The sequence below is a fragment of the Cuculus canorus genome, chromosome 1 (assembly GCF_017976375.1).
Source record: "Cuculus canorus isolate bCucCan1 chromosome 1, bCucCan1.pri, whole genome shotgun sequence".
NCBI lineage: Eukaryota > Metazoa > Chordata > Aves > Cuculiformes > Cuculidae > Cuculus > Cuculus canorus.
Genome location: NC_071401.1, coordinates 91,645,677 through 91,789,855, shown reverse-complemented (window position 1 = coordinate 91,789,855; position 144,179 = coordinate 91,645,677). Strand labels below are relative to the sequence as shown.

The following is a 144,179-nucleotide window of genomic DNA, read 5'->3' as shown; positions in this document are numbered from 1 at the left end:
GCTTAAGTTATTATGCCACCAGTAGACTTTCAGACACTCTCCATGCACGCGTTCAGAAAGCAGGAAAGGAACACAACTCGATTCAGCATGCAGCGCAAGAGGTGTTAAGCTACATTGTGTAATGCACCATTTTAAGTCTGATCACCCAGGCTCTTAAGCAGCAGAGAAAAGAAATAGTAGATTATTAAACCTACTGGCATCAGTGGCCACCAATTAGCAGTGGAGTGTACTGTGGAATCCACACGCTCCTTGTTATACAGCCTCTGCAGCTTTTACTCGGGTTCCAGAACCCAGGCCCTGACAAAGGAGCACAGCCTTAATTACTTATAATTGGCCAAAAAGAAATGATCAATAAAACAGTATCTTATAACAGAAAGTGTTAACATTTCTTGACAACGTATTTCATCCTTAATCTGTCTGCCATTTGTAGTTAGAAATAAGGTGACATAAAAATATGCTGCTATGCTTGTAATTTTATTTCACTCGTTTGCTTTGTGTAGACAAAATGGACTAGTGGTGGTGATCCAGGAAAGTGCTGTGGTTTTGGAGCATCAGAAGAAGCCAATGTAAGGGCCTAATCTAAAAGTGGTATGTATTATTACTAATTAAACACACTCACCTGAGCACAACAGAGAAGCACTTTCAGGCTTCTTCTACCACCTTCACCACTAGTATTTCCATATTTTAATAAATTATTTCTTGCAATATGCACTGCAAAAGTGCTTATAGAAGCAAACCTGACATACACCATTAATGGAGAAACAAATAGTTTTATTTTTTGGCTTTTTAATTGTGCACTTCACAGTCTTCCTATTTCAGCAAGCCAAATCTAATCAACATTTTTTACTACTTTATCTGTCAAGCTTTCTTTAAAATCTAGAACTAAAAGCACAGCTAAAGCCGCTCCTCTTCTATTTAATACATGGGATTAGTACATAAAACATACATAAAATATACTAATATGTACTAAAGCACATCTTTTTATTAGCTGCTTTCAACTGCTACACAAGCAAAGTTGAAGGTTCCAATTTAATCAGAGGTTATGAATAATTGTGTAAATATTTATTGACTGCCCAACAATTACAAATGATGAACAAACCCGATATCCGTGAGAAGAAAACCTAAAGTCTTTCACACCACTGCTATTTCAGAAAGGCAGAGACACATGGTATTTCAGTCCCAGCACTCACGTAGATGCCTTGGATACATTTATTTATTACATACTCATGGACTACACTAAATACTGTAGCAGTGCTGGAATAAATTAGAGCTTTTCCATGTAATTTTTTTATGTATATACTGTTTTAAGTAAAACACAGGACTGTTAGAACTAGGAGCAGAAAGAGAACTCATCTTTTTATCAGTTTACTGTGTTTGAAACTGCTGTGTGTAGAATTAGGCTCACAGTTTCCCATGATTTGTCACACAGTAAAGAAAAATATTTTTTAAAATAAAAGCCAGAAAAGAATTGTAAATTCTCAAAACTGAACAAAGGATAAACGTATCCTTGAAAATAATGAGTCAAATTTTTTCTTCAACTGATCAAATTTTAAGTTGATGACGTCCTTCCATGTAATACCACAGTGATGTTTTGAGAAAAAAGCACTGCACTTCCAAAATGACGTATAGACTTTTTCAATCCATGAGGTGTAGTTTTAAAACCATGTCTGTCTATATGTATGTAAGTATGTGTGCATAAACATTATTTAAGATGACTCCAGAGTTTGTCCACACTTAACTTTGAAATTCCACTACAATTTATGTTAACTATCATATTCTTATCTCACAGCTGTCTCATTTTGTACCGCCTTATGTTCCTTACGGCAGGGAATAGAGGAACACATCCTGACACATCCGCTTATGAAAATGCTGATTATTTAAGATTAACAAGCAGCTAAAAACCTTACATGCAGAGAACAATCTGAAAACAAACCAACCCCAAATCCTTCTTTGCTGGGCTGGGAGAGTGTAAAATCCCCCAAAGGGACAAGAAAAGAGATCTAACGTTAATGGGTTTTAAGACTTCAATGGTTACGAGATACATAGGGAGCTGAGACAAAAAGGAAAACTGAACACATACACGAAAGACAAACGTCAGGGAAGCATTTTGCACTAAAACATTTGATCAAATTAGGATCTCTCATTGCATGACAAGGCCATGAAGAAACCTCCTTTCTGGCATTTGCTCTAATGTCACAATACACCTTTTTTATTAAGTGAAAAGTTCAAAGTAAGAAAAAAATTGGTGTTTTCTAATGTTCCACAGAACTAAGAATCATTGCACTGAATTCAGGCTACTGCAGCGTATGCTTAAAGATTCTCACCTATCAAATACCTTGTGCAATCTCTTTTTTAAGCTTTGCTTGATTTGTTAGCCTAAGAGGCTGGCACCTGTCGAATCCCTCGCCACTTCACAAGATTGTGTTATATATATATTTTCAGTATTATCGCATGGCAGCCAAGTTTCTATCACCGTGTGTAATCCTTCTGCAGAGCAGGCAGCTTTTAAAAAATAACTAAAAAAACACCCAAACCATCAATTCAAAACGAAGGCACACAAATCCAGTTACACAGTTCAATTACATTACTACAATTCAAAATTATCAAAAATAATTTATCTGGACCCAGAGACACATAATCTCTTGAAATTCAGAGTGTTTGTGTGTGTGTTTAGAAACACTTTTCTCTCATCCTCTCAAAACAAGTCCTCTTTTTTTTTTCTGTACAGATTTTGAAACAGCAGAGGTGCCCTTTTCAATTTTTTTTTTGTTTTATACATGAAGGTATAAATTACCTTTTCTTTCTTAAGGTGAGATTCTCATACAAATCTTTTAGTTTGGGCTTTACAAAAAAATGCCCCACTGTTGCAAGAGTTAACTACCCTGTTTCCAGTACTGATCTTCAAGCCCAACACTTGGGAAAGACAGTAAATGACTGACATCAAAGTATCTAACCACTGCCCACAGCACAAGCTATTCAGCTTCCCCAACTACCGAATGGGGAAAGGCAAGCACCTTCAGAGGGCAACTCGTTCCCCCTAACTGGGCTGAGACAGTGATCCTGTAACAGCACCATCTCCTTCCAATGACCGTGAGAAGAAGCCCAGACAGTTAGCAGATACGTGACATCTAGCTTTGTGATAGCTGAGGTTAGGCAAGATAAAACCTACCCAAAGCTAAGACTGAGCCTAATTTCATGCCTATCACAAACAACCTGCCTAAATGTGTGCACAGACGCAGTCACGTTACCGTGGCTGACAGAGCTGCTCTGCGTCAGCTGAGCTGTGACAGCTGGCTTGGGTATGAATTCTTAGTGTGTGTGTGTGTGTGTGTGTCCCATTTATGAGAAAAAAACCTACCACACTGGCTTAGGTCATCTTCATGAGTAAATCAACCAAGTGTACACAGCAAGTGCTTATAGCTTAGCCGATGAGCAAGCACTTGTTAAGCCACAGTAATTTGCTCAGTCAAGACCATATACCCTCAGCTTGTATCAGCTCTGAGAAAAAGACCAAGACAATAGTTTATTTAATCTCTCCAGAATCTGAACTGTGTAACATGGCCTTTTCTCTAGAACACTGTATCAAAAGGTCCCTTTATAGGCATTAACTTTCACAAATGTATGTGCACAGTGCTTCTGGCTATTAAGCAGAATAAACTAATTTATTTTTGGTGTTAGCAGATACATAACTCGCTTTCTCCACTAAGCAGATGTAGCATTTGATGGTCTTCAAATTGGAAGGGAATAAATATGATTCTGTATTTCCCACATCCTCTCTGTTTTAAAACTTGACCTGATATGTTCCTTGACTTCAACTCACAAGCCCCTCATAATGCAGAAGGATGCAGCCCTGCTCATCTCTATCTTACTATGGTGCCCAAAAGACACAAAACCTGAATGAAAGTTGTGGCCAAGCCTCGTAGATCTGCAAGGAATGTTAGAGTGAAAAGAGTTTCCAAAAACTACGTTTCCTCTCCAGGAAAGGAAATAATGGGAGAGTGGGAAAACCATTGCTGTCACTATGATCTACACTGCAAGATAATGCATTTTGTTTGAAAGGACAAAAAAAGGTCACCATACACTTTAAATTTGGTACAGAGTCCCGGCTTCATGTGTCCCAAGAGATGCATCATTGTGTCCAGTAATTCACGACTTGAGCTCACCAAGAACTCACGGCCACATGCCAGCGCAGCCACATCTGTGAGAGAACACAAACCAACATCATAAAAATCATGTTTCAAACAAAAGTTTATGCTAGTTATCAGGACCACTAAAAACATACGTCAGCTGTGAATAATGAACTATGGCATATATATAAAGTGCCAAACTATATTAATCTACATAGCAAATACTGAAGCAGCAAATTACACTGGTCAAACTCCTTAATAATTCTACTTTGGTAACTAAAATATTTATTCAGAGAGTGGCCAGCATCCTAGCAGTAACATAATTAATTATGAAACAAAAGGTTGAATTCATCCACAAATAATGTGTGACTGAAGCAAAGCTGACCATTATAGGTCTCACTTTAAAAGAAATGAAATTGCAGATTGGTTTACAATCACTCAATCCAATATACTTGGCAAATTACACAATCAAAATTCTAAAAGACATCAAAAAGCTCCTTTTCTACCTCTCTGCAAGTGCTGCATTTCTCATGCACAAACCAAAAGGCAAAAACATTTCAAAGAATACTGCTCCAAAGCAGACTTTCCTTTAGCATTTTCCCTCCTGCTTGCCCCACACTTCAGTGCACCCTTACACACAAGCAGTATCTTCCAGCAACCCAAGCTTCTTTCCGCTGTGCCAAGCCTCCTCCAAACATGTGAAGCACAGTGTACGTACTATAACCAGTGACAGAACCTGGTTCCCCGGTCTGCCATTCAGCGCAGGCCTGGGGATGTGCTGCACAATACAGTTCTTGCACTTTCATGCAGCCTGAGGTTTTCTCTCCTATGCACATACATCCTGGTGTCTTTTTCAACCTCAGAATAAGCAGAGGTACTACAGATGCATGATTGAAGATTATCACAGTGTTTGTGCTGTGTCAAGACTGCACTAAGAACTTCTATTCTGATGCTAACTTGGGAATACCTGGCACTTCACGACCACCTCATCAGTGTTAATACCACTTTCTAGTGTAATTTTACTTTACAGCATAACTAGGAGGATTAAGCTGGTACTTTCGGCATCATTCATCTGACTGTATCCTTTATCACATCTGAGTTTCAGCAACCACCTTTCCCAAAGTACAGACAGAGACAAATCTTGGTAATATCTAATTCACTGGCAAAATTTATATCAGCTTTAGTGAGGCAAGATTTAAATGCACCATCCTGATGCCTCCTCAGGTAGAACACCAATACCCACTCCCCAGCCTTTAAACATTTTCTTTGTTCGGACTTTACTTCTGCAATGCTGGGGAGAGAGGGGGAGTTGGAGTTTTTTTGGTTTCTATAATTGAAGCAACGGAGAGAACTGGATTACACCTTGGTACAGTAGCATAATGCATCACACATTGTCTTTTTTTATTACAATCTTTAATGGCACCAAAACACCCAAAATCCCACCTTCAAAAAAACCCTGTTGATGCAAGATTAACTTATTTGTGTAAACAGACAGTGTCTTATCTATCTTGAATCAAGTCATTAGTGTCACTTGAAGAGTTGCACAGTCACAAAAGTGCAGGTCACATATCAGCCCCATTTCTCACAGCCTTCCAAGCCAAGGGCAGCCATGCTAAGATAGATCGTGGCTTTCTACTTGTTTTCTGACCCTAAAAAGGAACATTTAGTATGGAAATCAGGTTTATTACCCTTCACTTAGCACTACTGACTCAGGACAGTGAAGGTAGGTTCCAGTTGGCAGCAAAAAAAATCTTAAGCAGTCTCAAAACGCTGAGCACATACCTTAAAGTGGGGCTGATCTACTCACATCATCTGCAATTCACACATCTTGAAGATGTCAGTATTATTGGCGACTCAGAAAGTATAATAAATTGCTTGACATTTACAAACTAAGGTGAGCATACAAGACTAGGAAAGTGGTCCTTAGTTTACTGTAGTCTGAACAGACATGTTAGCAAATTTCAGAATTCAATGCCTCTTCCCCGCCTAATCCTTAACTGTGTCGCAGACAGCACAATGCCTCACAGAAGTCTCATTGACAGTATCTGCTAGAACATTAAAGGATTAGGAAGTCACCCAAGATACCCAGACTGACTAAATACCTAACTCTGAAAAGCTGTATTTACTGCAGCACAAATAAGGCAATGTAGAAATCTCCAGTACAGGTGAAATGCTACTCTGAGAGATAACATTAACTTACTTGTCACAATCCCTGCCAAAGCTAATACAAACTGATTTTCATCAGAATCCAAATCCTGCTGTTTCATGTCTTCACTTAACGACTTCACAAAGCTCTCCATGGTCTGTGCAGTGATTGTGAAAAACTTCACTGCTTTACTCTGCAAGCATGGAGAAGAAAAGAAGATTATACACTCCACAGCAACTATGATTATTAGATGTTACAGTAAAACTGGACGATCTTCAAAATTACTTCAAGAAACAACTGAAAACAGCAAGAATGCACTAAGTGGCATATTTCATCCTCTGATATTTGAAAACATTACACCAAAGAAAATGATGAACTACTCAATGCTACATTTATTAACAAAACTAAAATATTGTGTATTTACCTCCTAGATCCACAATATTATATATCGAACAGCAGAATTAAAGCTTATTTTCAAAAGTGAAGATATTACCTCTTTGCCTTGTAATAGCTCCACAAGGTGTTTCATATTTACCTGGGCTACTACAGGAGCTTTTGTCAAAACCCTATCCAGCAGAAGACTGAAGAGCAGCCCGAGATCATGACAAGAATTTCCTAGGAAAACCAATATAATATCCAGAAAAAAAAGCAGAATTCAGTTGGAAACTAACAGGATTAATTAATCGTTTGATACAGGATGGAGAACAGGCTGGGTAGAAGTTCTTTAGAAATGTAAACAAGTCTCTAGTAGGTCACAGTCTGAATTTAAGTCAGCAATGTCACACGAGCAAGACAATCATCACGCCGAGGCGTACAAGCAGGAGTACAGCCAGCAATTACATTGGACAGTCTTCTCCCCTCAGCTGGAATACCCCTCTATTTGAGGCTCTGCTGAAGAACCACGCACTTGGCACAAAGCTCAGGGCAGGACAAAGAGCCTGGACAGAGGTGAAGACAGAGCCCACAAAGAGGGATGGAGAGAACTGTTTCTGTTTAATTCTAATCTGTAAAACATTGATGTAACTATTTCCCACACAGGACACTGGTTTTCATTTTAAAAAAAGGAAAAAAAATTGTAGCAGAGAGCCCATAATGCCAGATTTCCTGGTATTTTTAACAATCTGAATAATTGCTTCATGAAACAGCTGAAACTTTTAGTCACTCCTGGCAGCGACCCAATGGGACAGCCCAAGAAATGTCTGAACTTCTATTCATTTTTGCAAAGCGACTGAAAATTTTAATATTTTGTCAAAACTATTGCTTTCACAATACATGCAAAACTACTGGTAACATTTATTTATTCCTCCACGGCTGCAAATTCAACACAAGGATGTACATCCTGTGGGATGACTCCAGCAAAGGGATGTAAAAAGCAGGGTCAGCCAATATTCAGTATCTTCAAAAGTGATGCTGTGGTCCCAGAATAACAGGAATGAAGGGATCGTGGGGAAAGAGAACGGAAAAATGTGCACTTCTGCATATCCTGGATGTACTTTCTATACTTCTATGGACAACTCACCTCAAAGACGGCAATTTTAACATAAGCAGTGACTATACTTCAAGAAGCAGAGGATGCAAGATAAAATGAAGAGGTATTACTAGTAAAGATATTACAAATATATCTGTTCACATAGGAACATAACAGAGTATTAAGCAAACTGTGTAGCTGGTATGTTGCGAAGAAAAGCAAAATCTTCTATTTGCCAGCCCCTTGAGATGCCACAAGTGTCCTCTCTGCTGAACTTTCTTTTCAAACAGTCATTAACTAGCAGTGAGGTATGAGAAGCTGGAGCAGAGTTTATAAATAGCAAACATCACGTAGTCGTCACAGTCTCTTACTAGCTTGACAGTATTTTCATGGGACTGAAGAATGTCTCACCCACAGACAGGGAGATAGGGACAATTCTGAGAGCAGCCATTAGCCATTAAGCTCCTTGAGCTCAGGGAGTGTGATGAACTCTTTTGCTGTCCAAGTAACTCCTTCGTAAAATCAGTTAACATGCAAAACTGCTGTGATAAAAGATAAAGTCTTTGTCACCGTAACAGATAACTGAAGTAGCATTCCACCTTGTAGGATCCAAAGTTTCTCAAGATAAAGCAAGCCTTGATGTTGTTCTGAAATCAAACCTTCAGTCCACGTTTCCATGTGAGAGCCCTGCCATGCAGATACCTGGTTGAAGTTTTTTTAAAAGACATCTGAAACAATCTCATGGGAATCTATTAGCTTCTTTTTTTGGCACATGCAGGTAAGCATCCTTGAAAACTCTCTCTTGTGCTGCTTTCTGGAAAAAAAAAAAAAAAATCACAAGGATGTTGAGGTTCTGGAGCGTGTCCAGAGAAGAGCAATGAAGCTGGTGAGGGGGCTGGAGAACAAGTCTTACGAGGAGCAGCTGAGAGAGCTGGGGTTGTTTAGCCTGGAGAAGAGGAGGCTGAGGGGAGACCTTATTGCTCTCTACAACTACCTGAAAGGAGGTTGTGGAGAGGAGGGAGCTGGCCTCTTCTCCCAAGTGACAGGGGACAGAACAAGAGGGAATAGCCTCCAGCTCCGCCAGGGGAGGTTCGGACTGGACATAAGGAAAAAATTTTTCACGGAAAGGGTCATTGGGCACTGGCAGAGGCTGCCCAGGGAGGTGGTGGAAATCCCTGGAGGTGTTTAAAAGACGGGCTGACGAGGTGCTCAGGGACAAGGTTTAGTGGCAGACAGGAATGGTTGGACTGGATGATCCAAGAGGTCTTTTCCAACCTGGTGATTCTATGACTCTCTGGATGTTTCTTCAAGTTCTCTCTCGAAATACTACACATTGGTAGAAAATCTCTCCCACTGCCTTGAAAACTAGTGTTACATTTCGAAACTGCTGCTCTAGTTCTGGCTTTCCCAACCCATGTGGAGACAAATGGTATATTGGCCCCAAACATCAAATCAGTCAATCTGATTTGGTCGCCCCAGGGAAGTCATGGCTGCCTCCTCCCTGGAAGTGTTCAAGGCTGGGTTGGATGGGGCCTTGAGCTGCATGGTCTGGTGGGAGGTGTCCCTGCCCATCACAGGGGCATTGGAACTAGATGATCTTTAAGGTCCTTTGCAACTCAAACCATTCTATGATTCTATGAATCTCTATTATAGAACTGTATGAAAGATCTATTTCCATATCTGTGCAAAGACTGAAAAAATCTGAGCTATGTTCTCTAAGGTATGAAATTATTTTGAACTGATGCTACCCTCCCCACACGCTTAAATATAAGCAACAGTTTTAGAACATTCTTGATGTTCCTATACATTTCTGTAGTTCACAGCATCTTCTCAGGGGAGGTGGGAAGATGCTACAAGCTGCATAACTTGTCCAAAAATAAACCAAACCAAAAACTTTGTAGGACAAATCTCCACTGTCTTTTAATTAGCTGACTCATTACCAGTTATAATCTGTGGTTGTTGCAAAGCCATACGATCAGTTTATGCTCTTTCTAGTAGTTTTGTTGCAAACCCAGGCACATTTCTTATTGTGTTATGTGCACCATCACAAGAAAATGCTGCCCAAAAATGTTGCTATGATCTTCCCTGGAAGTATAGCAGTTCAGTAGGCTCTAATGTTTGCTAGAAATCACTAGAGTAGAAGTATTCTGCGTTTCAAACAAATCTTGAAACAAAAGTATTTCATCTTCACAGTTGGTTTTTTACCCTTTTACAAATCATCAGGTAACAGTTTTGCTTTTATCTGATTATACATAATTGTGATAGTTAAGACCGCTTTCAACAAGATTTCTACTAATTTTATTCTCATCTTGCTGGAATACAGTCATTTTCATCGCTGCTAGCATTATGTTTGTGGGAAACACACCCTTCAAATACCATTTTACATGTCAAATAACAATGGCCAGTCACTAAATATTGTACACTCTTATGGTTATAAGGTGTTCTGAAAATATGGAATGTAAATTCATACTGGTTTTGTTGCTATGTAGGAACTCTGTAGTACCCACCTGCCTTTGTTATTTTAAATGCTTTACACAGTGTTTTGGCAGACTTTTTTTCCTTAGTAACTGCTCCTGCTTGGATCTTGATCATCAGAAATTATCAACAAAAGGTATCAACGTACAGCTTCCTAATATCGAATATAAAGTTATAATTAGAATCACAGAATCATATAATAGTTTGGGATGGAAGAGACCTTAAAGATCATCCAGTTCAACACCCCTGCCGTGGGCAGCAACATCTCCCACTAGATCAGGCTGCCCAAGGCCCCATCCAACCTGTCCTTGAACACCTCCAGGGATGCGGCATCCACAGCTTCCCCGAGCAACCTGTGCCAGTGCCTCACCACCCTCATGGTGAAGAAATTCTTCCTGATGTCTAGACTAAATCTGCCCCTCTCCAGTTTATCGCCATTGCCCCTCATCCTATCACTACATGCCTTTGTAAACAGTCCCTCCCCAGCTGTCCTGTAGCCCCATCAAGTACTGGAAGGTCGCTACAAGATCTCCTCGGAGCCTTCTCTTCTCCAGGCTGAACAGCCCCAACACTCCCAGCCTGTCCTCATATGGGAGGTGCTCCAGTACTCCGATCATGTTTATAGCCCTCCTCTGGACACGTTCCAACAGATGCGCGTTTTGTTTGGGTTTTTTTGCAAGTCTATTTCGGTGCACCCAAACTGGAAAACCTCCTAGATAAACACACTAGTTTACCATTTACTATAATGAACTAACGCTATTAGAGGCATCAAAGAGGCATCAAGAGGCATCAAAAAGAAGAGGAACATCTACGACCTTTGCAAGAAGGGACAGGCGTTTTGGGTGGACTACAGGGAGGAAATGAGATTGTGCAGGGAAAAAATCAGGAGGACTAGGGCCCAACTAGAAATCAAATTGGCTAAGTCTGTGAAAGATAATAAAATCTTTCTACAAATACATTAACAAGAAAAGGAGGACTAGGGAGATTATTCATTCCCTATTGGATGCAGAAGGAACAGCAGTGACAAGAGATGAGGACAGGGCTGAGGTACTTAATGCCTTCTTTGCCTCAGTCTTTAATAGGAAGGGAAGTTGTTCCCTCTGTGTACAAAACCAGGAGTCAGAGGAGTAGAATGAGGCTCCCGTGATCCAAGAAGAGGCGGTTAGAGACTTGCTTGCCCAGCTAGACACCCACAAGTCTATGGGGCCAGATGGGATCCACCCAAGAGTATTGAAGGAGCTGGCAGATGTCCTTTCCAAACCCCTTTCCATCATCTTCCAGCAGTCCTGGCTGACTGGGCAAGTTCCACTGGATTGGAGGCTGGCTAATGTTGTGTCCATCTACAAGAAGGGTTACAGGGAGGATCCAGGGAACTACAGGCCTGTCAGTCTGACATCAGTGCCAGGGTAAGTCATGGAACAGGAGATCTTGAGTGCTATCACAAAGCACATGCAAGAGAACTGGGTGATCAGGCCCAGTCAACATAGGTTCATGAAAGACAGGTCTTGCAAAACTACCCTGATCACCTTCTATGACAAAGTGACTCGACTACTGGATGGGGGAAAGTCTGTGGATGTAGTCTTCTTGGACTTCAGTAAAGCCTTTGACACGGTTTCTCACAGCATTCTGCTTCAGAAACTGTCAGCCTCTGGCCTGGACGGGCGCACACTCTCCTGGGTTGAAAACTGGTTGGATGGCCGGGCCCAGAAAGTGGTGGTAAATGGAGTTAACTCCAGCTGGAGGCCAGTTACAAGTGCGGTTCCCCAGGGCTCGGTACTGGGTCCAGCCCTGTTCAATGTCTTTATCAATGACCTGGATGAAGGCATTGAGTGCACCCTCAGCAAGTTTGTGGATGGCCCTAAGCTGGGTGGAAGTGTGGATCTGCTGGCGGGTAGGGAGGCTCTGCAAAGGGATCTGAACAGGCTGGACTGCTGGGCTGAGACCAATGGCACGAGGTTCAAGAAGGCCAAATGCTGGGTACTGCACTTGGGGCACAACAACCCTATGCAGTGCTACAGACTAGGAGAAGTCTGGCTAGAAAGCTGCCTAGAGGAGAAGGACCTGGTTGGAAGGGTGTTGGTTGACAGCTGACTGAACACGAGCCAGCAGTGTGCCCAGGTGGCCAAGAAGGCCAAGGGCATTTTGTCTTGTATCAGAAATGGCGTGACCAGCAGGTCCAGGGAGGTTATTCTTCTTCTGTACTCAGCACTGGTGAGACTGCACCTTGAAGACTGTGTTCAGTTCTGGGGCCCTCACCACAAGAAGGATGCTGAGGCTCTGGAGCGTGTCCAGAGAAGAGCAACGAAGCTGGTGAAGGGGCTGGAGAACAAGTCTTACGAGGAGCAGCTGAGAGAGCTGGGGTTGTTTAGCCTGGAGAAGAGGAGGCTGAGGGGAGACCTTATTGCTCTCTACAACTACCTGAAAGGAGGTTGTGGAGAGGAGGGAGCTGGCCTCTTCTCCCAAGTGACAGGGGACAGAACAAGAGGGAATGGCCTCCAGCTCCGTCAGGGGAGGTTCGGACTGGACATCAGGAAAAAAATTTTCACGGAAGGGGTCATTGTGCACTGGCAGAGGCTGCCCAGGGAGGTGGTTGAGTCACCTTCCCTGTAGGTGTTTAAGGGACAGGTGGATGAGGTGCTGAGAGGCATGGTTTAGGGATTGTTAGGAATGGTTGGACTGGATGATCCAGTGGGTCCTTTCCAACCTAGTGATTCTATGATTCTATGATTCTGTTCATTCAGCTGCTCATCACGCTGCTGAAAAATCAAGCCAGAAGAAACTGTGGCATCAGTTCACTCCGATTAAATGCAATAATTTCTTCTCATGTTGGCTGTGACAAGACAGAACACCATATTTTTATCAGCCCAGTTACTCTGATCCATCCTAATTCCATCAGCTGCACTTGGCAGTGAAATTGTGTCAGCTGTAATATTACTATCGTCATTAACTCTTGATGGTTTGTTTGTGTTTTTTCAAATAAGCTACATGCCCAAGTTTAACATAGATTTAATAAGATTCACTAGACACAAAGCGGCTAGGATCTCTAAATTCTGAACATTCATGCAAATATTAAAGCAGCACAAAGACTAAAAGAAGTAGAGAACTGATGGATCTGTCTTCCTTCCATAGATATAGCTCCTCCACGCTCCCTATAGGCATGGGAACTGTTGCATGTGCCTAAGAATTATTTTCTTCTTCTGTGAGCTTGCAAAGATATTTAAATTGTGCTAGCTGTACCCTTGCTTACAGTTTAACTGTGTGTGGTGGAAAACAAGATAATTCTTGTTTGGTAACATATGAATTAATCCCTGCATTTATTGCAAGCCTGCTTCGCAACACTACGTATTTTCAACACTTCTTAAATGACAATGGATGGTTCACAAAGAACATAAAATTCAGAAAACATTTTTGCAGACATTAGTGTCTGAAGTATATTCTTATATTAAAGTGTGTTAAAAGGTCCTTATTTTAAAGCAAGGTCTTTATTTTAATGGCCTATCAGCATTTCCATCAATAAGTATTCACCTGCCATACTTACTCCTCCTAGAATGCTTTTAACAGCTTCCTCATTGCTAGACACACCCCACAACAATGTGCACACCGCTGCACCCATTTCTGTGCAATACTCTGCTTGCTGCAGGAGCTGCTGCTTGGCTTCATTCAGCTGCTGGCGGAGGTCTAATTTCTCCTGAAATAGCGTAAGGAAATTTCAGTTGCATTTCATGTCAGCCAAAGCATGTTTCTAGGCTGAGGGACAGAACAAGAAACAACATCATGGCCATATATGGAACAAAGATGGGGGTGGCGAGTCACCATCCCCTCTCTCCTGAGCTATATCTAAGTAGTAAGCATGTCATGGAGGCTGACAGTAACCAGAAGCCCGTCCACAAGGTCAGACCAAGTGACCCGCCGAGACTGAGTGGCACCTAAAGGCGGCTGATAGGAGACTACTCCTCCCAAGCAAATAGCTACATGTCTCTTTGAGTGAGAAGGGATTTCAGCATCAGAGATCAGCCTTTCCAGACACCTTACTAAAGATACTGGAAACATCTTTGAGGAAGGGAGGGTTGCTTTGTTTTTCAAAACACAGATCTGCCTTAGCCAACAGACTAGAGTTGCTGGGTATCTACTTTTTTCTATTGGCATATTCCCAATCAGCAGTGGCAAAGAACAGTTGAAACACACACCTGAGGTCTGAAGTTTGGGGGGCCTTTCAGACCCAGAAAACCCAGGCACCATCATGCATCCACCACCTAAGTGAGCTGCTCAGCAGTCCTCGTCACAAGGCATAGAGAGAGAACAGAGCAACCGAACAGAACCAGGACACAATTTCAATTTGGTAGTATATTTCTTCCAATCACATGTTGGCCAGAAGAATACCATGAGATTAGGTATGATTCTAGGTCTCACTGGCTTCCAACCAATTGCCACAGGGGTAGCAAAACTGCTGCACTTCTCAGCTTAGAGTGGACAGCAAGATGAAAGCAGGGGTACTGCACAGCCTGTGGTCTCTCAGGGTGAGCAGGAGCTCCCCACTCTGAGCAGCGTGGTACTAGACAGTGCTGCAGGGAAAGACAGAGGCCAACCAAGAGAAATAATGCTTACTCAAGTATTAAAAGAGAGAGAGAGGCAGTGCGGGTAGAGAGAATCACAGACCACTCTATGTCAAAAGAACAGAAGAATCTTGCTCTGCCCATTTTGTGGGCATGGGATTTTCAAATTCACTGGAGAAAGCACGCTCCTCTGCATGTTTAGCAATCAGGATGAAGTCTGGGAAAATGAGAAGGGATCTGTTCTACATCAGTTTTGAAAGCAAGTAAACAGAACAGAACCTTCAACCATGTAGTCCCATCGAGATTTTAAAAACAATATTTTTGTCATTTTAACGGTTTACTTTAATGCTTTGTATTGAGGGTTTGGAAGGAATACGAACATAAACTCATCTGCAAATCAACCAGTACAAAGCTGCCTGTACTCTGTCATCAGTTACCTACCTAAACTCCTGTATCACACCTGACAGCCTGATTGGCATTGCTTTATCACGCTGCAAACAGAACACACAGGCTTGGATTTGTAAAGTTCAAATTAAATTTATCAAGCAGATTTCTGTGTAATTTACTCTCTAGAGCCTCCTTCACCTTATATTTTAATATATGCAAAAGATTGATACTTGTTCCTGATTTCCTAGGCACAGAAGTCTCAGCAAAAGTCTCTTATTTCTCAATGCTTTGATCATTTTTAAGCATGTTAGCCAAATTATATTTTACATAACTCACTACCAGACCTACCAGCTTTTCTGCCACCATCTGTGTCAGACATCCTCCTGTCTAATCTCTACATTGTCTTCATCCTTCTTTTCTGTACTGCCCTCATCTTAGGAAAATATATCTTTAACACATTTTATTTGCATTTTGCATTTGGATGCCAATACTGAATAGTAAGACACAAAATTGTAATACCAAAACTAGATCCCCCAAGAAGGACGCAAGATTTTTAATAGATCAAAAGCAACATCAGAACAAAGGTACGAAGCAAGGAAAACAAAATAGTACCTTCAAGAGCCAGGAAAATAAACTGAGCCTGCAAAAGCAAATAACATAGCTGGAAGCAAGGCTCCCGAGAGTTCACGTCACGAAGCAATCACTGCACTGTGCAACACCACCACCTTCAGGAGAGGATCAAGGCACAAGAATACAGCAGTGCTTAAATACATAACTTGGCAAAGACAGACAAAGAAGACACTAGCCAAGAATAACATGTGCACTTCAAGTTCTGCTCAAGTTCAGAAAGCACAGCAATTCCCTAATCAGTGATACTGTACTGCACAGAAATTATGGAATGCAAGATATTGGTTTACAATCCCCTAAGAAAAGGGCACTGCTCAACTAAAAAATGCATTTATTTTATGTTTGTTTCAGTGAATCATTTCCTCTTCCCTCAGAAGTATGTAGAAAATAATTCAGAAACTACATGCAAGGACACCTATAGAACAGCAACTAAAGTAAAAACACCATGCAGTGATCAACAGGAACAAAAATCACACATACTCCATCGTCTGTTATCCCAAAGACCTAAAGGATTTCACAATGTACATAGGCACAATCCACTCAAACAAATACACCTCTGTGGCAAGTAACAAGAGCCACTTAGACAACGAGTGCCCACTGCACTACAGCAAAGACATGGAGAGAAGAGATCAGGAACACCAAGATAACAACCACTCTTAGTAAGCTATCCATGCTTTGGCTAAAACTGCCATCCAAGACAACATAAACCTAAACCACCTGCCATTTATTTTCCACTATTAACATGAATAAAGATTGAGATCTTGTTCATTAATATCTAAAGTAGTAATATTAGATCTCTAAGATCCTGGATGCTTATACAAGTAAAGACCTGGATGCACAGCAAAGCTAACCAAGTGTCTACTGCCAAACTGCAATAGCTATTCCAGAAGATACTTATTTGGGAGTAAGGAAGATTCAGGTAAACAACTTTATGGTTGGACTTGATGATCTTAGAGGTCTCTTCCAACCTTAATGATTCTATGATTCTCTGCACTATTCCATTATACTTCACATTCATACCCAACTTCATTCCAGAATGACTTGTCCACATAGATGTGCCCTAAAACTGCACACATGAACTCTTCATTTGTTCTTTTTGAAAAATTAAATCACCATTTAGAGATTCATCTGTCTTTGTGCAACCACAAGGCTGGCAGATGCTAACTCTAGAACCCTGACAAAGCTTCTGCTGGCTACTGAAAATGGTGCTTAGGTCCAAGAAAATGAACTTTTGCAGCAAATAATCACAACTGATTCTCACGCCTTTCAGAAACTAAGCCACTAGCCTGTGTGATCTTGTTTGAACCTCAACAGCTTCATAGAAGACCCACAGTTTCAGAAGTCACAGTCTTTGCTATTCCTTGTTAAGAATGTCCCCTTTCATAATCACCAAGTACAATATTGACAGAGCAAAAGGAGCCCTGTAATTGTTCTTTGACTCACAGCTGCGCCTGGTAACTGGATCAACAAGTGATTGAGAAAGACTATTAAAACTAAACAAAGGCACACAGCCTACAGCAAGCCAAAAGAGAAGCTGGTGTAATTTTATACACTGCGTTGCTTACACTATCGCCCATTGTCCTTTCTGAAAACACTTTACACTTACATGCAATTCAAAGCAACTGATTCTGTGAAGGACCTTTTGATGCCAGTCACATCACAATCTTCCCAAGTACTCAATGTCTTACTTGATCTCAGTAACATAAACAAAATGCTAGTGACTGATTTTTAACTTTAGGGAGGTCAGAATGAACCCTGTCAAGCAGCCCATAAGCAACGCCATACACCAGCAGCTCACACAGTCCAGAAGGCAAGAGATCTACACAGTTATGCAGGAGTTATCTTCTTAAATGGGAGACCAACTGCCAGCTGGTACCTCTGTACACGCTGAATGCTTTTGGTACTGCAACAGATTATATTTTGTCTAGCTAATAATGTTGACTCTTTTGCTCCAGAAATAAATATCTAGGGTAAAAAATAATCAGTAAGTAATATACTCATCACCTGACTATATGAATAGAAATCACAGATTATTTCTTAGACTGAGGCTGTATTCTGGGACATGAACATGAAAAACTGGTCACTACTGCTTTTATTGAAAGTGAAGCACGCAGATACCAATATTCTAACAGCAAATCTACCTTCTTCTCTCTCATGCAATCTGCCTGGGCTGTTTCAAGACGGGCTCTGAAGTGTTCACAATCCATATTCAGCTGCTCTATTTCCTCCTCCTTTTTCTCCATGTCTGTGATAGGATAAAGCAGATAAGTTATGATCAATGCGCTTGCACTAAAAGAAAAAAGAATCCACTATGTGCAACTGTGATGAGGCGGTTTAACTATTCAGTTGTGTTAGATCACCTCCTCGTGGCTAAACTGGTGTATCTGTGTCTGTCACATTTCAACAGTTCTCATAAGAAACCAAATGAGCATGATGTGTTCCTGATTTCAAACAGGGAAAGACTGAAAGATTCACATCTAGCTATTAAATACTGTGTGCTGATAAGATGCCATTCTGGAACCGAGCTCCAGGTTCTCGGAGATTTTTAGAAGTTTACTCTATTTTTTACTTTGCTTCTTTGTTTTCATGATGGTTTTCACGTCTCGTATCTTTGAAATTCAGTGAATACAGCGAAAATCTAAGAAAAAGTATACCAAGAATAGTCAAAAGCGAGTGTTTCAATACACAATGTACAAATTATATGAACAGTTAGAAAGAAATGCAACTAGTCCAAATATTTTAAATTAATGTTTATAAAACAACACATTATGAACTACTTAAACATTACGTCAGCAAAAAGTATATTTTATAATTCTCTTCAAAAATTAATCCCTGGTATTATCAGAAATACATTCCAATTCAGACACTTTGTTTTAGTGAATGGAAATCAAGTTAGAAGTATTACATTTTGAGATGGTGATGTCTGTTGAATGACATTTTTAAACAACTCTTGTGTATTGTAATTTAGTTTAAAACCATGGTTCTGGATGCTTACTACTTATACCGAAAAGAGGAAACACATTTTATTAAGTCCAAAAAGTAACATACAAACAGAATCGACTGTAATTTTCATTAGCTTAAAAAAACAAGCTATGTCCCACTTCAAGTGCCATACCCTTGATCATAAGAGTATGGTACATGGCTTAATACAGTTCAAATACTTCTGATCAATATTTTTTCATGTATTTAGCAAAGAGTATATAAAATTTAACCATCAAAAGATAACATCATTTTAAAACACAGCCCTTATTATCCAACAAGATTGGATTCTGGCATTTTATTTGGTAATTCTACATTTTTTTCAGAAATAAATTCCTCTCTTTTGGTCCTAACTAACAAAATGTTATCATCTCAAATACATATGCATCACTAGCCAGAATCAGCTTTTTTAAACAGGTGGAACATACTTCCACCCAGCCCTTCCATGATTTTAAGCCATCAACACCAAGACTTTTAAACAGAAATCATGGAGGCAAGGCAAGGGTCCACTCCTAGGAAATATATATGTGCCAAGGCATGTTCTCCAAGCATTCGGTTCTTTTCAACCTGCAATACAAAGAAAAAGAATGAAATGGGGAATGGATTAATCGAGCTTTTGAGGAATAACTCTGGTCAGTGGTAGGAAACTTTCTTTAGTTCCGTCAAGAAATCTACTTGAGCAGTAGTCTTCAGTACTTGCCAGGAAAATGTCTTGAGCAAGAGCAGGGCATGCTTTGCTCATCAACGGCAGACCAAGGACCCATCTATCCTTGCCAGGTAGCCAAATCCCAGTGAAAAATTCTCTTGCTGCAAGGACGCATTCTCCTGAACGAGAAGAATCACTTCCAGCCTTTGAGAGGATGGATCCACACTGCATCCTATATCAGCACAGCCAGCGAACACATGATTCATGAAATCATAGAATGGTTTGGGTCGGAAGGGACCTTCAAGATCATCCAGTTCCAACCCCCCTGCCATAGGCAGGGACACCTTCCACCAGACCAAGCTACTCAAGGCCCCATCTAACCTGGCCTTGAACACTTCTAGGGAGGCGACATGCACTACTTCCCTTGAAAACCTGTTCCAGTGTCCTGTTCCAGTGTCACATGAAGATGCCACATCCTTCACTGGCAGACTTCATAGGTCCAGGAAGCAAAACTGAGCCAGGAGGTGAATAGTATTTAGTGAGTGTTAATACAATGCTACCTCTATCTTCTGAAGTCCTCCAGATAAAAGAAGGATGTGTCAACCTCGTCATAGGAAACTAGGCCTAGGTCCACTCCAGAGGAGAAAGATATAGGTAATATTCTAAGTGGATTAAAAGAGACCTACTTCTAACCGTACCTCATTCCTGGAAACTCCCTGCTAGGTCCTATCAGCTCTCACAGCAGTGCGCTCCTCTGCTCTGAAGAGAATTCAAGGTTGTCTGAAGAGAATTCAAGGTTGTCTGAAGAGAATTCAAGGTTGCATGCACCAGTCCCAACATCTTGACCACCTCTTGACACACAGCAGCAGAATGAGCAGCAGACATTTTGCTGACACTGAAGACTGTGCTGCTGACTCTGACAAACCATGGTCTTGAGTAGCACAAAGGAAAGCCTGACAGATTCTCCCACTGGCTGCAAGTCTCAACCCCGGTAGGAAAGATTCTTCGCTCCTAACACTAAAATCTTGAGGGTTACAGACTTGGCTTCACTAAGTGAAGAAACAGCTTTCACTGCCAGTTTGGATGAGCAAGAAACATGAAATTGTATCCTTATCCAAACAGGAAATTTATAAATTTACCCCTGCAGTGGTGAATTAACTCTGGGAAGAAGTAGCATTTGCCCCCGAGAGAGACAGCAGGCTCAAAAGCAGCACAGGGCAATGGGGAAAACAAAAGAAAAGGTTCTGTAAGAACAACATGAAAAAACATCTCTAGTAGCCACCAGGACTCTTACAAGCTTCATATGCCAAGGGACTGTACAGTAAACAGCCCTAGAGCTCACCATTCTGAAACTGAAGACTGCTTGTGGCCCTGTGATGTCTGACCTTTCATGAACTGTATTCTCCAAATGCCTCCTTTTGGTGCGCCTTACTGCATGCTGCAGAGCTACGAGCAGACTGGACTAGCAAAAATCACCACCCCAGCTGTAGGGGCAAACAATGGCAAGGGCCAGAACAAAGACGTCAAACGATCTCATTAACTCCAAAAGAAATCTCCACTGTGGGGATACACTCAACAAGATTTAAAAGGCATCAGGTTCACCTCCAAACAACCTGGCTAGTAAGAAGAACACTTGAAGGAATGCTTTAAAAAGCCCACGTTGATGCCACAAACTTGTTACTGGAAGGCCCTGTAAGGCCTCCTTGATGCCTGGCACACAGAGCCTAAGAAGAATCATTAAGAGAAATCTTAAGGCCGAGCACTGATTAGAGTAGGTAAAACAAGCACTTGACTAGTCAAAGGTCTTGAACATCTAATGCAACTAGAAACAGCCCTTGATGCCCTCCAACAGAATAAAGAGAACACTTCCAGCCCCTGTGTCACTGCTTGTGACACAGATGATGTCTTGAGTGGCAGCAGGAGAGGTGGTACAGTCTCACTCAATCTCCGATAGGAATTGAAGAATCTTTCCAAAGAGTGGACCGCTGAAGCAGCTGGAAGCTCTGTCCCAGTATAAGACCTGGTATTGGAGAGAGGCCTTGAGGCTCTTATCTTACTCTTTATTAAACAGCTGATGCAAATTAGTTTTCAATTAATGACTTGAAAGTCTAGAAGAGACAGACTGTCTATAATGCGTCTCAGTGCTTGTCCCGCATCTTTTCAGACAAAACCAATTCCTAGGAGAACAGGAGAATTGTCCTGCTGCTTTTAAACAACAGACCAGGGAAGGAGTTGACCGAGATTTAATCCTAATGGCATGTTGGGAGTGGTGCAACTGCTGAAGAAGTAATGCATAGAGAATCACAACACTTTGGAGACAGCAGTAAAAAGACCTGTATACAAGACAAATATAGCAATAATTATTATGTATATTTACGTCTCGAAAAGCATAAAAGCTAAAAAACCAAGAAAAGTTAACTACAATGACATCACGTCATCCTTTTTTATCCACAGCCATTTACCACAGGTTTTTTTTGGTGTGCGTCTGAAGTGACATTTTGACAAACAGAATGCTTTTGCCTTTTCTCAAAAATGAATTACTTCTTTCTTGATACAGCTTCCCTTACTGCCTGAACTAAGCACGTTTTTATCCAGTGTAAAATATTTTTAAAGATTAATTTGACATGTCTAATTATTTCTAATGGAGTTTGTAATTTTCTTCATTACAAACATATTAATTTAGTGAAACAGTCATTGAACATCATAGTTTAATCTGGAATACCTCCACAAACTCTACAATTATTCATAAGGGCACAACAGCTTGTTCTAAGTAGGTCTGGGAGAAACTATGATAGCTTGTAAGATGGCACTACTCACTTGATTCAATAGCATCCAGTTTCTGGAATGTCCCCAGGATGTCCCCATTCAGTATTTTGGGCAAGAAATCCCGCAATTGCATAACCTCAGTTGTCAGCCTTTCCAAATCCCTCCTTCTAATCTTAACAAATTCCTCTTCAGTCTCAGCCTTCTGACACACAACAAACAAAAAAAACAACAACAAACCAAAGACACTGTTACAGCCCTGCAACACTCTTCTGCTTGAATCCCTTCCATCAGACAAAAATATTTCTCTGTATTACATGACTTCAGAAATTCATAACCTTTTAAGGGAAAACTATCCAGAAATAACTAAAATCAAGCGTCTCCAAGTACTCTTTGATTGTAACCTAACTTTTGCCACTCTAAACTAAACACAAATCTCTCTGCATCTGTTTCTTTATAAGATGTGTGCAATGTACATCTGAATGATGTAAAAATTAAAATTCACATTTTAAAATGCGAAGTTATGCAAATGCCAAGCTACTGTTCTGAGACTGTTGTAAAGCACACAATATAACTCAGATTTCTAGTTAATTCAAATATTTGCAAGATCCTCAGTCACCTTGCTAAATTACAACAGTTCTTTTAGAGCAGTCTGTATTTTTTCAAAAGAATTCATCTTCTGTGAGGAACAAAAGCTATTTTCAACCCAATACCCCATAAAAATAATTTAATCCCAAGTTAAGACAAAAAAATGTTTTTACACAAAATAACTAAAATAACTTGATTCCACAGTCTAACGGAATGTGCATTAATTTAAAAATTATGCAGAAATTTCTGTACCAAACTACTCCTAAACTCCAATTTCTGATGCATGTACCTGTGGATACTGCTGTGTCTTCAAAAGGCTACCATATACACATAGACATAAAGAAGGTTTAAATTTGTTTGCCTAAAACATTAATCATCTAATGTGTTTTCACAAAACAAAATTATAACATATCTTAGTACTGCTTGGCACTGCAGTGAGAATGGTGCAGAAAAAAATTAGATCTTTTATGTATCACGTCTCCTTCCAGAGAGGAGTACTACAGGACAGCACAAGAAACTATCTCCTACATGTACAAAGCATACCATCCCTGCAATTTCTCAAGACCAACTATACAAGACAAACGGAGGTCATTACCACTGGCACAGGCAGCACTACCCTGGTACTGCCATCCTTTCTTACCATTTCTTGCAATTATCTTTGCTTCTCTACTTCCTGAGGTAGATATTTCCTTATTTTTTGCTTCCTACTCTGTTTCTTTCCCAGCTTTCCTTCAAACACATCATGACAGAACAGGCCAGTTCCAGCTTTCCCACTTCAGATGCATCAGAAGTGCAATAAAGACATGGAAAATTTTACTTTTAACTTGAATTGTATGCTCTAAGTTGCATTTAGGAAGCACTTACGGCCAAGTCAGTATGGCCAAGTACCACCACATTACATGATTCAAGAAAAACACAACTCATTTAAGCCTCAAAAAAATACAGCATAAACACATGGCAACAGAAGAATACCATCTCCGCATCAGCAAACAAGATGGACAGAGAGACAACTCAGTATTGCTCAAAATTAGGAAGAACAATTTGGTAGCAGCATAAAAACAGCTCCATTCATTAGCAGAAGCTAAATTCAAATAAAATACACTACTGAAGTGCTGGGATTGAAATATGAAATACATAATAAGGAAAAAAAATCTCATTTATCATTCCTGCTATAAACACAGATCTTTGCAATGGTGTGTTTCCAACAGACTAAACTTCCGTAGAGAATGCTGAAACAGCTACTTAGCATCTCCCCCACCGGAATAGTGTTAAAAGCAAGTAAGAGACAACAGAGAACAGCAGTTTTCTGTCCAGTGCTTTAGAGTGACTGGGTGTAAGGAATTTTAACATCCGTCCTCACTGACCCCTTGCGCGACTTAATACTTAGTTATGCCCCTTAGCTAACGACCTGCACAATCTGAATCCCCTTTCCCTGCCTGGCAGGGGGCTGAAGTGGGCAGAGATCCCAGCTGGCAATGAACACGCAGCAGCGAATCCCCACCAGCCTGTTTTCCCACTCTCCAACAGCTCAGGGTGCCTCCAGCACTCCTCCTATGCATAGCTCCCATCGTGCTCCCCCTTTACAAGGGAGGGGGTCCCATCCTTGCCCACAACTGCATTAGAAGCCAACACTGAGGCTGCCACAGCGGCCCCAGACACTGAGCCCCAGGGACAAGCTCCTGGGTATCTCGTGCAGCCACCTCCCCAACCCTGCTCATCCCACCCAGAGCTCAGTTGCGCAGCCCCTGACACGACCCTCCTTGGGGCCCTGGCAAGGCCCATCTCCTCTCCTCTTCTCCTCCTTCCTCCATCTCCAACTCCTCCATTTTCCCTCCTCCTCTTCCTCCATCTCTCCTCCTCCTCTTCCTCCATCTCCCCTTCTTCCATCTCCCCTCCTCCTCTTCCTCCATCTCCACCTGCTCCATCTCCCCTCCTCCTCTTCCTCCATCTCCACCTTCACCTCCATCTCATCCTCCATCTCCATCTTGTCCTCTCTCCTTCTCCTCCTCTTCCATCTCCTTCTCCATCTTTCCTCCTCCTTCCTCCCTCCATCTCCCTTCCTCCTCTTCCTCCACCTCCTTCTCCATCTTGTCCTCCTCCTCATCCTCTTCTCTTTCTCATCCACCTCCTCTTCCTCCATCTCGTCCTCCTTCTCCTCCATCTCCTCCCTCTCCATCTCCATCTCCTTCATCTTCTCCATCTCCTTCTCCCCTCCTCCTCCTCCTCCTCCTCCTTCCTCTCTCCATCTCCTTCTTCTTCTCTTTCTCTCTCCTCCACCTATCTGCGGAGATGCCCCGGGCGGGCCGCGGCGCTACCTGCGCGTCGCCCGCGGTGCGGTGGCGGGGCCGCATGGCGCCGGGAGCCCCTCGCCTCGTGGCGGGGAGAGGAGGGGGCACGGCGCGCCCTGGCGTCACGCCGCGGTCCCGGCCCCGCCCCGCCGGCGGCGCGGGCAATCCCCGCATGGGCTGGGGCGCAGCCGGGTCGGAGCGTGGTGGAGCCCGGCTCGGCGCGGGGCAGGGGCTGGTTGACGCCGCAAATACGGGAAATCAGCTTGGTGATCCGAGAAAGGCTGCAAACAAGAGAGGATGGCAAGGGGACACCTCTGCTTAGCACAGATCCTACTGCACAGGGCAATATCAGGCTGGATATCAGAAAAATTCTTCACGGAAAGAGTCATCGGGCACTGGCAGAGGCTGCCTAGAGGGGTGGTTGAGTCGCCTTCTCTGGAGGTGTTTAAGGAATGGGTTGATGAAGTGCTTAGGGACAAGGTTTAAGGGAGTGTTAGGAATGGTTGGACTCGATGATCCAGTGGGTCCTTTCCAACCTGGTGATTCTATGATTCTATGATCGTCTCCAGAGACTGAGCAGCGTATGGAAAACAGTGTCTGAAAAGAATCCATGCTCTCAGAGGGATATTCTGTCAAACTGTCAAACTTCCAAAAAAATACTATTACTTAGCTGGAAGTTAACTCTATTTTAGCTTAAATCAAACTGTTACACTTTTTGCAACAGTAATTGCTTCTGGTATCATCCTCAGTAGTCTTTCATGGGATCATTATGTTGCAAAAGACCTTGGAGATTACCAACTCCAACTGTAAGTGTCTACTACTAAATTATGTCCCCAGGAACCTCATCTACCCACCTTTTAAACACCTCAAGGGGTGGGGACCCAACCCCTCCCTGGGCAGCTTGTTCCAGTGCTTGATAACCCATTCTGTGAAGAATTTTTTCCTAATGTCCAATGTAAACTTCCCCTGACACAGCTTGAGGTCATTCCCTCTTGTCCTATCGCCTATCACTTGGGAGACCAACACCGACCTCTCCACAACCTCCTTTCAGGTAGTTGTAGAGAGCAATAAGATCTCCCCTCAGCCTCCTCTTCTTCAGGCTAAACAACTCCAGTTCCTTCAGCTGCTCCTCAGAAGACTTGTTTTCGAGCCCCTTCACCAGCTTCGTTGCTCTTCTCTGGACACGCTCCAGAGCCTCAATGTCTCAATGAGGGGCCCAGAACTGAACACAGTATTTGAGCTGCAGCTTCACCAGTGCTGAGTAAAGGGGCAGAATCACCTCCCTGGTCCTGCTGGCCAGGCTGTTTCTGATACAGGCCAAGATGTTATTTCCCCATGAAGAAAACACAAATGGCAAATAGACTTTTAAAAGACTTCTCCCTCCGCAATTTGCTCCTTAAAATGTCTCTCAGTTGTGGTATTTTCAAAGGCTCTTCAGTTTGCCACCCACCTCCAAGTAGTTTTATGATAGTTTTGGAGTGTGTTTTTGTTGTCGTTAGGGGTTTGAGTAGCATAGGGATCTTATGCAAGTTCCTTTACTTAGATGAAACTTAACTCTGCTTTAGCTTGAATCGAAATATTCCACTTTTTGTAATAGTAACTGCTTCTGGTATCACTTGGAGATACCACAGGGGTGACAGCCTTCTGTAGTTGGCAAACTTATTGGGATAGATGGGACATGAGCGAGGGAAGCACACGCGGAACCCCACAGGAACGTTATATGGCCCAGGACCCTGTGTAACCCCCGGAATGGCAGCACCTCCCTGTGATACAGGGAGTTTCATCTGTGTTTTCGAAACTTAGACAGAATGTCCGCTGACAGCACGTTTTCTCTCGGTGTTTCCCAGACACTGCTCATTCTCTGGAGACCATTCTGTCCTGTGTGCAGTGTGATCTGTGCTGAGCAGAGGCGTCTTCTGCAATCACCTGTTTAATAGTCATAGAATCATAGAATGGTTTGGATTGGAAAAGACCTTAAAGATCATCCAGTTCCAACCCCCCTGCCATGGGCAGGGACACCTCCCACTAGATCAGGCTGCTCAAGGCCCCATCCAACCTGGCCTTGAACACCTCCAGGGATGGGGCATCCACAGCTTCCCTGGGCAACCTGTGCCAGTGCCTCACCACTCTCACTGTTTGCAGCCTTTCCCATCCCCACGGCAGGGTCAGAGCTGGCTCCAAACCAGCAGGAGCTTTGACTGCTGTGAAGCTCATCATCCCATTAAAATGAGCCCTCGGGAAGTCACAAAACGGGCATAAGGTCTCTGGGAGGATTTATCCGTGTGCATGGGCAATACACGCTGTACGAGCTCTTGTCTCGCTGCCCAGGACCGATGGGGATCTCTCCCTCGCGTTGCCCTGCCCCGATGCTCGCGTCCTAAAGCTCCAAACCGACCCCCTCAGAGCCGGCCTCGCGGGTTTCCGGTGCCACACGCTGCCGCGCAGACTCGTGGCCGCGGTGACGGTGCGGGCGGGCGACGATCGTGTCGGTGACGGCATCAGTCGGGGCCCGGCGCAGCGCGGCGCGGCGCGGGCAGGACGGGAAGGGAAAGGTGAGGAGTGGAAGAGGCGATGGCTCCCGCCGCCCTGCAGCCGCCCGAGATCCAGTTCGCCCAGCGCTTGGCCGCCAACGAGAAGCGGATCCGAGACCGAGCCCTCAAGAAGCTGCGGGGCTACATCGGGGTCCGGACACAGCGCCCCGCCGGTGCGGCCCGGGCGGGGGACGGGGGCCGCGGAGGGGCCGCGGGAGGCGTAGAGGGGCTCCAGAGGGGCAGCAGGGGGCCTGCAAGGGGGTAGCAGCTACAGAGGGGCTGCGGGGGCTGTAGAGGGGTTTCGGGGGCTGTAGAGGTTCTGTGAGGACTATAGGAAGACTGCAGGGTCTACATAGGCGTGGGAGCAGCTGTAGAGGGGCTGCAGGGGCCACAGCGGGGCTGCAGCACCTATAGGTGGGGCTGGGGCACAGAGCAGCAAGTGTGTGTGCTCCCTTGCCCGCCACCCGCTCCCAGCCCTATCCGACACCGCAGGGCCGCCACCTTGTGGGGGGGGGGGGTGCTTGGGGCTTTTTTCCTTTAATTTTTTTTCTTGGTTGTATTTAGGTTTTCGCCTTTATGCATGTATTTCATCACAGGAAGCGTTTGCCTCAGTGGCCCTGCAGGCTTGGTGCCAGCAGCCCTTATAGTCTCCTTGCCCGTGAAGCCTCCCCACCATGGGGACTCAGGGACTGTCTGATTGGTGCAGAGGGGGTGTTGCTGGCACCATGAACCTTGCTGGGGTAAAAGCAGTGTAGCTCAACTACTCTTGTTCCAAGGAACAGGATGTAAATGCACTGAGATGATCCAGAGTGAATCCAGACCAGTAGGCAGAGCGTATATTAGCATTGGTGAATGAGAAGCTCAACATGAGCCAGCATTGTGTGCTTGCAGCCCAGAAAGCCAACTGGATGCTGGACTGCATCAAAAGAAGCATGGCCAGCAGGGCAAGGGAGGGGCAAGGGAGGGTCTTTGCTCTTGTGAGACCCCACATGCAATACTGTGTTCAGCTCTGGACTACGCAGCACAGGAAAGACATGGATCTGTTAAAGTGAGTCCAGAGGAGGGCCACGAGAATGATCCAAGGGCTGGAGCACCTCCTATATGAGGACAAGGTGAGAGAGTTTGGGCTCTTCAGCCTGGAGAAAATTCTGGGTAGACCTTATAGCAGCCTTAATGGGGGCTACAGGAAAGCTGGGGTGGGGCCTTTTATCAGGGACTGCAGTGATAGGATGAGGGCTAGTGGTTCCAAGCTGAAAGAGGGAGGTTTGGATTAGATATTAGGAAGACATTTTTATAGTGAGGCTCTGGAACAAGTTGCCCAGAGAAGTTGTGAATGCCTCATTCCTGGAGGTGTTGAAGACAGGTTGAATGAAGCTATGAGCAACCTGATCCAGTGGGGGGTGTCCCTGCCCTAGGTAGGAGGGCTGGAAGTGGATGATCTTTAAGGTCTCTCCCAACCCAAACCATTCGATGATATTCTGCTAAGCCATGCAGTGCAAAGTATGGATTTCTATAAGTTTGCAGAAGTAACCTGCCAGATAGAGAGGAGTGCCCTAACCGAGGGAAAGGATTGCGTGTCAAGCGAATGCCCGAAGCCACTGGGAATCCACCACAGGGATATTGTCAGTGGGATGTGAACCTTTTACATGTTAAGGTCAGCCCACTATGAAATGCAAATGAGTCAGGAACAAGGGTGACTTAATTTTCAGTGCTGTTAGATTTACTTGCTTTTACTATTCAAGCCAGTAATATTAAAACAAAGGTTAAATTCTTCGGACTTGGAGAGAAAGCATTATGTTCAGGAGAGATTTTTTTTTTTAAAGAAGTTATTAATCAGCTGCATTATATACATGCAGCATTTTGAGAACAGTGAGGCTCACATGTTGGATAACCCAGCTGGATACTCTAACTTGAGCAGCTAAGAACATGCAGGATCATGCAGATCAGGGCAGCCTGATCTAGTGGCCCATTGCAGGGGGTTTGGAATTAGTTGATACTTTAAGGTCCCTTCAAACCAAAACTATTCTATGATTCTGTAGTAACTCTTGAAGGAGGCGGTGACATTCGCCTCCATCAGATGTTTCGTAGTAGACAGGACTGCTCAGTAGAGTCAGTGCTGAGCTGAGCTATAAGTCATGCTGGGGAAACTTCTTCAAAGAGCTAGAGTTTTTAATTTTCAACAAGAAGTTAAACTCTGCAGAAGGCACAGAACTACTGAAGCTCACAGTCATACAATCATAGGCTCATTTAGGTTGAAAAAGACCTCTAAGATCATCAAATCCAACCATCAGCCCAACACCACTGTGCCTGCTAAACCATGTCATGAAGTGCCATGACCACACATATTTTGAACACCTCCAGGGATGGTGACTCCACCACTTCCCTGGGCAGCCTGTTCCAATGCTTTACCACTCCTTCAGGAAAGCAATGTTTCCTAATATCCCATCTAAACCTCTCCTGGTGTAAACTGAGGCCATTTCTTCTCGTTTCATCACGTTACCTGGGAAAAAAGACTGACACCTGCCTCACTATAGCCTCCTTTCAGGTAGTTATAGAAGGTGATAAGGTCTTATCTCAGCCTCCTCCAGACTAAACAGTCACAGTTCCCTCAGCCGCTCCTCATAAGACTTGTGCTCCAGACTCTTCACCAGCTTCGTTGCCCTTCTCTGGACGTGCTCCAGCAGCTCCATGTCCTTCATGTACTGAGGGTCCCAAAACTGAACACAGTATTTGAGGTGCAGCCTCACCAGTGCTGAGTACAGGGGCAGAATCACTTCTCTACTGCCGGCCACGCTGTTTCTGGTACGAGCTAGAATGCTATTGGCCTTCTTGGCCACCTGGGCAGACTGGTGGCTCGTGTTCAGCTGAATGAAGTCATCGTATGTGCGGATGAACTTGGATGAGCACATTATTGCTTCAGGTGGTCCTAGTTTTTTCTTATTAACTGATTTTTCTTAAAATAGTTACCTTGAAAGAGAAGAGCATTCTGGACTGGGCTGGTAAGAGGAGGGTATCTTTGTGGAAGTGATCAGTAAATGAAATGGTGAAAGAATAGTAAATAAAAGTAACTTAGTAGAAGAGGAAAGATTGCTGGAGGTTTCTTATCTGACAGGGCTGTACTGACTTGGGTCCAGATCTATGAAGGATTTATGGAATTTCCACTGAAATGTGCCCATGTGAATCTAGCCCTTAGGGATAATCTGCAGTAGGAAAAACTGCAACAATTTTAATGATAGCAATCTCAAAACAGCAAAACTTCCAAACAGAAATGCTAACAGGGCTTGCAATAAAGTCACATATCTTCATTCAGTGGTTGTAACATGACTAATCCAAGCTCCCACACTGTCCACAGGGACAGAGTTTCCATTCAAGCCCTAAAACCAGAATCTTTCTCAAGGTAGCTTTAACGTAAAGAAGTCATTCAGTTTTGTGCACTGTGGGTGCTAATGCAGTAGATTTAGGTTTTAGAATAACCTTGCTTGAATGATTATTATTTCCCAGCTGTGGATGCCAGTGGCAGGGCACATGAAAAACAGAAAACGCAATCTTGAGACTACTTTTTTAGTGACTAGGATAAGAAACTTGCTTTAACCACCTTTTGATCAGGGTCCATGTGACAAAGCACTGCTTAGGATACTTTGGAAAGCTGCCTGTGTGTGAAAAGCGACCCCATGGAAGTCTGTGTTCGCTAGATGGGGGAGAACTCCCAAGCCATCAGGGAGCAGCTGTCATCCCCCTCCCTAATGTGTCATGCTCCATAGAGATAGTCTGTGTGAGGTTAAACCTGCTTCTTAGTGCTACGGATGTAGCGTTTAATTCTCTTAGGAAATGTTATTAATTTTAATATTTCAATGAATATTAAATCAGTGAATCGAATTGTTTCATATTTAATCTTAATATTGCTGCCAAATGTAAGTTAAATCTATAATTAACGCTTAATATTACTAGACATATTTCTTCCTACATAGCATTTTGTGTATTTCCTTTACTCAACCCTGCTTCCTTTCTTTTTAATGAAGTGTGACTGTAGATGATTTAACTAAGGAGGTTTTTTTCCGAGTGAGGAATGATGCAGTAGTGATAATTGCCTTCAAATGATTTGGCCTGAGGAGGAGATACTCAATTTAGATCTAGCACTGTATCTCAAGCTTTTTGATTGGCAGACCCCTGAAAATTTCTCAAAAGCCACAGTGATCTTTTTGGAGCACATTTGAGCTCACTGAAAGGGGCTGCTTTTTTTAACATGATTTTTCTTGAAGTTACTTGGGAGTACTTAATAGGCCGTAGTTTGAAAATAGCTGTAGTAAAGTTATTGTGGCTACCTTGTAACACCGTACTGTTATCATTTTACATCCCAGAAATGCATTTGATGACATGAATAATCTAGTTTTTAAAACATTCTTGAGCAACCATTACTGACAGTAAAATTTTATTTTCCACACAGTACTTTCCTTCTGTAATATGTGATTTTGACTGGAATGTGAATTTTTGTACTGTTAATAGTGAGATAGTCTTTGCTGTTAAAATTCAGGTGATGCTGTATCTTGACTAACTGCAATGAAAGTATTTTCATTATAGTTGCTCACACTCTTTGGTTATACATTTCAGTATAGAAATAAATGTGTTGACTGATAGAAGTTTATTCTATCAAAACAAGCCCTTCATAAGGAACAAAGCTAGTGGTAAAATGAGACTTTATTTAAAAACAATCAAACAAACAAAAAAAACCCAAACAAACCAAAAAGCCCCATCAGTTGTGTTTGAGGATTTGCACATCGCTGCTCTTGCAAAATGAGATATGATGCCCTCATTAAAAATATCTTTCAGACTTGGTGCTAAAAATATGTCAGAGAGATTTAGCAGAATTATCGTAGCATTCGTCTCATGTCATCTGGGATTTCTTTGGAATCTTTGTTGCTTTGGTACAAGGTAGAAGCTTAGATTCATTAAATCACTGAACTAGGCCACATTGCCTTTCAAATTAGTGTACTTACAGTGGGAACCTAGTTTACCCAAGAGGATATAACAAAAACAAAGAATAAAACAAGGAACAAGGGTGACTACATGAAAATATTTTGGTGGAAATGTGGGTTTTTTTTGTTTTCATTCAGACTTCTGTTCCATAGGTGGCTTCAGCCAAGAAGAACTCCTGAAAATATGGAAGGGCCTGTTCTATTGTATGTGGATGCAGGATAAACCTCTGCTACAGGTGTGGTAACCGGGTTTATATTTGCTTGGGGGGGGGTCTGTTCTAGGATATACTATAGGGACATACTGATTTAGAATAGTGAAAATTACCTTAGTGAGTTTGGATCACTGTCTTTTCTTCGCCTGCTGCTTGTATGCGACAAGTGTAGGAGAGGTGACTGTGATTCAGTGATCCTCACCACATGAACAGAAGGACATTGTGTTTGGAATCCCTCTCCAAATGGCAGGCATAGCTGTTTACCTTCCATGACCACAACTGGACTATATAACATTGTGAAGTGCATTGATTTGGTGGAACTAGAGCAGTAACACCAGGTTGCCCTTACCTGCAGCTATGGCAGACGTGCAGCTTGTACTTACCCTTACTTGAAAGTTTCAGGCTTCCTTTTCTTTTGTTAGTTCAGTGGCACCGCCTCTGCTACCACTTCTGTCTCCTGCTGACTTCTGTCAGCTGTTACTAGCTTGTCTCCCTGTTTTCAAAAGATACCAGTTTTGGAGTACTAGGTCTTACTAACCTCACTTAAATAGTTTTCAAGTCACTTGTCTGTTTTCATGAACAAAGTGTATCTCATATGTAGCTCAGAGAGCTCCACCTACAATTAAGCTATATGAAAACAGTACCCCTAAAGTTGTACATCATTTGTTAATTCAAATACATGGGATTTTCTTCCACCTCATTTTTTTTTCTGGTGTCAGAAAGGTGATTGTGCAGAGATCTGGTGAAATGAACAGGACTTGATACCTTTGAATCTTCTTCTCTTACAACTGACCTAATCGCAGTGGAAGGATAAGTGCAGTACTAGAGCAGCTGCATGAGTCTATTTTTAAATTTGAGGGATGTTTCGTGGTATTCATACTTGCCATTTTCTCATTGTGTGTTTAGCGAGGAGACCAAGCTCAGAAATGTGCTATACTAACTATATTTATTTACTTCTAGGAGGAACTTGCAGACAATATCTCACAGCTTATCCATATTTTTCAGAATACAGAGGCTCGTAAGTACTGTTTTATTATCTAATACTTTGTAAGGTACTTTTATCTTCAGTGATTTTGGGACCACTATCACAGTGCCAGAATAGACACAGTCAGATAGGGGTGCTGGTTTGGGTTTTTTGCTTTGTTTTTTGTCCAGTGGTGTGTGTGATTGCATTAAGGGAAGCATGAGATGCAGTTTGCTTCTGGTTGTTGCAGGGGAGAAGCTGTATCTCCAGTGTGATAGAGGCAAGGCTTTGCAGGGTGGGTAGTAAAGCAAACTTGTCCCTGTACTTTGCTGTTCTGTGGAGACTTTCTTATTCTGTGTATTCGCTACTCAAACCTGACCTTATTTCATGAGCTGTTTAGCACCTAATATTCAAAATGCACTTCAAATAGAGGGCTCAGTTAATGTCAGAGCTTGCATGGGTAGACGTGAGTGCAGTATGGATACTTTGCTGAACTTGTGTGTATATAGCACAAAATAGATACAAAACTGTCACTGTAATTGCATTTGTCTTTAGAAGTAGCTGTGTGCCTTTTCTTGTCTTGTACTGAAGTTTAGTAGATTTGTCCTTATAACAGTCTCATTTCTTCCTATAGCTCTGTCCCTGTCACTGGTCGAATTCCTAGGGAAATGCATCCCTTTCTCCTGTTGAAGTGATTTCTTGAGGTTCTTTTCGGTTAGCAAAATAAATTATTGTGCCAGACTTGCAGATATTTTTTCTTACTCTCTTACAGGACACTTGTTCATTCAGACATTTTGGGAAACTATGAACCGTGAGTGGACTGGGATAGACGGTCTGCGTCTTGATAAGTACTATATGGTAATACTGACTCTCTTGTAGATCTTTTCTGGAAGGCAGCTTTGTCTGTGCACACATTTATGCACGTTGTAAGACAAGAATAATTACTATCTTCTTGATGCATTGCAAGAAATATTTGTTTCAAAGGCTTTCACTCACCACTGCAAACCTAAGAGCAATTGTGTTTTGTGTCATGCTGCAAGTGCTTTCTTGTTTGCCTTCCTTTATAACATAGAATCATAGAATGTCCTGAGTTGGAAGGGACCCGTGAGAAACATCAAGTCCAACTCCTGTCCCTACACAGGACAAACCCAACATTCACACCATGTGTCTGAGGGCATTGTCCAAATGCTTCTTGAATGTTTCTTATTGATTTCTATATGGAATATAAACAGTATCTCAGAGGACACTGTATCAGCATCACTTATTTACATCAGACCGTTTAAAGAGGTTTTTATGACTGTGTAAAGTAGTTGTCACTAGAACCCAAACTTTCCACCACTAAAGCGTCCACTGTGGTACATTCAGCTATTGGAATTCTTTCTATAGGAAACACTATATTAAAACAAATAGTAAAATCAGTGACAGAAGAATATTAAAAGACCTAACTTTGTCAAAATCACATTAATCTTCTTCTTTGAAAGAAGTTAATAGCAGGCATATTCACTCCGGCTTTTTTTTTTCTCAATGTTAGCAGAAAGCAGGTATTTTAGTCAGTGAAGTGCTTTGAGACAGTTTAATTTAGCTGTTTTACATATGGCTGTCTCTTAGCACAAGTTTCAAGTACATTAAATTACTATTGTTGTCATCTGTCCCATGTTGTTGACTCCACTTCAAGCTGTGGGGTTTTTTAGATTTGGCAGCACTTAGTGAAGAAATCAGGGTGATGGAGCAAGAGAAGGCTAGATAGTAGAAATGCTCATGGCTTTTTCTGGGCTTAGAATACAAAAAACGTTTATTGTCTTCTGAGCTTCACAGCATCCTTCTGTTGCTTCACATGAAAGACAAGTCTGTCAAAATGTTCATATGGGGAAACTTTCCACCTTGTTGCACTGCAAAGTTTTACTAAGAAGCCTATTCATATTTACAGTAATTCCTTTATCTGTTTTCATGAACAACATGTCTAATAAACTTTGTACTTTGCAGCTAATGCGTAGGATTCTGAGGCAGTCCTTTGAAGTGCTGAAAAGAAATGAATGGGATGAAAGGTAAGCAGGTTTCTGAATGTAGTTGCATCATACAGAAGTTGCCCAATTTGCCTTTATCAAATGTATTTTCATTTAATAGATCCTTTTTCTCCACAGATCGCACTGTCATGAAGTCTTAACACTCAGGCTTGTTCGTTTTCCAGATCACTTATGCTATGTAGTTTAGAAACAAATTTAGATGTTACACATGATTAAGTTAAATACACACTGTAATCATTAACTCTCATGTTCACCTAAGCCATTTAGTGCATGTTTCACAGAAAGACATTTGAGAAAAGTAATTCATGTATGCTTGTACAAAACCTGAATATAGGAGGCTTGTCGTGTGGTATTCCAAGCAGATGTGAAATCTGAGGGCTCCAGATTTATAATGAAGTTCATTAGATCTGACCTATTTATCCTAGCTGCCAATGGAGTATCACCCGTGGAGAGATTAGATGGGGAATCTGCATCTCAGAAAATACAAAAAAGGAGGTTTTTTGGGTTGTGCTGTTTTTCTGATTGGCTGTGACTTTTTTAAAATTTTTATTTTACTGTGTTCAACCATGGTGACTTGTCTTCTGATAAGACAGAACTCCTTAATTGTAAACTGGCTTCTTGTTTGTTTTAGGTTTTGTTTGTATTTCTTCCACGTTTGATGAAATGGCAAGTAATTGTAGTCATCTTGCTCTGTCTAGAGTTCTTGTGCCACTTTTAAGCTTGCTCTGTGTTTAAACTGATAAAGAGAAGAGCTTCAAGTCTTTTAATGAAAAGTCTTTGATGACCTGGTGTTAAGGTTATCCTTTCTCTTGCCTTCTGAAATGCAGAATGCATATAGGCATGTTTTTGTGGAAACAGAAAGGAATGCAAAGCTGAAGTACACCCCATCCCATCTGTTCTACTTTGATTTTGCATTGAGTAAATGCCCACAAGTTGGAGAGATGAAAATGCTCTGTGACAGGAACAGAAAGTGTGGGAGAAGGTTTGGTAAAGCCAAAGTCCATCTTCCACACACACATTCCTAAGGTAGAGACTTGGTCACCCAAACTGATCTCTGACAAGGTGTTTGGACTCCCTTTTCCCAGCTTCACTGGAAGGATGAAGGCTGAAGGAGGGCCTTCACCCTGAGAGGCCATATGGGCAGAGAAGATCGCGTTTCCTTTCTTTGCAGAGTGAGGGAGCTCAAGAGCTGCCTCTCCTCTCTAGGTGAAGCATAGTAGCTGCCTAGCATCTCTTTCATTTCTCTTTGCTTTTGAAGAAAGAAGTATTAAAGTAAAACTGAAGTAACGTTTATGGTTTTGTAATGCTTCAGATTCTCATTGGAACATGAAATGTTTGTTCTCAGCAAAATTGCAGGAGGTCCCGTAGAGCGCCAGGGGAGAAGACATTGAATATACAAAGCTTCACTTTCCTGAAAGATAGCAGGGATAGGCCTTAGGAAAAAACCAAACTCCCAAGTGCTGCTTAGATGCAGCAATGCCAGCTTGTCTCTTTGAGCCATGTCACGCTGGCAGTATTTGTTAGCACTCCAGTCAATAACTGAACAGAGCCAGAGTCCTGCCTGTACACAGTTCAGTCAGTTCTGGCTTGAGCTATTGGGATGTTGGGTTTTTCATGCCTGTCTTAGCCCTCGATCTGTTCTGCAATGTAATTGTTTTGCTTTAAACGACAGTGTATAACATGCTTTAACCAAGGCAAAGTTTACACAGTTGAAATGAGTTTGAGAAGGGTCAGTATTAAATGGAGTTCTTGACTATGCATCAAAATGAAAATCGTCTCATAAAATGGAGAGATACAAGGTGTTACCCACCAAGGATGGATGGATGTGACAGCTGTGTCTTTGGAATGCCCTGCTCAAATGGCAGAAGCCTTCAGTCATATGATATAATAAACTTCAGTCCAAATTAAAGTGTGAATTAAGTGATTTCCACTGTAGCGAACTGTGTTGAGTGGATTGTCTGATGCTACAAAATCATCCAGACTGTGAGGAGTTCTGATTATGGATGGATTTTTTTAAAGTTAGCTTGAAGATGTGAAAATTAGTCGCTGTATTTATTTCTTGTAAGTGTTGGGCAGTTGTCTTAAAGAACTGGTAAAACTGTGAATGACCAGGATTTGTTGTCAAAGGAAACAGAACAGGAGCAATTGAATATTAATATCTTGTTTGTTTTCTTCTCTTTTTTGTTTCCCAGTCTAATTGAACTCCTCCTGCAGCTGCTGATGAAGGAAGTTATGGACCCAGACAGCAATGCTCCCATGGGAATAAAGTTACATTTCATTGATATCTATCTGGATGAATTGGCTAAAGTTGGTGCAAAGGAGGTTAGAAAATACGCTGTCATTTTCTTCCTGATCAATGTTAACTGTAGCATGCAGCATTTTAGAAGAAATATGATTTTTAGATTGTATATGTTCTAAGAATTTTAAATGTAACATAGCAGCATTAAATAATCATGAAGAAAGTGGCTTATTATATTTTACGCTTTTACTTTTATTTATGTCTTAGTGTAGGCAGTGAGAATATAGTAGTTTCTCTCAAGTTCCGGAGTACTGGTATGCTGCTCCAAATTGAGGTTGGAAATAGTGATAGAAGAGTTAGAGCATTCTCATTTGATTGCTTCAACTGAAAGGACTTAACAGTCTTTCCCTTATGTGAACATGTTTGCCAGTATTTACTTTTGCAAAAACTGACATAAAGCCTGCTCTTGGCTGATTGTATAATATACCTAAATAGAGGAAGAAAGTGAGCTTTCAAAGGTGTCTAATATTTTTTCTTGTTGTTGGCTTCAAACATTGTTGGCTATGCATTGAGCAATTTACCCTCTACATCCAGGTGTTTTGCTGATGACCTCTGCCTTCCTTTGCTGTGTATTGCAGTCTCAGTTGCCCTTGATTTTCATGGAATCATAGAAGGGTTTGGGCTGGAAGGGACTTTAAAGATCATCCAGTTCCACCTCCCTGCCATGAGCAGGGACACCTCCCCCTAGACCAGGTTGCTGAAAATCTCATCCAACCTGCCCTTGAACACCTCCAGGGCTGGGGCACCCACAGCTTCTCTGGGCAACCTGTGCCAGTGCCTCACCACCCTCACAGAATAAAATTTCTTCCTAGTATCTAATCTAAATCTCCCCTCTTCCAGCTTAAAACTGTTGTTAGAGTGATGCAGAGTTTTGCAGCAACTGAAAGCCTGTTAGTGCAGCTGTCTCTGCTGTACTTATCCCAGAGTCTATGTCCTGTTACTCCACTAAAGCAAGCTGCCTGCTGCCCCGCACTTCGTTCCTGGTTCTGGGCTTCTGCTCATATACCTCCTTTTGTTTCTGGTGTCTGATACGTCTCCTTGCTATGGATGAAGCTGTTAACGATTTTCCATTTGCATTCTTTGCAGTCAGTATTGAAAGAGCACCTGTCTGCAGATTTTGTGGTTCTGGATTGTGGAATGTGAGAGAGAAAATCTCTGCCCGGGAGAAGTGCCTGCACTTGGAGCTCAAATAATTTCTGCAACTCCACAGTCACAGAATCTTCATTCCATAACTAAGCCACCTATAAGGAGCATGGGAATTTTTTTCCCTAGACTATATAAAATCCCAGCTGACACTCATAAATTGAACTTAAGGAAGGATTTTTATCTTTAGTATTACGGTAGCTGATGGTGGTCCAGTTAAGAGAAACCCAGAACTTATTCATGTTTCCTACAGACATTCTTTGTGAAAGAACGTGAAATTATTTAAGTTTTCCCTGCCTCTTATTTCTATATCTAAAAGAAGAAGATTTGTTCTATTTCATTACTCATTAGAATAAAGTCTGCCAAGCGGTTATCATTTTTATGACACTCCCAGGGAATATCTGGAAGCTAGTGGTAACAAAAAGTCGCTGGATATTCCTGTGAGTTGGAATTGGGTACCATGCTGAAAGACTTCGACTTAACTTCTTAAAAAAGATCTCTCTACACTAGATATTCATGAATTTGAGTGTACACATACAATATTTAGTGTACTAATAGCTTTTTTCTTTCTAATCATATAGCTGACAGCGGACCAGAATCTCAAGTTCATTGAACCTTTCTGCAAAATTGCTGCCAAATCAAAGGAGTAAGTTTAATGAAATTATAAGTATTTTTTAAGAATTAAGAAATTCTGCCTAAACCACTCTGTGAGGTAATCAATTGATTTAGAGTAACTTCAGACTGTAGAGAAAGAAGGATATTTTACTAACAATGTGCACAGTCATTTGAAGATAACCTGTATTTATCAAAGCTATAGATAATCTCCATGGATTAATAAGAGCTGTATCAATGTCTGTTGGTTGAGTTTGTATGGTTTTGTTTATTTTAAACATGCATAGGACAGCTGAGATGGTTAGAATCTTTGTTGTTGAAGTGTAATACAGAGCAGCATATAAACACAGTGAAATTTAAGAGAATAACACTGGCAGAACACTATTTGGATTAAAGGACTGCTGTTCTGGAAGTAAAAGGTTCGCTTTCATCATCAGATGATGAAAGGGATGATCAGCCAGATTCTTTCTTACCCATTTTCCCTGTGTACCTCAGATTTCCATGTTTTTTAACATGAGAGGGGAGGCTGTGTACGCTTCTGCCTTTCAACCCTCATCCCTGCTTTCTTGTAATGCAGACGAGGTGTGCTGCCTGCCATAGCCACTGGTATTTTTGAGGTCATTGTGGATCAGTCCCCCTATGCCATCGAGGACCTAATGAAAGAACTGGGGAGCAACAGTGATGAGGAGGATGTGTCTGAAGAAGACAAACAGGAAAGTGAAGAGGTGCTTAAAACTAAAGGTGAGGAGGAAGTTCTGAGTGGCCTTGGTCAGGCTTGCTAGGATTTAAAAATCTGTTTCTTAAAAATACATTTCTGGTCTGAACCAGTCAAACACGTGTTTGAGGTGTTCTAAGAATAATTGTGTTTTCCCGTCTTCCCTTCAGATGTGCTTAAACAAAGTGGCTCCAAAAGAACACATTACAAAAATCAGTTGTCTCTTTAAAACCATGTAATATCAGCATTATGATATCAACAGTGCTAGATGATAACCCAGTCTGGCTTTTGACTCTTGGATGTCCATATCATTTTTGAAGAAAATGAGGTTTGGCATTCTGTGGGTGTTTTAAATTAAAACCAAAACAAACCAAAACAAAAACCCTAACCAACCTAAAAGAAAAACTGGGAAGGAAGGTTTTTGTTCCAGATGTAATTTGTAACAGAAGCAGTTTTTTAAAAGGCATTCAAATAATACTACAGTTGTGTATGGCATCATGGTAACATAAAGTAGTTGAATCAATCCAGGCTCACAAGACAGCTTGAAGAAAAGCGCGCCTGATCTTCTGTCAATCAGAGCACTGCATGCTACCTCAGTTTGTTCAGCTAAACATTAATATTCGGTCTTTCATTTATAATAGCAGACAGAAGTTTGTCAAGAAAATCAGCACAGAGCTCTGAAAAAACAGAGGATATTAATGAAAATGATGATGATGGTATCGGGGCTGTTCTTCAGGTTTGTGGCTTCTTGCTTTGTCATTGGTACTCACCCTCTGTTTTCTTTTTCTCTGTCCCTTCGAAAGTACTACAGAAGTAAAGGGTGTTAATCAGATAAACATGTTACAAAAATTTAATCTCCTGCTTTAAAATAAGGTGATATTTATTTAATATGTATTCTGAGTAGTTTATAAGAAAATAAATTCTGAATTCTTCCCCCTCTCCCATTCCTCCTTTTTTCTACTCCTCTCTTCCTGTTTCAAGAGTTCAAAAATATGTGGTGAAAGCCAAGTCACTGTGGATGGTGAAACAATCAACATAAGTTTCATTGACAAAAAGAAGAGAAGTAATGGTTGATGGAATACATAAGAGAGAGGTTTACATTGCAGTTTGGGCTTTTTGGGACCCACTTTGGTGCAGTGTAGTATTTTTGACAGATCCGCCAAACACACATGCAGGCAGAGAGGCTTCATGCATTTGTGGCTTTTAAGCAAAAATTAGGACGTGACTCACTTTAAATGTGATATTTAGCTAAATACTTGAATGCGTTTTGAAGTTGGTTGGCTTCTCTCTTGAGTAAGAATTAAGGTTAGGAATGTTTGAGAAAGTCATACTGAGTTCAGCTGTTCTGTTAATGAAGCAACCATCTGTAAAAGTCAGTATGCATGTATGAAGGGGGTATGAATTTTAACAGAGAAAAAATACTTGGGGTTTAAAAGGATTGGCTGTTCAGGTAGTACAGACATCCTTTGAAGTATTGATAACATGAATAGCATTGAGTTATCTTGCATGAATAAGCTAAGAAAAGCTGTATCATACTTTCCTCCAACAGTTTGATTATAAGGCTGTTGCTGACAAACTCTTCGAATTGGCGAGCAAGAAAAACACACCTTCTATTAACAGAAAGCGCCTGTACAAGCTGGTCAAAAAGTGAGTTCTGTTGAATACACCTTGCATGTGCCACCTTGTCCTAAACAACTTTTACTTTGCTTTTTCCCCACCCTCGTTTGTCCTGGTGACTGTGTCACAAGAGCAGGCTTGTCTCACAGCCCTATGTAACGCATGTGAGGCGCCTGAAGCCTGTGCTACTGTTCCTCAGTGATACTAGACAGCTGCAGCTTGCTGAGGTGTATCCGTGCTGGATGGGTTTGTGCTACAGGATGTGACAGTAGATAGTGTGATGCAAATTACAGCTATGGGAGAAGTGTTAAATTGCTCTTTTCTTAATAATTTAAGTCATTTCGTTTGAGGTTTTTATTTTGGAGGCAGATCTCTTCTGGAATGACCTCTTTGTAACTTCCTGCACAAAATATGTCGTTTCTATTTTGACAAAACCATAATAAGTATAGTGACACTATGCTGCTAGTGTTATTATTGGTATTAAACCAGTAACTCTGTTTTATTTTCCCACTCTCCCTTCCTCCTCACCTCCAGGTTCCAGGACTTGGCAGAAGGTAAGGACTGTGTGGCATGCAGAAACAGTTTCTTTCCATTAAAAGATGTGTAATGTTCCTGTACAATGTGTATTGCAAATTTTTTTTCTTATTTTTTTTAACCTTAGAATCATAGAATAGTTTAGGTTGGAAGGGACCTTAAAGATCATCTAGTTCCAGCCCCTCATGCCATGGGCAGGGACACCTCCCACTAGGTCAGGTGCCCAAGGCCCCATCCAACCTGGCCTTGAACACCTTCAGGGATGGGGCATCCACAGCTTCCCTGGGCAACCTGTGCCAGTGCCTCACCACTCTTATTGTGAAGAAATTCCTTCTTATGTCTAGTCTAAATCTGCCCCTCTCCAGTTTATACCCATTGCCCCTCGTCCTATCACTACAAGCCTTTGAGAACAGTCCCTCCCCAGCTTTCTTGTAGCCCCTTCAGGTACTGGAAGGTCACTGTAAGATCTCCTGGGAGCCTTCTCTTCTCCAGGCTGAACAACCCCAACTCTCTCAGGCTGTTCTCGTATGGGAGGGGCTCCAGCATGTGTATTTCAAGAATGCTGGTTTGGGGGTTTTATAGGGGCCTTTTAGATCTCATTGAGCAAGCCTTATACTTTGTCCTTAAATGAATGATGATTATTTTTACGTAAATGGAAATCACTCATATGCTTTTCTTTTGGGTTGAGTGGGGAACAGAGAGTAGATTTTCTTTTTGTGGGAGTTATGTTGTATGTGAACGGCATAACTGTTGATAGAAATAGAACTTTCAGTTTTCAGATATCTTATCTTTCCTCCTCAACAGGAATCTTCCCCCAAGATTTTCCCGAAGATGTTTCTACAGATGAAGACGATGATGAATTCAGCAGAGGAAAGCGAAAGAAAAAAGCGGTCAAGCCCTGGGAGAAGAACAAATTGGAAAAAGTTAAAGGTAAGGCGAGATGAACCTGTGGAAGAGATACTATCTGCAGTCACCTGTGTCATTTGGCAAAATATCAAACACGAGCTGTTCTGAAGAAGGCAAACCTGTTGTTCAGGATGTGCTGATTTGTATCATGTTGCGATGAAGGTTAAATGTGAAATTAAGGTATCTTTGAAAGTGGGAATTTTGTTACCAATTTTGAGGCAAGCATCGATTTAAAAATTTCAGTCAAAAGCAGAACTGGGAACAGTTGTTTGCAGTGCTCCATTGAGCATCTCCATTTACTTCAGAGAAACAGAAACACGTCAGTTGTCTTAAAATACAGTGACTGTTAGAATATAGGGATTTGTGGATGTTTCTGGAAAGATGACGAGAATTACTGAGAACTAGGTGAAAGTACCTCTAATATCACAGCTTATATTGACGTGGCATGAGTCAAATCTTACCCAAAAATATCTCACAAAACTACTGAACACCTGTGGTGCCTTTCAGGGAGGTTAACAGGTGAGTAATAATTTTTTCTAGCAATATTGTTATACAGAATCGGTTACCACAGGGAATGGCTTAGACGTTGGCTATGACAAGGCCAGATCAGCAAAATATTAATTAGGCCAGGCATCAGAGGAATGCAATGAGCTGACCAGCTGTAAAAGTAACTGTTGTGCAGGCTGATAGCGAGAAAATAGTACGTCTATTTGAAAAAAAAAATGAGGAGGAGAAAAAAGAATAGAATTCAGTTGTTTTAAGTACCTTTCTGTTTCACATCTGTGTTATGTGGCGTTCTTTTTGGGGTAGATTTAGAGGATGAACAAGAGATGTCTAGTACAAAGGAAGCATCAGTTCACCAGAAGAAGAGGAAAAAAAGGAAGAAGAGGGGCAGCCCAAGTACTGCTTTTGGAACAGCTGATGGAAATTGTGAGGAGAAAATAGCTGAAACATCTGGATCTAATGTTTTTAGCCAGATGAAGGTGCCAGAAAATAACAAGGAAAGCAAGAAAAAGAAAGTACTATTAAATGAGGCAAATGAGACCACAAATGTAGCCACTGACACCACAGAAAAACACATCTCTGCACAGCACAGCACAGCTGATGCAGAACTGATTGAAAAGAGCCAGTTGAAGAAAATGAACCCAAAAGTGCAAAATGTTCCTGTAAAACCAGCGTGTCAGAATGGACCAGCTAATGTCAGCAAGGCAGAGGATGTCAGCCTATCTGTCACACCGTTAACTCCTAAAGTTGTGAAGAAGAAGCAGAAAGCAGGGGCTGCCTTGGTGAATGGGGATACCGTTTTGCAGCAAAGTGACATGAAATCCAACAAGGAGATCTTGCTGGGGACCCTGTCAGGAGATGCAGACTCTGAATCTGCACCCTTGAAAAAAATCAAATTGCAGACAGCTACAAAGCTAGTTGGTTTGGAAGGGATGAAAGGCTCCATCCAGAAAGCAGCAACCTTGAAAAAGAAGAGAAAAGTAAAAGAGGTGCTAAACTCCGTTGAAGCCAATGGAGTTCTGGAGACTGCGTGCAAGAAAAGCAGGAAGGGGGTACGTATATCTCATTATTTTCTCTGTCTTCTTCATGAACTGCCAGGCTTGTTTTCAAATTTGATTTTAGCTTTCTGAGCATGGGGCTTTGTGGGCAGGCTGTGTACAGATGTTATTGTACATTGTCACCAAAAAGAACTCGGTTCCCTAGAAATCCACACGCACTGCCACAGTTTTACACCCTCCTGTACGATGACACTAAAGCTTGTGCCAGCTACGCAGCTGAAGGAACTCGTCTAGCTGGAACTTGGGTTGTTAGGGTATGGGGTTGCTTTATTTCTTCTTTTTTTTCTTTTTTTTTTTTGGTCCCGGGGTTAATGATTCTTCTGCATCGAGTCTCTGGTTGACCTTACATCATGCTTACAAAGGGCATATTAGTGGCTTCTTTTGCTAGCTCACTTCACCATCCTAAACAAGTCATGAATCCCGTATGGGGAAAATATTTGAGATAAGAGCAAACAGACAATAGGACACTGACCTTCAATGTCATCAGTGGCTGTATGATTACATTTATGAATGTTCAGTTTCTTATATATAAGAATATATTCTTATTTATTTTTTCACTAGGAAGGTCTGATTGTAGTTGTCTTCAAAAATTTGTCTTGCAGTTTGGAACCAAGCTAGTTTTCTTCCCCCGCTATCTCCCACCCCCATTTTCTTCTTGCCATAGGTAAAATAGGGTTGTTTTGCTCAGCAGTTTGAGAGTCAAGAAGCATTTTGCACTGTGTATTTTTGGTAGCATGGCAAAAAGAGACAGTGCAGGAGCTTCTTCCCTCTCCTGCCACTGAATTTCTTTTAACTGCTCATTTGCCGAGTGTCTATTCACCCAAACACATCTAGGGGTTCAGTAGTATTCTTGAAAGTCTTGCTGGCAATCTCACTTTGGTGGAAAGAAAATTCATAAAGCGTAGAGGAGATTCAGTATGCAAAACAACTCCATCTTCCTCTGACTGAAAAGTGCATGTTATTAGTCTATCAGTTCAGCTCTGACTTCAGTTTAAAACTGTATGATTAGTTATAAGTAGTACAACCGCGTATATTAATTTGATACAACCACTTCGTCCTTCAAGGGAGAAGGAAATGTGGTTTGCAACATTGCTTAGATAGTATTAAAATAACTTTGACATTTTCTGTTGTTTCATGATGAAATACTGAGAGCGAAGAACCAAAGCACTTCTCTCTCCCCAGTATGCAAACCGCATGTTTCTCACTGCAGGGCTTCCGAAGTAGGAACTGTTGGCTTTGTCTTCTGTTGCCTAAGTACTCCATGTTGCATACCTTGCCTTTCTTTCTCTATAAAAGCTTAATTTCTAAGAAAATATTATTATGCCACTCCCATCTCCATTTGTAATACTTTGCTGCAACTGAACAACTGTTTCAAAAACTGGTGACAGAATCTCGAGGAAGTTCCTGCAAGCTTCATGGAAATTAGTCGTTGGCACAAATTAGTGTAGGCATTGAGGGAAATGCAACACAACTCCAGGAGTTGTTGGCTGGTCGGCCAGGCTAGGCGTCCACTCTTCCTATGTGTAATTCCCGAGACACTAGAGGATTTGCTTGTTCTTGCCCAATCCAGGTAGCTGTGGATTGTGTGTGGTGAGAGAGAGCCAGGGGATGGAGACATGGAGAGAAGTATCAGGAGTCGAGCCAGGACGAGAATGAGAGTATTGGTATAAGAAAGAGGGCAGGGTAAAGCTAAAATGCACAATTGTGGCGGAAACTAGGCTTTGCTAATTTTGTTTTCATTGCTTGAGAAAAAACATGTCATTTTATTTCCTGGGTTTAGTTACATAATACTGGTCTTTTGCCCAGAAATCATGGGGGCCATGTTTTGATTCTTGATTTCAAAGACAACACACATTTCCAAAGAATTAGCTTCAAATATTGAGAGGGAGGTGGAGGAGGAGAAGAGAGGAAAATGAAACAAGTTCAGCATTATTTCACAGTTGTCTCCAGAATTCGGAAAGCTAAAAGACTTACAGTTTTTAACTTTAAATAAAGCAGAAGTCATTTTCAAATCGAAGGAGGCTATATCCCCTGGACATTTGCCACAGCACGGCTGCAAACTTCTTTCAGAATTTCACCTCTGTAGGTTGATGTGAACCATAGCCAAACTTCCCCTCACAATAGTCCACAGGTATTTGGAGCCTATAGAAAACTGTCTGGAAAGTTCTGGAGTGGTGCACTTCATTAGTGGCACTGCCAGTACAGGTCCTAAGAATTGCCTTGTGCTGGAGAGAAGGATTGCTTTAAATGGTAATCCTCGGTATGAATTTGAGGCAGCAAACAATAGCTGGATTCCTGAGAGCGTACAAGGACTTCATATTCCTTTTTTTGTTTTTCTTCCTCAAAGTCTCCATCTTAGCCCAAATCTGAGGTTTTTTCATTAGTTCTGTATCTGATGCATCCAGAGGTACAACAGAAGAGATTTTGCTTAAGGGCGAGGAAAAATATAATCAGCGCTTGCTGATTATATATAGTGCAGGAGAGCTGCGTCAATTTTAAGGTAGCCACATGCACATGAATTAAAAATGTTTGTTTGACCAGCCAGGCAATAGTACTGCAAGTTCTTCCTTCTTTGCTTTGCAATGACCTTCCTATTTTTCTACACAGAGCTTGCCTTGAACTGTTGTTCTCAGTCGTGCAAAGATAACTCCCAAGAGTTAACCGTGATGATTAGCTTATGTGATTACCAACTAGCTTGCTCTCAGCTGCGGCAATATTGTAAAAGCCATGCGTGGTAATCTTTGAGCACTGATCACTGCACTAGTTATAGTTAAATACAGTACTTCCGTACTGAGAGCATTTTTTCATTTCCCTTTTCTTATAGGAAAGCAGTGCTGCTCTATCATCATTAAAGAAAAAGAAAGCAAAACCAGGAAGTGATTTTGTAAAATTTGAAAAATCAACTTCACCAAAGCCTGTCTTCTTCAAGAAAGCCAGGTGCACCATCTCCTCCACCAGAGCATCCATGCAGGTAATGTGATCTCACAGATGGTAGCTGAGTCTGGGCACACGTCTCTTCCCAAACTACCTGCCCCAGCGAAGGGCATGACCCTCACTCATGCAGTCTTTTCCACTCTGCCTTAGTTTCCTAACATGGGCAGATAAAACTGGAAATGCTGTTGGGTTTCCATGTAGGCAAAGTCACACGTGGCCCTACAGGTTCAGAAAAGGAGTTGGAGGCATCTTTAAAATCTCTTCTTCCTTTCCCTCTGCTTTCAAAAATCCCTTTGGGCTGAAAGGACACCATTCTGAACCTGCTCATTTCTCAAGAAAGCAAGAGCGTAAAGCTGACTTTCAGTCGTGCTGCAGTACAGGGTTTCAAAAGACTTCCCTCTTTCCTAAACCTTTTTAACATCTCTTTTCAAGCTCTCTTTGTGCTTTGAGTCCCAAGTGCAGTGGGGCCAGTATATTTAATAAACAAATATCTTCTTGTTAGTTGTTTAATTATGTAATGACATTAAGGACAGTCTGTGATTCCTCTACAAATATGTTTGCTTTTGGCTAGAAAAACAGTCCTGTCTTAGCAGGAGTCAGTGCTAGAGGGTTGGAGGAGTTCTAACTCAAATGAAGGAAGTAGGCTGCTTTGCATCATTTTTAATGGGATGAAGATAGAAGAACTCATAGCATTGACTCTGAAATCTTTTTTCATTTCATGTCTTTCTTTTGCCTCGTAGCTAAACAAGCTGCAGTCGTCCAGCTCCAAAAAAGTCACGTTTGGCTTGAATAAAAACATGACTGCTGGTGAGTCTAACACATCAGTCTGTCTCCACAGCCTCTCTTGTAGCCGAGGAAGGGAGAAGCCGTATGCACTCACATACACCACTACTCTCCACCTCTTTAGAACAAGATGATTCTGAGCCTTCTTTTGTCTCAGTATTTCTATGTAGTTTATAAACCATCCTCAAGTTTCTGTCCAGAGGAGATGGTAAGGTTTAGGATATTCAGCCCAACAGCGAGACGTACACAATGCCAAGTGCTGCAGTACTGACTTGCAGAAGAGCACTGGGGATAGAAAACAGCGCAGCAGAGGGATAGACTTACCTTCCTGCTCTTCCTGCTCTGCAGAGCACCTCTTAGCAAAACACGTGCACTGCCCAGTCTTTGTTGCTCACATCTGTTTCACAGGACGAAGGTGCTGATGTGCTCAGGCTGTAAAATAGCAAAGTTTCAGTTTTACCTTGGCTGTTTGTGATAATAATAAATGTCACTTCCCCTCCAGATCCCATACATAAGCAGATAATGTTTTCCCTGTTAAATAAATGTCTTGCTCCTCAGCATAGAAGTCGATTCCATATATTCATTTAGCTCTTTTTTTTAAGTCTGAGGTGTGCTATAGGCCAAATTCAAATGGAAAACAGTGGGTTTAAATATATATATATTTATGTTAATGCAACACAGCTGCATAAAGAGAAAAAAATGCCTACCTGCCAACAAAAAGGATAACCAAGTCCCTAGAGTAGTCCTGTTTAACAAAGTAGAGATGCTTCTTAACCATCATCACCTTTTAAACTGAAGTGTGGTGTTCTTCAGATTAGCTGGAACAGTTATCTCTGAGGAGCAGGCCCAGAGCCTCTGGTGGTCTGTGGAGCCATGAGGAATGGTTCACAGCCTCTCTGTGGATTGCAGCAGACCCCATTCTCAAAGGGGTCTGTTCTTTGCTAACAGATGTGCTTCACCACCGTCTCTCCATTTTTTCTGCAAAGTCTTAGGCTTCCAGTCATTAGTGATGGATTTGATCTAAGGCAGACTTCCAGGGTTGAGCAATTCCACAGTTGATTGATGGCCACAGTTATTCCGGGAGTTGTATCGTTTTAACTTGTTTGCTTGTTTTTCAACAGAATTTAAAAAGACTGACAAAAGTATATTAGTGAGCCCAGAAGGACCCTCCCGCGTGGCTTTCAATCCTGAGCAGAAACCCCGGCATGGGGTGCTGAAGTCGCCCACGGGTACACCAGCAAGGGAGCCTCAAACAAAGAAACCATTTACTGTATCAGTTAAGAAGAGACCAGCTGCTGTGGACTTCTTTTAAACCAACAATTGTGGCCTACTTTTGTACAGGACATTTTGCTAACCTAGAATGTTCTCTGGAGGTATTTTGAGCTTCTTTATTTTTTTAAGTTAATACCAATTGTATATATGAAATTCTGATTGTGACCTGGGTCATCGCTATTTTGACACCACTTCAGCTGTATTTTGAAATACTTGTTTTGTCTATTTACAGAAAAGAAACAAAATCCAGTCTCCGCTCAGGTTTGATCTAAAAAGTACGGTCTCTGCTCATGCCATTCCCAAGAGACTTATTCATTTAGTTAAGGAATGTTCAGGGTTTGATTGTTCTGGTGACTTTTTTTAAGCCAGTTCTTTTAAACTTGCGCTTTATGCTGTTAAACTGCCTTTCATTGGACAGGGCTTAAAATGGAAAAAGGCAATGTAGATTTTAAACCTACTTATTGCTCGTGCATTCTAAAATTTTACCCCATCATTTTTCATGTGTCACCCTTGGCATCCTGTTAATTTTTCTTCTGGAAATAATGATTATCTCATGTCTCTATTTAATAACAGCTGGGCTTGAGTAGCTTTACAGATAGTAAGCAAGCTTTCCCTGAGGTGAGAAAAGCCAAGCTGCTCAAGAGATCACTGTTGCAAATAAACCTTCACAGCTGGTTGCCTGCTGAGTTGGGAACAGTCGCCGCATTATTTTCAGTGACACAAGTGCCAAAGCCGACTTACATTGGTCATGTTGTAAGCTGGCTTCTTCTCTTTACTGTAACTGAAATAATGCTGTCCTGCAGGAGAAGTCTTTGATATTTCCAGGTCTTCCCCCCACTCCCCACTGCTGTCTTTCCTGAAGGTCTAACAAGACTCTTAGTTTTCTACTTTAGCAGCTGGTGTCACCACATGTTACCAGAACTCAGATCTCATTCAGTGTAGCGCATCTTCAGCTAGGACACACATATCTCGGAGAGCTTTGATGCCTGCCAGAACAGGGTAAAACTTTACAGCCCAGGCAGCTTGGTTTTGATTTTGATGTAGAACCAGAAGAATTCTTTCTGCAGTGTTTCCTTGTGTTAAGTTTTTATTTGGATATTTTATTCCTACTGTGCATGCCTAGGTTTTTTATTGCTTCTTTGCTAAAGAATGGGGTGTATTTCTGTGAGAGACCATTAATGTATTCCAAGCGGGAACTGTGAGGAAGGGAAGAGCAAATGAAAATAAAAACTTGCTAGATATGTTTGGAAGATTCAGAATCTTTCTTTGGAAGTGTTACTTATGCAAATGAGGCAAAGGTTTTGCAGCAGATCTCTGTGTTAGAGCTCAGCTTCAAAGCACAGTCTGGTGCCGGAGCAAAGCTATTCATGAAGCTTCCCACCAGTAACTTCTGAGATCCTGTAAGAGAGAGGGTAGATCTGCTTCATTACATGTACTATGAAAAGTGGTAAACGTTCAGCTGCTTATAATGGGAGATGTCCATGCCCATAGCAGGGGAGTTGGAACTGGATGATCTTTAAGGTCGCTTCTAACCCAAACCATCTTATGATTCTGTGATACGACAGCCAGCAAAATTAAATTTTCTGATATAATTCATTTGCATACTTCGTACTACTTTTTACCATTCTTTGGTGCTGACTGTCCTCTGCCAGATTACTCCCCATAAGCAACTGAACTAAAACTGCTTCTTTTGTAGCTCATTTAGAATTTTGTCAGTACTTGTGTACTTGGTAGTTCACTGGTTGGTCTCAGTTGCTCAGTTTCAATCAGTGCCAGTTTTTGTACTCAGTTTGTGACAGTCCATGGTTTATGGTACTGCTATGGATGTGTTAAAAGTCATTTTGCTCTTGTCTTTTCTCATTTAAAGTGACGGACTGAATTTCATTTGGTTTTGGTTTAGTTTGTATTGATTTGACTGATCAGTAAAGAGCTCTGGAGAATACATCTGATAAAACTGATAATACCTACTGTTTGAGCAATTATTGTTCATTGATTTTTTTAAAAATATTTCATTGTATATTAGCATAATGCAATTTTTTTTTTGACAAGATGATGGTAGGATTTAACGAAGACTGTTCAGTGTGTTGTACTGTTTATTTTGTGCTGTGGGTGAGAAGTCTCTTGTGGAATACACATAAAAACATTTGTATGTGCATGGTTGTTAAAGCATTAGGTTGAAGATGCCATATTCCTCCGAGGATACAGATGCAAACAGTCAGTAGCTTGATCTGGTGTGCACAGAAAAATCCAGGATCAGGACACATTGGGGTTTGGTTTTGTTTGGCTTTGATTTTAATACATATAACCTATTACAGAAATGTATTTAAATGGTTGTCTGGATTTTTTTCTGTTGGTTGTGGATCCATTGAACCTGTTGCTTGTCCGAATATTTTGTTGCCCACAATGCTAAATGGAGAGGGCAGAAACAGCAGCCAGTTTTTTGCCTATAATTTTAGTGATGTGATTGCGTGTTGGGATTCATGCCTAGTCCATCTGTGCCATGAAACTGGTGGAATGTTTTGTACATATATGGATGTAGTGTGTATTGTCTTTGGTGGTGTCCGTAATTTCATTCAGGACAACTTCACAAAAACCAAGCACTGTCAAATGCAGTTTAATCTGCATTATTGGGTCAAATGGAATACATTACCCAAAATACTTGGGTAGTGACAGTTCCAAGAAATGTTAAAGACAAAAAAGGAGAAATATATGTAACATCTGGGATATCCACTGCACAGAGACAATGGTACTGTAAGGAGAGATGTATGGATAGTAAAAGAGAAAAGAAAAACTGATCTGACCTGTTTGATGTCACTTCACAGGTTTTTTTCATGGTGTTATTCCAGCTCTGCAGCTGCCAGTAATGTTTTGAGTCCAAGTTAGTGTGGCATAACTTTTAAAGAACAGTGTTTCGTAATGATTGTCTGCATTTTTGTCATGATCAGCTTTGTACTTCTCAAGCTTTAATAGTTTCTAATCCTTTATGGTATCAAGAGAATTCAAAAGCACAAAATTAATTCAGCAAGGCAAAAAGTTGATATTAGATTTAAATTATTGGGTATGCAAGATCTTTTATAGTCTATCAAAGCTGTGTGACTTGGAAAGCATCAAATGCCCTCTGTGTCATAGAATGCCCTCTATGTCATCTATTTGCTGTTCTTAGACTTCAGTACAGACAGAAGGAAAAAATCCATGTGTCATTTTCTGAACCTCTGCAACAGCATTGTTAATACAAATACAGTGTCTAAGCATCCTTTAGTCCAATAAACCATCTTTTCTTGTGGACATTGTATTTTGGGTACCTCTGTAAATCTGGGAGGTGGAGATGGGAGGGTAGCATCTGGGGGGCACTTGAAAGTACATAGGAAGTTGTTCTTGCATGTGTGCTTATTCTTGTTCTCTTTGTTTTATTTAATTTTATTTTTGTTTATAAATAACTAAAACTGATGAAGACTCAGACATGTCATGAGTGTGTAAGATTGTGATAGGATACACCTGGTCATACACATTGAGCTTCTGACCTTTGTAATTGGGCTATAAAAGCTGAAAGATTGGTCAGAAGATGAGGCCTTGGGCAGCCTGATCTAGCGGCAGGTGTCCCTGGGCATGGCAGGGGGGTTGGAACTGGATGATCTTTTAAGGTCCCTTTCAACCCAAACCATGCTATGATTCTAAGAAACAAGCAGATCACACACTATCATTCCTTGACAGTTAAAATTCGTCACTGAGGTGATAATGTGGCAAGAGGTGTATTTCAGAGGTATAGTTGTGCAGATGCCAGCATGAGTAAGAGATGGACACTATGAAAGCTGTTTGCTTGCTTGTTAGCAGTAGCATGCCATGTGGAGGTACGTATATACAGGAATCCCACGCAGAATACTGCATCTATACATCAGTATTGGCAGGCCCTGCGACTGTGCAGGATCAATAGAAAAATAAATCATGCTTTCCCGCCAGGCACAGAATTTTCAGAAATGCAGAAAAGTGACCTATCCACAGCAGTGACACTAGGAATATTAAAACATAAATCCTAAAGTGAAATGAAAACAGATTTCCTTCAGAACAAAGTCCTGTAAAAGTAACACTCTTGCTACAGGTTTAAAAAAAATCACACATCTTTATGGATGCCTCAGTTTCTAGAAGGTAGAATGTGTTTGACAGTGTGTAGTGGTAACACTCAGTTGTAATTTAAGTGCTGCACGTGCTTTGATTATACAAGGTGTCAGGTGGAAATCCGCAATGGGTATAAACTGGAGAGGGGCAGATTTAGATTAGAGATAAGGAGGAATTTCTTCACGATGAGAGTGGTGAGGCACTGGCACAGGTTGCCCAGGGAAGCTGTGGCTGGCCCATCCCTGGAGGTGTTCAAGGCCAGGTTGGATGTGGCCTTGAGCAGCCTGATCCAGTGGGACGTGTCCCTGCCCATGGCAGAGGGGTTGGAACTGGATGATTTTTAAGGTTCCTTCCAACCCAAACTATTCTATGATGCTATGATTTGTAGTTTAGCCATCGGGCCAAGACATGACTGACTTACCGCAGTACTTTATGCCACCTTCATGCCATGTAAGATCTTGTTCACACTCTTGGAGCACTGACTCAGTGCCCCTCATGATTCTTGCATGGGATCCATGGAAGCAGGTTGGATCTGTTTTGGCATTTCAGTGATCCATACTGGCTGGCGTTTCCAAGAAAACAGAAAATGTCTGTCTGCGCAGCAGTCTGCAAGGTAACACAAGCATGTTTTACATTTTACTTCCGTCATACAAATCAGGGAGAAATGTAGTGCCTCTTTCAAGATTATATTAATCTGTTGCAGAACTAGAAGTTGAACTATAGAAACAACCCTTACTGGGGAAAAAAAACCTCTTTAAAAAAAATTATGTGTATTTTATTACTTCAATATAGCACTGCAATAGTTGCAATATGATAGTTTGAACAGATAAAATTATTAACATCATAACTCTGTGATCTCCAAAAAAACCCTTCAGCGTATTTGACCAATCTGCTGCAGTTGGGCATCTGTAATGGCTGCATCCCAGGTCTTATCAATTCTCACTCAGGTAAGGAAGGAATTTTTTCTCCTCTTGTACCCGAAATTATGATGAGCATGTATTGTAGGACCCAAACTCGAGCATTTTGTGTGTTAAAGCACAGACCAGTTTGAGGAGGAAAAAAATTGCCTCATCTACAAAAACATTGCTATATTTTGCAAATAATGCAGTTAATTTCTGTAGATAAAATCCAAGAGGCAGTCAAAATACTTTTAACACCATTTTGTGCAGTGGTTTCTTAGTATAGCCTCTTTACTGGCATGTCTTTTTGTTAGACATAGAAGACAAAAGATCTTCGGTTCCTTCAGAAGCCTTTCTAAAGAGTGCTGGAGAAACCTCCTGACCTTGTTTTAGAACCATGCTTACATTGATTTCATTTTGGAAGACGAATTATTTTACAGAAATAGATTTTCAAAAAAGATAAGGTTGACTGTATTCTGAGGAGCTGCTTATGTTCCTTATTTCTGAGACATAGGCTTCAGGTTGTAGTACCTCCAGATTGTCTTTCTGATATTGGCCCCACACTAGAAAACAATACAGCAATGTTAAAGCATTTGTGAGATTCTTGCCTGTGAAAGAAGTCTTTTTAACACTTCTTAGAACTTTAAGGCATAGTCTTAAAATCCTTCCTAAAATCAATTGTGTGTTGACTCCTTGCAGGGAGTTAAACAGAGAACAGCACTTGCTAGTGAGAACATTCCTTTAGGATTTCTATGCTGTTCTTTTGAAATACCACAATGTTTTGGATTCGACACTAGCCAATTTCACAAACACTTTACAATGTTCCACTCAGAACATGTAACCTGGTGCAATTACACAGTTCCTAAACTGTTCCTTATTTACATTTTTCTTTCTGATATTTGTCTTGCACAATCAAAGTAAAGCCCTGGGAGGTTTGAATTCTGTTCACTGTGTGGTTTTGACTCTGGGTACAAGTTCTGCAGTCTTGGAAACTGTCTCCTGCTTGCATTCCTGCAATGTTTATTGCTGAAAAGCTGCTGTGGCTGTTTCTATGGTCCACCTTCTCTGAAGAATAACAGGGCTAACACAATGATGAGTGTACTCGGCACAAAAATACGCATACAGGGTCAGAAAGACAAAGAATTAAAACAGCAGTGGGAAAAGACTGAAACTGGGGTTCTAGTTCTTAATAACAAAAAGGTCAGACTTCTCCCCAAAGTCCAGTAAGATTTCTGGGTGCACAGTTTCTTCGAATTTCCTTCCACTGTTCAAAGCTTTAGTTTAATGAAGACTTGGTTGGGCTCCAGGCTGGACCCTTCTCTGTGGTCCTGCTGAGAGGAGGATACATTACTAAAATAGCTCCCAGTGAAGGAAATCTTGCTCTTTACAAAGCAGTGAGAATGTGAAGAGAATTTCTGATTAAATTCCACCTCTTTGAAACAGATTTGTGAAAAATATGGAAATGCCAAGAGTTAGGTTCTCCAGGGAAGTGAATCCCAAGCTCAGTTTAGGGAGCAAATGTCATTCCACTCTCGACTCGTATCTTTGTAGGCTTCGCTACTATGGTAAACAAATGGGAGGCATCTGCTATAAAATGAAGACTGAAACTGTAAACACTTGTATAATCCAGTAATGTCTCTGCAGAGTATTGCCATGGTGTTGTTTTGTTTCTGAAAAGACAGCCCTCAATTCCTTCCCTGGTTTTAATTGCTTTGAAACGAAGAACAGGAATCATTCAAGAGGTCTGCACTGCCTTCAAATAGACTTACAGTGAGGAAAGAATGCCCACTGGATCTTGCTTAGAAATCCATTCAGGAGCCCTTTGTAGCAAGAGGGGAAGAAATTGCTGTTTGACATTCACAAGCTGCAAAATTGGCTATTGAGGGCCTGAACTCCATCACAGTTGTTCGCTAAGAATAGGAAATATTATATTGTATTGTAATGCCAGCCATGGGATTTTGCAGTTGAACACTGGCGTGTTTAGGGCTTGCACATGATACTGAAAATTTTGCTGATTATTTCTAAGCAGCCATGGGCATTGATGTTAATTGCCAAGGAGACTAGCATAGCTCCTGATAACAATGGGCAGCTCACGTCACTGCAAAGACTAGATGGGAACTTCTAGTCTTTGCCCATCTATCTCATGCAGTCTTCATATCTTTTCTGTATTAGTTTTGCTTATTTAAATATAGAGGTTGTTAGCTGTCCTGGAGAAAAACTTTTCTTATGAAGTCTACCAGTATCATGCTGGCTGTTTTTCAGTACGTAAAGCATTTTCTCTTCTCTCCTTCAAACCCCAGATACCAAATCAGGAAAGATGAAAGGCCCTTATAAGAAATAATCTTATATGAAGCATCTTCCTTTCACTTAGGTGAAAGACTGAGATAAGGCTAAAACAATGTACTGGTTTTTGGCCCTCCCTTTCCAGATGCCTGAATCCACATTCTGTGTGGATTGCACACAATTGCACTGCTCATGTCCACAGTCTGTAGTCTTAGGTTCTCGTTTTATCCCTTTTGCTAGAGTTTGCAGGTGCCATCTTGGAACTGCTGCTCTTTGCAGCAGCTTTTTAAGAATGTTAAGCTGGGTTTACCTTCAGTTTCAGGAAAGACTTGTTCATTATTCATCTTCCAAGAATGGAAACTAATGATTAATTTCTTCTGATTTCTTGTAACTTTGGCTGTTTGTGCGAATTGCAGTGCTAGAGGGTGGATTTAGGCTTCTCCTTTTAAATACCTACGAGTGCTAAATCAACAATGGACTGATGCAAAAGTCTAGCAAACCTAGGATCGTTCTGAAACTCCTGATAAAAGCTTGAAAGTTTGATATGAAATCCTGGTCCCACTGATGTCTGCTAATTTCATTCTCCTATTATATTTTTGTTCTAAGAAGGAAGAAAACAGGAGATCTTCAGAACTACCTAGGTTAGCCATTGCTACTATTCACAATGGTCAAAGCTACCATAGTGGGGAGAATTGTCCCTTAATAGCACAGCAAAAGCAATAGCAAATTAGAAAGGAATTTCCAGCCTGGAATGGAACTTGCATCTCTCAGGCTTCTCTGTCCTCTATTATCGTTATCTTGCTAAACAGTGAAATGATGCTAACTGGAAAAATGACACAGTTTGTTTCTGAACTTGCTGAATTTCATTCAGATTTTTAAAGGTTATTTAAAGTAGAAAATCTTTTTTGTAACCACTGAAAGAAAAGAACAAAATTAAATTACCATTACCCAGGTAACAGGACTAAAAATAGCTGGGGTATTAGTCAACTTAGCATGTACTCTCTGCAGCTTGAAATCGAATGCAAATCTGTTCTGTTTCCAGCACAGCAGTGGCCTGAATTCCCACTGCTTTATGTGCACATTTCCCCAGGGAATAAGCTGTGCAGTAACATAGCTTTGCCAAGCTGATATCCCTGAGCAGTGGAACTGAAGCAAGTGACTCATGACTGCAAGACGACAGCATGTGATACAAGACAACACGCAGGACAAACTGCTGAGAGATGCAGTTCATGACTGAGGTTTATTTTCACTGCCAGGAAAGACCTTGTCCTTTTTACAGCTGTTACTATGTTTTATAAAGCAAATATATATAGTGCAGCATTTCTGATCCAAAATCTGTATCAAACAATTTTCAAGGTTAAATATTAAAAAACAGGCACAAAAGTGTCTGTGAAATCCAAATACTAAAGGCAATGAAATAACACCGATTTCTTCACTTTCCCCTCAATTGCCTTAAAAAAGAAGCGACAGTAAAAGGAAAACATTCATATGCATTTCTCTAAAGCTGTTATCATGAGTACATACCACATTTTACTGTACAGCACCATAGCAGCTTGCATCTCCTACCTCTTTCCTTTCCAGAGCAGAGTTTCGGTCTGCTACTAGAAATACATTGGTTGGCAAAGAGATATGTGCAGTTGACTATGCTGTCTCTTTAATGCTGGTGGGTGATTACTCAAGGACGAAAAAGGGTAACTGGGACTAAACTCCTGATAATAATGAGTTACTTTTCCTCAGTATTAGGCAGAGATACTAAGTGCAATAGGCCTGGATCCTGAGGGAGCAAGCATTAGCTTAGCATTCAAGACAAAACTGCAAGCTGATCCTAAGCACAGGAGCTCCCTTAGCCAATCAAAGGAGACCTCTTGCTTCCTTTTCATTAACCTCAACCATTTTGTTAACTGGAACCAAAATGTGCAGGCATCAGCACCAACGAAAATTCTTATGTACCATTACTCGGAAGAGAGCTAGTATAAGTGTTTTTTTAGCTTAGAATTTCACAGCACTGTGGTCTTGCATTTTTTTTAAGGATGTCTTTTTAGGTTTTTGAAGGGGATAAGGATCAAGAATACTACTATAAAGTGCTGTTCAACTGTGAAAACTTGTGGCAGTGATACAGCATTTTAAAAAAACTTCGTTATCACTGGCCTGTCTCTCAGCTTGACATCCAACTCCTTGCAGTTTTTTCATAGTACAGTTCCATTTATTTCAGTGAAACAACCTGCATGAGGATTGCAAGACTGGGCTGGACATTTGGAGGCTGACACGTTGCACGATATCCTCCCTGAGGCCCCATTTAGCAAAATGTTCAGAATATATGGAGCTTTGGCAAGTTAGTGATAGAGAACAGGTTCAAGACACAGGTGTAAAAGAATGGGTAGCCCATTCTTACTCTTCTGATCATGTCATCCCTTAATATATAAAATTGCTTTTTTTGTAATGGCTACAATGCCAGGTTCCTCTGGGGTATGGGAAAGAATGCATAGGTCCTTGTTCTGCAAGTTTCAAAGGCCATAAGAGAACGGAGCACCCAGCAGTTTGCATGATTGGATCTGGAGTATAGAATTAGAATCATATAATCATAGAATGGTTTGGGTTGTAAGGGACTTTGAAGATCATCTAGTTCCAACTCCCTGACACAGGCAGGGACACCTTCAACTCTATCAGTTTGTTCAAAGCATCATCCAAGCTGGCCTTGGAACACCTCCAGGGATAGGACATCCACGACTTCTTTGGGCAACCTGTGCCAGTGCCTCACCACCCTCACAAGAAAAAAAAGTCTTCATAATATCTAATCCAATTCTCCCCTCTTTCAGCTTAAAAACATTTCCCCTTGTCCTGTCGCTATACCATGATTATTACAGAATAACACATACCGCTTTCATTATTTACTACCTTCTATGAGCACTATTTCTTCTAATTCTGTTTAAAGAAGTTGGGGCATAGATGAGTGCCATTCTCTGCATTATAACTACTAGTGAAGTCAATATGGATTTGCGTCCGAAAATTTTTCAGCAGGCTGTTTTTTCAACAAAGCTGAGAGCATGTAGCTGGCAGTTCTATTTCATGCTAGGTTTTGGAGAAATAGCACTGACGGGTGCTCCTTTTATAGTAGGGACAGCAGCCCCACCTGTGTATCAGTGGGCTTAGAATGGTCTTTCTAAATCCCCCATACAGAGCAGCTTTGATGGCAAGATGAGTTTTCAATAGTCTGCTTTCTTTTGTTGAGAAAATGTCTCCTTCTCTGCCATTATTGACAATTCCTGATGAAGTTAATAATTTTTACGCAGGCCAAGTAAAAATTTGGTCTGAAACAAGAATAATGCCTCCTTCCTACATCAAATGCTGCTAATATTTTATTATTACTATTACAGTCATAAACTGGTACTTTATAATCTGTCTCAGCAAATGTAAAACTGACCAGCAAAAATTAGAATCTTAAATACAGATGGTCTCCTTATCGGGGAGTGCACAATTATTACCCTGTGCTGGTTTAATTCTGCCTTCTTGAAGACTGGTTGAGAAAAAGAGAAGCTATTGATTAGACTTTTACATAACCTCGACCTTTTATTTTCTGTTGATGCCTATGAAGATTTAGAGAATCCGTATACAATTTACAAAATCCGGTTTAAGATCCCCTCTCAATGCAACTATCATCAAGCTGAGTGTGTCATACTCTTGGCAGCCCCTTCTCTTTTCTGTTGTGCTTATGCAGAAAATCCGGACTTCAGGAGACCTTCGCAGTTGACACAATCTGTCTCCCTGTTACAAGACAAACTTAAATATTTATATCAATATTTATAAAAATATTTCTTCCACAAGTTATGAAATACAAACACACTGACAATAAAAACTCATTAGCCTTTCAAAGTAATCTCTTCCTATGCTTTTCATAATCCTTTGCATAATGGAGGTAAGCCCTCCATTACTGGAATCAGTTTATTCCCTTCTGCTCCTTCATAGATTCACGTTATATGGCATTGAGGTCCTGGCGCATGTCCAGAGAAGAGCAACGAAGCTGGTGAAGGGGCTGGAGAACAACTCTTACGAGGAGCGGCTGAGGGAACTCGAGTTTAGCCTCAAGAAGAGGAGGCTGAGGGGAGACCTTATTGCTCTCTACAACTACCTGAAAGGACATCATGGAGAGGTGGGTGTTGGTCTCTTCTCCCAAGTGACAGGACAAGACAGAATGGCCTCAAGCTGCACCAGGGGAAGTTTAGATTGGACATTAGGAAAAATTTCTCCACAGAATGGTTTATCAAGCACTGGAACAGCCTGCCCAGTGAGATGGCTGAGTCACCATCACATGATTTAGTAGTAGAGAGGTACAGCTGGAGTTGATGAACTTAAGGTCTTTTCCAACCTAATGATTCTAAGATTCTATGTATTTGTAGGCTGTTATTAGAATTGAACTTTCATTAAGCTAAAGAAACCATTTCCTACTAGGTTATGTATCCTGAGCCTTGGGTCCTTCTTAGGGCCTCTTGCTTTGTTCTTTCATGAAATGGCATTCCAAAAACTTGGCAGTACTCCACCAGAGACCCTACCAGAATATGCTGCAAGGATTACTTCATGTGTCTTTCAGACTACATTTTTGTTTATACAGTCCAAAAGCTGATTATCTTTATTGCAATATTGCGACACTGTTGACCCACGTTAAGCTTGTTATTCACGGCAATCTCATGATTTCTTCATGCATACTGAGCTGGCATTCCAAAGGGTAACAGCACAGACCTGGGAAGGCAGCAGCCTGTGCAACAAATAGCCCATAATGATGTTTGCCCTGTTTGCCCAGGAGCAAAGAAGGTAGGTAAAGATGTCTATCCTCCTTGACCGCTGGCTGACCAACTGTCATGTGTGTGACTGCTTCAGGGCTACCACAGGGTGTATTGCTTTTTGGTGCACTGACAGGCTGAGCAGACAGCTGGGGGAGACGTGAGAAGGATCTAGAGAGTTGTAGAAGGAAAGTCTAGGAAGAACAAAGAATATTTGTGGAAGAAACATTGCCAGTTGTTGACAAACTGTAGTCTTTCTGACTATCCCCTTGATCAAATTACGATAATCTACTCAAAACTAATAATTTCCAGAAAATATTCTGCTCTGATCAAGGAGAAAGGGTTTGACAGGCCAGGTCACCTTAAAGAATAAACCACAAAACTCCATGCACAGTCCAGTGACAATATCAGGAGCTTGAAAAGGTATCATACTACAGTAGGAATCCTATGACAGTTTCTCTACTGCCTACATTTGATCTAACCTGCCATGCTTTTTCTTTTTTTTCCCTAATGGAGCCCTTTGTCACACACGGAATGATTATTTGCTCTTCAAATATTCATACTAACTCCTAGAGTTGGAGGAGTACCTGAGAGTTAACTTGTTTCAAATAGAATAGGCTTGAGAGGGATAGCATAGGAGAATGCATGATGATGATGGAGTTGAAGTCTATCTTTACTTTTTTTCTGAGACATGCATTCTTTTCCTATGAGGAAGGGGCCTGACTTTTTAAAGAATAAATAGGACAAAGCCTGTGAAGAATTACTGCTCAGAAACTGCGCGCTCACATTTAGACGAGCTGCTTTCTGGAAGGAAAGTACAATTACTTTATAGCCTTTGTTTTGCTTGTGGTAACTTTTTTAGTGTATAGACATAAGGCTCCCCCACATTAGGAAAATGCCGGAACTTGATACTGTGGAGCCATCCTGTTGCTTACTTTGGTTGTGTATGCAGGTTCTACTCCTTAGTCCAAGAAAATACTCCAGTTTAGCCTCCCTTAGACTACAGAGGGAAACATCAGATGTTCCTCTGGAGTAAGCATCAAGATTGCTAGGAGTACTTGCCTTTGCTGAACTTTTCAGAATATTAGGAAGGTAGCAGTCCTTCATAGACTAGGTTTCTCCATGTGCTTGGAGAAAGAGCATGTGTTCCTCTTTAACAAATACTCTTCCACTCCTAGCAGGTGCAGAGTAAAGCACGCCTCTGCATTTGCAGCCTCCCTATCTTCCTGCAAAGACCCTCAGCACTATCGCTCTCACAGACATTATCACTCTCTACAAATACCTGAAAGGAGGTTGTAGTGAGGTGGATGCTGGCCTCTTCTCCCAAGAAACAAGCAGTAGGACCAGAGCAAGTGGCCTCAATCTGTATCAGGGGAGATTTAAACTGGAGATTACGGAAAATTTGTTCACTGAGAGGGTTGTCTAGCATTGGAACAAGCTATCCAGGGAAGTGATGGAATCACCATCCCTGGAAGTATTTAAATGACACATAGATGTGCTGCTTAGGGATGCGGTTTAGTAGTGGACTTGGCAGTGTTAGTTTAACGGTTTGACCTGATAATCTTAAAGGTCTTTTTCAACCCAAATGATTCTATGATTCTATGATTACTACCCACGCCGTAGTTTCCTTGCTCAAGTGTACATGTAGTCTGGTATCAGCCATGCTTTGCAATGTGAGACCTCCTGAAGCCTATTCCTTGCTTTGCCTGTGTGGTCTACTAGGTGCAGGAGTAGTAGCTGTACAAAACCTAAGGGCAGACATTAATAAACGCATGAGGTCTGCTTTCCTTCTTAGGGGAGGAACTTGCTTCAGTGAGAATGTCAGACGTGCTTGGGCAGTTTTTAGAAAGAACAGCTGTAAATGCAGAACGCTTCCTGCCATCTTCCTTGGACAGTATATCATTATCAGGAAGAAAAAGATACAGTTGGCATAGGCACTACAGAGACAAAACATTAATGTCATTGCACAACTGCCTTACTTGAGGCCCAGCCTCACCTGACAATGTTGTGGAACCCACAACGTAGATCTCCGTGATTTATCCCCAAAAGGAGCACATGCCAGTATGTATGAATCATGTATTTATGAGGTCCAAGTGGAACATTAAGCCCTGTTGCTGGGGAAGGGAGGAAAAGCAGGAAATAGTACAAAATCTGTATTTCAACAATTGCCCTCCAAGCTAGAGGAAGGCCAAAGAAATGTAATTCTTCAGTGTATCAAGAGACATGAGAAAACGTAGGATAGTAGCACCTCAGAATTCATAGCATTGTGTTTGTGACTTTTTTTCATGGAAAGAAAGAAACAAAACATTATGGAGTTGCTGGAGATAGTAGAGTTGGGAAAACGGGCAGAGGGAAAATAAGAGGGAAGACTGGCACAAAAAGTTAGAGATGCGAGGGAAGAAAATGTGAAAGTGGTAACAGACCTGGCGTGTAGCTTTGGCTCTAAGAATACTAAGATGATGAGAGGAAGAAAATCAGGACTTAGGACCCTGCAGACTGAGGGATAGGGAGAGTGACTGTGTGAAAGAAAACAGGCAAAGAGCATGGAGGTGAAGAATGAAGATGTGTGACCAGAAGCTGAAGTAGATCACATCCCAAGGTCACATTTCTGTCTCTAATTCTTCCGGCGATCCAGACCTGTGTCTCTTCCAGATAACTTCCACCTGTGAAATGCTGTTTTGTTACCCTTTCCTGTGCTGCTGGATCTGGAGCACATACGGAGCAGATATTTCATTGTTCTGGCCCTATGCTCCATGGGGGCACACCAATTTCTACAATTCTATAAAAACCCTACATTGATAGATGACGGAAAATTGTCAGTAGTTAGGTCAGCCTAGAACAAGTCCTAAGTTTCACAACTAGGGTGATAACAGAAAAGAGAACATTATGTTCCCTTGCTTTCCAACAAATTACTTATGATGACAGAAATATTATTTCCTGTTATGAGAAATAACCACCCTATTTCAACAGACAATTCAAGCTATCCACTAAGAAGAATACGAAACACCAGGAGTGTTCTCCTGTTGTGAAAAGATCTTTGACTGAACCTGTGATGGTCAATAATGACAAATGGCCAGAGGAAGATGAAATTCCCAAACGTTATGAAGTCCTGTCCCAGGAGACTCTTGATGTATTGCAGCACTTGCCAGCCAACACATCTTCTTTTACTCTTTGGCAGCCCTCTGAAGGGTTTTTTTTTCTGGTGTGTGTCAATAATATACAATTGCATTCACTTCAAAACCTGACTGTGAGGGTGGTACTATGTCAGCGCACCCACAGCTTAAGCCAAGGTGCCACCACAGGGCATTGCATGGGGCTGCCTGTGGTGCCCATGGCTTCAAAGGGCTTTCTGGATACCTGAGGAGGCACAGCTGTAGCACAGGTGGGAGGCATGCACTGCTGTTGGCTTCCCACTACACTGACGGGCGGGCGTGGGTTAGTGCTGTGGCACAGGGGAGCGTGGGCACAAAATACTACAGATTTGGATGCTGTGGGAGGACTAGGTGGCTACTGGTCAACGTTTTGGCATAACTATAGGCAGTGGGAGTGTGCTGCAGGTATCAGGTGCCTTGAGGGTAGGACAGAGGGGCAGCCAGTGTGATATGTGAGGCTGGGCAAAGAGGCATCCATGTGCATGAGCCATGTGTAGGTAGCATTTGGAAGGGGCATGGGACCTGGTGTGCGGGAGCACCAGTACATGCAAGGCAGCAGTGGTCACAATAGCTTCCCATGAGTCCTGACCTGGGGAGAGATGGGCGACACTGGGTGGTGCCTCTGTGTCTACCACCAGTGAAAGAGTGGTAGTAAATGGAGTTAAATCCAATTGGAGGCCAGCCACAAGTGGCGTTCCTCGGGGCTCAATGCTGGGTCCAGTTCTGTTCAATATCTTTATCAATGACCTGGGTGAAGGGATTGAAGGTACCCTTAGGAAGTTTACAGACGAAGATGGGGTTTAACAAGGCCAAGTGCAGAGTCCTGCACTTGGGACACAACAATCCTATGCACTGCTACAGGCTTGGGGGAAGAGTGGCTGGAAAGCTGCCTGGCAGAGAAGGACCTGGAAGTATTGGTCAACAGCAGCTGAACACAAGCCAGCAGTGTGCCCAGGTGGCCAAGAAGGCCAAGGGCCTCTTGGCTTTTACCAGAAAAGAGCAATGAAGCTGGTGGAGGGGCTGGAGAACAAGTCTTACGTCTGAGGGAACTGGGGTTGTTTAGCCTGGAGAAGGCTGAGGGGAGACCTTATTGCTCTCTACATCTGCCTGAAAGGAGGTTGCAGAAAGGAGGGTGCAGGCCTCTTCTCCCAAGTGATAGGACAACAGGGAATAGCCTCAAGCTGCACCAGAGGAGGTTTAGATTGGACATAAGGAAAAAATTCATTCCTGGAAGAGCGGTGAAGCACAGGCACAGCTTGCCCAGGGAGGTGAAGTCCCCATCCCTGGAGGTATTTAAAAGACGGGTAGATGAGGTGCTCAGGGACGTGTTTCATCAGCGGACAGTACGTTTGGACAGAACGACCTCCAAGTCTTTCCCAACCATTCCACTCCCCGACTCCCCGCGGGTGCCACCCCACGCCTCCGGGCTGAAGGGGGGGGGGAGGGGGGCGGTGTCGCCACTGCGAAGGGCGGGCGAGGCGGGTCTCACCCCGCAGGCGCCGCACGCGCAGGGTGGGGGCGGGCGGCCGGGGCGCGTGACGGCGGGGGAGGGGGCGGTGGGGAGGGGGCGTGGCGTCTGCGTGACGGGAGGCAGGGAGGGAGGGAGGCAGGGAGAGCGCGTGACGGGCTCCGCGCTCCGCCCCCGCCCCCTCCGCGCGCTCTGCTCCCGTTCGCCCGGCCCCGCCAGCTCGGGCCGGCGCAGCGATGGAGCCCGAGTGCCGGGTGCTCTCCATTCAGAGCCATGTCGTCCGCGGGTACGTGGGCAATAAGGCGGCCACCTTCCCCCTGCAGGTGAGAGGGCGGGACCGACGCCAGCGCTGCTGCTGTGGGGCTGTTGGTGCTGCGTGTGGTGGTGGTGGGGCTGCTGCTGCTTTCTGCTGGGGCTGCTGCTTGGGTGTGGGTACTGGTGCTGCTTGTGGTGGTGGAGCTGGTGTAGGTAGTGCTGGTGATGCTGCTGGTGGTGCTACTGGTGCTGGCGGAGGTGGTGGGGCTGGTGCCGCTGCTCGTGGAGGTGCCGGTGCTGCTGCTGGTGGTGGTGGTGGTGCTCCTGGTGGTGCTGCTGCCGCCGCTGCTGCTTCTGCCTTTGCTGCGGGGCGGCCGAGCGGAGCCGGCCGGCGGGATCGCGGTCACGGAGCAGCCGGGAGCAGCCCGAGCGCCCGCCCAGCCCCGGGGCCCGAACGCGGGGCTGCGGCTGCCCGCCGGACGGGGGCTCTGCCGGGCTTGAGGCTCTGTGTGTGTGTGTGTGCATGTGTTTGTGTAAATCTCTGTGTCTCTGTGTGTGAGAGTCTGTGTGAGTCTGTGCCTGTGTGCGTGTGAGTCTGTGTGCAAGAGTGCGTGAGTCTGTTTCTTGTGTGTGCGTGTGTTTGTGTCTGTGTGTCTACGAGTCTGTGTGTGTTTGAGTCTGTGTGTTTGTGACTGTGTGCGTCCTGTGTGCTTGAGTCTCTGTGAGTGTGAGTCTGTGCGTGTCTGTGTAAGTCTCATCTGTGTGTGTCTCTGTTTATCTGTGTGTATGTGTGTCTCTGCGTGTGTGTGTGTGTATGCTCGTGTGTGTGTATATGTCTGTGTTTGATGCTTCTGGTGGGTTGGCTTGGCTTCATTCACACCCAGGTGTGTGCTCTGGCATCAGCCGGGCCGTGTCCCCACTGGGCTGGGTGCACCTGTGACCTTGTGCTGGTACAAAACCAGGCTGCTCTAGTCTTCTTGGGCGGTGCAGCTAAGGCTAAACTCGTGCCCCTCGGTTTCTGAGGATCTATGGAAGCTGTAGTAGAGTATAAAAAGCACTTAATAGCCATACAAAAGGCTGAGATAGAGAAACTCACTTATATGGCCCTGGGCGTGAGGGTATAATTTGGTCTTGGCTGTTACGGCTGTCATGTGCTGACTTTGGAGTTGCTTGCTAAGGTCTAGCTGATGGTGGGAAAACCTGGCATGCTTTGGGATGAGCCTTTGTATGTCTCGCTGTTCTCTCCTGTGAAGTGTGTGTATCCTAAGAGGTCTCTGTTCTTGACGCACAAGTGACTATGCGAAGCTTGCTGTCTAAGAATCTCATTGCTAGAACAGTGTGTTGTGACGTTGGTTATCTTGGTACATGCTTAACGTAATGGTGTCACCTCACTTGACTAGACACGAGACTAGACATGAGAGATGCTATACTCAGATAAGTGATGCGCTTGAAATCCGGCCTGCAACAAACTAACATCGCACCCTCTTATAACCATCCAATTATAATGTAAGCGAGTCTCTTGAAGATTAGTATATGGTGAAGGGTGATATACACATGAAATGCCTGTATTGTGGATAAATCCATGTGTGTGTATCCATGCCTGAAAGGCTGTTATGGTCTGCAGCCCAATCATCCCTCTTTCCCTAACAGAACGATCTCTTAAGTTGTGCTTCGGCCTTCCCTTCCCTCAGCTACTTTTGTGGTAGCGGAAGGGCACACAGTAGTACTTACTCCAGAAATCTCCAGTCTCTTAAACTGCTGTTTTCATTTTAGTTCTGTGCCAAAGGTTCTCTTTGCTCCTCTGTAACTCAACCTTTCTGTGGCATGTGAGCCTCTGTATGGGTGTCTTGTATGACTTGGCAAATCAGTGCCTGTATAGTATCTTTAGTTCCTTGACTGTGATGCTATAAAATACTACTCTAGTTAAAAGGTACTGTTGGTGTTGTAGTTTGGTTTGGTTTAGGGGCCTCACACTGTGTAACATTTGTCAGTATACAGCGTAACAAGAAGTTGGAGTGAGGAAGGAGAGATATTTGGGGAACAACTGGACTCCTGTCACTACAGCTTGCACTTGCAAATCCTATGTAGGCAATGCTTAATGAAGCTGGGCTGCTAGGAAGTTATTTAAACCCTCCTTTTGCTAAAATAGCAGATGTAGCAAGTTGCCACCAAGTGAAACTTTACCTTTTTAAGTCTTCCTGAAACAAGGAAAGGAATTAAAAAAACTAAGTCTCTTTTATTTTTTTTTTTGTATATATAAAAATGAAGCCTGATGCTAGTCACGAGCATGGTTGCAGATCTGGCATGGTTGTATTATTTCCCATTCTCTTTTTTATTTTGATCTTCAGAACCAATAATGATTAAATGAAGCTTCCCTCTGAGCTCATCAGTACTGAGTTTGCAAGGGCAGATGTATGTAGATATGTGTGTACGTGCACACCTGTGTGTGTGCACACCCGCATATGTGTGTAAGAGGTCTGGTGTGTTGAAATCCTGACAGTACAGTTCAGGAATCTGTGTTTGGACAGCAGCATCCAAACAGCAAACCAGATGTGGTTTCATCTGCTGTTTGCAGGCTTCTAAAAAATACCAGTCTTGTTTGAATGATTTGATCTTTGGTGGATGTGTATGGCATTATTATTTATTAGTAGTAGCTAGTGTAGCACTGTGTACATCAGAGAAGCCTTTAGTGTCTTTTTTTTAAACCAGTTTGTCTTGCTTTGTTAGGCTTCCATTACCCTAAAAGCTAAAACATTTTAAAAGTAGGTCTGTGGAAGTACTTTCTCTGTGAAGTATGTGGTAAAGGCTTTCTATATATTAAACACAACAAAAGAGAGTTATGCCATGTTTTAGAGTAGTTATAATAATGGAAGTAATAATAGAGCTGAGTGAAAAATGCTAGAACCGTTTACACCATTTCAAGATAAAATATATTTAAGTAGTTTGAGATTCTAGAGTAATAGGTCTCAGAAGAAGCATGCACCTGGATTTTCAAGGTAGTAAAATCACAGGAATTGAACTGTCCTCGGCTGTGCTTTGAGTTCTGCGTTGTCAAGAGTTTAAATTGTTTTTACTTGCATGATTTTACTCTCTCTTTAAAAGCTCTGAAGGCGGTTCTGAATGATTTTTTTAAAGTGATAAGTTATTTCACAACCGTGTAACCTGAGCAGCTTTCGGTATCAGGAAATGGTTTAGGGCTGTCCAGTGTTTAAGAGTTGAAGAGCGGCAGGATTTACATTAACTTAGGGACTTGCCACTGCCAGTCAGATAAATTATTTTAAAACACCAAAGAATGTTTCTCCTACTTGACTGAGAGTTCTCATAGTTTTTATTATATAAATAAAAAAATGTACATTTTCACCACACCATTCTACATTACTTTTATCATGTCTTTTCTTCCTTAGTGCAATCTCTTACTTGTTACTGTTAAATGGCATTTTAACTTATTTTTGCTGCCCCACCTTCTAGGTAGGTAGAATGTGGCAATAAGGAAAAGGTGCACTACTGTCAAGCAGAGAGTTATACTCCTCCCCGAACCACAGAGAGAATACACAAAGGCGAGCTCATTTATGTTTTGTGGGAGTATTGCACTTAATTCTGACCCTCAGCAAAATTTTGGTAGGCAGGCAAATTTAAGGTTCATATACTGCACGCATCCTCATGCCAGCTCTTGTGAATGAGTACTTCAGTCTGTATGTTCAGTCCTCTGAGCCTCTGATTTTCCAAGAAAGAGATTTGAAAGTACGAGGAATGGTCAGGAGAAAGTCGCAGCGAATTTCACCTGGGCACTGGATATTAGCATTTGCTTGCCACTGGACTAGCATATACTCCTGTCTGTCCTAACACTCATGGAATTTGAGAAAAATCTCTATTTTAAGTATTTAATTCTTGACTTCTTTTTATATCTGCTTGCCTTGAAGATGGAGCTAAAAGCATGGATAGATGCCATTAATTATTTGTGTCTGGAGAATGAAATTGTCTGTTCTGAATTATATGACACTACCACCATAAACGGCTTTTGCCATACAGGATAAGATGGCCTTTTGAAGTTTGTTCCAATGATTTTTTAAAAAATTTTTTTTTACCCTTGCTGAATGGAAATAGTTGTCTGTTCTGTTATATTAGTAAGGGCAGATGATTCTCATTCTTACACTATTCCTCATGGATTCTCTCATGCAAAAGCAACAGTAGGTCTATGTTTTTAGCTCCCTCTTAATTGTATAAAAGATGGGAAAACAGCTTTGGTCAGCACAGATGGTAATTTCTTTGATATTTAAGGATTGTCTTGAACCCCATTGTTCAAGGCCAAGGGTATAATTTGTTTCCATATGCTAAGACCAAAACCATTATCAGCCTATCTTTAATGATTATCTAGTGTAAAAGTTAAAGGCTTTTTTTTTTTTCCTTGTTTTGTTGAACACTGTAGTGAAATTGATTAAATATTGTGTGGAAGGAGAGATAGATAAAGAGCATCTCTTAAATAAGATGACTGCTTGTTCTATTTTTTTCAAAACCTACTTCTATTGTGTTAACTGTATGAGTCAGAAGAAGGATGAATCAATCAAAAGTCTTTACAGAATAACAGTAAAAAATGTTCCTACTGGCTAGCCCTTATTTTGTTATAGATCAAAGGCTGAAAAAGCCTGACCCTTAAACAAAAAATAAATACAAAGATGAAAGAATGAATTTTCTCTTTGTAGTACATAAGGATTGTACTAAATCACGTATCTGAAACAAGAATTGTGGCTCTAGATTCATACTTCAAATGAAGCTTGAGGAAGTATGGTTTTCTTCTTTGCCTCGGTTCTTGTAAGAAAGGTAAACAAGGGACAGATGAGTTTTTAAAAAAAAAAAAACAACCATCAAACACAAAACCCTCATAACACACAAACCCCTCATAAGTAAGCTAAAAACTCACAACCCCTCTGGGAAGGCTTATATTTGACATAATATTTACACTGGAGTGTGTGCTGTGGTGAAGAAAGTTTTTGGTTTTTTTTTTCACACAGGAACATAATCTTTTAATCTAACACAGCATAGTAGAAAGATTGAGGATCACATTTGATGTCTTCAAGTACATGCAAATATTTGACTTAAGAGCAAGAAAAGCTGCCTTACCCTGATTCACCCACATTCTTTAGAAAAAAAATTGAGTTGTCAAGAAATTGCAAATCTTGTTAAAGGACTGGAAAATCTTGCCTGAAGGTGGATTTGCACTGTTTGTATGGGGAACATAATATACTCGGAGACTCTGCATCAAGTGTTTACTTGCTTAAGGCATTTTGTTTTAATAGAAAATAGCCTTATGTTCTATATTTAAGCCTCAGGTTTTTTTGTTTGCTCAAATTCTTGAAGTTCTTATGTCTTATTTCTGCTCCAAATTAAACAGTGGAGAGAATTTTTTTTAATGTATGAACAGAAAAGGACAGACAACAGAGTCAGTGTTGATCAGATTTGTGAAAAAAGTGAGCTTCAAATTAAAGTTAACTTATATATTAAAATGTACTGAAATAAATTAAAAAATAAAAGACTCATTGGAAATAATAAAATGATTCTTTAATTATATGTGTGAGCATGGTACAAAGATACACCTGGGAAAAATACGTGAGATACAAAGCTAATTGTTACGCCTGGAGAAGAGAAGGTTCTGGGGAGACCTTATAGCAGCCTTACAGTACTTAAAGGGGGCTGCAGGGAAGCTAGGGAAGGGCTCTTCATCAGGGAGTTCAGTGATAGGATGAGGGGAAATGTTTTTAAGCTGAGAGAATTGATGAGGGGAGAATTGGATTGGATATTAGGAAGAAATTTTTTCCTGTGAGGGTGGTGAGGCACTGAAACAGGTTGCCCAGAGAAGTCATGGATGTCCCATCCCTAGAAGTGTTCAAGGCCAGGTTGGATGAAGCTTTGAGCAACCTGATCTAGTGGGAGGCGACAATGTCCATGCCAGGGGTTTGAAACTGGCTGATCTTTAAAGTCCCTTCCAGCCCAAACCATTCTATGATTCTAATGATACTTCTCTAAAATCTTATTTTTAGTAAATGGTATCTCTGTTGTATTTTTGTATTTATATCCAAAATGATGGTCAACTTTCCTTGAAGAACATACTTAGTAATTTTAAGTGAGGGATGCAGCATTATCCATGGCTGACTGAACACACAGAAGGCAGGTATTTTTAGCCTCTTTAGTCAGAAAAGATGCAAGTGGAAGTTCCACTTCAGTTGCTTGTGTTGCATGGAGAATGGGTTTGACTTGGTGAAGCAGGGTTAATTTGAGGAGTTGAACATGAGTCCTGGTGCACAATATGTCCTTTCTTATGAAATTGCTATGTGTGATAAGAGTTAGCAGCTTTATAGTAATCTATAGAGGAAAAAAAATAAGTATGATGCTTGAAATATGGCAAGAAGATCTGTGTTGATAGAGAATATGTGCCCCAACAGAAGCCAGCGCAGTCAATCATCTTGTGGCTTGGCAGCAGTGGGGTAACTTATCATACCAAAAAAAACCTCCACCCATTACTAGGCTGAACTACCTGAATTTTTTCAAGCCTTTGTTCTGGAGTTCTGTTTATTGATGGTAATTCATGCATGACACCTCTGAGCTCCAGTTCCCTTAACATCTGGAACAGTTATCCATAGAGTAGGAGAGAACTGTGACACCAAAACCTCTTACATGATTCATTAAACAAACAAACAAACAAAATGCAAACAACCCAAAAGACAAACCAAAACCAAACCTCACTTCTGTCATACTTCGTAAATTTTAAGCATATGGTCTACTTTGAGCTGAGTAGAAATCCTTCCATGGTGATTTAACTTTGCTGTTTTGGGAATGCAAAATACCTCTTGCTGGAGGGATGTGTGGGATTGAGGAGGTGCTAGAGCACATGCTGGAAAATGGAAGTCTCTCCTCTGTGGCAAACCAAAAGCTGGAGAGCCACTTTCTGATCTGTAGATGCAGTTGTTTTCAAAACCAGAAGTAAATGTTTTTACTCACCAGCAAAAGCTTTTCAGTCTGATCATGATGGTTCCCCTTCTCCTTGCTGCAGGGTCCAGTCATGTTTTGCCTCTCAGAAGAGGTTCTGTGTGGAAATCTCAGGCATGGATGACACAGCTAGCAATGACATTAAAAAGTTGAAGAGAGGGATCCATGGCAGTCTTCAAGAGCAGCATTCATTAGGTCATGATACTTGAAACTGCCAAAGAAGTGAAGTAATTTTTTGAGGCTGTGTGATAAGCTGTTTGGAGAAGCCATGCAGTTTAGAAATAACTTGACAATGAGGGAAAAGAAGAAAATGTTTGTTTACCTGTTGAGTTGATTTCCTGTACCAATTCCCTGCCCAGCCCCACAGACAGCTCTTTTGGCATAACTCACCTGCCAGAGCAGGAGCAAGCCCCAGGCTCTGGCACATAGAATCCACTGAAGGAAACATTCCTCAAAGTGCTCTTATCTGAGACATCTGCTTGCTCTAAAGGTGTTGATGAGACATTTAACTATTCCTAGAAGCTTCATCGTTTCCTGCTGTGGCTGTGGTGTTATGTTTACATAACCTGGCATCTCTTTCTGGGAGTTCCATTTTTACAGGCATCTGTTTTCTTGCAATTTATCATCTAGCCTTGGTAGGAGAGTGGGATCCATTCATAGTCTGTCAAAGAAGGCTATATGAAGCATATGTGCTGGACAGACAAATCTGTTTCTTGTAGGATAACTCCACCTTAGATGTGTGTAGTGTACTTTCCATGCCTTCCTAGTGGACTGGCAGTTAGAGTACTAGCTATCCAAAATACGAACCGGAGTATTAAAAATAAAAGTGAATAAAAATCAGAGGAAAAGTATGTGCTGTGAGATTCCATGCCTCAGCCCCCTGTTTCATTTACTAAAATAAACAAGAGAGTAAGTCCATGCCTACTGGATCTATTGCTGCTCTTTATTTCTGCCTCTCCTAATCGGTGTTTGTAAGCTTCCTTATGTAGCACTGTGCGTGATTCCAGTTGGCAGAATGTTGTAGTGACAAGCGTGTTCTTGTAAAATTACATCCAGGTGTAGAAGGAAGCAGCTTGAAGGTGATACCTGTGAAATTTGCGGTGACCCTGCAGATTCAACAAGTCTTCAAAAGAATATGTGAACTGCAACTTCTCCATCTGAAATTACTATCTAAACTCACTCGTACCTAACAGTAAACAGAGTCTGAGTGGAGAAGAAAATTTATTTCTTGGGTTGAAGGCAGTCAAGACACTCCCAACTTCACCTCTTCCTCCATTATAATTTTTTTGTTTGTTTCTTCTTTAGTGGGAAGAATGAAGCGAGAAATAGAAATTGTCTTTCATCACCTTTGCCCTTACAAGTCAATGTCTTGTAGTTCCATCACTTAATGTCACCCCAGATGAAAGGAAGGCCTCCTGCCCACAGGAAGGTTAAGCAGCTGTACCACAAATCTTTTGGCTCTGCAGTCAGGTAGATCCTGAACTGAACTGGTGTAATGCACGGAGTAATGGCAGTGAGCACGTGCACAAGAGGCTGTTTGTTTGACTAGCCTATGAAAAAATGCCTGTGATGTAGGACAAGGAATTTCTTAGTGCTGAACAAAATGGCTTAGAGGGAGTTTTGATAAAGGTATGTACTTTATGTCATCTTAATATCTTGCATTGAATAGTTAGCAGTGCATACCAATCAGTCTGTCAGGGTGAAAAGTGGAACTGAGTGACCTGGTGGTATTTGGTTTGGAGCACTCCCCTGTCTCCGAGGCTTATTTGCCGAGTGCATCTTTAAGGCACTATTATCTCTCTCTCCAGTTAGGCCTTACTGTTTCATACGTGTGGTTATATTGTGAGCCTTTTCAGAAAAATCAAGAAATAAACTGTTTGAGAACAAATTCACTGCAGTCTCAGGCTTTTATAATCTTTTCTGTTCAGATGTTTACGATGTTACAGCTAGATCAGTCTATCTGCAAATTCTCAGTAAGTACCAGTTTTGGCAGAACACTTTGACAAAAATTGCAGTCAACTCTGGCAGAAGAGAGAGTTGTTTGTTTTCTGCTCCAGTCTGCAGGTAGGTTCAGTGCTGAAGTTAGCTTGTAAATTGCTATGCAGTTGATCAGGGTAAAAAGATCAAGGAGCAGGCATTAGGTTACCTGAGGTGGTCACGTTGTCTTGTTTTTGCTAATGTAGGGCTAGTTCTTGTTGGACCTGAGAACTTGTGGCCATAGGGCAGCAATGAAGCATTAAATAAATGTGGCCATGGCGTGTATAAAATATCCCAGACCAGCTTCCTCTCATGGATGTTCTTTTGTAAATGGAAAGCTAAGCTGGGGAGGAAAGAAAACAGTTTAAGAGGTGCCTGGAGATTGACTTGAGAGTATAAGAGGTTGAGATGAAAGGTAGGTTTTATATATTTTTGACTTGTGTGTGTGTGTGTGTGTGTCTATTGTTTGTATAGTCTTTGTGTAGTGTATTTTGTAGGGTTTTTTTTTAAAGAGTATGAAGTTCTCTTTGTTTTTAACAAGTATCCAATACTATCCAAATACTGTTGTTTTACATCTGTAACCTTTCTGGTGGTTCCTGTGTCTGTCTTTGTTTTTGTCTTTTCTCAAGGTCGTCTGCTGTATATTTTTATTATTATCTGTTTTGTAGTTGTCTATTTCTAACTTCAGAATTTCAAGTGGCCTGATTGGTACCTGACTCTGGATTAATGAATCACCAACAGTATCTCCAGCATCCCTGTTCCTAAGCTAGTTTATTTGCTCTTGCATCTCTATCCTGGCACAATATCTCAAAGATCTTAATGATTTTTCTTTGCAGTGCTTTGTCAAATGCTGTGCTAAAATACAGCTATATAATATGTACCGTGTTCTCATTATCTTCCTGGTATGGCTTATTTGAAGTTCAGCAAGAGAAAAAAGAGATTGCATTAGTCAATAGCAGTTTCAGTTCGGTTTATCAACCCACGCCAGCAATTATGCCTGCTTCACTAATTGCCAGGACATGCCTTTTCTTTTTTCCCAAGTTCCTTTTTCTTAAACTGAATCTGTGTTCTGATTTTTCTACTCCCAGGACAGTGTGTGTTTTTTGATTCAGTATCAAATAGGAGGAGATCCAGTTAAGTGAAAGAGCTGGCACACAGTGGGAGGTGTGAGCTGCAACTGGGAAATCCTTTCTCTTTCTCCCCTCTCCAATCTAATTTGGTTCCAGAAATTCAGCCTTTTAAAATATGTTTCTGTTCCATGTCCAGAGGAATACAGTGGAGCAATGATGTTCACTGCAACTACAGTGATGTCTGGGTAAAGTAAAGTTCCAGACTGTAGTATGTACACATCAGCGCATACATGCAAACCACTGGTATTACAATGGATACATGAGAGTGTTTCATGGCCTGATACAGAGCCTTTCTTCTTGGAAAGTACTGCTGCCATTGCTTAGTGAAAAAACCTCTCAAAACTGAATCACCTTGTTTGACAGGGTAGTTTTAACTGTGGCATTAAAGTTATGCTGTTAACAACTTCGAATTAAGGTAATTTAGACTATGTCTACAAATACTGGAATCAATATGGTGATTTTTGTAGAAAAATACAGGTATTACTGGCATATTCAGTTTATGGATTGTAAAAGTGCTCTGCTAAAGTCAGCACTTTGGGGACCTACCACAAAAAATTCTTAATAAACTGTGTCTGGTTAAATCTCTGAAACCTCCTTTGTTTATATATGTTTTTTATGCATAAAACTTTGTCCTTTGACTCATGTATCTGTCAGTGTCACATTGCTACAAGGGTCATTTTCCCTTTGATGTAGGTAGGTTCTGCCATACGTGTGTCCTGTTAATGATCTAAATTTGGATGAGGAGGGGGGTCTTCTGGAAGAAAATATGATCATACAGTGGAGTTCTTCAAGCCTTTGGTTTGTTTTGTGTTGCTGTAATGTACTCTAAGATGTTTTGATCTGTTCTGGCACAGTACAGCTAACATTTTAAAGTTGAGAACTTTGAAGGAACTAGAGAGTTTGGATGGAGATCTTGACTCTGTGTAATGAAATTTAGATAGCAACTTGTGAATGTGTACCGGGGGACGTAAATGCCGTGGAAGAAATGTCTGCAGTTTCCAACGTCTAGTTTTATATAGTCTTTTTTTTTCTTCCTTAGACTGCCTTTCCCACACACGCTTACTCTGCCTTTCAGTCATTGTTCCAGATATTACCTCTAACTTGAGCTTCAGTCCTGCTTTGTGGTTTTCATTTCAAACCTTGAAATGAAATGCCACCAGAGACACAAACCCAGTGCCCAAAAAGGGAAATAAATACTGACCATGTTGCAGACTAGAGAGTTATTTTTAATTGAATTTCATTGAATGAACTAGGTCATTGTTCTCTACGGTTGTCTAAATTAAGTACAAACTCAAACATTCTAGTTAAATTGGTCCACTGATCATTTAATGGCAAAGGATGTAATATCTTTACTATTTTTTATCCTTATAATCTTTAGGATGGGCAGCAGGTGATGATATTTTGTGTAACTTTACGTATGGGGTTGTACAGTGGGTAAAGCTAAGCTTTTTGTATTTTGCAGTATCATCAAATGACAGAATGATCCAGGCTGGAAGGGAGCTCAGGCCTTCAGCCTCCTGCTGAAAGCTGGGTCGATGCTGAGTTCAGACTAGGTTGCTCAGGGCTTTGTCCTCTTGGGTCTTGAAAACCTCCAAGGACAGCTATTTCGCAGCAGCCCCCTCTAAACCTGTCTTTCTTTAAAGATGTACGTACAATGCATTGGAAACTGGTTTGTTTGTTTCTAATGTTTAGTATCCAGGAAAGGAATAAAATGTAGTTCAGAAGTTCATGTAATTCAAGTGATGTTTTTTCTTGCACACTTAGGAGGTTTAAGTTATTTATCTTTTTTTTTTTTTAACTTTTCCCCCCGCCAGGCTGAATATAAGTGAGGAAAAAGAACTTCTTGAGACCTATAACGTGTATGATACTTCTAAAAATTTACTTTTTTTCCCCTGCCAAAGCATAGTAAAGCTGCAATACAAATTTTAAACAAGCAGTTCAGTAACAGCTTTTTGCATTTCTCTAAGCATTTCTCAGAGTAAGTAAAATTATTAAATGAGAATATATACTAATATTTACTCTGAGGCAGAGCTAATCTTTGAGGTTAACAGTTTTCCATCTCTAGTGGTGTTAACAATCAAATAACAAATAGGATTAGGGGGTAAAAATGAGTACTTTCATTTGTCTCCAGACTGTTGGTACATAATGTAGATTATGCAAATATAAAGGAGAAGCTTAGCAATCATTAGAACTGAATTTGAGATGTTGCATTTGCTTAATAATCTTCCTGTTAATTTCTGTGTTGATACACATGCAGTTTTCCATAATGTGGAATGGTTTTCTTCCTCCGGTTGTTTTACGTTCCCCATCATAATCACTGCTTTTAGTTACCTCTACCAAAGAAATTAAAAATATGGGTATGTATTAAAAAGATTTAACAAGACATCTTGTAAATACAACTCCCTTTGTAAACAGAGAAGGTATTACCCATCATTCAGTGCATTAGAAACAGTTTCTGATATGTATGATCCTTTAGATGTGCAAAGATGATAGTTACTAGTACTGATTTTTAATTGTTGGTTGAAGGAAAACAATAACTTTTCCCTATTAACTTTAAATGATCAAGTTGTTAGTTTTGGTTTGTGTAGTTCATTTGAAGACACAGTTTTCTCTATAGACAAGAGAAGATTGCTGTCAAAAGCTGCTTTTAGCACTTCAGTGTATGCTGTTTTCAGGTTGTCTTCTGATGACTAAATTCCGTGAGACTTTTCAATTCAGTCTGCCTTGGTAGTGAAGACGTGCTGGCTGAACTTAACTTCATTCTTTTTGATTATTTTAGTACTTCATGGTAAGCCTAGACTTCAACATCGGTAGCTCTCCTTTCAAAGGTAGTACTAACTGTGTTTTCTAATTATACTTTGTTTTCTTAAATGTCTTTTTATGTATTTTACTTACTCTCTGTTTTGTTAAGAATCTTTGCAAAAGGAAATTCCTTGAAGTAGAGCAACCATGGCTTATTTTGAGGATTGAATCAGAACTAGAGACCTGCATAATTAGATGTGCCAGATTACAGTCATGCATGTTTATTCAAAACAAAACTTTAGAGCAAATTAGTAAATGTGACAGAGTAGACTAACACCAGTATGTGGTTGCGATGGGGACCTTTGAAGGCTTTTTAGCCTATTTTATGCTGATGAGAAAAGTGAGAGTATCAAGCTCTTATGCTGAATTTGAGCTGCCTTTTCCTCAACTATTCAAAAGCACTTTAATTCTCTTTTTCCAAGTGTCCATCCAAGCTAACCTGACACTTAGTTGTCTCTGAGAGTGGTGGTCTGCCTTGTATTTTCCCTTCTGCTGGTTGAAGCAGATAAACGGGCCAAAAGAAACCAAAAATCCCTAATCCAACAGCTTGTTGAGAAATCAAATCGTGGCTAGTGCTGGTGGAGACAGTAAAGAAGGATTCTTTCTGGTGACCGTGAGCCAGTACAGTGCTTATCTGTGTTATAAAACAGCCCTTCCTACAAGCAGGTGTGTGTGCTCTTCTTCCCTAAAGCACTAGGTATTGACCCAGTTAGTTAGTAAATTGTAGTAAGTGCATTCTGTAGTGTCAAATGTTAAATAGTTGGAAAATGGGATCTAAATACCGCACAGAGATGGATTAATTTGCAATTGTTGCCAACATGTTTGAAGGAAATTAGGATTTTGCAGAGAGGGGAATTGAATATGGGATGACCATCTCTATAGAGGCAGTATTCTCATTTATTTCTTTGAAGAATGTGTTCAGACATCAAGGTTAAGGTCGTAACAGTATTGCTGTGTTCTCACGCCTTTCCTTCCTGAGCCTTTAAAATAACATCCATCAAGCTTAAACAAAATGCTGGAGTGAGAGCAGAAGCTGAGGTTAACTTTAACTTGATCAGGCTGAGACAATCCAGCAGTCTATCTATCATTAAAGTAAGATAACTTTGTTTTCTGGTTAGGAATGAACAGAAACCTTTATTGTATGTTGGAAGAAGAGATGTGTTGTGTGAAGACCTGCGTGGGTTCAGAGCTGTAAAATGACAGACACGCAGTGCCTGCAGGCAGAAGGAGCTACTTCTTGCAGCACATACCTCCATCTTCTAACGGCCCAGGATTTGAAATAAGAGGCTTATCACTTAACAGCTTTCACATGTGAGAGAAAGTACATGCACAGGGAAAACCTAATTTCTGGCGCAGTATACCCAGAGATTCTTAATATATGCGAAGGAGTTGCCTTTGTGATGAAAAGGAAGAGGCGTGCGTCTCACAGAAAATCATGACTGGCAAAAGCTGCATTTGTTCACTACTCCTTCCCAAGGAAATTGCCTGAAAGTGGATCATAAACAGTGATACATCATTACTATTATCTCCCTGTGTGACTCATTGAGCCATATATAGCAGCTAGTCTTTTGAGGAGGATTCTTACTCAGAGAAAGTGGGATGTGGAAACAAATATTAAATGTCAGGCTTTTATGCCACCGTTGCATTAGAATTTCTTTTGTGGCAGATAAAAATTTTGAAAAATGGCTTGAACAGCAATGCCTGTCTGGATTAAACAGGTATTGTCAGGTTGCAAGTCCTCATTAGTCTTCTTCTGATTTAATGTTCTTATTTTCATAATGTTTACCTCATTTGGGGCAAGAAGAATGTGTTTGTTGATTGCACTAGCAATTCCAATATTTGAATTGCTGGTAATGCAAGATAGCAGGTGGCTGTTGGAGTATGCTGTAGACTTTTTTGAGTATGTGTTTTTAAAAGCTCTCTCTTTGATTGCCTAATCGTTCCCAAAATTAATTCTCTGTGATTTCTTTCTGTTCTCTTGGTATTGAATTGTAGCGAAAGTGCATGTGAAATACAGGTATGGCTTATAACATTAATCCCTTTTAAGATTCTTCTGTCTCCCGTTTATCTGGCATACTAACAGTATCCTCCCTCCTTATTTTGCATTAATTTAATACCTTGAAATTTATACTGCTTTTCTTGGCAAGGCGTTCTTCAGGGCTTCAGTGATTGCTGCTGGACCAGCTGCTGTGTCCTTATCCCCAGGTGAACTCTAGCTTACGAATCCAGAGCTCTGGTTTTCGGTGCTGTTTCCAGTGTTGCTTCTGTTCCATGTTCACTGCTGTAGTAAAGAGCTGCATTATTTATGTGGCATGTATGCTGACTCAGCTTTCACTGTAAAACAGCACTCAAGAATTTAAATATGCACTGGGACATAAGAATCTTTCTTGTTAATATCCTAAGATATTAACTTAACAAAGGTGTATTAGTAAAAAAAATATTCCTGTGTTCTCTTACAGGTTTTGGGATTTGAAGTTGATACAGTGAACTCTGTCCAGTTTTCAAACCACACAGGTAAAATCTTACGTATGTCTTCAGATACTAATCCACAGTAACTCAGCTCTACTCAATATGTGGCCCGTCTCATCACGTGACACTGGAAAGGAGATCAGTCTTATGGTTTCACTCACATTTTAAGGATATAAAACAGAAATGTAATTTTCATGTTTTGATTCAAATTTCTCAGAAGTCTGGATTTGGGATTAGGATGTGATATGATGTGGTAATGGCCTATTCTACTACTTCTTGGTTTTGGTTGACAGCCGTCTGAACATGAGCCGGCAGTGTGCTCAGGAGGCCAAGGCCAATAGCGTCTTGGCTTATATCAGAAACGGTGTGGCCAGCGGGTCCAGAGAGGTTATTCTGCCCCTGTACTCAGCACTGGTGAGACCGCACCTCAAATACTGTGTTCAGTTCTGGGCTCCTCGCTCCAAGAAAGATGTTGAGGCTCTGGAGTGTGACCAGAGAAGAGCAATGAAGCTGGTGAAGGTGCTGGAGCACAAGTCTTACAGGTAGCGTCTGAGGGAACTGGGGTTGTTTAGCCTGGAGAAGAAGAGGCTGAGGGGAAATCTCATTGCTATCTACAACTACCTGAAAGAAGGGTGTAGAGAGGAGGATGCTGGCCTTTTCTCCCAAGTGTCAGGGGACAGGACAAGGGGAAATGGCCTCAAGCTCCACCAGGGGAGGTTCAGGCTGGACATCAGAAAAAAAATTTTCACAAAAAGGGTCATGGGGCACTGCCAGAGGCTGCCCAGGGAGGTGATTGAGTCACCATCCCTGGAGGTATTTGAAAGACGGGTGGATGAGATGCTCAGGGACATGGTTTAGTGGTTGGTAGGAATGGTTGGACTCGATGATCCTGGAGGTCTTTTCCAGCCTAGTGATTCTGTGGTTCAGAGTGTGAGTTTCTTTTGTTAGACAGTAACCTAATTAACTCAGACAGAGAAATAACACAAATACAGCCATCTACGCAGACAGGCCTGTGAACAGGGGAGTCTTAAGTACTGTTTTCTGTGCATTATGGCCCTGTGGCACTCATAATCATTATATTACCAACCCAAACATCAGAAAAATACTGAGATGGACGTGGTAATTCTTCTCTTTATGTGTGCACCCAGATGGCTAGTACGAGTTCTAAAATTACATTCTGTTGAGGGATAGGGGGTGGGGTGTTAATATATTTGAGTGTATTTTTACTTGGGTTCTAAGCCTGAGTATGATACACTAATTTAATACTTTCAGACATCCTAGCACTCACAGTGCTAGAGGACTTTATTTTTTAAAAGAAAGCTGAAAATTACTTAGCCTTTTACCCATAAAGGAGCTCCAAGTGCTTTGCTATTTTTGGATCAATAGAGGCACATCTGCTGTCATGGTTGCAGGTTGTTTGACGGGAGATTAACTCTAGACTAAGAAATTCTAAGGGTGTCTTAAAAAATAATCCAGGAACAAAATCTGACTTTTTACATATTGGAAAAGAGCAAAAATTGTTTCTGACATGAAAAAAAGACGAAAGTTGAGATACTTTCCTAGTACCTCACAGGTACAGCTCTATTACTAAACCGCTAATTTGTGAAACAGAGAGTAGAACAGGAAGCCTCTGTGCTTCCTTACTGTGTTGAGCTCTGTGCAGCTTTCAGAAATATTTAAGATCTGGAAAGAATTTACTGGGCAGAAGGAGTGTTTCAAAGGTATCTAGAAAGCCATCTTGGCTTCTTGAGGAAGGGTACAAAAGAGGTAATAATTAAACAAGGGGTGGGAATCTTTCCTGGCTCAGGCAAAAAGCTGCTTGTTTTACTTGTACTCTTTGACACAGTACAAAGGTTCTCTGGAGTTTTAATGCTTAGATACTTAGGTGTGACTTACGTTTCTTTACTGCATTTGGTTTTGGAGGTTAGGCTTTTTTGTTGTTTAGGTTTTGATAGCTGGGTAGAACTGTTGTAATCTTCCAGAAATAAAGCGATTTTTCACATGAAATAACTCAGCACTCAAAATGAATGAACACCTGTTATTTGTTGGCTTTCAGTTTCAAGATTAAATCAGCTTTATAGGATGTTAAAAGAGATTAATAGGGATTTTATTTGGACCATAAACTGAATGTGTCTGAAGGCAGGAAAATTACATTACCAGTAGGATGACCAGATTCTTAAAACAGAAAAGGAGGAAGATATATATGTGTGTGTGTGTGTGTATATATGTATTTTAATAGTATCACAACTGGAGAAGGGTTACCAGTTCTTCATTCAGGTTTGGCAGACAATGAAGATAGTAGAAGGAATAACAAATTAGTGGGTTTTACCCTCTCCCTAAGAAGGCCAGAATGAACATCTCAAACCCAAAAACATGTTGAAGATCTCAAGTCTTCAAAAGATTTGGAGCTTTTTTTTTGTCTTCTGGTGTTTAAGAGTAACATATTGGTTCTTTTCTGTAATCGTGATTGTTTTATAGAGTATGTTAAAATAATCCCAAAGATTGCTGCACAGCCTCAAGACTTTGGGAACCAGAGCTTTCAGAAAAAAAATCACAATATGGTAAGTGTTTGGTACTTGCCAAGCTTGAGTGAAAGGAGATTATGTTTGGAAGTACTGGTCGTTTGGCTGACAAAGGAAGTAATGGAAAAGAAAGGAAGGGAACATACTCCCTTTTATGGCAGGTCTGGTTTTCTAACACTGCTGTTTTTCTGTGAAACCCTTTCTAACCTTTCTTAATTTGAAGAATAGATTCTAAGCCCAGTGTCTTTGCACCTCCTGTTAGAGAGAGGCACGTAGGGACATGTGCTGTCCTCATACGAAGACTTTTAAGCTTGAACGTTTATGCATGCCTGCGCACAGCCTTGCACTAGTACCTGCAGGTCAGTGGTCATGCAGTGGGTGCCACTGCAGAGATTAATGAACAGAAACAGCCTTGCTGGACTGTGGCTTGTGTCTGAGGCAGTGCCTCAATACACAGGAATTGTGTGCTGAATGAACTGGTGAAGATAACTTGATTTTCCTGCAGGAACAAGATCTTATGAGAACCCTTTCTGTGGTCATCATTAAAGCTGAAAGGCAAATTTTTGCTTCAAAATGTGTGAGCTCCAGTTTCTAAAAGAATGTGACATACCAGAGGGAACACAGATTACAAAGCGTGTGAGGCTTTGGACATGGTGTTCTTTCTTTCCCCATCCCTGTCTTTAAACCTGCTCTTGTCAGCAAAATATAAAATGCAGAGAGAGAATTTATGACTAACAGGCTTTCTTTGGTGAATCATTATTGGTTTTTTTGCCCTGTCTTTAAATGAGTAAAATACCACAGGGCTATTTCTGCTGACTCCTGCCCAGAAAATACAGCTTTCTTTAGTCTATGATAATCATGAAATTCGGAAAATACGCTTTAAATCAGTCCCTCTGGGAGAAGATTTTGTCATGATGCTTGGTGAGGAACTTTTATGATTAGAGTGACTCACCCTTAAATGGCATCATGCTTCACGTATAAAAAATAAGGTGTCGTGCAATGTACAGGTTCTTTTTCTAGATTCTAGGTTCTAATTCTAATTTACTGTATTGTTTGCAGAAGCATCTCATCACCTGGTGCGCAAAATTAAAAATCGAGATTTTTTTTTTTAATTGCATTGTTGATTTTTTTGTCGTACATTTTTAATTCTTCAGTGACTGCAATTTTTGGTTTTGGTAGTAGGCTAATGATAAGCATATAATGTGCTCGCTTTGCCATCCAAATCCTACCTTTGAAACTGCTGCCGAAAAGGTAGTCTAGTTTCTTTCTGCTCATTTTATTTTTAAGGAAAGCACTTTTGTCTTCTACTTAGTGGATCTGTAGTGGGTGGTGGGGTTGACTGTTAAGTCTAATGCATAGGAAGTTATAATTATGTGTCATTGATGTGATTCTTCAGTCTACCACTCATATGCAGACATTCACACCTGTGCCGTGCAGGACAAAAAGAAGAGGTCTCCACTCCTGCCTGACACTTGTAGTGTTTTACTCCTACATTGGCCAGCTGTAAAAAATCCAATGGAGAATTTGGTACTGTATTTCTGATTTTGTTCAAGGCCTTCTGGTAGCTGAAGATTAAGTCCTGTGTTTGGACCAGGTTGTCTGCCAGAGTTTGTGTGAATTTTGTGGCATGGCTGGGACCACATTGCCTGCCCATCATGTGCCTTAAACGCTAGATCTTTCTTGGTTTTTCCCATGTAAAATATTTGGTAACTGAAGCTGACTGAAATAGTTTTACAGGGAGCACCGCAGGAGGAACTGAAGCCTCAGAACAGAATGTTCTGAGTTAGAAAACAAAGAAATCTTACATGCCTTGCTATACTTAAATCGTAGCTTGGCGTTTTTTGTTGTTTTCGGTTTGTTTTTTTTTTCCTTCTGGTGTGCCTGGGATTTTTATTCTAGTCTTTTTTCCCTGTTTTTGAAAATAATTAAGAGGCTTGTGAATACATTCCAAAAAAAGTACTTGTGGAGGAAAGCAAGAAAGAAAAGTATGTAGATTCATCTTCAGTGCAGTATTAGTTGCCTCTTGGTTGTGGTTTTGTTTTGTTTTTTTCTTTTTTGTACAGATGAACCAAGACATTTCCTTGGAGACTAAAGAATACACTTAGCATTTTAGAGGGATAAGTGACAAGAGGCACCATATCTTTCTTACCTGATTATCATTCCCTTACTTGCAAAAAAAAGTAAATAAAAAGCAAATATATATCATATAATTGCAATAAAAGGCCATAACACAGATAAGTAATTGGGTATAAAGTTGTTTAAGTGTTTATCTACGTGTTTAAAATTATTACTAATCCAGGGGACTAATGGAGTCAGTCTGAGCCAAGTGCAGTTTTGGAGAGCTGTGTCATGATTTGCAGTGTTCTCTCTGCTGTCAGTCCAGCAGCGAGGGGGAATTATTTTGTGGTTTTGTAATCACAGAATCACAAGGTTGGAAAGGACCCATTGGATCATCGAGTCCAACCATTCCTAACACTCCCTAAACCATGTCCCTAAGCACTTCATCCACCCGTTCCTTAAACACCTCCAGGGAAGGTGACTCGACCACCTCCCTGAGCAGCCTGTTCCAGTAGCCAATGACTCTTACTGTGAAGAATTTTTTTCTGATATCCAACCTGAACCTCCCCTGATGGAGCTTCAGGCCATTCCCTCTTGTCCTGTCCTCTGTCACTTGGGAGAAGAGGCCAGCTCCCTCCTCTCCACAACCTCCTTTCAGGTAGTTGTAGAGAGTAATAAGGTCTCCCCTCAGCCTCCTCTTCTCCAGGCTAAACAACCCCAGCTCTCTCAGCCGCTCCTTGTAAGACTTGTTCTCCAGCCCCCTCACCAGCTTTGTTGCTCTTCTCTGGACACGCTCCAGAGTCTCAACATCCTTCTTGTGGTGAAGGGTCCAGAACTGAACACAGTATTCAAGGTGCGGTCTCACCAGTGCTGAGTACAGAGGGAGAATCACCTCCCTGGACCTGCTGGTGACCCCATTTCTGATACAAGCCAAGATGCCATTGGCCTTCTTGGCCACCTGGGCACACTGCTGGCTCATATTCAGTCGGGTGTCAACCAGCACCCCCAGGTCCTTCTCTTCCGTGCAGCTCTCCAGCCATTCTTCCCCCAGTCTGTAGCGCTGCATAGGGTTGTTGTGCCCCAAGTGCAGGACCCGGCATTTGGCCTTGTTAAACCTCATCCTATTGGTCTCAGCCCAGCAGTCCAGCCTGTTCAGATCCCTTTGCAGAGCCTCCCTACCCTCCAGCAGATCGACACTTCCTCCCAGCTTAGTGTCATCTGCAAACTTGCTGAGGGTGCACTCAATTGCCTTCATCCAGGTCATTGATAAAGACATTGAACAGAGCTGGACCCAGTACTGAGCCCTGAGGAACTCCACTTGTGACTGGCCTCCAGCTGGAGTTAACTCCATTGACCACCACTCTCTGGGCCCGGCCATCCAACCAGTTTTCAACCCAGGAGAGTGTACGCCTGTCCAGGCCAGAGGCTGACAGTTTCTGCAGCAGAATGCTGTGAGAAACTGTGTCAAAGGCTTTACTGAAGTCCAAGAAGACTACATTCACAGCCTTTCCCCCATCCAGTAGTCGAGTGATTTTGTCATAGAAGGTGATCAGGTTAGTTTGGCAAGATCTGCCTTTTGTAAACCCATGTTGACTGGGCCTGATCACCCGGTTCTCTTGCATGTGCTTCATGATAGCACTCAAGATTACCTGTTCCATGACTTTCCCTGGCCCTGAGGTGAGACTGACAGGCCTTGAGGTGAGACTGACAGGCCTAATGAGAATAAGAGAATAATGAGAATAATGAGTAATGAGAATAAGGAAGACTCAGCTTTCTACCCCTGTGCGAAGTACAAGCCAAGCTCTCACCTTAATATCCAGGGTAAAAAAGTAATAATTTCATCCAGCTGCTGTGCCTAACCAGCTCTGTAGTTTCCAAATGGGATGCAGTTGTTTAGCCAAGTACAAACTTGAAGTTCATTGTTCAGTTTTCTTGGCTATGGTTCTGTTATAATGTGTGCAAGAAGCCAGGTATTGTGAGACTTGGAACTTCTGTATTGTTGAGTGCCATGGCAGAAATACTACTGCAGAGCAGGAGTTGCAGTAAGTGGAAAGTTAAACAGCAGATTCTAGGTCTTCCCTTGCTGTATTTCACATATTCATATTTAGTGGTGTAGGCACAGGGATAACATTTCTAGGAAGCTGTCTTTCTTTTAGGTTTTGCAAGGGAGCTTTAGGCCTTCAAACGTGCCCATTGCTAGCCAAGTTCTTACGTATAGCTGAGGAAGACAGCAATTACGTGTTATCATTGTTAACTGCAACGTGTCATGCTTTTCCCTAAAACCAACTGCACCTCATGTTTAAGCTTGCTGTTGGCATTCTCTGCTAACAAGCTTTGGACTTATGGCTGTGCAGTATTTTCTTGACCGCTTAGTACCTGTCTGGATTATTTGCCTTCCCCCTTTCAAGATAATCCCTCTCCCTCTTCCTAGGACCCCAAGAGTATCCATCCTTCAGTTAATGAAACCCTTTCTGAACATGAGTAACTGGCTTTTTCTTCTGTCCCTCTACAGAAGCTGCTCTTTGGTTGTGTATTCCACCAGGAGAGTAAGGAAAAATGCAGGGTCGTGGGATTTGCCGTTTTTAAATCGTGTTACATGAGGTTAGCCTGGGGAAAGGGCTTAGGGCAGTTTCCATCTTGCTGCCCGTTTTCACTTTGTTTGTTTCTTCTTCTTCTTACTGGAACATAATTCAGCTCCTAGTGAAGTCACAGTTCTCTGCAGATCCAGCGAAGGCATTGCCCCTTTTCTTCTCTCTGAATAGCTGGGGCTTCTCTGAGACTTTCCCTAGGGCTTTTCTCTCCTTCATCTATCATGTCAATAGACTTTAGGTTGTATTACATGTTACCAGGTGGTAAAAACGATCTTCTGAATACCCTTGGAAGTCATTGCTACAGAGTTTGGACAGTGTCCCAGCCCTTATGAATTCCTGAGCTAAGCTGGGCTGCTACCTAACATTTTGTTTCTGTGTTTATTTCCCTCCTTCAGTGGAGGACCAGTGTGACCCAGAACCTGTGCATTGACTGTTTAAGACAGCTTGACATAGGAAGGCGAACTTTTAGTTAAACAGCAAATTTGCAGAGTCTCTCTGTAGGAATGGCTCCCAAGAGTGTCTGGATTGTCTGGGCAATCTATCATAGTTATTTTTACGGCTCTCTGTAAGTTAGATGACTGCTTTTTTGCCAGCTGACCTTGATAATGGGTAAAAACTGCACTCGTTTTCACTAACGGGCACAATGGAATAAAAAGGACTATGTTGTGTCCCTGTATGGACTGGCATTGCAGTGATAATAGACGCAGAGATTCGGGGAAGAGGAGAGAGCAGATTATTTATCTCTGAAGCTGCAGGTGTGACAGAACAAGCATCTGCATGTGTGTTAGATCAGCTGAATACTTGCATTAGTTGTAGTCAAGAGTTCCTCATACACTTGTGGCTAGATGTGTGCCCAAGTGTTAGGTGTTGCTGTCACTGTTCAGCAGTTGAATTACACCCCTAACATGGATGAATCTCTCACTTTGTCCATTTCTTCACAGTCTTTTTAAAAAGCTTTTGCTAGGGAGGGAATTGTAGTAGCTGATGTGAGTCAGTCCCACAGACAGCTGGCAGGGAGTTGTATTGTAGAGGCTAGGTCTTTGTGAGCTGAGGAGAACAAAATGATCCATCTGCTTGCCCTCCTGTGGATGTATTTGCATTCATAAGGAGGAAATCTGAAAAATGTACTAATCTTAGACTCTAGGCACCTTTTGACAGTTACTCTAATAACACAGTTGAGAGTGATAATCAAAGCCAACAGTTTTCATCACAGATCTTTTGAACTCCAAGAGCAGAAGTTAAAATACACAAAGTAGCATTGTCTTCACACAGGGGTGGTGTGGAAGAAGATAACTCATTTAGTGTTTCACTTCGTGTAATGCCAGTTAATTAATAAAAAGCTTTTTAACAAACTGAATTTTTGGAGGTTGGAAGAGTTAAATTGTGGGTACTTCATTTAATAACGTGGAGGAATCCCCATTCTTATATGCAAGGGGGTGATGGCTGTCATCTAGATGGGCAGACTTTGATGGCAAGGTGTAAGGTGTTTTTACATTTATTACAAGTTTAGAGTCTGTAGAGGAAGATTTTTTTTTTTTCCCTTGAAATTGGCTGTCATGACACTTGGTCCATTGTTTGCTGAAATCAGCTTCTCCCAAGTAACTTCATCTTCTATCTGCTTCTCAGCCAAGAGTATTGGCTTGTAATTCTTAGAGATCATTCAAGGATAAGAGTGTATGGATATTGTCTTCTTATGGTGTCTTTCTGATACTCATTTACCTCTTATAGGATCCTCAGAATTAAAACTGCACCATTTTTGGAAGAAAATCTGTCCAGTGACATTGTACGTTTAAAGAGCATCTATGACAATGTTCTGATGTGGTCCTTCTATTCATTACATGCCAATCCCAGTGAATGCCTTATCTGATGGGTACAGCAGTGCTGCATGCCTGTGTCCAGGCAGATCCATAAGCCTGTTTAAGCTTGTTATCTCTCTCTCAGTCTTCTTCTATTTCTTTTTTTTTTTTTTACAGTATAAAATAACAAAAATGGATTATACTGACACCCTCCTCCAGTGACGTCTATAACATGTTTTTTCCCCTCCACACAGCAAAGTGGTATTTGTATGGGCTCCATGGGAAAACTTGGAATAACTTGTGTGTGCTCTGCTCGATCTGCTAATAAATGGACGGTCTCATACCCCAGTGTAGTCACTCAAGTTCAGTTTGGAAACGGGGGTACTAAGAAGGAGTTGTGCACATTAACTGTTTTGCTGACAGTAGCTTTCATTTGGCAAGAGCATTTACAGAAAAGAAGGTAGAAATGCTTTCTGATGTGCATATCGTATATGATCTTCTAAGTGTATAATCTGTGTGATCATAAATAGAAAACCTAGCTCTTGAAAAATGATCTGGCATTTACTTTGCAGGTTATGACCACTGGAAGGGTCAGGTGTTAAATTCAGATGAACTTCATGAACTGTATGAAGGACTTAAACTGAACAAGGTCAACCGGTATGATTATGTACTCACAGGTAAGAAGAGCTTATTCCTGGGAGTTTCCATGAGTTATTAACAAAAGTAAAGAAATATAAACCATATCTCTCCTTATTCCAAATCAATCAGTTACGTTTTCCCTCCTTTGATGCCTCCTGCAATTTCATCTCTATGTTATAGTCTCAACTGCTGGTGCTGTTTAGTTTGAAACAGCCAGTGTTTTCCAGCCTGGAGGCTGTCATTAGGTAGGGTAAAGTGATCCTCTTGTATAGTTTACAGACTTGTACAGGCGAGTCATGTACAGGCTTAATGTTTTGGGAGTGCCTCTACTGTAAAATGGATGAGGAATGTCAGGGTATTATTTCTAATTTTATTGTGAAGACATGAGTTTAGTCTTTTCTTCTAAGTTTGCAGCCCTGCCACTCTCTGGTGTTAGAGCATTTATACATAGTTGTCTGTTCTTGTTTTTTCTACTTGATCTTCAAGGAGAGCACTTTGGATACAAAGTGAAGTATAAGCAGGGTTGGATTTTGATTTTTTGCTCCTGTTATTATGTAGGTCTTCTGTGTGGATACAGTTCTGGAGATCATAATGATTGTGTGGTGTTTTCCTTTGCTTGCCACTGAGTGCAAAGTATTTATAAATACAGGCAGAGGCAGCTTCTTGCAGAATGCTTTATAGAAAGGAGAGACTCTGTGTGCATTTTCCATTAAAAACTACTTATCCAATTCCTGGGTCTGAAATGTAGATTACTGATCAGGTTTCACCTCAGGAGGAGCTATGCGTCTGGTTTAGATTACCGTGTCAATTTTTTATAGCAGTGAACAGTCACTTTTTAAAGGTAAACAGAAATATATTGCCAGTTTTGGTTGATTTCGTGGCTTCCATATGTAGGAGAATACTTATACACAGGAAAAACTGAAGACTCTACGTGTATGGATTATAACTCCTAAATAATCTCTGGCTTGAAGGGTGTGGCATGTCTGCAGAGTTATTTGCAGTTCTTTTTTAGGGAATATCTCCAAAGTAAAGGAAACTAAATAGAAAATACACTGAGCTAAGGTTAAGAAATTATTTTCAGCACAAATGGGTTCTTGATTTGAGATTGAGAAATAGGCAAGCACCCTTTCTTTCCTTGAAAGATCTCACACAAAGGACGTTTCCAGGAAGAGCACAATGAACTGTGGGAGTGTTCCAGATACATTAGTATGCAACATGTGTAAATAATGCTCGAGTATTCTTTTAGCTGAAATGTTACCTATTTATTTTGCTTTGAACTCTTGGAAAAGACCCCAACACCTTTTCTATCACTGTCTTATATTGGCGAAATGGATGTAAGAGATAAAAAACGGTAGAAGGAAAAAAAAGAAGTCTTCACCATAAAGAAATGTTGCAGAAAAAGAAGGAATATTTGTTAACATGCCTTTTAAAATAAGGGGTTTTGTTAGATGGGTGAGTATGTTTTTCATGTTTGTTTAAACATCTTGTTTGGTGTAGCCATATTCTGTATGGACAAAAAAAAAAGGCATGGGTAGCAATAGTTCCTTAAGATCTAATAGCAGTCTCAGTGTTGTAATGATCAGTTGCGCAGTGGCTGAACTTAATATTCCGGTTTTATTTCATTCAGAGCCAAAAGGCAGATTTTTCTCTTCAAACAGAAATGGCCATTCATTGTAGTGCACAACTGTACTTTGCATCTTCAACAACCTGGATATGATTATTCAAACACTGAAAAGAAATTATCAGCGGATGGGATTTGACTGTAATTGTATGTCTGATGACTGTAGGTGGCTTGGCTGAGATGGAAATTATTATCTTTAGACTGGTTATGTGAAATAACACTTCGTTAACTTTTATGACTGCTAGTTACTTGAAGATCATCATATATTTGTTCCATTGACAGTAAAATGCTCAAGTTAACAGAGAAACTCCAATTCAGTGTAATTTTTTGAGTACATCTGTCAATAATGTTAATTATACTCTTTATTTTTCTTTGGCCAGTCTACTATCACAGGTAATTTTAAACAAAAACCTTTGCGTGTTTTTTTTTTTACTGATTATGAACATTTCATAGACATAAGACAAGGCATTTTGGCCAAAAATCTTGGAAGCTTTTTCCATTTCTCTGCACCATCTAAGAATTGATCAACTTTCAGGTAAAAATAAATATGTCAAAAATGCACTTTTAAATATTTTAGTAGAGTGGACATTTCCAAGATGAAGGTTTGAAGAAGCCACCTTGCTAAAAATAATACTAGTAAATAAAATACAATCAATGAAAATCAAATAATAAATCAATAAATGTTGTAAAAATAAGTTAATAAATAAAGAAAAATCTATTACATAAATTAATGATTAAAAAAGAATATTGTGGTGTTAGCATTGTGATTAGAGACTTGAGCTATAATAAAACTTATTTCCAGTTTATTTCACTACTAAGCCTAAAAAGAGGAATATTATTGATATATTGGCCATTGCTCTGAAGCATTCAAGATTAATTTTCCATTGCGTTAATGTGTTGGGCTGTTTCAGCACCAACATTAGTAATAATAAAAGACCTGCTTTGAGCCAGTGTATGAGAAAAGCATATGGAATTTAAAATAGTTCTTATTTACTACATGATATATAGTACTGATTCGAACTGGTTTTTGAAGAAAAATAATTTGTTTTCCTTTCAGCATGACCTTTTTGTATATATGTTCAAGCATTTCGAAGTTCTGTGAGCTCTTCATATATAACGTACTTTTAAAATTGATTTTTAAGGTTACATTTGTAGTTGTGCAAGCACTGTCTGAATTGTCTTCCACCTGTTATTCTTGAATGAAATACTATAATGCCTTTGTTCTAAAAATGCATTGTTGCAAAGAATGAGAAGTATGTAGCATTCCTGCCCAAAATTTCTTTAAATAGTGTTAATGAAAAAAGACTTCAAAAGTTTCTTTTTTCCCCCAAAGGATATACAAGAGACACGTCGTTTCTTGCAATGGTGGTGGATATTGTCCAGGAGTTGAAGCAACAGAATTCTAACCTAGTATATGGTAAGGATGTGTATTATAATCCGTTCTTCATTGGTGTATATGCCGATCGTTTTCATGTTTTGGGATGAAAATGCTGTTCTGATATTACCCAGCATTTCACAACCATCTTGTGCTTTGATCTGGCTGGGACGAGATGGGGCTTCAGTGAAGTTCTGTTTCAGCGTTGCTTCAGGGCTGAGCAAGTTCGCTCTTTGTTTTGATTTTATACCTTTTGCTACGTTTCTTGCGTTATGCCATCCAAAGGAGGATGTGCCTTGAGGGTGGATTGTCTGTATGAAAGAAAGGCTTGTAAGATCCCAGCCAGCTGCTGCTGTTCATAGTTCAGAGGTATAGGCTCTAAGTGCTGATCGCTGAAGACTCTTCTTGATTTCCAGGTCAGTCAAAAGCAGGATAGACTTCCTTGTATTGCCCTGCCATGGTTTCATGTTAAATTCCAGAATTATCTTACAGTGCCTTATAAGCTTCATAATTTAGCTTGAAATATGAGGCTTTTTTAACTCTGATGCCCTCTGCTAAGATTACCTAGAGGCTCTCAAAGAGGAACAGACCCTAGCAATTGCTGTTGTTAACGTGTTGTGTCAGGCTTAAACCTGTGAGAAAAGTTTGCTCTTTCCTTCCTGACTCTTGAAGTGCTTCAGGACTTTTCAACATAACCAGAATAAAGTTGAATTGAGCAAAATGTTTAGAGTGACAGGGCAAAGTCAGTGGGGATTTAGTGGAATAAAAAGCTGTGAATCATGGTTTGAGCTTGTCATCTTCAGGTTCAGTAAACTGTGTGGTCAGAAAACATCTATAATGTTGTGCAGGACTTGCAATGTGTAATACCGTGGAGTGTGATATTTTACTTAAAGTTACTAAAGCTCAGTCCTCATTTAGAAAAATGTAGCAGAGACACCTTGGTGACCTGGGGTTTTGTTGCTTTTTAGTCTCTATTAACACAGTTCCATTGTTAGGTTCTCCAGAGCCTTGTACTTGTAAGTGAAAGCTAAAGACTGTTAGAGCATGAGCAGAAAGAAACATCTAGCTGTTCAGAGCAGGAAGAAAGTGGTAAGATGGTGAGAGCAAAGCTAGTCTTCTAAGATCCTTTATATTTAATAAGTAGACTATAATGTAAGGGAAATGCTTTCAAAATGTAAACCAAATTTTACTGAAATGTAAACCTCTTTGTACTCATAGAAACTTCCTTAAATACTGATCAGACATAATTTGATAACTTTGGATTTGTATTTCTTTATAGAATCATAGAATAGCTTGAGTTGTAGGTGGCCTTTAAAGGCCATCTCATCCAACCCCTCTGCAATGAGTAGGGACATCTTCCACTAGATCAGGTTGCTCAGAGCCCCATCCAACCTGACCTTGAATGTTTCCAGGGATGAAGCATCTACTACATCTCCAGGCAACCTGTTCCAGTGCTTCACCACCCTCACTGTAAAAAAATTCTTCCTTATACCTAGTCTAAATAGGTCCTCTTTTCATTTGAAACCATTACCCTGTGTCCTAGTACAACAAGCCCTACTAGGCCTGTTTTAAGTATTGAAAGGCCACAGTAAGGTCTCCTTGGAGCCATGTCTCCTCCAGGCTGAACAACCCCAACTCCCCCAGCCATTCCTCATAGAAGAGGTATTCCATTCCTCTGATCATTTTTATGGCCTTCCTCTCGACCTGCTCCAACAGGTCTATGTGCTTCCTGTGCTGAGGACTCCAGAACTGAATGCAGGACTCCATGTGGGTTCCCACCAGAGTAGAGGGTCAGAAATACCTCCCTTAACCTGGTCACACTTGTTTTGATGTAGCCCAGGATATGATTGGCCTTCTGGGTTGTGGATGCACATTACTGGCTCATGTCCAGTGTTTCATCCATCAGTACCCCCAAGTCCTTCTTGGCAGGGCTGTTCTCAATCTTTTTATTCTCAGTCTGTGTTGATACCAAGGGTTGGTTCAATTCACGTGCAGGACATTGCACTTGGCCTTGTTGAACCTTATGAGGTTCACATAGGCCCACTTCTTATTCAGGTCTCTCTGGATGGCATGTTGTACATCAGGTGTGTCAACTGCACCACTCAGCTTGGTGTTGTCTGCAAACTTGCCGAGAGTGCAGTCAATCCTGCTGTTTGTCATTGCTGAAGATATTAAACAGTACTGGTTCCAGTATGGACATCTGAGGGACACCACTTGTCACCAGTCTCCATCTGGACATCAGTCTTTTGACTATTACACTCTGGATGTGATCATCCAGCCAATTTCTGGTCCACTGGACAGTCCACCTATCAAATCCATATCTCTCCAAGTTAAAGAGAAGGATGTTATGGGGAACCATGTCAAAGGCCGTACAGAAGTCTAGATAGATTACATGCGTAGCTCTTCTCTTGTCCACTAATGTAGTTGTTCCATTCTAGAAGGCCACTAGATTGCTCAGGCAGGACTTGCCCTTGGTGAAGCTGTGCTGGTTGTCTCAGATGACCTCCCTGTCTTCCATGTGCCTTAGCATAGCTTCTAAGAGGACCTGTTCCATGATCTTCCCTGGCAGAGAGATGAAGCTGACAGGTCAGTAGTTCCCAGGGTCCTCCTTTCTACCCTTTTTAAAATGAGCGCAGTGTTTTCCATTTTCCAGTCACCAGGTACTTTCTCTGACTGTCATCACTTTTCAAATATCACAGAGAGTGGTTTGGCAACTACATCAGCCAATTCCCTCAGGACTCTGGGATGCATCTCCTCATGTCCTATAGACTTACATGGATTCAGGTTGCTCAGGTGTCATGAACCTCATCTTCTCTAACAGTGGGGGGCATCTTTGCTCCCCCAGTCCCTGCCTTGTGGTCCATCCACTCAAGAGGTGTGGGAAGAGATTGCCAGAGAAGACTGAGACTTCAACTAGTTGTTAAGTACCTCAGCCTTCTCCTCATCTGTTGTTACCAATTTGCCAGTCGTGTTCATCAGGAGGGGTACACTTTCCTTGATCTTCCTTTTCTGGCTGACATACCTGTAGATGCCCTTCTTATTCTTCTTTGCATCCATTGCCAAGTTCAGCTTCAGCTGCACCTTAGCCTTTCTGACCCCATCCCTACACAACCAGGCAGCATTCCTATACCTTATACTCTTCCCAGGACACCTGGTCCCTGCTTGCACTCCCTGTGCATTTCATTCTTGCCCTTTAGTTTGTCCAGGAAGGTCAGCCATGCTGATCTCTTGCCTCCCGTTTCTGATTTACTACACCTGGTGATTGAAAGCTCTTGTTCTCTATGGAAGGCATCTGTAAAGATCACAGAATCACAGAATCACAAGGTTGGAAAGGACCCATTGGATCATCGAGTCCAACCGTTCCTAACACTCCCTAAACCATGTCCCTAAGTACTTCATCCACCCGTTCCTTAAACACCTCCAGGGAAGGCGACTCGACCACCTCCCTGGGCAGCCTGTTCCAGTACCCAATGACTCTTACTGTGAAGAATTTTTTTCTGATATCCAACCTGAACCTCCCCTGATGGAGCTTCAGGCCATTCCCTCTAGTCCTGTCCCCTGTCACTTGGGTGAAGAGGCCAGCTCCCTCCTCTCCACAACCTCCTTTCAGGTAGTTGTAGAGAGTAATAAGGTCTCCCCTCAGCCTCCTCTTCTCAAGGCTAAACAACCCCAGCTCTCTCAGCCGCTCCTCATAAGACTTGTTCTCCAGCCCCCTCACCAGCTTTGTTGCTCTTCTCTGGACACGCTCCAGAGCCTCAACATCCTTCTTGTGGTGAGGGGCCCAGAACTGAACACAGTATTCGAGGTGCGGTCTCACCAGTGCCGAGTACAGAGGGAGAATAACCTCCCTGGACCTGCTGGTGACCCCATTTCTGATACAACATCTGCCAGCTCAGTTCTGCTTCCTTGTCTCTGAGGGCAGTTGCCAAGAGATCCTATTGACTCACTCTTGGAAGAGCTGAAATTTTGCTTTCCTGAAACTCAGTGTCTTGATTTTACTCTTTGCCTGACCCGTATCCCTCAGGACTGTGAACTCCACCAGTGTGTGATCAGTGCAGCCCAGGCTTCCTCCTTTTTTATCTTGCTAAAATCTCTTTTAATACAATGAACAATGTTCCTTTTAGAAGTACAAGACTAGGCTTTCTTCATCCTCACTTTGCAACTGAAAGCACTTGTAATATGTTGTTAATACTGCTGGTGATTCAGAACCTGTGTGAAGTGTGTGTTTATATTATTACACCAAGTATGTGTTTATGTACTTTGGCATGGATTTTTTTGTTTCATTAAATAACTTTTTTTTTTTATGGGTACATACAACATTTTGGTGGGTATGTTTGGCACATATCTTTTTATGCTAAAGTAAAAGCAGGACTCCTTCACAGTTTCTCCCGTGTTTCTTCCCCACTATGCTACTCTTCCAGAGTTTTTGGGAGTGAAGGGGAGGGCTCTCTGTGTTTTCTATAAGAAAAGCGACTTTGCTCCCAGCAGTCAGACCCTCTTATCCTCATTGCCTTTAGACATAACAACATTGAAGCCAGTAGGAGGGGTTGACTACAACCCTGTGACAGTTGCTTAAGACATATACGCTGCTCTTGCAGAATCGGCAGCCAGCAAAACTATGAATTTCAGGTTGTGTGTGCTGCAAGAGCTGTGACAGTATATGTGCTATCAGGTACTCAGTGCTGTTACATAGATGCTAGAGTTATCTAAAACTTTTCCCTCTCACCAGGGTCTCTATAACTGTACCCCATTTCTAAAGCTAGATTTATTCTTTTACAGTATGCGATCCAGTGATGGGTGACAAATGGAGTGGAGAAGGCTCTATGGTTAGTACTTAATCTGTTTGGATTCTCTGTGTAGTAAATATTTGCTATATAAAGATGTATAGAGAAGTATTATGTTTTAAAGATGAAAACTAAGCTACTTTACCTAAGTGCAGTTTTGGATCCCAGCATCAAGTAAGTTTGTACTTTAATTTCCTGTATTTGAACGAGTTTAGTATCTGGGAAGAATGATGGCTGCATATCCTTGAAATTATTTCTAACTCTCTGCTGAGACAACAGGTGGAATACAGACCCGTCTGCAGGAAAATATCCTCCTGCTCCCCCTTCCTCTCCTTGTTTCATTGGAGTTCTCTCATCCTCTCTTAAGAGGGCTCTTTTTTGGCTGGTAACCTGGCTGGTATTGTCAGTGATTGTGTGACTTAATGTGCCACTTGAACCTAAATGAGGATGACTTATCTCATGTGAGATCCAGCAACTGTTAGGCATTGGGCTGTGGTCCATGACGGAAAGGTTCTGTGTACCAGCACCAGACTGCATACTGACAAAGAAATATTCCTTTTTGATCAAAACTAGCAAACAATTTCAGTAAAAATGGAATGTGCAAAGACATCAGCAGTAATGATATTTTATGTTTTCTTCTGCCTTAGCTAGTCATGCGCTATGAATTCCTTTGTCCTTGTACCTATTCGCAGTTTACCTGCTCATAAAACTTCACATGAAGTAGAACTTAGTAATAAATTTTGTGTTCTGTTTTTTTCATGTTACATCTATTGCAGTATTTATTGTCCGTGGCTTTTTCTAACAAGGCAGAGCTCTAGACACTGTAGAGTCACCTGGCAAAGCTTTATCTCTTGAAAGAAGTCATAACCATGGACCTACCTCTGTGTTTTGGCTTAAAGATGAGGTAGATGGAAGATGAGGAGAGTATTTAACATGAAACCCACCAACTCATTCCTGCCATGAAAAGTAATAAAATCATTATTTAAAATGCCTTGGTTTAGACGTGACCTAGTCTTGCATTTCTGTCTAAAGGCAGAGTCCCAGTGACGTTGTCGCTTCACCATGGCTACATGAGTGAGCTCAGTATCAGTATCATAGGTGTTCTGGTAGCACCTAGTGATCAGCACTGTGGTGTGGTTGTACCTGCTATGGATTCGATTGGAATGGGAGGCAGTAACACATGGGCACATGTACACATGCACCCTGCCCTGCGCAGCTTATGAGACCAACAGAGAAAATACAACACGGACTAAAGGGGTTATTAATCCTGATACAGGAAATGGGGTTCTGCCAAAGAATTTTTAACTGCTGCTAGTTAAAAATTAACTTTTAATAGAGGTTTTGATAAATTGAGTTACAGCAGGGCTCAGGAAGGTGTGGTGTCCCTTGTACCCATCTAATCCAAACTCCTAACTGAGCTCCATTGTGTGCCAAAACAGCTGATGCTTCTTAGTTGGCTCCTGTTACATTTTGGTGTATGTCACTTGCTTAGACAACCAATCTCCCTTTGCTGATGAGCCACATTTAGTTAATGAAGATGGGATGGAGGTGGAGCAAATGGGCAGAAACCGGAGCATTGGCTCTTATTACTTGAAGAGCTGATTCTGCAGACAGCGAGGTATGCTAGTGTTTTCTTAGGCTTGGGTGCAACACAAGCAAAATATTTTCAGTGTTTTTAAAAATTATTTTAAATTTTAATTAAAAATATTTTTATTTTTAATATTGTTTAATATTTTAATTGGACCTTCTTTATAGATGAAATTGTACTGAACAAATTACAAATCTGATTCCTGTTCATACATACTGAGGTATAGCACACCCTAGGCATACTGCATTGAAAGAAGGAGGGAAAATTACACATAGCATGGATATTACTTTTTGCTAAGCCCCACAATGCAACACAATCAATGTGGGCACACACTGGCTCAGCAAAGGGCCGCTGTAGTGTTCGTACAACAACAAAGCAGTTTCTTTTGGAGATAAGGACATCGGAAAGAGTTCCTCATTTTGGCACACTGTATTTTCTCATGCTGCTGTGTCACCTTTGTGAGAAGGAACCCGAAAGCAATTTATCCAGACACCACTTCCTTTTAGTGCTGCCAGTTTAGGCCTATCTGCTTAGCAGTGCTTCCCATCACCTCCAGTGAAAAAAGGGCTCTTGCTTGTACTGTCACCAGCTGGAGGATGCACTGCCACTTCTGTTACTGCTGTGTAACAGTACAACTGGGAGCCATCAGATGACTTGGTGACAGCATGAGCATGAATGGTAGTTGATGGAAGGAGAGTTGCAGTCCCACATCTCTGATGCTGCTGACATTTGATACTGTTTCTTCTCCCCTAGTATGTGCCCAAGGATCTCCTCCCAGTCTACAGGGACAAAGTTGTACCTGTTGCTGACATCATTACTCCTAACCAGTTTGAAGCTGAGTAAGTACTTGATGCCTTTTGTAGCCAAAGGAACTTGGGGATAAAGGCAGGGAGACTTTTGTTTGTCTCAATGCAGTGCAGTGTGTTATGTATATGTTGGGTTTTGGTTTTTAGCTTTTACTTTCAAGTGATGCTTTTAAGCAAATGTCCAACTGTTGATATTGAAACTGAAAAAATCTGGGAGTTGCGTGAGGAAAAGATTACTCATTCTCCCCAGTCTATCATTTTCTTGATTACTTCTTGTTGTCTCCAGAGGGCTACATCCAGGGCAGGTTGGAAAACTTCCCCTCCCCGAAAAATTTGTATTATATGTCAGAATATAAAATCTGAAATAATTTCTTTCAGACCCCCTCTAAATTAGAATCAGAAGTACTGCTGTGGCAACATCTGATAGGAGTTAAGAGTTTAAATGTCTCCTGCCTGTCCTATCTACCTATCTGTGACTCTTTGGTCAGGAGATTTTCTGTTGTAATATGTCACAGGCTGTCCACATAAGAGGAGGGAGCAGCTACGTGGGAGATAGAGTGAAGACACTTCTGAGGGAATTTTATGATACAGGGGTCTCTGCAGGAGGCAAGTTAGGACAGGTGTGAGTCCATTTTAGAAGCACTGTGCATCTGTATGCATAAATCTTAAAGACAGTGGTCTGGCACAGCAGAACATGTAGCTCCAAACCATTTAGGCCTGTGTAGTGCAGTCCAAGCTTTGCCACTTAGAAAGAGCAAACAAAGCTGTCATCGCCTGAAGAACTTGCACTCTTTTAAGATTTCTGTTTCACTCTCAGGTTGCTTACGGGCAGGAAGATTTACACAGAAAAAGAAGCTCTAGAGGTAAGTAGGCAAGGTGTAGAATGTGTAAGATCTCTTTCTGTATTCCTCTCTGCAGTGCTGCAGTTCAGTATTTGTCTTTAACCTTGAAGTCACTTTGGTCTCTATTGTTTCTCTCCATTTGTCATAAAAGCTTGTGCACTCCAGGTGCAAAACACTTTCTGTTCTAGTGTCACACTTCTGAACAAACAAAAGAACTACAGATAAAGGCACTACAGTGGTAAGGAGTATATCTCTGTGAGCTTGTTTTCCTGAAGTATAAGAAGAGAAGTAGCTGCACACATGGCAAGTAACAACACGCTGAAAATCCCGGGTCACCTTGGGCGTTAGAAACCTGCATGAGTCGCTCCCTCTGCTGTCCACACGCGAGTCGTGCAACAGCAGTGCGAGCGTTAGGACAGTCTCTCATTCTCCCATACAGACTGTTTGCAAGGAAGAGAGCTTTCAAGGATTACAAGCAAACTCTTACAAGAATTAATTGAATACATTCTGAATCTCTTCCTGATGATGTTTGCTGGTGCTGTTTCTCTTCCCTAAATTGATCCAAAGGGGAAAAGACCTAGATTGCAAAAGGACAGCTTGCATAGATAAGAAACTAGACTGTTCTGGTTATGGCCTTTGGGTACTTCCTGGTGAAAGGCTGACAAATCCACAACATTGATAGCTGCTGTCATCACGATAAGAAGGTGATAGGTGATCCACAAGTACTCTGTGATGAGATGTAAGGGTTTACCCTTTTACACAAACTGAAGAAAATAAAAAGCTACAGGGCTTAGTGATGAAGGACAAAATAGGAATATGCTTTTATTGGTGTTCTGAGAATGGCTGAGCCCTTTGTTTTGTTGACTAGTCAAGTGTTTTCTTAATGGACTGGTGTTACTTCTTCCAGTTTAGTTTTGAGCTTCAAAGGAACAGAAAATCTTTACGCAAACAGCAGCTGCGGTGGCACCCTGGAGAGTAGCTGGGGTCGGTCAGCCCAAATATTTGTTGTTTTTTTTCTCCAGCAACGTCATGAAACATGGGTTGATCACTATCTCTTCACAGCAGGAAGCAACTCCAAAGAACTCAGCAGTTTTAATTCCCACCCTCACCCCTACCCCGTGTTTTTCACATTACCCCACTGTGCTGGGTAAGGCTGATGAACTGTGTTTCATGCCAGTAGCTGGTAACTACAGCTCAGTTCTTCTATTCTCATTCTCACCAGTGGAACCACGGTATTGAGAACAACACGTGTTAGCTGAGCAGCTGTTAGTTTTAGGTTTGCATATTTCCTATGCAAACGTGATTTGCCTGTGCTGAACAATTTTACGAGTTAGTTTTCTGGCTGTCTGATTCATGTGGTAGCTCTTAGGTCTTAAAAAAATCTCTTCTAAAGAGATGGATTTATACTTAGGAATGGAAACATTTTTAAAATAGTTTCTTGCAGGGTATTATATTTTCGTCTGTCTGTCTCCCCAGCTGCATGTTATATATAGGTCTGTCCTTCTGAGTAATAATCCATGCTGAAATTTGTCTCTTTTGGAGGTGGTGGGAATTCTGACATCGTTTTCCATGCTGACATGCTTTCATTCATTTCTTTAGCAAGACTATCAGCAACAGTATAGTATTCTAACATAAAACTAAATTTGACCTAATATTAAAATAGAAGGGGCTAGTCCTACAACTAGTAATACTGGTAATTAGGTTCTTGGTGAATTGTGACTGAAAAATTAAATTTAGTTTAATGTTACTTCACGGGTTGATTATGTCAGCATATGCTAGTGGATTTACTGCATCTGTAAAACCCAACTGAAAGGGATCTGAAAGTTGAAGAAGCCTAGAGGCTTAGACAAGAAAGAAGTAAAAAATAGCAGAAATAAATCCTTATCATTCAGCTGCTCGTGAGTCATAGCTAGCCTGAGAGGATTTTTAGTTAAACTCTTCTGGGAGAATCAATATTTTATGTGTTTTAGACTAAACTCATTATTGAAGTCATTCTTTATTTTGTGGAATCAAAATCACTTCTGTAGCAACCAATTGTGATACCAAAAGTAGAGCATTAGTGAGTTCTAGTGAGGAACACACAGACCAAAAATGCACCTGCAAAGATACATAATTTACAGATGTAATTTGGACATTGATAGAGAATGAGAAAAGAAGATTGAGACAGATACACTTGTGCCTCTGATAGAGCTCTTTAATTCTTCGTTTTTTGCTAACTCTTAAAGTAGTAGCTAAACAAGACTTCATGACCTGGAGTTACTGGCTTTCTGTCAAGTGTTTCAAGCTGCCAGCTCTCGTGCATGTGTCCGTATATTTGTTCTCTCATTCTTTTGATAATGTGTTCTGAAAACATGATGTGGACAAAAATTATAATCACAGCTGAAACAGAGTATTCTCTTCAGAGGAACATCCAAAGACAATACAGAGATGCCTGTATATTTTAACAACTGTGTACATTTAAATATGGATGTTTTGGTTCCCCCGTTTCAAATTATTTCCCCTAGTTCATGTGAATTCTTTGAGTAGACACTGTTTTCTGTTTATAAAAGATGCCAAAATGAGGTGTTTGTCAAAAATCCTCAGTACTATGAATGATGCAAGGTTCAATCAACACATGCATTCACTGATTTCTGCCTCTTTGCACATGGAAAGGTAATGGATATGCTCCATGCCATGGGACCAGAGACTGTGGTGATCACAAGCTCAGATCTACAGGCGCCTCTAGGAAATGACTACCTGATTGCTCTGGGAAGCCACAGAAAAAGTACGTTATGAACTGTGCTTTCTTTTAACCTGTTCTATGCTTTCAGTTACTTTTTAAAGAAGTAGTTTCATCATACCTATCTGTAGAACATGAAAGGAGCTTAGATCCTGGAGTGAACTCATACAGTAACATCAGAGAGCAGTAAAAATGGAGCTGCTTCAGAAAGACAAGAAAGACAGGGTGGGAGCTGAGCATGATCATGGCACGGGCAGAGCACTGTCCTCACCAGTGACCTCACAGGCCCACAGTATCAGAATAAGGTGACTGGAGTGGTGATTGTGGACGGGTCCCATTGACAGATCACCGTAGAGAAGTAAGAAAGCCAGTTCTGAGGTTACTCTGGAAAATTCAGTCAGTAAGTCAGGACAGCAAGGCTGTACACAGCTACACCGACAGCATACTTCAGACAAGGATGCTCGTGTCCATGCCAGAGCTTCTGTGCAGCTCCGGGGCAAGTGGGCAAAGGGTACATGGGTGAAGGGTGATTAGGGCTGTTAAAGCCCCTAGTAGTGGCCTTGACAAGTGGTAGTGGTATAAAACAGAAACGTTGAATATTTTGAATGCTTTTTTGAAACTTTACCCTGTCCTGTTAGCAGGTTGTTCCTCCCCTGATAGGTTGTAATATGTCGTCCTGCATCTTGATATCCCCTTTTTATACCATTGCCAGGATTCATTGTGCGTTTGGACTGTTGTGGGATGGTTTTACCTGAGAAGGGCGTGGTTATGTGGGAAGGTCTATGATAGCATTTACTTGTTTTTCTAAGTGATCTCTGTGTAGGCATCACATTCTGGACTGCTGAGAGACCAAAAAAGTCTTGGTATTTAAGACAGATTACAGTCAAGGGGTCTTGGCTCTTGGTACAGTTGCCATGACTGGAATAAGTCTGGTTATTCCAAGGGTGGCTACAATATGGCACAGGGATCAGACGTTCTTTGCTGATGTCAAAGCTGCTCTTTTGTCTCCATACAACCCGGCAATACTCTTGATTATGGTTTGGGATGTTGTGTCTAGGATTCTGCAGTCTCCATAAAGACGTGGTTTCCTGAGCAAGCTGCTGCTCATTTCTTGAAATGAGAATAGGTGGTTCTCAATACCTCATGAAAATGAAGGGGCTGGTTACCTACTCCTTCTTAAGTGAAATATGTACATTATGTAAATAGTAAATACTATCCCAACTTGGCAAAGGTTTGAAAGTTTGCACCTTTCAAAAGAGATGGTACAAAGGTTCCAAACAACAAAGGAATTAAAATCTGGTGATCGCTTTTAAATTATGGTAAATGCCATTGTATTAATTGCTGGGTCTGTTATTTAACTATCTGTGTTGTAGCTAAAGCAGATGGTACCAAGGTGACACAAAGAATTCGAGTGGAGTCTCCTAAAGTGGATGCTGTCTTCGTTGGAACGGGAGACTTGTTCGCTGCTATGCTTTTGGCATGGACACATAAGCATCCAAACAATTTAAAGGTGTGGGAGAAGTTCTTCATCTCTCTGCAAGTTTTGACTGTGTTTTTTTGTATTTTATTTTTTTAAATTACTTTAAATCCTTGACATTATTTAAAGACTCTTTTCTGGTTTGGCTTTTTTTCCTCACCTCAAATGAAAAAAGCAGGATTTCGCTTTTGCCAAAACGTTTTAGCTTGTACAACTTTGGACGATCACATTTCACTTACATGGATTTTGTAATTTTGCCAAATAAGATGTTCTTCTCTCTAGACAGAGGGAGGCTGCATGCATGTTTATAATTATATTTTTTAGCCTCACTTCATAATAAGCACTTAAAATCATCAGATCTATTTTTCTGTTTCTTTCCCTTAAGCACACAGAGTCCTCAATACAAGTTTATGGTTTCTAATACCTGTTTTGGGAGAATTAGGGAAATCTAAATTTTTTTTTCCCAAAACTCTGCATTAAATAGTTGTCATCCGATTTTGTCTTGTTGATCATGTTTGTCTCTTAACAGCAGTGTTTCTGAAATAATAATATTAAACTAGGCAGCTGAAGACTTACTAAAACCTGAATATATTATGTTAATGCAGGTGGCATGTGAAAAGACTGTGTCAGCCATGCAACATGTTCTGCAAAGGACCATTAAGAGTGCAAAAGGTAACTCATTCAAACCTTGTTCTCTTATTCCACCTGGATTTGCATCAGGAGAAACAGTCGAAGAGCTTTCTGGGTTTCCTGACTGAAGGCAGCCCTCTGTGCAGAAGCAGCCAGAGGATTTACAGAATGAGAGCTTGTCAGCCTGGTCAGTGCATGTTCCCTACTATGTCCTCCAAGGCTACTTTTGACCACAGCCAACTGAAGATGTCACTGTTCGGCATGTAGTCATGCTGACTGCACTTCATCGCTTTGCAAAACAGCAGCAGGAGAACTTGAGGAAATGCTGAGTTTGACGAGCAATAGAGCTTCTCTTTTAAGTGTTGCTCGCTCACTTTCCCTTGAGTGCCCGAGTTTAGTATTGAAAGGAGCTCTATTAACTAATAATAAACTGTCTGTTTGCTATGTCAGCCACGTGAGGAGCATTTTTTTTTTCAGCTTCTCTCCCCTTGCAGTTCCCATGTCTTCAGTTCCTAAGGAGATCCAGATAGGATTTGTAGGTTCTGGGAGCATGTCTGTGTCACTTTCTAATAATAGCAGTGCTGTGTGTCTTTGCTGGAGAGAGGTGCGTAACAGGGGTGATAAGAAATCACAGTGCTGGCCTGGATCTTCCACTTTGGAAGCTTTTAGCAGGGAGTAGTAAGGGAAACTGGGGAGGGGAGGAGGGTAACAAAACCGGTGGGGTAACAGAACAATTTAAATTCTTTCTTTTTATGCTGCTGTTTTTAATGACATTGTGATGTCATCTTTTTAGCGCAAGCTGGAGAAGGAAACAAACCAAACTCAGCCCAGCTGGAACTGAGAATGGTCCAAAGCAAAAAGGACATAGAAAACCCGGAGATCATAGTGAAAGCAACCGTGTTATAAAGGCTATACATCTCCAATAACGCACAATGTATTGATGTCCTCATTTCTTTCCTGTAAATTGTAATATTTGCCTTAGATCTGTGACAGAAACCTGACTTTCATGAAATAGTGCCCAGCATAGGCAGATATCCACTCTCAAACATATGTGCTGGCCTTGCTCGGTTTTAAAAACAAAACAGTTAGTGTGCATTGAAGCATATTACCAGGTATCAAAATGGCTGTCAAATTCACTTAGTCTGTGTAATTGCCCATGGCAAGAGAGTACAATGTTTCTGCCTTGCCAAAGACTTTAGATGTGAATTTGCTAATGGAATGCTTGACTGACTGGAAAATATATTTCAAGATGGCATCTAGTGCCAATGGAGCTGGCTCCATGCTCCCTTTTCCTGGAGGTATCTGGTTACCTACTCTGGTATTCAGTATCTCAGCTGCTATGAAACTAAGCAGGGTTAAAACTACACACAAAGTTCTGGTTGTGTGTGGGAGTACTTTGAAGATGTTTGGCATTTAAGTTCTCTGAAGTGACCTTGAGGTGTCATTCGTGTTACTGATAACTGCTCCTGTTTCTCGTCTATGAACAGCTGCACGGTTTCAGTTTTTGCAGGTACTGGCTGCTTATTTCTCATGTCTGTGGTTGCCCACGTGATTTTCTTCCAAAAGCTGCTCCAGAAACATTGTCTTTGATAGATTGATATCTTTATTCGTAGCACTGATTAGAAGTTTGTAGATCTACCTCGGAGGCAAGGTTTGGTTCTTTTAAAGACAAACATTCTGTAAGGACAAAAGAGAAAGCAGCTCTTACCCTGGAAGGTGACTACCTTAGTTTGTTCATGGGTGGATGTATTCACAGACTACATGTCCAGTTAACAGTAGTGATCACTGTTGCCAGGCTTATTAATGAAGCAATATGGTAAAAGTAATAGTTTAGTAAGGTTAAGTTGCACATGTTTACCAAATGCAGTGAAAGATACAAAATTAATTTGTTCATAATTTAAGTCTCTGAAGCCTATGCTGATTAGAGATGACAAAAATGCATTATTGTTAATGCATCTTTATTGCGAAATTCTGTTTCATACGGCTTCAAAATGGGATTCTTAGTAATTTCGGCATCCTGTGCATCACAGCCACATATTATACCAGTAGGGCAGATATGCTGACAGGTACTGACAACTCATACTTCTGAATGATTTCTGCATGAGACTGAGGTGCTTTCCTCTCCCAAGATGAGATCTAGTGTGTTGTTAAATCCAGATTCAGTTGATGAGGTTTATTTGTCTCAGATGGCATAGGGAGATTAAAATTGCATTTCTGCTTGCAGTGACACGAAGCAAATGTGCACTAGAGGAAAAGGCTCAGTCTTTCTTGATTACTTGAGTATGCTGAGGAAAAACTCAGATGTCTCCCAGATACCTTTCCTGCATCTTCCTCATCACACCTGCCTAGCTGGTAGTGTCACTTACATAGATTGGAAATCCCCAAAAGAGCTGGTTTGGAGATTGCTTTGGCCACTGTAATCTTCATTTATCCCACTATTTTTGTGGATTTTCTGCCATTGTAAAAGTTACTTGGTTTTAACTAGTAGAAGAGCAATTTGTCCTTAAAGTGAATTTTTATCTGAAAAGATAGTTTTTTAATAGAGTAAGATTTCATAATTAATACATTTCTGAAATCCCTCATTTTCACTGTCTCTGAGGCAGATGAAATTTAAGAGATGAACCTCTTCTGCAGTAAATTTAAGAGGCGAACTTCAGGCTTTCACTCTCTACAACTAATAATAATTTTATTTCCTCTCATGCATTTGTCATTAAAAAATGAAAGAAAAAATCATGAAACTTGAGAATTTTGAGAAAGAAAAAACACAGAAATTACCTACAAAATGTGACTCTACTGCCACAGCTTGTACTAACTACTGCCATGAAATAACTTTGTAGCAATAATGATTTTGGTGATGTGAGCAGTTGCTAAAATTAGCAATCAGTAACTGAGATGAGATCATGGCTGATATCCAACATGTAAAAAGACATGATTTATCTTAACAGGGTGTTAAGGTACCTGATGAGAAGCAGTGAGAAAGGAGGAGCCAGGCTTTTCTCAGTAGTGCCCAGTGAAGGAATAACAGGCAATGGGCACAAACTGAAATACCGGAAATTCCATTTCAACATTAAAAAAATACAATTCACTTTGAGGGTGATCAAACATTGGCACAGGTTGGTCAAAGTGGTTGTGGAGTCTCCATCCTTGGTAATATTCAAAACCTGACTGAACACGACCCCGAACAACTTACTGTACTTGACCCTGCTTATGCAGGGTGTTGGACTTAGATGATCTCCAGAGGTCCCTTCCAACCTCAACCGTTCTGTGACTCTGTGAAATACAACACATTGCCTTTCTTTGCAGCACTGTTATTTTTAAATGGATGCAAATATTTTTTTTTCTTCATGAACTTCTGGATAGGCTAGGAAATAGCCCAGTATTAATAATTCGCCTCCTTTTTTAGATAAGCTGCTTTTTGCTAGGGCAGTTGTGCCAGGAATGAAATTGGCTTTTTTGAGATAGTTGCTTTCAGCAAAGATATTTAAATACTGTAGCTGGTGATGCGTTCCAGCAGTTGAACACAAAAGGATTTTACCCATTTCTAGAATTGATTAAAGAAATGTTGCATGCCATATTCCAAATGTAACTATGAGTTATTTTATCTCTTAAAATTAGACTATTTCACATGGGATTCTGATCCCTACCATCCTTTAGGGAAGAAGGGATCAAGGTACTGAACTTCCCTGCCTGTACATATCATGGTCAGCTTTGCAGCATTATGCTTGACACCCTCACCCAGCTCTATCCAGTTTTGCAGCTCCTATGGGTCACATACAAAAATCTTCATATGACTGAGCTTTGAGACCTCTGCTGTGTCCATAAGATTGCCAAGATTAGATTGATCCCAGAAACAGTTCACATGCAGTAAATGGCATTTATTTTTTATGGTCCCGTGGTTCTAGTACAGATCTTAGCTTGGTCCGGAAGCAGCTCCTGGTGGATTGCCCAGCAGCCCCTGCACCAGCATTGCCTTCATTGGCAGTCAGGTAACACAGCCTGGCTTGGGAACTGCCTGGGGCCAAAGTGAGAGCCATGTGGTGGCCATCCCTGCACTAGTCCTGTGCAAAATTGAGATTCTTCAGTTCTTCATATCAGGGGATCGACAGGAAAGGGAAGCTCAAAATTGACCTTTTAATTTATATATTTTTTAAAGCAGCAATAAGTATGCATTGTCAGAATTTGCTGTCAAAAGAAACTACCTGTTGTTAAGTGTGTACTACAGAAAAGTCCTTTTAGTAAGTGTGAGACAGCACAATTGGTTTTTTGCCACTAAAGAAAATAGGCTTTCACAACGGAATTGAGAGAAAGGCAAGGGCTGGTTTTCTCTGAAATAAAGCAGTTTGGAATTCAGAAAACTTAAAGCTATCTTGCAAACAAGATTTTATCTGTAAACCTTAATGAATGTGATCTTGCCATAAAAAAGAAAGCGTTATGTTTGTTGGAGCAGCTTATACTTGTCCAGTGTGATCTTTTCCCACTCCTTCAAAGAATGGATTGGTTCAGAAATTCACACCTTCCTTAGATCTGTGACATATCTATGTTTTAAAAAAAAAAGGGATAATGATACTAATGTGCTCAATTTGCAGAAGTTCATATTTTGCTGGATTCTGTAGCAATAGGCTGCTTGCTTCTTGTGCTGAAGTCTCTGGGAGCTGCTCATGTGTTACCTGTTTTAAACTCTTGCTCACCTCATCTAAATGAGGTCAGGTTTATGTCTTCAGTGAAGCATTGGGCTTAACATCTCTTGCCAGAAACAAACATCAGAAATTATCTGTAAATACATACTGTAGCTAACATTCTGTAGTCACAAGAGGTTAACAGGTATTTTTAAATATCAAGGTATACATAATATTTAGTGGATTTTTATTTGTTTGGAGTCGCAAAGTGCTTTTTCGTAATTTTTTGAGAACGAAATTCAAAGACAGTCCTGTCTAATCTTTTATTCCCTCCTCTCCTCCTGCATATAATATCTGTATCTGTTTCTGAGTCCCTGCTGTCTTTCTGGTACAGCTGCCCATTATTTAAGGGCTGTAGGAGAATTTATCGGGGTTGTCTGATCCACTTGCAGATCTGTAAGTAAAGAAAAATGGTTAGTCTGAACTAGTTTAGGTACCAGTTGATTATAGAATGAGCACTTTAGCCTGGAGAACGGAATCAATAGCTAATGGTTATTCTTCCATGACCGTCCTAGCAGCAGGAAAGGTGTCTGTAACCCACCAGTCCAGTATGTGCCAGTTAGGGGCTGCTGACTTCGCTGCCATGCGTACTCCCATGTGTACATGTGAAGTTAGCAGCAAAGGACATTTCAAATACTGAAGTACATGTACGCATGGGAGCAGCGATTGCTTTGTGTTTGTGTCCAGTCAACTTCCCCACCATTCTTTCTTTTCTTACTGGAAGTATTTTGTGTTGGATCCCTTTTTTCTGGGATGAACTTTGCAGTGTATGTGGTCAGCCATTTTGATTACTGCGAGTTGCACTCATTTGCAGAGCCATTATGCAGGAGAACCCAAAAGTTGTTTACAAACGATCTACTCTATTCTGGGCCTGGATTAATCTCTACTTGCTGAAAATTCCCATGTTACTCTTTGGGACGTGCATAAAGACATTGTGCTAAAATCAGTGCTATTCACGCTGGATATATACATTTAAGAAATCTGCAGTATGAATCGTTAATGTTTGTTTGCTGATTTGTATCATAAGCAGAAGAAATCTGTAATCAATGCGTTGTACAAAAGAATCAGGGGACCAAGGTTTCCAGCTACTCATACTGCCTTTTTGAGTATCTTAACTGTGTCTTGATTGGATGGTGTTAATTTGTTGTCTGAGACTGTTATGGTGATTGTATTGATTAATTTTATTTTAAAATACGTGGCAAGGAAGATTGTAATAAAAGCATCTACATTTAATATACTGTGCACACACAAATTGTTAGATCCTATTTTTGAATATGTTAATCATTTCAGAATTAAAAGAACAGTTTGATAGTCTTGCTGAATAAAGTGGATGTAATTAAAGGTTTCCTTTGTTATAACCTAGTGTAGAGAAAGGGTATTTTAATGGAGAAGCACACATTTGTGCGCTGTAATCATCTCATTGTAAGCCAGTAGGTATGTGGAAGTGAGTAATGTTTTTTAAGAAGTTTCCTGGCAAGACAGCTGCTGGAATCCTGCGCCACTGGTCTCGTGTGCCTCTTACTTGCATGTGTAGAACCTCTCTGTGTTGTGCTTTTTATTCCTGCATACAAGGTGAGAAGAGGGGCTTGGAAAAAAGAACCACAAGGTCTGTTTCTTGAGCAGCGTTTAGCTGAGCTCCCCTTCACAGGGTAATTTTTATCTTGCTGTGTAGATTAGAGTATACAAGACTATACGCAGTAGGAAACAATTGTTCCTGTGAGAACAGTGCTTCTTTCAGCACTTACAGTATCTCTGCTATGGCAGTGTTTTGCAAGAGGGAAGAGAGCAGGTATCCAGTTTAATGAGGGCACTGGTTATTGAAGAAGGTGCTATGTCATTATGCTTATGTCCCCTGGAGAAGTTAGGCTTTTACTCGTACTAAAGAAAACCGCCTCTCCTGAGTGAAGGTCTTTGCCTGTTTAAAGAGTTATTTTAGAAGCTGAGACCTAAACATTAGAAATTTTCGTCACTCTGAAGCCAAAATATTTCCTGATAAATGGGAACACAATCCCCTCTCTTACATCCCATTGCAGCCTTGCTGGCCCACTAACCAGACGTTCAACTTCTGTTAGAATCACAGGATAAGACTATTCAGAGAGCTGTTCTTCCTGAAAGGCATTTGCTTCTGGTAAGTGGGAGCCTACTGCCAAACAGTTTTGTAGCTTTCTAAAATGTGTCCATTAAAGACACATATCAACCATGGAAACTAAGCTTTGAGGTGTTCAATCACAGCCCTGAAAATACCTCTTCTCTTTTAGATCAGTGAGTTAAACAGCGAGTTTATACATGTGTGCAGGAGCAGGTTTAAGGTAGATCCACAAGGTTCAATCAGTAACTGGAGGAGCATGCCCTAAGGTGCCCAGCAAAGGGTGTTGAATGCAGAATGCAAGGGAGCTCTTATTGTCAGCACACTTCTTCAGGGCAGCCCAAGATATTTCTCACATTTTACAGAAGGGAAGAATGTGGTTTGGCTTTCAACAGCGTAGGAAAGCTCCTGTGTTTCACCAGGAAACCAGTGCCAGATGACAGTGCCAGCAGCCACCAGTTTGGTGCTTTTACTGCTCCAGTAGCAGTGGACTCTGAGGCAAATGGGATGCTCCCAAGTATGCTCCTAAATAAGCATGCATTCCTGACTTAGTGCCTCCACAGTGCAAATGAGAGTAATAAATCCACAATTTTCAGAGCAGTGAACAAGGCAGCACGTTATTCAGATAGAGAAAACCAGCAATATGAGAAGGCTGTGCCATATGTTACTACCGAAATCACATGTACTCCTTACCTATTGCCTTTGTGGTTGTATTTACTATTTAGAGAACTCTGTGTATAGAAGAGTGTAGTATGTGTACTCCGTGTGTATGTGTGTGTATGTTGAAGCTTTCTTTGCAACGTGGTGGGGATGGGGAACAGAACTTAGGGGCTGGCTGTGTAGGCCTTCAGGATGTGAGCAGAAGGTCTTAAAGAATTATATTTTTATAGATTGCTCTGAAGCTTTGGGTCCTAGCCACACATAGCCTTTTCTTCAAAGAAAGTAAAATGACATGGAAAGAGAAGTCAGGTGGCTGTAATACAGTAGGGACAGTACAACCCCACCAGCCCTGGACAAACTGAATAACTTAATAAAAGATGCCTTTTTAAGTAATATTTTTTTAGTGCTGAATTGTTAAACAAAGAAATACTTATGAGCAAACTTTCTATGTACCTAAAATTTGTGTGGTGCTTTGTACTGACTAGGTGGACCTGTTACATGTTTACACATCTTAATGATTGTCTTCGAGGCGTAGGTAGTAATTCAATGACTTTTATGCCAGAAAAAAAAAAAAAAAAAAAGCAATGAAGTTCTGTGTAATAGCAAATAATTTAAATTCTAATGAAACTGTAGGCTTTTGTAGTATTTGTGTACTTTCCTGGTTGGCGGTTACGAGCTGTATTCTTTCTGCAGTAAGGCTTGTTCGCTTGATTGTAGAGAGAGGCAATAGGATGGTAGGATGCCATAGTTTAAAAAGAAAACCCTAAATATTGCTACCTTATCCATTATAAAATCGGCTAAGTTGTGGCATAAGCCTGAAATTTAGATTTTGCATTGGCATAAAAAACTACATCTAGGGCAGGTTAAAAATAGGTGAGGGGTTTGTTTATTTATTTAAATAAGACTGGGGAATCTTACAAGTGCTTAATAGCAACATGTGAATGGACAAGGCAGGAGACTGGAACAAAGCTAGCCTGGTCACATTTCATGAACCTGGTTGAGCTAACTTCAGAGCTTGTACTGGATGTGTGCAGCAGGGAGACAGGTAGGATAATGGGATAAAGTGAAGATTTGGTTTGTCAGTTGTAATAGTGTGAAGGTTTTAGTAGAGTGATCTTTCAGAAGAATTAAGTTACCAATAAAATCCCATTCAGTCAAAAGGTGTTAGCATGTTTGAAAATCAGAGCATGATTTTTTTCATCTTGCTGTACATACTTGAGTCTCGGTTCCTAAGAACCAAGAGAGACCAGGACTAAAGCACAACCGTCCATTTATTTATTTACTTATTTATTACTTATTTTGGTTATCATTTAAGGGCAAGGGTCTGCAACATCAATCCATTTGTAGAGTATGACCCTCCACTGAATGTTGTGCTCCTACTGCAATGGTTGGAGAGATGGAGAAACAGCATCATTTATTGTGTGTCTTTTGATAAATACAGCAGCATCCTCACCACACTTCTGAATAAATCACTACTGCAAAATGTAGAGGAGAATTTATCAGAAGTTTTTCTCTGGTGAGTTCCCAAGTTATGAATACATTAAGAGAGGAGCACTTCTGCTTTGCCAAGTTAGCAAGAAAAATATCAGATTAATAATACATTGTTGAGGAGAGAAGTGAACAGCTATGTTTTGTGTGCTTTACTGTGCCTGGCTTTTTCTCCCTTGGGAATCTGTGGGTGCAGTATCCCTGTGCTGGTGACAGTGACAGTTTTGCCTGCACCCTCCCTTGGGGGAAATGTGGCAGAACTATTCTGGGCAAGTGGAAGATGAGATATTTGTGAAGTTGTTGGGCTGTTCATTTCGAAGTGCTGTACCAAAGCTCTAGTTTAGCACAACTCTGCACTTTAAAAGCACGTCATGAACAGCACACCACTATCCTGGTTGAAGTGTAAGGTGTCAGGGTGTTCATTCTCCTCCCTGTTTTAGGAACCTAATTTAGCTCTGTGATTCCCCTAGACTTCATCTGTAGGCCATGGAGAACAAGAGAGTCTAAAGTGATTTATTGAGATGATTTAGGCTAGGCTTTTGTTCTTTGGAAAAGAAAGGCAGAGAGCTATCAGCTGCTATGATAGATCTAACTTGTCCAGCTCAGCTACACCATAAAACTGCACCCTAACCTTCCTCTCCCATCACTTCTTGTACTTGCCTGTCCCCATAATGAGTGAAGTGAAGGAGCTAAAACCACCAGAGAATTCATCCAGACAAACCCCTTGACATTTTCATTTCCTTGAGTTCCATAAACCTTCTTATCCTGGGAACAGATAAGCACTTCTGCTGCTAGGGAGAGGCTGGGAAGGTGCAGCTGGACAAAATGGGGGAGAATGGGTTTGCCTCTTTCCCTAGCAGTGAGATGTTGGGTCAGCAGAACATAATTGCAGAGCTACACTGTTAGTGGTAAAGAAAAGAAGTCTCTGTCAGCTAAGTACTTGGAAGAAGTGCTGCAGATTTAATAATCTGAGTTTGGTGTTCTCCATCCAGCCCATCCCCTGTAGCTCAAAAACATTATGCTACTAAAATTTTGTGTGACTGTTCTTAATGATCTGTGTGATGCTTGTGCCTAGCTGAGTAGAAACTAGAATCATAGAATAAAGGAACTAGAAAACATAGTGGGAAGATCCCAGTGGAGAAGGTTTCAAGTCAACTTTCAAGCATTTGCAGTGTCACAGTTGTCCTGGTCTGGGTCTTCCTTCATGTCCTCATTAAGTAAGGAAGGAGTCAGATAAACAACTAAATTATGGAAGTTGCCTGGGAATTTAAGTGGCATTAATATTTATTTTTGCCTAAAGATGTTTAAATCTTACCTCACCAAAGGTCTTTAGTTCATAAGGGATTTTCAGAAGATGCCTTGCCAGGCAGTGCGATGTGGCCTGTCCCAGGTGGCTTTGAGCATAGGTTCTTGGGATACGCCTGTAAAAAATGACATCGGGATACCACCTGCAGGCAGGTACTGCTGTCCTGTCGCCTGCATTTAGTACAGCACATGTATTCACGTGCCTGAGATGTGCTTGTGAATACGTGCCTTGCTAGGGAAGAAAACTGTAGGGTGTGCTGCTGGAGAGGCGATGACGGAAGGAAATGCTGGAGAATTTAGCACCATCCAGTGATCTTGTCATCTGCTTTAGAATTTGTTAGTGCTGTGTAGCCCTCCCAGGACTGTATTCTTACCAGAAGATAGAAGAGTGGCAGCCTGTATGTCATTTTAATGTGCTTTGAGCTGGCTGGATGGGAAATAGGCATCAAAACTGTTAAAAATGGAGGGGAGAGAGATCTATGAATTCCCCTACAATCTAAATGAGTAGAGAAAATTTGACATTTGTCTCTAACTTAGAAATAATTCAATGTTGACCAAATGTCATGTCTTCAACAAAGAGTAGCATCTGGAAGAGGCCAATATTTAGGGGTTTTGCCCAAAGCACATTTAGCCCTGCTCTACTGTTTAGTGAAAACGCCCAGCGCAGATGCCACCAGAGCCTCATCTCGTGGAGTAACGCTGTAATAAAGAATGTGGTTTTCTCGTGAAAGTCTTAACCTCTTCTTATGAAAATAACACACAACTCAGTATTTTCATGGTGTGTAAGTGAAATGTAATTGTTTTTTTTCAATAAAACACATTTCCTTTCCTAAATGTTTTCTTTTTTCCTTTTCTTGGTGATGTTTCTCTTTCTCCAGTTAACTGGGAGAGCGCAGCTTTATCAGAATTGTGCATTTTACCTGCTGGTATTTGCACCACTCTAATAAATGGCTCTTGTGCATTACCTGGAGCTGAGGTGCACTGTCCTTCTGCATGTTACCTCTCCTCTCCTTGCCTTCAACCTGTGGGAGCTGCAGCATTGGGGCAGTGACCTCTGTGGCAGGCCAGAGCTTTTTCTCCCCTGTGAATCCTTCAGAAGGAAATCTCACACCCCAGTGCAGTGCCTTGCTATTAACTACCCGTTACCCCCCAGTTTCCTGCAGCTCCGGAGTGATTTCAAATAATGATTGTGAAGGGTGCCAAGGCCCCAGAATGGAAGTGTTTAATGCTGCTTGTGCTGCGGCATCTTGAAACATTTACTGTGAGGAATGAGCCAGTTGTAAATTATGTGATGAGAATGGGCAGTAAATATTGGGCCAGTGTCAGAAGAGGGGGTTGGTGCGCCGGCTCTGGCTGGGTTAGGTCTTCTGAATGGCAAACCAGGAGGACAGGTACGATGACAGCTATATGCCTTCCTGATCCTGTCTTGTCAGCTTTGATTTATTGGATTTTATATACGTGGCTAATCCAGGCGCTTTGTGGATGTTAGTCCCAGGTGGAGATGCACTCTTGAATGATCAAGGTGTTTCCCTGTTAATCATCTGCTACATCCATCATCAAGGGAGAGAACAAAACATTAGAAAATCACTTTCTGTGCATTCATCGGAGATGCTGTTGTCAATCTAACTCGGCCAGAGCACTTCAGGCTTCCTGACCCTGGGGCCCTCCTGAAATGCTCCCTCCCCAAAGCAGCTGCTACGCTTGCGGGTGCTGTTGTCACTGCTGCCTGACTGCATGGAGACAGTGTCCTTATCAGCACACACTCCTGCCTGTGCCAGGTGTTCAGCGGCAGTGTGACACTATGGGCTGTGGAAGACGTGTGTGTTGAGCCAGCCTGGCTGGCTTCTCCAGGTGATGGCTAGAGCGAGTGCGGAGGGGAAGGGAGCATGGCCCAGTTTTTCCTGGCAGCTGTTGGATTTGGAGAGCAGAGGCGGGAAACCAGGGGAAGGGACAGAACAGGTAATTTGAACAGATGTTTTAGGAGGATGTGATGAAGCTGCTGACCTCTTCATAGCCCTGTTGTCCTCACAGACAGGGCACCAACTGAGGTTCTCTCCTGTTGTGAGCAGCAGCCCTTTCATATTCATAGAATCATAGAATCATTTGGTATGGAAGGGACCTGAAAGATCATCCAGTTCCAACTGCTCTGCTATGGGCAGGGACACCTCCCACTGGATCAGGCTGCCCAAAGCCCCATCCAACGTGGCCTTGAACACCTCCAGGGATGAGGCATCCACAGCTTCCCTGGGCAACCTGTGCCAGTGCCTCACCACCCTTATTGTGAAGAAATTCTTCTTTATATCAGGCCTAAATATGCCCTTCTCCAGTTTATACCTGTTTGCCCTCATGCTATTACCACAAGCCTTTATGAATAGTCCCTCCACAGCTTTCTTGTAGCCCCTTTCAGTTACTGGAATGCGCCTATGAGATCTCGTCGGAGCCTTCTTTTCTCCAGGATGAACAACCCCAATTCTCTCAGCCTGTCCTCATATGGAAAGTGCTACGGTCCTCTGATCATCCTTGTAGACCTCCCATGGACCCGTTCCAACAGGTCCATTTCCTTCTTGAGGATTCCAGAACTGGATACAGTACTCCAGATGAGGTCTCAGAGGAACGGAGGGGCAGAATCATCTCCCTTGACCTGCTGGCCATGCTTCTTTTGATGCAGCCCAGGATGTGTTTGGCCTTCTGGGCTGCGAGCACACATTCATCTTGAACCTCTTTGCAATTTGCTTAGGAGAAGAAACAGAACATGTGCAAAGTAAGGAGAGACTTTGGAATAGCGGTACCTCCTCCTGCAGAAACCTAGCAGAGCCTCCAGCAGGTCCCTGTGCAGCAGTGAGGGCTGCCATGTACCCTATGGCCGTCTGCCTTTGATGCCGGCAATACGATCTGGGAGGTTTGTGGGCACGTGCCTGCCTCCATGGGATTTCTGTGTCCGATAGAAGACACGTGGCAATCATCTGTCTTGGAAAAAGGAGTGTCTGCTAAAAAAAAAGGAGCATCTCATCCTCTGGAGCACACAGGAGGTCACCAGGGCGGTCAAGTCTGCCCCGAGCCAGCTGGCAGCCTGGAGAGCTGAAAGTCAGTGACAAACGCCATTCTTGCTGCTTCCTTTGCAGGTTTGAATGCTGCTGTCATGGTATAGAGACTGAGCCATAGGCTCGCTCATAGCTTGAGTGGTCTGGAGGCAGAGGAGGCAGTGAAGCTGCAGGGAACGGGAGCTGTTACCAGACCAGGCAGCAAGGGGGAACAAAAGCAGGCAAAGACATAAGAGGTAGGTGGGAGCCCAGGGAGTATTTTCAGATGTGACAGCATCTAAACAGGGAGTTTAACAGCTACAGAAAGGCCACGTCCTACCTTTGAGCTTTGCTGGTCCCATTTGTGCCCCAGGAGCGCTACTGCGGATGAAAGGTGCTGGAGTTCCCACGTTCCTGTCCCAGCCATGGAATATAGCTGCCCAAAGCCAAGCCTTCTCCATGGAGCAGGCTGGTTAGCCCTTACATAGAAACATGATGGGGTTTTTTTTCCTCTGGTAAGTATGGTTAGTTTCAAACAGAGGAGTGTTGCAGGCCACATAACACAGAGGAATTTTAAGGAAATAACAAAAGCTGCCACCATCTCCACAAAACTTCGCCTCTTTTATTCCAAAGACTTTCTTGAATAATAAGTAAAGATGAGCAAAAAAAACCCAAATTAACAGAAGGGTAATACACAGCACTGGCAGCCTTTTGAATTTATCTGAATTATGAGTCAGGTCCAATGAATGGCTTTGGGAGGGCTGGAAATTCATGGCATTATTCATGCGGCTCGTTAGCTGCGCCTGCTAAGACAAAGGCAATTACATCTCCTGCTTTCAGCTGTACCTCAACTGCAGGGAAGCTGAGGAGGGATTTTACTGGTACCCAGCCTCCAGCATTTCACAGCTGAGCGCCAGGTGCTGAGGGTGATGATACAGCACTAACGCACTGGGGTATCTTCAGCCTTGGCTGAACTTGGGTTTGTTTTAAACTGTGCTGTTGATCCAGCAAGTCTGCCTGAGCACAAAAGAAAACACTACTAATGGTGGTAAAGGTTGTTTTGCGTTTAATATTTAACAAAGTTTGGCTAAATTGCTACTACAAAAGAATAAGTGCCCTTGTCAGAAAAAGCAAACATGCCAAGATAATCTAAGGCCTATTTTTAGAGGTCACCTATGTTATTCTCTGGAACTGATTAGTTCTTGAGACTTTGGCTTTTTTTACCCCACTGGCACAATTCAGCACCTGAACTCAGGTTCAGCACTCTTGCAGCACCTGAACAAGTGTCTGGTACAGCAGCACCGGCTGTACATTCCTTGGAGGGTCTGGGGTGCTGTGGGCAGGGAGAGGTGTGTGGTAATTTTTCCACGTGCTTTGCTAGTTAAATGCATGTGGTTCTGCAGCTGAGGATGCAGCCACACGGAAGCAAAGGTGGGACCAGTGGAGGGCTGCTGTGGCCCCATGGACCCTGCCCCTCAACCCCCAGAGCTCTGCCTTCAGCTGGCCAGGAAGCCCATGGTGAGCTGAATCAAGGAGCTGATCCTGCCAGAAAACACCCCTCCTGAAAAAGGGGATTGCTTTTCAGCTGGATCAGTTCCCCAAGCTGCCACACTGCCAGAAGCAGCACAGGCAAAAAAAGGCAGGGGCAAGGTGGTTGAAGGAGAGCAAGGAGGGGCCAACTGCAGCATCCCAGTACTGGTGGGACACGTCACACCAGGTGTCCCAGGCTTCAGCCACGGTGGTGCAGCTGAGCTGTGCAATGTGCTCCCTGACCTCACACCAGAGACGCTTCTTAGCTTTCACTGTCCAAGGACTCTTCCAAACTCTTTGCTCCCTGCATCACCAGGGCTGAAATCAACCCACACGAGTGAGCAGGGCACACGTGAAAATGGGCAACTAGATATAATGTGCTTTGAAGCTGGAAAGTTTATCAGAAATCACCCTCCCACCAGGAGAAGAGAGAGAAGTTTGTTTATTGTAACCGAATTGTTAAGCACAGCTACAGAGGTCGTCAAACAAATCCATCACAGAAATTTAAGAAATTCCTTGGGGCATTATCCTCAAAACATATCTGAGAGGCTTGTTGTCCTCCTCTGGAGCAAGCTGAGGAGCTGTCACACACTTTCCTGGGAGGTGCCCAGGAGGACACCCAGCAGAGAGCCTGTCCTTCAATCTCCGGCTGCTTGTGAGGTATGAGCCAAAGCTTCCTCCAAGTCCTTCCCCTCACTCCCCCAAGTAGGCAGCATTTCTCCGTCTGTGCTCAAGCAGGCTCACATGCTCACCTAAAACTCAGATGGACTATTCTCAACCCCTGGCTGAACCCTTAACTACTCCTTAGCTCACTGGGAGGACTTGGACCAGGGGATGTCAACTCTTGGCATAAAGGCTCTCTCTGCAGTAATCCTAGCATTTCATGTAACGACAGATACGGAGATCCTTGCTTCGGACAGGCAGATAAATGGGGTTAAGAAATGGATTGCTCCTGCCTTTCCCTTGGGACCAGGGACATGGTGATTTTGGAGTGACCCTGGAGAAGGGAGATGACTTGTCCTCAGGCCCTGGAGAATGTTGTCAGAGTGCCTGAGTGAATCTGTCTTCCCCCTGCAGGGACTGTTTTATTGCCTGTTAAATGCAGAATAGAGTAAGGCATGAAATAATAATGATGCAATAGCTAAGAAATAGTGCAGCTGCTGATTTATTAGCTAAGTGGGAAATGTTTGACTCAACCTTTGCCATGGCAAAGCGCTCTAATGATTGCCAAATCTGGGCTAACCAGCCCCTGCAAGGCACCTGGCAGGCAAACAGCTTCCCTGGTTTGGTCCCTATGCCCCAGGGAAAGACTGAGGAGCTTCTCTCACTGCTGCCCCCCTTTCTCAGAGACCCCTGGGAGTCTCAGACTCCTGGCCCAAACACTGAACCACTAAGAGCTGCCCCTCCTTGAAGTGAGGGGTGCTCCTCATTGCCTGGACAGGCAGGAGTGGGATAAGCCAAAGAAGTGCCTATGTGAAAACCTAAAGTTGTTGGAGGTGAGTGGGAATAACCTTTTGAAACAGGGGCATGAGGCACCGGATATATAAAATAAAATCTCTGCAGCATTAACCAGACAAAAACGCAGCGGAGTTTAAAAAAAAAGGCACTTTTAAAAGATAAAAAAAGTCTGAGCTTTGTTTCCAAAAAAACCCAAAAGTGTTCAAAAAAAACCCTACATTTTTTGGGGTGTAATTAATGGGTTTGGAAAATGTAGCAGAGAAGTTAGTTTGGACTTTGCTGTTCTGTCATGGTAGCGCTGCACTTGCACCCAGGCTGGAAATACCTTGGTCATACCACAGAGTGAAGACAACACAGCTGAGTTCAGCACTGGTGGCAGCATGGCTACCAGTCCCCTCTGAGCAACCCTGCTGGGTGACTTTTCCTAAGTGAGGTGGGGACAGTGAGGTTTTGACCTCCATGGGAAAAATGGCATATCCAGGTCACTCCCACCTACCCCAGGTCATCCCCACCTACCCCACATCTTTTCCCTCCAAACACCTCACAAAAACACGGTACTTGGACTGAAGCTGGTGTGATTTCTCCTGAGAAGTTGAATGACTCTTCTCCACCATAACACTGAGCATGTATGTAAGCGTGTCTGCAGAGTCTGCGTCTTAGCTGAGACAAGGTTTTTAAAACTGTCTCATAAAGGAAACCTGATTTTTAACACTTGTATTTATGTATTTGTTTACAAGTGACAGATACTTGTTTGGTGTTTACCAGTCATGCCTAATGCAGCGACACACTCCTGCTCTGCATGAGCAGCCCCTGCCTCTCTTTGCTATTGCAGCCTGAAGCAGTCAGTCAAGTTTTGGATGAAGCTCCCTCTTCTGCCACCCCCTACTTCTTTTCCTCCTTGTTCCAGTTTAGCTCACTCCCACTCCCTACTTCTTTTTCTCTTTGTTGTTCCAGCTTAGCCCCCCTTCTTTAGCCAGGAATCCCAACTGCTTGGCTTCTTTACCCTCTAAGTCCAAGCCATTGGCACTGTTATCCCAGCACTGGAGCAGCCAGGTGAGAAGTGGCTCACCTTCATGGCTGTGAGTTTTTCATATATCTCATATCTCACCCAAGGATGGTGATCGGGCAGTTATCTCTGGTTCTGAATCTTCCCCCTTTGTGTTGATGGTTCACCTTCATGAACGGCTCTTCTTGTTTTGTACCTCTTCTTCTCCCCAGGGGCAACCGATACCTGCTTGGATTGCACGTCAGGTTTAGCTGTTGCTGAGGTCTGAGTAGTTGCAGAACCTGTAGCAGAAATCCGTGTAGCCGCAATGCCTATTGTGGGTGTGGGAGTAGCTCTGGTGCCCATTGCAGGAGAAATAATTGCTGCAATTGCAGAAGAAGTAGTAGCCACAGGGGTTGGGGTGACTGCAGCGCTTGTAGGGGCTGTAGGAGCTGTGATGGAGGTGGAGGTGGAGGTGGCTGCAGTGCTTGTCGTGGGCACTGAGGTGGCTGCAGTGCCTGTTGCACGGCTTGCGGTGGTTGCACAGCACCGCCATCTGCACCAGTGTTTTACTCTAAGCAGGACCAAGACCTAGAACACATCCAGAAAACTTAATAATAGGATTATATTGGTTGGAACATTTCAAGAGTATTCAAAATTTTCAAAAGCCGTTGGAATTAGCCTAGAGGAGAACAGGAAGCCATAAAAAGGTGTTTTGTCCTTTTTCTCCATTTCCCGGAATTAAACAGAAGGTGTAATTACAAACCACGTCCACTAGACGGCTGATTCCATCCCAGATGAAAGTTGGACAATTGTTTTCTCTCTCCCTTATTTTTCCACCTTTTCTTTTTTTCCCTTGTGTTGCATGCTTCTGTTGATTCTTCTCCCTGAAGAGAAGACTTTCCCTGAAGACTCTTCTGAATCTTGACCCAGGATTCAGACCATAGCCTCCTCTCCCTTGCTCACCAGCCCGCAGGTGCCCACAGGCTGGTGAGTGGAGGGTGTCCACAAGGATGGAGGATAGCAAATGCTTTTACTAGCAGTGCACAGCTGCGAGCTACCACGGTATCCCACATACAATGAGAGGCTCTTCAGCATCCTCCTGTTCATTCTCAAACGAAAAGAGACGTGTCCTGGTCTGGTGGTTTTGTGAAGGTAACATTTGTGTGATTTTAAGCAATCAATGCTGTCTTTGTCTCCTTGCTTCTGTGTCTGTAGACAGGCAATAATAGTCCTCTGTCTTAAAGAAGAGCTACAGGATAAAATCGCTTCTAAGCAAGACATTTGAACATCACAGAGAGCCACATTTTAACCAGAGCAAGGGAACACAGGGGAATTTTACTCATCTGCCTGGACCGCGTTGACAGTTGTGCAAGGACAGAATCCTGTGATTTGTCCAGCCTGCCAGGCCCCGTATAGCAGCAGCACTGACCAATCTGCCTGGACCATACCAGCAGTATCACAAGGACAAACTAATTTACTGACCCTCCTAGGTCCGTGTAGGCAGCATCACCAGCAAACTCCTCAAATCCCTTACAACCAATTAGTAAAGCATCCAGAGACTTGTATATGTGCACACAAAGCAATTCTATTACAGCAACTCATGGCAGGATAAGGGTTCAGTGGTGGCTGGTGATCGTAGAATCATAGAATGATAAAATCATAGTCTCATAGAGTGCTTTGGGTTGAAAAGAACCTGAAAGATCATCCAGTTCCAACCCCCTTGCCATGGGCAGGGACACTTCCCACCAGACCAGGCTGCCCAAAGCCCCATCCAACCTGGCCTTGAAAGCCTCCAGGGATGGGGCATCCACAGCTTCCCTGGGCAACCTGTGCCAGTGATAAGATACTGTTTGCAAAAATAAGTCTTAGCAATCAAACAGTAAACACAGGGAAAAGCAATGGGCAGGTAAAGAATATACAGTTAAAAACCAAATAAAGACACACAGTGTGATGTTAGAATACAATGCACATAACACAAAGGTCTTACCCTATAGTCTCCCAGATAGGGGAGAAGGTAAGGTCCAGACCATCAACTGATCCTAGAAATTTTGATTAAGTCTTCCCTCTAAATTCCCTTTTGTGTTACGTTTTTATAATAATTTGCACCTTTGGGTGGAGTTTGGGTGGAACTTCAGTGACTTTATCCATACATGCTTTTACTTCTGACTGTTGTAAAAGACTTACTTTGAATTTAAAGGTATAGGACTAATAGCTGTGCATGCCCAGTGGGAGTGGTTAAGGGAGTGGTTTGCCTCAGCGGCAGGTAGCCTTTGGTGTGGAGGTGTGTTTTCATACTATAATGACATTATAATGAGCAAAGTTCAGGTAAAGTGTGCATTTACATCTTAGAATCATAGAATCATTAGGTTGGAAAAGTCCTTTGAGATCATCAACTCTAACCTAGCTGCTCAGGCAGCTATAGCAATCCATCTGTTGACAAACAAATGTGGTTTGGTCACAAAGACAGGCCATGCTAACTGAAAGTAGTGTCCTATTCTTCATACCAATGAGGCAGAACATACGATTTGGCCAGAACAGGCATTTTCCATAGCAACCCCATACCTTTCTTATGAGTAGCACTGCACCTGTGTCTCTCACTGTTGAAACTGCACTATAATATCACAATATATTCCTAACCAGGGGCAGGAGGAGCTTTTGGAGAAACTCAGGGTTCTCATTCCTCCGTATTTCGTTGTTTTTCCACAACAGAGATGAGGGATTTGCAAGCAGGTAAGTAAATGTAGCAGTCAGTTGGACCAATCTGTGGTGTCGGAGTAGCCTCTGGGAACCATCCCTCGCCCTCTTTATTTCAGAGCTCATTAGCAAATCTGATGCCCTTTTTCTTAAAGAAATTCTGGTTTTGCTTATCTTTGGTGATTTCATAGTACAACTGTTCAGACATTATCCTCCTATCTTCAGCTCAAGAATGAAAAGAGGCCCCTAACCTCCCTATATCTGCTATGGCACTTAAATCTTGCCGTGGCAAGGGTTTACTCCTTAACTTTATATTACTTCAGAGTCATTTGGAGGGTTGGTCACAGCAGTGTCACTGCCAGAGACTCAGAAAGGGTCTGTGATCATTTCCAAGGTTATCGGGATGAAGATGTCTGCTGTGGGATGGGAGATACCAACCAGGTCCCTGTTCTTTGGGATTGGTGGCGTGGCCATGCAGATTCACCACAAGCCTTCAAGCTGGGACTGCCTGCCATGTCCTCCCGGCTATTCTATACACACTGCAGGACATGCTGGTGTCTTGGTGTCTGTCCCCCTGCTGCCTTCTCCCACCCTCCCCCACAATGGGCCACATCTATCCATGCTGGTGTATATATATATATATACGTATATATATGTATATATATACTTAGGCTGTCTGTACATTCACCCACTGCAGGTCCACCTGCCCTGGCTGGCAGGATACTGACCTCCACCAGGAGCTTAGGCAGCTCTTGAAGTTTGGTTTGCTTTTCTGCTTGACTGCTGAAAAGACAAATGCGGACCCTCTGCTTGATTCTTATTGATTGAGATGTGCGTCAGCAGACAGCAAGTTGGGTGACGTTAGTCATGCTCTGAAAGAGGAAACAGCTGAGAGAAAGCTGTAGAAAGTGAGTTCATCCCAGTGGTGATGTGGAAAGGCTTTGGCTGAGCCACTGACCAGACAGAGACCTCATTGCATCTGTGCAGGGCTCAGACTCCACAGTGCTGGAGGCGGGACAGAGAGACGGACAGAGGAAACAGGGGTGGGTTACACTCCCCTGCCAGAATAAGGGGGAAAGAGCGAATGTATTTCATGTCGTACATTTAGCGTAGCTTATGTTCTCAATTGAAAAAAAAACCCTGAAAATAAATAGCCCTCAGTCCCACTTGGGCAATGTACATCTCGGTCTGCTCCCTGCCCCTTGGTTGGCACTGGTTGCTATCTCTGTTGGGAAGGCCAGGAACTAAATGAGCCTTCGTTAGAAACTCCTCTCCTCTTCATCTGACTGACCAATCTGCTCCCTGTTTGAGACGCCACAAAATTGCCACACTTTCCCATCAGCACTACCCTGGTTTGGGCCAGCAGGCACTTGTGCCACCCAAAGAAGGGAAGCTGATAAGGGGTCTTGGGGGCTGGTGTCTCTTTCTTCTTGGTAAAGTTGGCAGAACAAAAAAGCCAACCCATAATTCAGCACAATCTTTCTCTCATTCATGAAATTCCCTAGGTTCATTACCTTCTCCAGTAATAAATCCCACTGACACAACATTCCATTGGTGTACCTACAGTATTAGATAGTGTCATAGAAATCAGAAAATAAATATGAAAATACCGTTTCCTGGGTTTTGCTTTGTTCTGTCAATATGGAACAGTGTTAATGCTCTTCTTTGTTCTTGCAATGTCATTATGGTTTTAATTTAAATCTTAATTTTTATATTCCTGATCTCCCACACCCACCCTCCTGCTTTACCAAGGTATGTGGGTGTCCCAACAATGCTATGCCATCCTGTGAGTTGGGAAGGGACCATGTCCACTTTCCACATCTGCTCTCTGAGTCAGAGGTTTGTGATTGCCTGAGATGATGTGGGAAATGCGCATGTTGGGGCAGGGAATTGAAGCCATGACACCAAGAAAGTTCCCTGCTGTGTATTGCAGAATTCATCCACCCTGCTGCTCCAGCCTCACAGGAGTCCCTGGATTCTCTCCTTGTCCCACCACCTTCGCTTGTTAAGGATAGAGTTGTCAGGCACTGGTAATTCCCAAAAGGAGCACTTAGACCTTGCTCTTCTGGAGTCACCGCCAGCCATACTGTAATTCTCTAATGCTTTCCTGCAGTTTCTTATTTGATTATCTCCACATACTCCTCTCTGTGCCCAGTTACTCATCACCCTGCTTTAAATTTGGTGATGTTTACTTGACCTGCTTCCTTTCCCTGCTTTGCATCCACGCTGAAACTGAGACAAGCATTGGCTTTGTGAGCTGCTTTTTTTCTGCCTAGTTGTCATTTTGAGTTAAAAAATATCCTCAGAGCAAAACAATGGCGATTTCTAATTTAGTAATAATTTGCTAAGGAAATAAACTATTGACTGGTGCTCTTAAATATTAAACTTATTATCTGTTTTATTATTGTTAGCTGAGTTTCTTCAAGACCTCATTAACTAAGCATCTGGTTTTATAGATGCAGTTCTTAAGGTCTCAGGTTCTTCCTGGAATTATCTAGCCATGACGGGGAACTTATTAACATATCCAAATAATGAGTGCAAGCTAAGTAAATTCCCTCTGGTCTGTAAAACCAGAATGACCAATCTGTTACTTGGAAGGACCACAGGATAGGGGAACTCCCTGCATGCAGTGGGACAGATGTTACTGTTTTCTCATTCCTTAATGTAACACTGTGCTAACAACTCAGATGGGCTCACAGCCTCTTCCAGCGTAACCCAGAAGATATCTTGCAATACAAGATTAGCTGCTTTTGTCAAATCTTTAAATATCTAGGCATTTTAATCACCTTTCTTCTCAAACATATATGATGAACAAGCAACTTGTTTTCTAGAAGCTGTACCAACTCATCTCACCTCTCATCCCTTGTACCAGCATGGAGAAGATGGGATTGTGTTGGCTACATTAAGGAATGAAAGGTCAGTTTTAGTTCCTACTTTTATGCTCTCTTTCCTTTGCAAAGCCATGGAATTCATGAAACCTTGTTTCCTTGCAAGCAAAAGGCCCTTTCTTAGCTGCATGCCTCAGTGTGCTGAAACCCTTGTGGCATGCTGTCATAGTGACTAGACCCACCTTCTGCACCAAGCCTCACAAATTGCCTCCTGGTCTGTCTTCTGGTTTTATCGCGTTCCTCAGTGTGAGCCAGGCACCGAAGCCTCCTGGTCCTTGCTAACTAGCAGCTCAGCTGGTCCACTCCTGTGTCTCTCAAAGTCTTCCTTGCTCTTTCCACATGGAACAATTCCCATGGGGAAAAGCTCATCCACGTCAGCACTTACAGGCAGCAGGACAGCACGTCCTTTGAGGCAGCAGTGACCTTGCCTGCCTGTATAGCCCATGGAAAGGTGCAGCTATGACTCTGGCATAAAGAGCTCACCTTGGACAGTCTGGGGCAGGAATGGTCCTTTCCTGCAGCTCTCGCCTTCTTCCCTAGTGGTTTTCAACTCCATAGTGGTAACTCTATTGCCATCTGTCTCTTAAAGTCTTGAATTTGTTTTGAATGAGTCCCTGGTACTGCATTTTCTAGATCTGTGCTGTACATGCAGATAGTGTCGGGTTTGCAGCTTGTTACCTTTTCAATTCTCTTGTTCAGAGAGCTGGAGCACCTTCCATATGAGGACAGGCTGAGAGAGCTGGGCTTGTTCAGCCTGGAGAAGAGAAGGCTCTGAGGAGATGTTATAGCCACCTTCCAGTACCTGAAAGAGGCTACAAGAAAGCTGGAGAGGGGCTGTTCATAAAGGCTTGTGGTGATAGGAAGAGGAAGAACAGGTATAAACTGGAGAGGGGCAGATTTAGACTAGACATTAGGAAGAATTTCTTCACCATGAGAGTGGTGAGGCACAGGCACAGGTTGTCCAGGGAAGTTGTGGATGCCCCATCCCTGGAGGTGTTCAAGGCCAGGTTGGATGAGGCCTCGGGCAGCCTGGTCTGGTGGCAGGTGTCCCTGCCATGGCAGGGGGGTTGGAACTTGATGATCTTTAAAGTCTCTTCCAATCCTAACTATTCTATGATTCTATGATTCTGTATAGCTCTGGCCGATGCAAGGGGCTGGTAACTGCTGTGAGCCCTGGTCCTGGGAACCTTCTGGCACCCTAATTGTTACCCACAGGCTTTGAAGGAAGAAGTCTGTAGTAACTCGAGGGGAGGCAGCCCAGCTGTCAGTGCTTGCACACCTTCTGCACACAGGTGTGAGTGTTTATGCTGTTCTCTGCTGCCTCTTCATTAGAAGTGGAGCAGGTAATTACCTTCTGGCCCTTGTTGTCAGATGAATCCCAATGCCTCTCTCACTTGTTACATGGAGGTATAATCTGGGCGGTGGGATAGCAACAGATCATTTTGACATCCTGGCGACTATACGACCCTAAATTAATTAGAAGTACTTTCAACTCTACCCCCATTTTAGCAGCTTTCCAATATACTTTAATGACCTACACCCTCTAGTGATCATTTTGCTCAAGATCTAATTTACTAGATGAACTTCTTTCAGAATATTATTATGGACAGAAAAGAACAGCTTTTAATCAGGGCTATTCATTAGCAGCAGCAATCAGTCTGGCAGGTAGCATGGGCCACCACTCTGCTGCTTGATGCATGTGCTCATTAACAGGGAAGTTCAGAGGAGAGCTTGGACCTATTGTCTTCAGAGTGCTGTTACAGATTGAATATCTTGCTGACTCTATTCAAACAGTGTTATCCAGAATTTATTCAGCAAACTGGTTTTGGTCCATGTGATGGGCTTAGTTGAGGTAAATACTGAGGAATCTAATGCTTTGGTTAGACTTTTTTTTAAGCTGGATATTACTCAGGGGATGGTAAGTGTATGTATATGCATATAAGTACGTGAAAAGGAGTTTGATGGAGGTTGAACAGGATTTTGTGACTCAAAGCGCAGGCCTCCTGGGAGGGGCCAGGATGCTGGTTAGAGGGGATTTAGCATGGCTAGGAGGAATATTTGATAGTTTCTGCGGGAAAGCAGGACTTGTGGTCTTGTTAACAAATAAGCTGATACCAAAATATCCTGATACTGTTCTCTGTTTCTTCTCAAAACTAGAATAACCTGAGCACCTCACCTGGTCAAAAAGGACTGGAAAGAAAGGTTGGGACATTGGATCTGCCCACAAGCCCAACAGTGGTCTGCTTTACTCAGTGAGGATAAACCAGGCCTTTCCTCTGATTCCTGTTAGACAAACGATGTAGAGGCAATGATATGTCCTTCTCATGAGGAAATGAGATCCCTAATCTGTATGGGAAGAGTTCTTCAGTTAGCTGAGAATGGAGACTGCCATGAGAATGAGAATTCAGCTGGGGAAAACGCCTCCTCCTCTACCAGTTTGCAGGTGATTTTTTTCAGCCTGCTCTGAACCTTTACTATGAGAGCACAGATGGGGCACAGTGTGCTTGCAGAAGGAAAAAGTGAATCCAAGTGTCACTGGAAATGGCCTCACTTTATAAGGAGTTAACTGGACCTTAATACCCAATGGAGCTGCCATAAAATCTTTTTAAATTGAAGCTTTTCTCAGGAGAGTTCATTTTTTACCCCAGGCGCTTTGAAATGAAAGGATTTAAGTAAAAGGCTTTGTTGCCAAGTTGTACATAAAATGTAGAGTACTTTCATACCAAGTTTCATGGTACATCAGCTGCTTTGGAAGAGCCATATCAGTTTTCTTTTTCACTAGTAACAGCTCTTGATGACCTTGTCCTGGCTCCACAAAGAGTGGATGTCTCAGCCTGCTCCTGCTGGCACCCCCCAATGCCAGGCAACCCGGAGCTCATCCGCAAGTGCAGCCTTGTTTCTCCACTGGATCCAAAACCAGTCTTCTTTTTCTATCTTCTGCTTCCACAGTCATGATAGAGGCCTGCCAGCTGCAAGAGTTTTGTTCACCTGCCAGAAACCGCCCCTTGCTGCCAAGTTGCCCACAATGGGCTTAAGAAGCCTCCCCTTGCCAGTGATGCCTTGGTCATAGCAGCAGGCAGCGCTGCAAAAGCCTGGCAGATTTTAGAAGGGGACAGCCTGGGCAGGTTCATTATGGCTTTTTTTGTGACCTCTGGTGGTATTTTAATGACGTCTTCAGTTTGATTTGCTCAGGTTTTTTTTTTTTTGGTATTATTTTCTATTTAAAAGCCGAGCCTACATGTTGGCACTCAGAGCAAACCATAAAGATGCAGAAAACCACGTATGACTGCTAACTAGGAAATGTGAAGGCTTCATCTACAGTGGTTCTGCTTATGTCCCTGTCCCCTCCCAAGTCCGCCCTTCTCCCCTTTGGTTCCGGGGTGGCTACTGAAGTTGTCAATGCCCAATGCTCTGCCTAGACCCACTTTGCATAACTCTCAAAGAATGCTATTTCCAAAAGCTTCCCTGGGGGAACCTGGACCATGCTTCACTGGGTTTTGGTCTGGTTACGACTAGCTGACTTTGCTTATGTTTCATCCTTCAGAGTAAAACAGGCAATTCCTCTCCCTCACTGTCAAACCCATACTTTAAATAGCAGTGGAGTTTTACATCTTTACTTAGCCGAGCAAGATATCTGGTGCGTTTGTCTCTCCTCAGCAATCCCTGCCTATCCCTCTGATCTTTCTTTACTTATCTCTTCATTTTCCCACTATCTGGCAGTGTCTTCCTGAAAACCCGGTGCCTCCAAGGAAAGGGGTGTCAGTGGGCTGTTTGCACAGGGACGCGCTCCCCTCCTCTTCTCCCGTGGGATGCCCCTGCAGTGCCCTGCTGTGGGAACCTTGTCAGCAAATGTGAATAAGCACAGTTTACAGCAGTTCAGTCCCCATCCTCAAACGCAGCCCGAAAATGACAGACTTTCTTCATCACTTTGCCACACGGCATAAATCTGACTCACTAGTCTTCGCCTGAGGTCTTTTTTTTTTTTTTTTTTATCTTCTAGGCCCCTAAAAACATCTGACTCAAACAGAGGTACTTTTATCTTTCTAAAGGATGAAAGCATTTTATTTTCTATCTGGAAGTGAAATATTGGTCCTATTGTAATCTGCCTTGGAAATCTGCCATTGGATTTAGTAAGGCCAGAACACTGAGCTATATTTTAATACTGTGGAGGTATTCCCATGTACAAAACTATTTTTCTTTCGGAGGAGAGCTAACTACGTGAAACAAAATTCGCTCCTGGCAGAAATGCCTTATGATATTTACTGGTGGCTCCCTACATCCCTGTGGCTTTTTGTAGCTCTCCCAGTAAAGCAGAAGTGCAAAAACTACTATTCCTTACAAAGTTTTGTAAGTTTTAAGTCACTTGTGTAACTGCCTCTTGTGTTTCCCAGGATGGCATCTGTGTGCAGGTCTCTAGATGTCTGTTCACTCTTACTAGACTCACCTTAACACTTGTATTCATCTTAATGCTTTCATCTATCTTCAACACGTGCACATTTCTATGAAATGAAACGTGTAACTATAAGCATATGACAGGAAATATTATCATTTTCATTAAGAGAAGTTTTCTTTGAAAAAAACCAGGTGTTCTTGCTGCAAGTAGAGAGCGGGTAAGTATGCTTATTGGAAAATAGTGTCTAGATAATTTTAATATTGAATTACTTACTTTTTGTCAGTCTGACATGACTTTATCCACATCCTGTTAATGCAGTGCAAAGCGTGTTGAAGTTCTATGCAATGTGTACGAAGCATATACATTACATATCACATGTACTTTAATATGTGAACCGATCACATGTGCATATGTGGTACACACTGGACAACTAGTCTTTCAAGTGTTTTGTAACTGTAAGCTGATATCAAGTGTTGTATCCTATTCTTATAAATTCGACTTCAGCCTTGATAACTGAAAAACAAAATAAAAGGTAACTGCACTTCTAAAACTAAAAAAGATGTATCAAGAGAGACTTGCAATATACCAAAAGAAAAAAAAAGTAAAAACTCAAAATGGAAAAAAATGAACCCTTTAAAAGAATTCATAATTTCTGATTTAATTGCAACATAATCTTGTTTTCTAGAGGAAAGAATTTCTCTAGTGACTTGATCACAAAACACTTCATGAGTGTCTAACCACAGCTCCAGGCAAAGGCATAGCTTGAGTGATATTCCCACATAACTGACTTGTTTCAATGGATGTTGGTCTAAACAATGAAAGATCAAGACAGACTGATCAAGTACAGGAAATCTTTGTATAAGTAACTAAGAAAATCCCACAAAATATAGTAATATGCTAATTTCTGATACTCCTTCACACTACTGAAATATTTAGCAGGGTGAAGTGGAAGTCATGTACGTTTCAAGTGTCTCCCATGACATTCCCATGTTGTCATTGGAAAAAAAAGACCCTAGGGCTGCCCCATGAGCCAAAAGCAAACCCAGGGTCTGACTCTCTGGAACAACAAGAAGATTCAGGAGCTGAGCTTCTTGCGTTTAGCCATCAGCAAACGAAGCAGCATGAAAAAAGCCCTCAAACATTTATCAGAGTTTCACTGTTCTTTTTTATATCAGTCAAGAAGTGAAGGAGCGTGTGAGCAGAGGGAGTAACCCATTAGCCCTGGTGGTTCTCATCCCTCTTTGGAGAAACTCTTGCACTGAAAGGAAGGCTACACAGGTGCCACTCTCTGGTCACATTAAGGTTGTAATTTTATAGAGCTGTTCTTCCGACACTTTTCCCCACCATTAAAATCAATGGAGTAGCTGCAGATGAAGAAGTCTGGAGAAATCCAGTACTTGGAGGGGGTGTACAAGAAAGCTGGGGAGGGACTATTTACGAAGGCATATAGTGATAGGACCAGGGGGAATGTCTATAAGTTGGAGAGGGGCAGATTTAGGCTAGACATCAGGAAGAATTTCTTCACGATGAGAGTGGTGAGGCACTGGCACAGGTTGCCCAGGGAAGCTGTGGCTGCCCCATCCCTGGAGGTGTTCAAGGCCAGGCTGGATGGGGCCTTGGGCAGCCTGATCCAGGGTCGTGTCCCTGCCCAAGGCAGGGGGGTTGAACTGGATGATCTTTAAGGTCTCTTCCAATCCAAACTATTCTATGATTCTATGAAATTTAAAAGGCAGGAGTAAACAGGAGGGCTGCCGTTATGTTTAAAGTTGCTGCTTTTTGGTGTGAAACATTGAGCTCAAGGAAATAATTATGTGGTAGCAAGGTTCTCCCTGCTGCGCTCCTTAGTGGGCAGCATGCAGCGGGAGCAGGGCCATTTTCATCACTGTACTGCTCAGCATGCGGGAAACCAAGCATTAGGTTTAAAACAGCCACAAGTCAGTTTCTAAATATCCTTTCCCTAGTGTTGGACCCACACTAGCTTTCTATAAATGAATGAATTATTCTCTCTGTTCTGCACCAGGACGCCACGACTGTGCGTGGGGAGGCAGGTCATGCACCTCTTTGACTGCCAGGTTTTGGCTGGCTTCCTGTATAGGCTTCCTCAGTAAATGATATCTTGTTATAAGAAGCATGTGTTAATTATGTGTCTCCTATGACTCCACAACCCTTCCTTACTGTGACTCTCGTCAGACACAACTGAAGCCATCCTTGATGCTTAAAATCCAACAGCAGCGCTTGTCTGGCACACACTACCAGACAATGGTACACACTCTTTTTTAAATTACAGAATATTGAATGCAACTTTTTAAAAGAGAGAGAAAAAACCTCTATGTGTCATGGTTTAGCCCCAGCCCACCTTGAATGGAAGCTAAAATGCAAGCAGCTGAACTCCCAATTCCCTTCCTCCACTCCACTCCCCCTTAGGGAAAGAGGAAAGGGAAATGAGAGGAAAAAGATTTGTGCATTGGAAACTGAAACTAAACCAGCTTTAATGAAATTATAATAATAATAATCATTAAGAAAATAGTATTAATAAGAAAATAATAAAGTATGTACAAATATACAAAATTGTGGCCCTCCCCCTCATGATGACTATATATCCCCACAGATGCTGCAGAGTGGGCATGAGGAGAAAGTCTTGGGCTAGAAGGGAGATGGACTCAGGAACTGGATTCAGGAATGCATGGATCTGGCATCAGTGCAAAAAGATGGACAAGGTACACATCAAGATGGACATCAGCTATCAAAGAAGAGAATGTGACTCTTGTGATCTCTCAGTTTTATACTGAGTATGACGTACATGGGATGGAATGCTCTGTTGGTCAGTTTGGGGTCACCTGTCCTGTTTTTGATCTTCCATGCAGGTATGACCATTTTTGGCCCTTTCACTCAGGGCATTTTGCCAGCTCGAGGACGGCCTTGGTTTCTGCAGGAATCAGTACTAGCAACGTCCTTTCTGTATATGGATGCCTTATGTTATCACTTCTAGAAACACTGCAGTTAACTTTCAGAAAATGAAGTTACTTAGATGAGATTTGACTGAGGTTAGAAAACTGATTTTACTTTAGATCAAGCCAGAACACTGGGTATGATTTTTTTTTTGGTCCAGTGATTCCTTGTCCAGCTGGTGACCTCCTGATAGGTCCTCTCTCTCTTATTCAACTTTTGTAGGCGTTTAGGCAGGGCCCCCACTGCAATGAACTTAAAAGGTGTGCTTATTAAGAGCGACATGCTTCTCTGCATTCCCTGTTCTTCCTCAGGTGGTGATGGCCAGTAACTTCTGATTAATTGCTTTTTCTTTCTTTTTCTTCTGTCTTTTCTTCTGCCTTCTTGTGAAACTCCAGGAAAGCAGAGAGGGCGCAAAACAGGGGACCAATCACATGCAACAGCCACTGCTTGCTGTTCATGTTGTGGCTTTGTGACAGTGAGTTAGCAATGGACAAGATAGAGGAAAAGGAAAAGTTTCCTGTGGGAGAAAGTAAGAGGAACAAGGCAAAGAAAGAAAGTACAGACTGGGTCCTTGGCTGTAGCAGTCTGTGGGGCAACTGGAAACAACCTTTTAAAGGAAGTCTGCTTCTGAACGGGGAAACTGCGCTGGTGTGTGAGAGTGCCTACCTGCAAAAGGATATCACAGTACTCATTTCACTTAATAAACATCTTATTTTTAGGAATTTTTGGGGGTGTGAAAAGTAAGAGGAGATTTCTGATGGTAATCATCCAGCCTCTGCAGAGTGTGTTGTATGTGTTACTAGGACGGTTTTCAATATCTGTGCAGTATTATTTTTAATGGCTGAGAACAACATTGTGATCATCTCATGCAAGCCAGATGGTCAAAACTCAGCCTGCAGTCAGACCTGGTCGACCACTATGAGGGACAAATAACTGATCATCACTAAAATATCTTTTAGGAGGCTTCTGAGGTTCAGTTTGATGCCTGTGGTCAGCCTGTGGGACTTCCCCTAGCAGGGCTGAAGAAAGAGATGACATTCCAGGTGGGGAGAAGACACTAGAGGGGCATTACATGGACACAGCTGGGTTGTCAGTCTGCCAGGATGCTGGGACTGACCACAAAAGATTCCTACTACAGGTGATGGACATGTCTGCTTGCATTCACTGAGGGGTCAAACAGGCCTTGCGTGATGCAGTCCTTCAGTGACAGCCCTCCTGCCAGACCTCCTGAACAGCAGTAACACATTGCTAAAAATACCACATGATCAAGTAAAAGGTATTTTCTCTGCTCTTTGTCCTTCTGGGACATTTGTCCCCCTCCCCCCCTGAATTTTGGTTTGTGTTTTTTTTTTCCTACACAGGTTGATTTGCCATGGGTTTCCTCTGTAACAAAAGCTGTTAGTTTCAAAGTCAGTTAACTGGACAAAAATTGTTTGTCCCTAATCTTTAGAAAGTTTGAAGACAATATTCAGTGAACTGAGTGAGAAGAGCATTAAGTGATGTAGATGGAGGTAACAGGCGAACAGTTTCTGGCTTTGTTTGTTTGGTTGTTTATAAAAGTAAAAGTGCACATAGAATACAGACATTCAGAAGGAATGTGTTAGGAAATTATCTTGGGAAATTTGAGATGAGCTCACATACATTCAATAGTATGTGTGTGAGAGAACAATGTTTGGTTGCTCTACAAATGCAGACAGAGGGAATGTTTGCCAGGAGGAAATTTATAGAAACAAAAAGGGGGCAGGGGGGGCAGGATCGCTGAAGAAAATGCTATTTCTCTGATCCATAAAATACAGACATAGCTGCTTAGTTGGGATAATTCTTTTTATTGAGTCCCTTTGCAAGAGATGAGAGGCTGGCTCCTAATGTAGAAGATATTAAATGAAGACGTTGGAGCCCCTGTCACTTTAGCAAGACTAGAACTACAGCAGTTGTTTTATTTCACTGCCCCTATGTGTCTGCAGTGTGTTCTGCACTCTACAGGAATTAACACCAGACCAGAACCTGAAGTCTGGCAAACTCTTGTCTGCAGGCTTATCCCCTGCAGCTCTGAGCCCAGAGGTAGCCTTGTTGGCCATCACAGGGGTGAAGGTAAGAAGAGGGGCAACAGGACATCTCAGGAAATGTAGGAAAGCAAATAATTGAAAATTCATTCATTTACTTATGCTTTTTCTTGGGTATTGTGATAGGAAGGCACCTGTAAGAATAACCGGAATACAGAAAACACCAGTAACCTGTTGAACTTAATTAATGCAGGCACTGCATAAAAAGCTATCGGCATTCAAAATTTTGTAGTTGAAATTATCACTTCATTTCATGTTGCAACCCCTGAGTCACTCTTATTTTTCAAATACATTGTGAAATTAAAAATTCTTTAAATCTGTGCAAAGCCTGCTTCAGTCTGGTGAAGATGTAGGAAAGAAGGGGAATGAGAAAGGGAGAAGAAAAGGCCTGGGATAACATCCAGAAGTATTTGGCTACAGGATTCTCTATTTGCCAAGAGCAGAAGAATGCCATTCTGAAATGAATAGCACACAAAATGCTGAATGAAGTGAGTACAAGAATCTCTATCAAATCAACAATTAATTGGAGAAAGGAACACAAATTTTCTGGGCAGAAGTAAGCGAAAATGCTAAAAAAGTCTGTTGTTAAATATTGCATATGGACAACTGTTGCCACATATTTTGTGGTCATCTTTAAACATTTTCATTCTACTAAGGCTCTCTGGGAGAGCTGCCTCCTGGTGTGAAGACTGCGATGCTATCCCTAAAACTGACTTTAAAAAGAAGATAAATTACAATGCTCACACTCAGGTTTTGGGAGTGCTCTGGGCACTGTAAGTAGGAGAGAAACAGCAGTTGTCTGCATAGTCAAAATAGTGTTGTGGCAATCCTTTTTATCCTCCAAGGCATGCCGGACACAGTGCTCCTCAGCAACTGATTTTCACGGGTCTGCAGACTAGGTGTTCACGTGCATATTTCCAACCCCACTGAAAATAAACATTACAAAAGACATAAGGAAGAATTTCTTCATGATGAGAGTGGTGAGGCACTGGCACAGGTTGCCCAGGGAAGCTATGGCTGCCCCATCCCTGGAGGTGTTCAAGGCAAGGTTGGATGGGGCCTTGGGCAGCCTGATCTGGTGGGAGGTGTCCCTGCCCATGGCAGCGGGGGTTGGAACTGGATGATCTTTAAAGTCCCTTCCAACCCAAACTATTCTATGATTCTATGAAAAAGAGTGAATATACCCTAAATCACACAGTCCTGCAGCAAGGCTCATTGCCTTTGAATCAGAGAAGCCATTTCTAAACGTGCAAAAGACAGAAAAGTAAAAGTTTTGTTTCTTTCTGGAAACCATAACTGCTGCTAATCAGTATCTACTGCCTATCTCTGAGGAAGGATGCTCATAAAACGAAGCTTTCATTCATAAAGCTCTGTACTGGTTTTGGTTACATTCTCGAGAGTCTTTCTAGCTGTTGGCCTGGGGATATGGATGAGAAATACCCACCTTTCTCACAGCTCTCTTGAAGTTTCATTTTAACATAGCAGTTTCGACCACGGCCTCACAGCAGCTGCCCTGGCCCCATGCATGGTCTCTGGAGGTGAACCAGGGGGACTGTGTGAGAATGTGAAAAGGAAAAAGAGGAGGCAAGGAGACTTCTAGAGCAGCTTCCTTGGCATGGCTTCCATGAGCTGCACTTGGCAGCCTTCAGATGGGCTGAGCTATGGACAGCAAGAGCTGGAGAGGAGGACCTGAGCCAAAATGAAATGGACAGGTCATGGTCTCCTTTGCATTGCAGCTTTTGGACAATGCATCCTTTATCTCAGAAAAATACCAGTATGAAATAGACTGACCACTAATGAGGCCAAGCAGAGCAAAAGACACAGGATTTGTGATGTTCCATTTTGGCCAGCTTCCCTTCTTTTGGGCTTCGTTGAAATCCAAAGGTCAGGGCAGGACTGTTGTAATTGGTGCACTCTTGAAAACAGAAATGCTATAAATAGCCAAACAGAGCTTGAAGTGGAAGGGACGTCAGAGTTGGGGTTTTTTTTACTGCTGCTTGAGGTGAACAGAATACTAATTAGTCCGGGAAAAACAACAGTATCCAGTCAGTTAGTTCAATAATTGCTTTATTTTTCATTTGCCTGCCTCTAAAAGTCTCTTTCTCCCCCTTTTTCCTGATTCCAGCTTCACTAGTACAGATTAGCTGCCTAGGCTTGCAGGTGAAGGAAGGGGTCTGCTTTAATTGCTCCAGATTTGTCTCCTTTGTCTCAAATGAAATGTCCCCTTGCCTTTTCCTCTGCCTGTGTTCTACACAGAATAAGAGCTGTGTAGCATTTGGGGAGACTGTAATGAAAAAAAAAAAGGAACTGGGAATTCATTTAGAGACTGATTGTGTGCTCTGTGCAGGGTCTGCATGGGAAATGACTTCACTAAGAAACAGGATATGGTTATATTTGCACCTCAGAGATAAAGAAGCAGCACAGTAGCCCACCTCTCCCCAGGCACATGGCGAATGTGAGGTTAACTTGTCCCTTGGTGTTGGCAGTATTGATTCACCCAGGTATTAAGAAACTTTTGGTTTACACTCCTACGACAACCACAGCTCTGATACAAAGCTCTGAGATTTAAAAATGTATACATGCTTTTTCTTTATCACACGCTTTTCTGGTTGTAACATTTTTCTAGGCTTTCACCTTTCATTCTTTGAAAATAGAATCTTTGAAACCATAAATTGAATCTTTGGCTAGTGTTTGTTTTCTCTCTTTTCCTCTTTTGTGTTTTGTCCTCTTCCAGACTTCGTGGTGTCTCCTACCTGCTATTGAAGGTGTCTCAAAAGTAAATGTTAATAGCTGTAAGGGTGCCTCAACCAGTTCCTTTGGTGCCTCCAGGACTACTTGCTCTTCTTCTAGCCTGGCTTCTCTTTCCTCTGCTAGCACATTGATTGTGTTAGCCTTTTGATCACAGTTAATCTTTTTACTGTTGTATTAAAGTAATAAAATAAAAGGGCAAAAGAAAATCAATAAGCAAGTCTTCACAATCCATCAGTAAATCAGATGAGAGTCTAAGCAAGGCAGTGAGTGAAGCCTCTAACAGACTCTAAGTTTCTTCTCTTGAATTAAAAACTAATGAGAAATAATAACTGAAAGACTCTAAATTAGCTGAACTCATGTCAGGCCATCAAAAGAAAGATGCAAAGGAATCTCCTTACAAGGCACTTGGGAGGAAAGCAGTTGGGGAAGGGAAGTTAAATACCTTCTTACCATTAAACAGCCCCTCAGGGCTGGATGTGGGACAGTCCCTCTCTGGTGTTGAAATTTCACCACAGAGTAGAGGGCAGTCCTGCAGCAAGTGCTGCTTCTCAAGGTCTCTGGGAGGTTCCTTAGCAGATTCTTTCTGCCCTGACAGGAAGGTCCAGTCTGTCCCACCACAGCTGAAACTGTGACTGTGCTGTGGGCAACAAGAATCCAGAAAAGCTCTGTGCCAGGATCCTCCCAGGGAATGTTTTTCTCTTCAGCTGAGGTGTTTCTATCATGGGACGGGTGGGATGAGAAGACCTCAGCTCAGCTCCTTCTTCCCCTTCCTCCTTCTTCCTTCTCTGTCCTTTTTTACCTTACAAAAGACAGTAATTTCACAAGCTGTGGAGCTCACACAAAGGTCTGGGCCTGAAGGAGGAATTGCATCATTCCTGATGGACAAAAGAGGTGTTACTGTGCAGGTTCAGCTCTTCTTCTTTCCTCATAGAAAATTCTCACTGACACCTTTTTTAGTTTTATGATGGACTTTTTAGAGTCATGATACTTGCTGGTAGACTTTATCTAATCTCAGTAGTTTATAAAAACACATCTTTTCATATGTTTTCCCCCACAACTCTCCTCAGAATTAGGAACTCTTCCCAACGAAGACTTACAAATCCATTCCACACTCTGCAAAGTCTCTTTTGCCATAAATGAACTTGACAACGAGTAGATAATTGGTCTGTTAGTCATGTTTGCTGATCTTCCCTCATCCTTCCTCTGTGTATGACTATTGAGCATCACCTGGCTGGAGACTACGTGTGCACTGAGCTCGGTGCAATGGAACCACACCAAGGCCAGCTCTGAGCTAACTGCTTCAGAGCAGAATAACCACAGCAGCACCTGCGGCCCAGCCACCCTGAGCAC

General features: G+C 42.0%; 3 protein-coding genes across 10 annotated transcripts in view; 2 read left to right on the top strand and 1 right to left on the bottom strand.

Moving 5' to 3' along the window:
- Window positions 1-25,172, bottom strand: part of HSF2BP (heat shock transcription factor 2 binding protein) — a 37,697-nt gene extending 12,525 nt beyond the window's left edge. The window contains exons 1-6 of one of the 7 annotated variants that reach the window (XM_054056484.1): window positions 25,075-25,168; window positions 22,226-22,373; window positions 17,925-18,028; window positions 13,755-13,904; window positions 6,328-6,466; window positions 4,081-4,198 (exon numbers count right to left, since the gene is read on the bottom strand). In XM_054056484.1, coding sequence (XP_053912459.1) covers window positions 4,081-4,198; window positions 6,328-6,466; window positions 13,755-13,904; window positions 17,925-18,028; window positions 22,226-22,373; window positions 25,075-25,110 — 695 coding nt within the window. In that variant the 5' untranslated portion in view covers window positions 25,111-25,168. Of the gene's footprint in view, window positions 1-4,080; window positions 4,199-6,327; window positions 6,467-13,754; window positions 13,905-17,924; window positions 24,446-25,074 lie in introns of those variants that run through there. The other 6 variants (XM_009560927.2, XM_054056485.1, XM_054056489.1 and 3 more) reach the window with 6 other exon arrangements.
- A 2,360-nt stretch (window positions 25,173-27,532) lies between these two features.
- On the top strand, window positions 27,533-53,411 carry RRP1B (ribosomal RNA processing 1B). Of its 2 annotated transcripts, none has more exons than XM_054078988.1 (16): window positions 27,533-27,751; window positions 32,705-32,787; window positions 33,724-33,781; window positions 34,500-34,585; window positions 35,711-35,772; window positions 37,944-38,073; window positions 39,775-39,839; window positions 40,383-40,546; window positions 41,165-41,256; window positions 42,070-42,167; window positions 42,672-42,691; window positions 43,476-43,601; window positions 44,388-45,133; window positions 47,964-48,110; window positions 48,814-48,880; window positions 49,978-53,411. In XM_054078988.1, the coding sequence occupies exons 1-16, from the start codon at window positions 27,619-27,621 to the stop codon at window positions 50,166-50,168; spliced, it is 2,268 nt and encodes a 755-aa protein (XP_053934963.1). In that variant the 5' UTR covers window positions 27,533-27,618; the 3' UTR covers window positions 50,169-53,411. The 2 variants fall into 2 exon arrangements, with proteins under 2 accessions (XP_053934963.1, XP_053934959.1); XM_054078984.1 differs by having other exon boundaries at window positions 41,162-41,256.
- A 13,543-nt stretch (window positions 53,412-66,954) lies between these two features.
- PDXK (pyridoxal kinase) lies at window positions 66,955-113,791 on the top strand. Its single transcript, XM_009560892.2, has 11 exons — window positions 66,955-67,141; window positions 82,423-82,477; window positions 91,972-92,076; window positions 94,993-95,076; window positions 99,814-99,860; window positions 102,160-102,245; window positions 103,030-103,075; window positions 105,707-105,818; window positions 107,147-107,283; window positions 107,856-107,922; window positions 108,674-113,791. The coding sequence occupies exons 1-11, from the start codon at window positions 67,055-67,057 to the stop codon at window positions 108,784-108,786; spliced, it is 939 nt and encodes a 312-aa protein (XP_009559187.1). The 5' UTR covers window positions 66,955-67,054; the 3' UTR covers window positions 108,787-113,791.
- Window positions 113,792-144,179: the final 30,388 nt, after the last annotated feature.

Bases quoted from the DNA above. Each gene is read 5' to 3' on its own strand.
- RRP1B (XM_054078984.1), top strand. From the start codon at position 27,619: ATGGCTCCCGCCGCCCTGCAGCCGCCCGAGATCCAGTTCGCCCAGCGC. The intron at 35,773-37,943 runs GTAAGCAGGTTT...TTTGTTTCCCAG, and splicing joins AGAAATGAATGGGATGAAAG to TCTAATTGAACTCCTCCTGC. The intron at 40,547-41,161 runs GTGAGGAGGAAG...CATTTATAATAG, and splicing joins AGAGGTGCTTAAAACTAAAG to CAGACAGAAGTTTGTCAAGA.
- PDXK (XM_009560892.2), top strand. From the start codon at position 67,055: ATGGAGCCCGAGTGCCGGGTGCTCTCCATTCAGAGCCATGTCGTCCGC. The intron at 102,246-103,029 runs GTAAGTACTTGA...TTTCACTCTCAG, and splicing joins CCTAACCAGTTTGAAGCTGA to GTTGCTTACGGGCAGGAAGA. The intron at 107,923-108,673 runs GTAACTCATTCA...TCATCTTTTTAG, and splicing joins GACCATTAAGAGTGCAAAAG to CGCAAGCTGGAGAAGGAAAC.